Source organism: Pristis pectinata, chromosome 7 (assembly GCF_009764475.1).
Source record: "Pristis pectinata isolate sPriPec2 chromosome 7, sPriPec2.1.pri, whole genome shotgun sequence".
In the NCBI taxonomy this organism is placed as follows: Eukaryota; Metazoa; Chordata; class Chondrichthyes; order Rhinopristiformes; family Pristidae; genus Pristis; species Pristis pectinata.
The window spans coordinates 34,609,132-34,753,310 of record NC_067411.1 but is presented as its reverse complement, the minus strand read 5'-3'; positions in this window follow the sequence as shown (position 1 = coordinate 34,753,310).

Sequence of the window (144,179 nt, the reverse complement as noted above, 5' to 3'; positions counted from 1 at the left end):
GGAAACTAAGCATTGAACACCTGTGCTCAATGTGCTACATACATGTGTCCTCGATGACTTGTAGTTTATCTATGACTGACTTAAAGAAAGTTGGTTTTGTGTATTTGCTAAGATTTGATTACTGAATACAACTAGAGTTTCTAAACTTATAGGGTGGGCTGGTATTGTGGTTTACTGACTTACTTAATCCAACAGAAGTCCATCCAGGTTTTGGTAGCTTGGACATATCGACCTTCAGAAAGACAAAGAGAGGGAGGATCTGTGGAGCGTGGTGGTGTTGCTGATGAGAGAGCAGGAGGAGGAAGGGCTGTGAGTAACTTGGATCCGTAAATGGTTTTCTGGTAACACTTCTCCTGTATTTATTTGATAGAGGAGAAAGCTTGAGAGGACACCACTTCTTTAAGGAGGGTTTCACATAAACCTGCTAAGGGTGCAGTTACAGAGCAGGTCCAACTTGCAAGTGGTAACTCAGGTGGGAGTTCTTCTGATTTTCTCTGCCTATAGCTCGTTTCCAGTCAAAGTCACAAGACGTAATTTGCAGCACTGCACCAGTTTATAGAGATTATCTGCTCAAAGAAAGCCAACTTTTATCTTCTGAAGACATAAGAGACTGTAGATGCTGGAGTCTGGAGCAACAAGGAATCCACAGATGAGGAGGGAAATGGATAGTTGACATTTTGAGTCAAGACACCTTATCTGGACTGAAAGATAGAGGGGAGATAGCCAGTATAAAAAGGTGAAGGGAAGAGGTGGAGCAAGAGCTACCAAGTGATAGGGTGGATCCAGATAAGGAGGGGAGAAAGATAGATGGACAGAAGTGTGGAAATAGCCACAGAAGTTGGGAGGGGATAGGTGGAGGCAACAAAGGGATGAAGATGATGGAATCTGATAGGAAAGGAAGGGTGAACATGGAATCAAATAAGGAAGATGGAATGGGCAGATGAGACCAGTAAAGCGAGGGGACCCAGTGGAAGGGGTGTGTGGGTTATGGGCAGGTGAAGTGGGTGGAGGAGAGGAAAGAAACAGGATATTAGGAGGCTGAAGTGAGTGTAGGAAGAACTGGTTGGATTCGGAGGAGAGAGAAAAGGGGCAGAGGGGGAGCAGTTTACCTTAAATTGAAGAATTCAATGTTCATGCCGTCGGGTTGTAAACTACTCAGGCGGAACATGAGGTGCTGTTCCCCTAGCTTGTGTTTAGCCTCACCCTTTCACACTGTAGATAAAATTTTTATCTTCTCTTTGAACTGAGAGCAGCAACCAGAATGGACTTTCCAGTATAGTATGACTCCCATGAACCAGACAGGGTCTCACTTCCTCAATGCACAACTTGTCCTTAATCATGGGTAGAATGTTCAAAAGCCAACACCCAAGCAATGATCTTTCACAATATGATGTTCTACTCTATTTTTATTCACCATGACTGATCAGTGGGTGGTTACTTGGGAACAAGAAATATCTGCTCAACACCTGGCTGCTCTCACCCATTTGAAGATTAAGAAGAGAATGAGTATATAATGAGTATCAAGCTGTCATCTAAGGCGTCATTAGCCAGAAAACTGGCATTCTTAAGCAACACTTCTTTTCCTTGTCTGTGCAACTGCACTAAGTGTTGAGAGGCTAGATTAGATATACCATTCTTTAGAGAGTGAAACAGTTTGTGCTTGCATGAGACCAGACCTGAACAACACTGAAGCATTCAAAATGCAGAAACTCTAACCCAACAGCAATGTGGAGTACCTTAAGCACAATGACTGTTGCAGCTCAAGAAAGCAGCTTCGTTCAACCACCTCCAATTCAATTATATATAACCATTAATGTTAACCTTGCCATCAGTTAACAGCTCAAATCAGTGAATAACAATGAGGAAAGAGAATAATCCCATTGCACATTAGTTCCCATTGTAGATTACCTTCACTTGACTATTATTCATGAACACAAGACCAAACTAAATCAATATTCCAAACAATATCTCAGTAAAGGCAAATTTATATATGAACATTAATTAATCAAGCTTGTGCACTCCCTATTGTCTTCCAATTGTCTGTCATTTCTACTGCCTCTGGATAGTGGTTCCTCCATTGGCTGTGGAGAGCTGTGTTCAATTGCAATGGAGGAGACAACAGGTGGCCTTGAAAGACAACCTTGAGTATCTCAGAGGCTGGAAGATCAGATTCAAAAACATTTTCTTATTTAGCTGGCTGAGAAGTAACAACAAAGGCAATGTGGCAATGGAAACATCACAAATGTTATCATCTTGAGGGAGGGCAAATAATACACCTTCATGAATCCATTTCCAGTTTCCTTTTCCCCACTTATCCTTAGGAAGATGCCATTACACCTCAAAGCTCTTTGATCAACAGTACCCAAATCCAAGAGAGCAGAACCATGAGCTTACACTGGCAACAACCTAGGTGCATCTTCCAGCCACTTATGTTTTCACCATAGACCCAGATGTTGGGTGACTTCTGCATGTGCTGTAATACAAGATGATACATTGGCCATAGGACAATGCATTTGTTGTGCCACTGGTGTTGTCACGGAGCTGGCTACCCTTCCAATGCACCAGAATTCTATGAAAAACCTTGGGCAAGGTTGGAGCTGGAGTTTCCCAAGCTTCTTGACATTTTACACATGATTTCAGGCAGGTTGACCTTGCCTTCTGGGGAACAGACACCAGTGTTTCACATTCACCATGCCCTGGGTGCAGGTGACTTGTGAACAAGTCCCCACATACATATCCCATTTTGAAGCGAACATCCACGATTTGAACATCAGCTGAGCTGAACAGCTGCAAGTTGCAAATTTAGTGACAAGATATCTTTAATGCTATCCAGATAGTTGACAGAACAAAGGCACAAGTATGAAGTTATGACATGAGGAGATGGTACCATGTCAGACTTAGACCATTTTGAGCTTGAAGTTGAAGAGATTATGGCATGAGTGAATTTGGGTTGTGAGAGTAGGGTTGTGTTGTGGGAAAAGGTTCTTTAAGTTCTTAAAGATGGAGGACTCTGGACACAGTCTTTGGATCTTAAAAATAGTTTAATCACAAAGGCAAACATGGGAACAGAATGAACAGGAATGGGTGCACACTCATACACACACACGCAGGAGATCACGAACGTAGGGGAAATCGCAACAAGGGTGAGATACGCATGCACGCACACAATAAACAAGTTCAACTTATCAAGGGATAAACACTACAATGCCTGAGCACCTTGACCTAGACAAGCATTGGCTCTAACACTCCCTGGAATCTGACTAAGACACTCCCAAACCTCGTGGTGGTGCACACTCTTACCAGTGGTCTCTGCAGCATTGTTTCACTATTCCTGGGGTAATCAAAAAAAAGAGAGCCAGAAATGTGCAGCACTCTTTATAATGCTGGAGGGCTGGGTAGAGCAAGGCCAGGTACTTTAGAGAGGTCAATGGTTTGGGGGTCAAGGACAAAGGTTTTACCAAGGCCAATGGTCAGGCAGGCCCAGGAACAAAGATGCTCTTCAAGGCCAATCCCTATGTGTACACCTGATGGGTGGGTGGAGCCAAACCTTGACTGACAGTGGTGTCACTTCCAATCCGATGAGCAATGCTGTCCTCCGATCAGAGGGGTCTGTGTTGTCACTGTCACAGGACAGCCATGTGCTTTCATACTACAGGTTGGGAATGACAATATGGTTATCTTCTGTGGTTTCTGTTGGCCTTGTTTATGGTGGCAGTTCCAATCTTAGCCAATAATATCCCTCAGGATCATACAATGGTTATGGCACAGTTTGTTTGTTACTGGGCCTTCACTTGTCCACATCTCTCTCCCAATCTACTGGCAGTAACAACTCTTATGTGGTGTCTGCATCTGTTAAAGAAAATGAGTTGTGTTAAGAGTTTTGCAAAATGTTTGGGTGTTTGTCTGTAATGTTAAGCATTTAAACATTAGGACCCAGCCCTTATTGATGGAAATAGTTCATCAGTGACTGATAGGAGTGTCTTACATGGATGTGTGGAGAAAGTTGTGCACCCAGCAGAAAATGTAATTTGAATATGCCATCACTGACATTGATGACATGTCTAAGATCATAATACATCTTGCTATATCATAAACCAGTCCTTAGAGCTTCATATTGAACAATTCCAATCTCCCATTGTTATTTTATGATAAGAATGGAGAAGATTCTGTTTCCTGTCTCCTCTCCTTTTCTCTATGTCCTTCATCCAGACATTCAGAGCCACATTGGAAAGACAGGGTGCCTCATCTGCACTCTGTAAGCTTCAAACTTCTTTAAAACAATGTCCACTACTGGTTGCAATGACAAAGCATTTCCCCTGTAAGAAAACTAGGCTGGCTTTACTCAGCAGTAGCTAGCTTTGACAAGTATGAGCTGATCATGAAATTGAATCTCATGGACACCAACTAAGATCAGCGACTGTGCAGTTAGCATTGATGTGATGTGAAATTGATGTTAATTGTTGCACAGGTCAAGTGATATGGGTTCATCATGCATCAGTACCCAGTACATTTTTCAGTGAAATACTATCTGTTCCACTATGTTGAAAATGTTCCTATCTTTTGATTTTCAATGAGTCCAGAAGTGTATTGAATAACTATTTAATTTTTTTTTGCAATATCACTCCAGACATATAATCACAGCCAAAGGCTGTATATTACAACGTACTTGGAAGCAGAAGCTGTCTCAACATTTATAAGTTTTTTTGAGGGACAATAACAAGTGGAGATGGTTCTTGGATACTTGCTCTAAGGAAGATTCCTCAGAGATATGCAAAGGGTACAACTTGCTACAGTATATAATCTGCAGGTCGCATCAAGTCGTATTGTCAGGTAAAGAGTACAAAAGAGATTCAGAATAGAATCAGAATCAGAATCAGATTTATTATCACTGACATATGATGTGAAATTTGTTGTTTGGTGGCAGCAGTACAGTGCAAAGACATAAAATCTATAAATTACAAATATAAATAAACAGGGCAAAGAAAGGAATAATGAGGTAGTGTTCATGGATTCATGGATCGTTCAGAAATCCGATAGCAGAGAGGAAGAAGCTGTTTCTGAATCATTGAGTTGGGGTCTTCAGGCTCTCATACCTCCTCCCTGATGGAAGTAACAAGAAGAGGGCATGTCCTGGATGGTGAGGCTCCTTAGTGATGGATGCTGCCTTCTTGAGGTTACTGCCTCTTGAAGATGTCCTTGATGGTCGGGAGGGTTGTGTCAGTGATGGCTGGCTGAGTTTATAATCCTCTGATCAACTGATCAATTGATTTTAATATTCTTTGATGTAAATAAATGTTAGGTGACACACAATGAAATAGGAAACCTGAAATTTACCTCAGTGCTAAAAGAACATAGAACATTACAGCACAGGGCTAGGACCTCCCTTTGGCCCATGATGTCTCTGCCAAACATGATGCCAAATTAAACTAAATTGCTTTTGCCTGCACATCCTCCATATCCCTCCATTTCCTGCATATTCGTGTGTTTATCTAAAAGCCTCTTAAACACCACTATCGTATCTGCTTCTACCACCACCCTGGAAGCCTGTCCCAGGCACCCACCACCCTCTGTGTCAAAAAACTTGCCCTGTGCATCTCCTTTAAACTTTCCCCCTCTCACCTTAAAGGCATGTCCTCCAGCATTTGACATTTCTACCCCAGGAAGAAGACTCTAACTGCCTACCCAATCTACGCCTCTCATAATTTTATAAACTTCCATCAGGTCTCCCCTGAGCCTCTGACACGCCAGAGAAATTTAAAGAAGCAAAGGTGGTGAAAGGATTGTTGGGCGCAAGTGCACCTTCAATCTGTCAAATGCACTGGAGCATTGAATGCGTCGCTTTGCATGAGTTTGAGTTTTTTGTGGATGTTTAGGTTTATTTGCCCCATGAACCTTGATGGACAGTTGGACAAGCTTTGGATTAACAAAGGGATTTAAGGATAGAAAGACAGAGGAAGAGACTGTTCTAAAAGGCATGTTCTTATCGAATGGCAGAGTAGGCATGAGGGACTGATGGCCAGTGTCTGATGCAAGTTCTTATAAATTACGGTGGATGAATGAAACTTCAAGTGCAGAGATAAAAATTAAAAGGGAGAATGAAAGACTGTAGTAAGAAGAGAAAACTGAAACCAAAAATTAAGAATCAAATTAAAATGTGACATTTTTGAAATTGCTGAAAGAAATTCACAAACTGAACAAATGAGGCTGTGCAGTTATAATTGCTCAGTTTTTGGGAATTTCTCATGATTTGAAAGGTTAAGTAGTGCAAATTGGCCAGCAAGTTGTGGCAATTTATAATTCATGAGATATCTCCATTTGTTCCAAGTTGCTGGACAGGTTGCATATTAATAATGAGGTGCATCACTTCTATTACCTCCTTGCTATTCCCTATTGACTATCAAGCATTTGTATCCTAATAATTACTGTAAAACAACACTTCCATTACTTGTATTTTCCTCTGTACATTCCTGTGTGCACTTAGGTGAATGCTCAGAAGCTGAGGCCAGTGTTCCCATTTCTATATTTTCTTTCTCTCCAGTTTAACATCTTTTCTCTTTATTCTGTCTGGACTGCTCTCTCCTGTCATCACAACTTCAATTTTGCACCCTGTTGGCCCTGGCTCTTTCAAATCCCCATTTCAGTCCTTCAGTAAACCTTCTCCTTCCCAACTTCTGACACTCCTGCCTCCATTCTAGGCTTGACTCTGTCTTAGAAAAGCACATGACTTCCTTGTTTCCTTCTCTTAGCAGCGTTGAAAAGGTCCATCAAGACCCTCGTCACTGCAGGTTTATGAACTGCAACTTTAACTGTGCCATCTTGCACAGATCAAGTGAAAAGGAACAGGAGGAGTGACTGTTATCTGTACTAAGCTGCTCTCTCATCAATTCCCATTATCATCCTTGTGTCCCTTTCTCACCTTGCTTCTTTAAAATGCCTTCCTAACGGTCAGTACTCATGCTTCTTCTCACTTGATCTGCCTTAAACAATCTCCTTACATTCCTTTGTCTAACACATCACTCCTCTGCACCAGTTCTGATTTGAAAATTGTAAACTCTTTTATTACCATTGCCATTCCCCCTCCCCCCACCCCAGTTCTGAAGAAGGGTTGCTGACCTAAAACAATGACTGGTTTCTCTTTCTACAGGTGCTGCTTCGTGGGCTGAGTTCATCCAGTGTCTCTGTTTTTGTTTCTTCCCAGCACACTTGCTGGTTGCAAACCTTGCCTATTATCTTCCATTACAACTTAACTCTATTACTGGTGCTCTCTGCATCTCCCTCCAAAATATCTGTTGATGCATGAGGAAGTCCCTTATGTGAAGCCTCTCTCGATGGCTATGATTTCCCCTGACCAGATCATGGTAGTGGTGTGGCTCTTGTTACTAAATAATACAGTAACCTGACCCTGACTCATTGGATCTTTTTGTATCTTGCCTTGTTCCACCTGCCTTTTCTTTCAGGTAAAATCCTATTCTCTACCACCCACTGATTTATCATAAAAATGTTCTCATTGAGTGTCCAGCAGTTCAAACTCATCCAAGAATGCAAATAATATCCCAAGCATTCTATTAACCGAGGGAAAATTAACAGGAGCTTATAAAGAAAATGCAAACAGGTTATTTAACTTGGTGCATGAGCACCAAATGGACATGAGTATAAAATTAATTATCTTGAAAAAGATTTGATATGGAAAATATCATCTTTCCCCTTAAAGACCTGCAGTTAGACTTCTTGCTACCTCAGTAAAGCAGCCAACATAATCAAAGGCCTTGCCCACCCCCGACATTCTCTCTGCTCACTCCTCCCATTGGGCAGAAGATAGAAAAGCATGATAGCACGTACCAGCAGGCTCAAGGATTGCTTCTATCCCACTGGCATAAGACTATTGAATGATAAGATGGACTCTTGACCTCACAATCTTACTCGTCATGGCCTTAGACCTTGTTGCCTGGCTGCATTGCACTTTGTAACTGTAACACTTTACTCTGCATTCTGTTATTGCTTTCCCTTTACTACCTCAATGCACTGATATGATGAAATGATCTGTCTGGATGGCATGCAAAACCAATGTTTTACTGTTCCTTGATACATGTGACAATAGTAAACCAATTTAGCAATTTACCAATTGATATGGAAAGGGTCTCAATAAAGTCATTAATGATGCATTAATTAAAACATTTTTTCTGAAAGGAGGAGTTGATGAATATTTAGTTCACAACAATAAGATGAATAAAAATAGAAGTGGGATGGTCCATGAGCATCCAACTAGTCGAGATAATTGGCAAATAATGAAAATTTTCATTCACTGGGACAAAATGCTGCAGATAGTGGATGCGTTCAGCACTTCAGACATCAGTGGATAGAGTTAATATTTAAAATCCATGACATTTCATCAGAGCTGGAAGAATTGTAAAATGTAAACATAATGGTGACTTTCTGCTGGGGGTCCCCACCCATTCTGATTTTCAGGAAGAACTAATTTAAAAACTTGTTGTTTCCACCAGCATGGAATGGAGTTTTGTTAAAAAATGCCAAATGGCTTAGGGTGTCAGTACCCAATCAACAATTTTGTGTAAATCCATACTGTACCATTGCTTCCTCACCATTGCCCTCCACCCCAAGTCTTTCCATTTCCCTTACGACAGGAGTCTTTGAATGGATACTTACCCACTATTGGAAACATTTTTCTGGTTGAGATGTTTGGCTACATCGGGTGATTTGAAAGTGCTTGGAGTGGATGTATGCTACCTTGTGAATTGTTTAGCAGATTCTGGCAATTCATTTTCTCCTTGGGGTTTCCTTGAAACTCTGTTCTGGCCAGGAGACAATGAAGCATCAATAGGAAGAGGAGACTAATTAGAGCTGGGGCACAAGGGAAACTGGAAGCATTCGGGCAGCAATTCCTTCCTTTTCTGATGGATTAGATAATTTTAGCATAAAACTTTCACTTGTCCATGGACCAGAGTATAAAGTGGTAGTCTCCTCGACTGAAGCTGTGATGACATAGTGTTACCTCCTATAATCCACTGCCATGTGCATTGCCTGACACATTCAAGGTCAGTGCATCTCTGAACAACTTGCTTCTGATTCTTTCTGGGCTCGAAGGAGATTATTGAATCAATTATTCAATAATTTTTGTTTACGTGGAATAGGTGGGGTTCTTGACAGTAATAGGATATGATTGTAGGATTTGAAGAAATTGCTGGCTTCAGGTTATCACTCACTGCACACGTATTGCTTCAAGGCTTTCTCACTTTCATTTGCAAGGTTGATGCTTCAGAATCACTTTCTCCAAGAAAGCACAAATTCTAAAATATGTTTCATCCTTTTAATTATCAATCAGCTGTTAACTCCACCAATGTATTCATTCCACAACTTCATAACCCTCTGTATTAAAAAATATATCTTCCAGTCCCAGTCCTAACTTCCTTTAAGCTGCACCTCTGCCTGCTCATGGTCTGTATACCTCTATCCCCTCCTGTTTATTGTCTGTCTAAATGCCTCTTAAACATATTTTCATGATTAACTTGTTCTCTCAAAGTAGTTATATAGTGAGTGAAGTAAAATGAATTGCTAATTTTGATCACTGACATTCTCAACAGTAAATGAATGTGTTCTCAACTTAATTCACCTCTTTGACCAAGATTGATAAGAGTAGTTAAGTAGGAGTAAATAGATCCCTTACATACTAGCCAAAACAAGCTCTGAGGTAACTAGTGTTATTTATGAAATGGCAGTATATCAGTTGAGCCAAAATCAAAGGTATCTACACAATGTAATTCTCCAAGGACAACTTCCATTCTCTGTTAAATAAAAGGCAACAATAAAATCCATTCATACCTTTACTGTTATCCCACTCTCGAGTGTAATAAAGGAACAGAGATACTTCAAGGCAATTTAAGTTCATTTCTTCTTTGATGGTGAAGAATTTGCAGACAGGGAAGATCCCTAAAATCCATGTTGTGGTATATTTTACTTCAATGCTAAATCGGGAAAATATCATTGGAATGATGTCAGCATTGCTTGTCTGATCATGTTATCAGAGTCTGTGTAAGACCAAAAATAATTAGAGAATGATTTCGTTAGATTTGCCTTTTATGCAATCTGTGCCAAAATCTCGCTGAACTACACAAAATCAGTCTTTGACACTCTGTGCCACAACCACTAATGTGGATTAACACCTTATGCTCTATATTTTGCTCAATTATAGTACTTTGCACTATTCTGGTAAAGCTGATTATTATCAAAGTAATTCTAAAAGCCTTGATCAGTTGGACAATTTGGATTGTCTCTAGAAGACTGAAATTACTGAATGTTACCAGTTAATTTTCATATTTCCTTCAGCATTTTAAATTTGCTATTGCTTACATTGACAAGAAAATTATTCATAAATGCCAGCTTGGAAATTATCAGTTCAGCCAAATAAGCGATGATCAATGCTTCCTCAGAGGCCAACCAGTAGTTCTGATCCATTGCCTCCTGCTAACTGGCATATCTTTTCCATCACTCATTATTCAACTTATTCTTTGATATGATGTGTAAGAATCCTAAAAGGAGTCTTCACTTCAGTTATTTACTCCACAGATGTATTCATTCCACAACTTTATAATCCTCTGTATTAAGAAAAAATCTTCTAGTACCAGTTCTAATGTCCTTGCATTTAATCTTGCATCTCTGTTCCTTGTCATAGACATTTCAAATACCTGTGGGTTTCCCTCCACCCAGTTCAATGTCTTTATAACTTAAATATTTCCATCAAAGAATCCTGCATTCATCAATTCCCTCATGAAAGCTGTGTACTTTCTCAAGTCCTCATTTTGATATATTGCTTCCTCATACCAGAAAACATCCACACCTATCTGTGCCATATTGCCTCTTGTTCCTCAACATTCTCCTCATTGTATTGAGTCATAATGTACAGGCTGTTATGACAGTGATCCAATTAAAATTTTTATTCATTTTAGAAGATATTTTTAACATATTGCATATGTTAAACCCCTCTACGTTTTCCACATTGCCCTGCCTAGCTCTATTAGAAATATACTTAAAATTTATGTTGTGGCATCTTCACATACTGGTGCTGAATTCAAGTTGTCACATTTATGTCAATTCTACACAAAGTGATAAATTGCAGTGTTCTTTGATCTTCTGATCCTTATTTACTTTATCTCCTATTTTACGTATCATCTGTAAGTTTGGACATTGTTCCAAATGTGTCTCCAATATTAATGTCACAGAAGTGGATAGAAGCAGTTTCAGAAAGTGCTATTCTTCCCATCCAGAATTAGAATCTGCCCTTAATTCCATCTCTCTCCATTCACCTTTCTAATCATGTTTAATCCAATTTATAAGCATTCTCCCAATTCCATTTCAATTATTCTCCCCATCGTTGTCAGCTCTGTGTAGCATTATCAAATACAAGCAGTCGCTGGGTTACATAAATGTTCTATACCTGAGAACCTTCCATAAGACAATTTCTTCCTAGGTCAGAAGTATCCTTTTACTATTGCTACCCATATCGTATCGCTCGAAGTACACTTGCTACGTCACAGTGGCTCTACTTTGTTAGGCATTTGAGGAGAGTCGGTATGGCACCAAAGACTCTTACAAATTTCGATAGATGTACAGTGGAGAGCATTCTGACTAGTTGCATCATAGTCTGGTATGGAGGCTCCAATGGACAGGGTTGCAAGAGACTGCAGAGGGTAGTAGACTCAGCCAGCTCCATCACGGATACAATGATCCCCACCATTGAGGACACCTTCAGGAGGCGGTACCTCAAGAAGGTGGCATCCATCATTATGGACCCTCACCATCCGGGACATGCCCTCTTCTCGTTTCTACCTTCGGAGAGGATAAAAAGATAAGATAAGATAAGATCTTTATTAGTCACGTACAGGAGCCTGAAGACCCACACTCAATGATTCAGAAACAGCTTCTTCCACTCTGCCATCAGATTTCTGAATGGTCCGTGAACACATGAACTCTACCTCGTTATTCCTTTTGTTTTGCACAATTTATCTATTTTGGTTATTGATAGTAATTTTATGTTTTTGCACTGTATTACTGCTGCAAAACAACAAATTTCATGTCGTGTAAGTCAGTGATAATAAATCTGATTCTGATTCTGCTATAACTCTTTCATTTCATTGAATAATCACCCTAACACTACCAATAATTCAAAAGTCATTGAGTCATAGAGCCATACGGCATGGAAACAGGCTGCGCCAATCAAGTTGCCTAACTGAGCTAGTCCCATTTGCCTGCATTTGGTCCATATCCTTCTTAACCTTTCCTCTCCACGTAACTGGCTAAATATTTATTAAATGCCTTACCTGCCTCCAAAGCTTCCTCTGGCAGCTAAACTAATAGAATATATAACGTATCTAGTCATTAATGAATGCCATGAAACATATGATGATAATAATAATGATTATTATTATCATTAATATTCTTATTACTAGCTTGAAAAATCCTTTAATAATGTATGGGTTGATTTGCACAAGGTCAGATTTCTGTAAGTCAGGTCATTCATAATCTGGGGAGCCCCAGAATTTCTCTTGCTAAACCAGGTGTGATCAATGATACAATGTTCATGAATAGTCACAAGTTGAATTTGTAAGTTGTGACATTGTGTTCTTTTGATATTCTTTTGGTCTCAAGATATAACCTATGTGAAAGAGAAACAAGAGAACAAGCTTTATAGACATAAAAATGTTGAACATATCATTGCTGCTAATGGATGAACAGGAACCTATTGCTGAGAACAGTAGAGATGATGGGTTCGGTGGAGGGTTGCATGCAGGAAAGATCACTTGAGGAGGGGCTTTTTTGGCAGAGGAAGGGGGTGGTGTGTTTGTAAGCATTCACTATGGGAAACAGTTCAGGAAGAAACTACCTAGCAAAAAAAATAAGTGCATTGACTCATTAGCATCAGCCCAGAAAAGAATGGGTCTCCCTTGAATAACATAAGAACAGAGGTCAGAAAATGAGGCCCTCACCATTTGTGGGTCTCACATGCATTACAATTTAGCACACCTGACATCAAAATATAGACTGTGTACCATTTATCCTCCCTGCATTTGCCCAGTGGCCTCAGTTGTAACATAAGCCCCAGAGGAATGGAGAACATGGAAGTAAAGTATTGAAGTGCCAACTGGCCATTGAGTAAGGATTTCTGATAAAATCCTGATGCATTGCGCATGGAATTTATTGGCCATTTAGATCCATGAATTGAAAGTGGAGATTACTTGAAGGCAAACATTTATTGCTCACTACTTAGTACCCTTGAAAATTAGTTGTACAGGCAAATGCTACAATCAATCTAAACCAGGAGATTCTATAAAAGGACAAGACGAATGGCCACTTAATCATTTACAAGCTGAGGGATGAATGTTGATAAGGTCATCGGCATGTCTTCCTGTTTTGCAGCAGTTTTATGAACTCTTTCAAATCCATAAGTGCAGGACTACAAACCTTATAACTTGAGGGTAGCAGATGAATTTTTCAAAACCTACCAAACCTGATGTTAACTTTAAATCTTCACAGTTGCAGCTTATGGCAATTTTGATTCAATATGCATGATTCTTTTTAATCTGAAGACTTCAGGATGACAATACTTTTCAGGTCATGAATAACTCTTTGCTCCATAATCCATCATGTAAAGGAACTAATGTGATCTCAACAGTCTGGAGATTAAAACACATTCCATGGATGGTTAGCAAGCAGAGTGGATTGACTTTATAATGGAAACCTCAAATGTGACGTGTGGATGCTTTTGATTTCCTTCCATTTCAGCATCCATCCATCTACATTTCTTTTTCCTGTGTGCATCTAATTCTTGTGTTAAAGTTTAAATTCCTGGAAAAAGTGAATGGTAGACATCATCAATATTGCAGATAGGTTTTTGGCCTGGAGGTTCCACTGAATTGTACTGCATTCAGTGCAGCTCATCTGCTATTGCCCAAACCAGAGCAAAAGATCAAGACATTTTGAGTGCATATGTAACATAGACATGAAAATTAATCTTTTTTATATTAATTTCTGACCAAATTATTTGTGAGACTACGAAATCATATTCTCTTCTAGGTAACACAAGTGGCTCAATAAGATGTGAATCTCACACTATAAATTACTTTTGCTATTTTGAAAGTGTTTTGCAACTTGGTTGAAAGAATGTGTTTAGTTATTAGGGAATTGCATGACATTTTCAGATAAAAAAAATGAGAAAACTATTGTATGTTTCATGGAGAGTGTAGGGATTTGCACAGGCACACAAGAATTCAATTTCTTTGATAATAGACGCAAGTGTTGCAAATTAAAAATTAAGTGGTGTGATAAAATTATAAAATTTATGTCCGGCAAGGAATAGGACCTCGAACTACTCTCAACACTCAATTAAATATAATTAATTAAGATGCTGCGATCAATTAACCAGTCATAAATGGCAAAATTGAAACTAAACTTTGACAAGCTGTTTTGTACCAACTTGTTATTGCCCTTGTGCACTCAGTAAATAAAAACTAAAATGATGAATACTTTTCACTGGTATTTACTCGTATCCATGCACTCTGATGGAAACTGTCTGAAGATAAAGTTTCTGCCTTGGGTGGAAAATAGTGACATTTTGAGAAGTGATTATTTTCCCACCCAAATTTTGACTCAAAGGTAGTTGCATATTGGCAAACATGGCTGAATTGGACAACATTCTTAAGTATTTTTATTGTTGCTTTCTTAATATTCTGAGTGGTAATTCAATAAGCTTAAAGCTGTAAATTGATTGATCACAATAAAAATATTGATTTTCACTTCAGTGCCGATCCATGACCTATGAGAGTTGGATAAATAAAAGATGATGTTGGAGGGCTCGTGCTTGGCAAAGTAGAAATCACAGGCGTGAAAAGGGGTGAAAGGAAGGAAGGATTATTAAATGAGAAGGTATAGGTTCAGAGTGTATTTTTGATCCCCAAAAAAATATGAGGTAGATGGAAGGACAGTTTTCTGGTAAATTTCTGGCAAATGCAGAAATACTGGGGCAGTAATAATGGGGGATTTTAATAATCGGAACCAGGTTACAGCAGGGTAATGTTCCTATGAACAGTATGCAGGTCAGAAGTGCAGCCACGAACCAAGTTCCCACATGGTAGAAGATGCCTGCAGCCCCACAGCAGCCAGGAAATTCATTCCACCAGCCCCAAATGCTCGTTTGTATGTACTGACTGTATATAATTCGGGTGTTCGTAAGCTGGGGAGGAGCTGTAAAGTCACAGAGTTGTACAACACAGAACTGTTTCCTTCAGCCCACAACATCCAACTGTCCTTTTAGCCCATCTACATTTATCACATTTGCCCATGTTAGGTCCATATGCTTCTATGCCTTGCCTCTTCAGCTGCCTGTCTAAATGTCTCTTAAATATTGTGATTGTAAACTATTTGGGGAACCTTCAGTGTGAAAGATATAACGGGCATAGAATTCCCCAGATGCATTTAGAAGAATGAGTTTAGCTGGTTTGTAGCAAGTCCAACAAGAGTGAGGCAATTTTGTATTCAGTTTTTAGGAAATGAAACTGAACAGGTGGAAGGGATAACAATGGGAGAGTACATTAGTGAAAGTGATCATAGTTTGGTTACATTTACCATATTTATGAAAAGTGAATAAAACAGAAGCAAAGATTCCAAATTGGTGGAAGGACAAAACTGAGAAGTGATCTAGCCAAAGTGGAGTGGAAACACCGACATGAAGGTAAAATACTTTCAGAGCATTCAAGAAGGAGATTCAAGAGGTTGAATGTAAATATGTTCCCACAAAGCAAATTGAGTGACTGTCAATTGCAGAGCCCCCATATGCGAAATATGAGTTATTGGGCTGAAACACCCCAGCACAATTGGATGGAAACATAAGGCCATGCTGATTTCTTTTAGCTCTTTGTTTGTAGCTTTACTAAAATGTTATCAAGCATTTTCTGATCCAAGGTGTTCGTCATCAAACTTGTAATTAGCTGGCTTGATCATTGGCACCATCACTGTTACATGTTCCTTGGCTTCAATTAATCCTAATATTCAGTGCTTATGACATTTGAGGTAATTCCAAGGTTTAGAAATTCTGCTGCAGTGTGTATATGAGCAATGCCAGAACAGTTGCTATGGACACCCATTCATGAAGCCCAGTTTGGGAAAGAATGTACATTGCACGAGATCTCTGATTTTCTTTCCTTTCTCGTCTTGTGTGTGTCGAATAGGCCAACAGACAAAGCCAAAGAGAGCTGGAAACAGTCAGCAAGTCAGACAGCATTCTGTGGAGAGAGAAGCAGGGTTAACATTTCAGGTCAATGGCCATTCTGAAAGTGGTCCTGGCACTTTGTTTCCAATGTCAGACTTCCAGCACTGACAGATTTTGGATTTTCCTACATAAAGCCATTTAGAAATGGACAGTGACACTCAGCTGTAGGCAACACTGCATTCAGCATCATCATTGATGAATGAGTAGTTTATGGACAACACTGTCTGCTCCTGCAGAAGTACACCTCAGCGGTCAGTAAGGACTACCTCAGTGTAAATTAGGAGAGACCCTCCCAAATGCACCCCAGCCTGTAGAGTCTGGTACTGGGAACCCGTTGCAGGAAAAACACTTCAACTTAAAATCACTCCACCCATGGTGACTCTAATGGGCCTCCTCACACCCACTTCTTCAGTCAAGTATTGTACCCAACCACCCCCACCCCCCATTTTGCCCCAGTAGCCAATTGTGAACCAACTTCATCTGATTCCTTGACTTGGTCCTGAGGTTTGGCTTCCTCCAGACCAATGCTCCCCTTTTCTGAGACTTTGTCTCCACAACCATCCTGTTCAGACCCATTTATTTTCTTCTGCCTGCACAATAGCAGGCCAAGTAGCAGAAAGGCCTTTGAGTACATTCACAATGTAAGGCCAGTTTGATTGTGCACAGTTATCTTTGGCTCATGTCGGATAGAGTTCTGAAAAATGCACTCTTTGGCTTGCTGCATCCCAACAGGAGGACACATGACCCAGCAGGTAGTGCTCCTGCCTCACAACTCCAGTGACCAGGGTTCGATCCTGACCTCTGCTACTGTCTGTGTGGAGTTTGCACATCGTCTTTTTGATCTTGTGGACTTCCCTGGATCCTTCAGTTTCCTCCCTCATCTCAAAGATCTGCTGGTTGGTGGGTTAATTTAGTGATTTAATAGATGAACATCCAGAATCGGAAAATGCTTGATAATGTTTTATAATTGCTTCAAATTTGAGTAAATCTGGAACTAAAATGCTAGCATCAAAACCAATAACCTAAAACTACCAGATTTTACAAGAAAACCTGACTTGGTCAAGATTGTCCATTCCAACTCAATCTGGCCAAATGTGACTCAAGGCCAACCAATTACTTCCTTATGTGAGGGGCAATGAGGGATGGACAATAAATGTCAGCGTTTATCATGTGCCTGAAGTCCACTTACTGTACACATTTAAATTATTCTTTATTTGCAGCACTGTACCATTTCACTTTATAGAAAAACCCTTCCATTTCAGTAATCTGCAATCAAACATATTTCAAAATACAGTGTTCCGAGTAGTTAATATATTAACTTAACAAGGTTCTTTATATTATTCTGTCTGGAGTCCAGTGATAGAAAATGACAGCTTTATTTCACTCTGTTAATATAATATCATTGCCAAAAATAAATCCTTGCAGCATGCTAATGAGCCATGCAACAATTAACAGAATGTTCATTGCATAAGGTCTTTTAAAATGTAAAATTGGAAATAGTTTAAAATTGTAACACTCAGCATTTCACATTTTTTGCAAACATCTGTGTCATCTATCTACTTTTTATCACAAAAGAGCTGAGCTTTTTTAAAAATGCATCATTCACCTGATATCGTGTTTAAGTCTCCTGAAAATAGATTCAATAAAATTAGATAAATCTAGTCCAGACGAAAGATCTATTCTGTTAACCAGATAGATCTTTAATATGCCTAAAAATTTTACTTCCATATTGATAAATAACAACAAATCCAGTAGTTTATATTTTTTTAATTAGTAATCAACTCCGATAAAGGCTTGACTTTCAGTTTTCTGTCTGCTTTCTTCTTATTTGACAAGTCCCTCCCATGAAACTCCTTTGGATGCCCTTAACAGGTGATTAAATCCCATGGACAACTTCACCACCTGTCAAGTGAACTCACTGTATCTAAATGTCTTTGGGATTCTGAAACATAAAAAAACTATTAAAATAAAATAAACACCTTAAAATACTAAATATTGTTATTTCTTCCAAATGCAATCAACTGAAACCACTTGTAAACACTTAGAACATGGATAGAACATAGCACAGGAACAGGCAAATTAAACTAAATCTCTTCCGATGAGCACAGTGCTCACACCTCACTACTCATTCTGCAATGCAGCGCTCCCTCCTCACCGTCCCTCCCTCAGTATTGTGCTCCTCTCTCACAACCCTTCCTAGGGCACAGTGCTTCCACCTTACAGCCCCACCCGCAGTGCACATTATCCATATCCCTTCGTTCCCTGCATATTGTCAAAGTCGAGTTTATTGCCATATGCACAAGTACATGGAATGAAAAACTTACTTCATGTTCCATCTAAAGCCTATCTAAAAGCTTCTTAAATGCCTCTATCATATCTGCTTCCACCGCCTACGAAATAATTAAAAATATCAAATCAAATGCAATTGAAAAACATGTAACTTACCTTCTTCCTCCTCGTCAGCAGACATTCCCCATTCAAGTGAGTGAGATTGCAGATCCTGTGCCAGATTAGAGTGCCTCTGCTTTACTGTTGGACTCCAAGGAAGCCCAGTAGTGGAGCATAGCTGGGAAATTACCAGTGAGCCTCCTATTTGGGACTCTTCAGGGCTGCCAAAACCCTGCAAAATTTGGGCCAATATTTCAGTTCAATCAGCAAATGTCAATGTATTATTTCTAAATGTTTTTTGTTTGTAAAATAATTTTTATTTGCTTTATTTATTAGAGTTACTACTTTTTGATGGTAAACTAAATCAGTATTTATCTGAGAAGTAGAAGTTTGTATTTCTAAAACTGTATTCCAAGAACAAAAATAAGGTACTTACAATGGGAATTTTAATTCTGCAATTTAATCTGTTATTTGAACAATTTAATAAAAGTAAGCTGTGTAATTGTTGCATTTCTTCCTGCAGGTAATTTTATGCATATGTGTTTAGTCGTCAGTTTTGCATTTTTGGCACAGACCGTGATTCAGAAGGTTTTCACTTTGTACATTGGTTATTCTGGTCAATGATGAGTGTGTGCAATATATCATGGTATATCTTTTTTGAATTTAGGATACTTGATGACTTGGTCGTATAGACAAACTATAATTGCTGATGGGCATCTCTCAGGATTTGCAGAAGTTGCATTAATTTTATTGATTATTTTAACTTTGGCTGCTCCTGCAGATTTCTGTTTGATATTGTCTTTTACCAAGTATTATCTCTCACTTTTGATATAAAGCTTTTATGTCAGGAAAGTTCCTGTATAGATTTGCTGGTCCAATGCAGGGTCAGTTTCAGGCGGGTCTGAAAACAAAACAAAAAGATATCAACGCTGAACTACTGTATAAACCTTTAGGATCTATAGAATCTGAAATGGGTATTAGTGTCTGTTTATATGCTCCATTAGTGGGATATCCATCAACTATGTATCCTTGTTTTACTGAGTGCAAAGCAAAATTATATTTTTAATTGTTCAAAGCTTTAGTTAGGAAGGATAATCTAGATAAGGGATAAAGATGACTGAATGATAATTTACTGAGGCTATGACATTATTTTCATGGTCTTTTTCTGGCAGTCATCTTGGAATTATCAGATATGTGGCAGAAATGAAACCTTTTCAATAATTGTTCAATGTTTCACACTCAATCCCAATCCAAGAAGAAAGAAGGAAGTGGCTGTGCTCCCAGCGAGGTTAATTTAAGAACATGCATTACTCATTTTGCAGCTCAGTGTCTTGTAAAAAGCAGCTCTTTTTATGCTTGTCTTCCCCTGACCTACTTACAAGGATAACAAGGATTGCAAGAATTCTACTGTTTTAATTCAATTCTGAAATGTCTAACTTTTTGTGGATAAATGTGTGTGCAGGGTAACAAATAATGGGCCAGAACGGGCTGTGAGGGGTGAGTAGCTCAGTGACCCATTTGTAAGTCTAAACTTTCCTTTAATGGATTGTTTTACATTTTTTTTAAATTAAATTTTATTTACAGCGTGGTAACAGGCCCTTCCGGCCCAACGAGTCCGCCCCGCCCATTTTAAACCACCAAATTAACCTACCCATACTTCTTTAGAATGTGGGAGGAAACCGGAGCACCCGGAGGAAACCCACGCAGACACGGGAGAACGTACAAACTCCTTACAGACAGCAACGGGAATCGAACCTCGATCGCTGGTGCTGTAATAGCATCGCGCTAACCGCTACGCTACCATGCCGATTCTTTATTAGGCCCATTCTTTATTGCTTTGCATGCAGACTTATGATGTCCTCTTAGAACACAGAGTCACACAGCATGGAAACTGATCCTTCAGCCCACTGAATCTGGGCCAACCATAAAGCACACATTTACACAAATCTCAGAGACATACAGCACAGCACCATCCCTCTCTCAGCACAGCACTCCCTCCTCACTGCTCCTCCCACATTGCCGTGCTCCATCTCACTGCCTCTTTCCGCACTGCGGCGCTCCCTCCTCAACACCCCTCCCTCAGCATTATGCTCCCTCCTCACCACACTTTCCACAGTGTACTCCTCCCTGCTCACAGCTCCTTCCACATTGCGGTGCTCCTTCCTCACTGCCCCTTCCACATTGCGGCGCTCCCTCCTCAAAGCCTCTTCCACAGCACAGCACCCCCTCCTCACCGCCACTCTCACAGTATGGCAGTGACCTGCAATATATTCCTTCCTTACTTGAGACTCTACAGTCTCGATAAAAGTGAACATGAAAATGAACTTCCTGGCTGAATCCATCCCATTGCTAAATAGGGAGACTCTAAACATTTACTCAGACAACTGTCAGCATTTCCCAGCAGGTTCCAAAGCAGCAGATCTGGACATTGTTGGATGTATCACTTACCATAGAGTTAGAAGTAGTTTATGTTACTGTTTGTTTAATTTTACTAAAGCTAAACAAGATATACATAAATGAAAATGCATGAATTATCAGAATTTTCAACATTTTACTTGCCCATTGTAAGTCTTTATACACCAAGACAGCTTATCAGAAACTTTTGCACTGAGGTTAATATATCCTAAAACTTTAGCAGCTGTTAATTTAAATTGATGAAAAATTTCATTGGCCCAATAGCTCGGTGTCAGGATTCCCACAATGCATCTCAAAGCAGCAAGAGGTGAAAAAAGGATATCAAAGCTAACATCAAAAGGTTTTATAGTACAATAGATTAAAGGAAAGAGAACAGGAAAAGGGACAGAGAGCACATTAAAGATGAATGCAGGTGAGACTATGACGCAACAAACAATGTGCTGGAGGAACTTAGAGGTCGAGCAGCATCTGTGGGAGGAAAGGAATTATCGAAAGGAATTATGGAAGGAATTATGCAGGGTTTCGACCCAAACCATCAACATTCCTTCTCTGCAGGGTTTCGACCCAATATGTTGACAATTCCTTTCCTCCCACAGATGCTGCTTAACCTGCTGAGTTCCTCCAGCAAATTGTTTGTTGATCCAGATTTCAGCAGCTGCAGTCTCTTGTGTCTCCTCTGCAGGTGAGACAGTGATGGATAATGAAGAAGCAATGGAGCAAATGGATTTGTTGAATGAATAGTTTTCTATCTGTAATAACGTCGAGAAAAAGGATAAAATTCTAGTGGTTTGTTCGTAAAATCTAAAGAGGAAGGACAAATGGATTTAATGTGAGCAAAGGTGGTGGAGAAACTAATAGAACCTAAAGCAGACCTCGAGAGTATCAAGTGAAGAAATTACGGATGGACGACAAGTGTTCCCCAGCTTACAAACGCCTGATTTATATGCAATCCATACATATGAACAAGCGTTTGGGAGATCGGTGAGATGGATTTGCCGGCTGCTGCGGGGCTGCAGGCATCTTCTGTTGTCTGGGAACTCGGTTCACAGCTGTATTCCTGACTTGAAACAGAACAGAATCCTGCTGTAACCTGGGGAGGACCTGTAGTCAGAGTATTTCAAAGTTCCTTTGACTTAGACATTGAAAATGTTATTCCATATTTTAATAGGGTGGGATTAACAGGAAATTGCTGCCTTTCAATGTAACTTTAGGGGAACTTATGATCTAGATGGCATGCAAACAAAAGCTTTTCACTGTACCTCGATACATGTCACAATAATAAACCAATTACCAATTAGCTAAGGATTCAGGTATGTACCAGCCAATGGCAGCATTTCTGAAGGACAGATCTTACTTGGTGATCTTCATCAATGAAGAGGTGTCCATGGTGTCATTGTCCAGATGAAGGGTCTTGACCCAAAACGTCAGCTGTCCATTTCCCTCCACAAATGCTGCCTGACCCATTGAGTTCCTCCAGTGTTTTGTGTGTTGCTCCATATTCCAGTATCTGCAATGCACAGTGTGTCCATGGATTTTGTTTTTCTCCCTTTTCCAATGGGTGTCTTTACTGTCCAAGCCTAGCCATGAAGTGTTTGAGCTGAGAAAGTCACATGCTAAGAGAAGAGAACAACTAAAACCAACAGATTTAAACCAATTACACCAGAAATGAGGGGTGCAGAGTGTGAGAACAAGCGTAGAAGAAGAGCTTTATATCATCCTTCTCATTTCTGATCCACCATTGGTTCTGTGGGGGCTGCCATGGCTAAATTGTGGAAGACTGTGCATGAAATAATGATAAATATATGAGTGCAGTTATTGAGTTGTAAGCAAATGAGATTCTTTTTCTCTTGCAAATCCTGCTAACCTTAACCTGGTCCTGTGAGATCATGAGACTGCTTGCACTTTGGGATCAAATCCTTGGGTCAACATCTCAGGCACTTACCGTGCTCATCACCTCCTCGTGTTGTTTTGTTTCAACCCTCAGTGGCTTCCTGGAGCCCTGAGCACACACGACCTCTCTCTAGTTATCCATAACACCCACTGGAGTTTTGACGTCAGCTTCAATGGCATGCCAGCTGACATGACTGTTGCCATCTATTTTTGGCAGTGTTCCCCAAATAGCACAAGGCATCCAGGATTTAGTTGGATTCACTGGCACCTCCCTGTTAAGATGTGCCAGCATTAATTACTGGAGGTTAGTTTCAGTTGGTGAATGGGACTTCTGAAATTACCCACATTTTATGTATATTAAGAGAAAATGCTTCCCTAGGCACCTCCTAAACAGACATCTTTGATAAGACCATGTGGTTTTACTAAGTTCTGTGTGACTTTGAATATTATGAACCTGTTTTCAAGAAACAAAGACTGTGTGTTCTCGTTTATGGATTAGAAACACTTTACAGTGTTTGGATGAGTAAAGTAAAACTCAGCATGATTGATGTAGTGGTTATTCAGGTCAAGAGAAATGAACTGTACTTCGCTTTTGATAATTCATAATTCTGATAAACTCTGTCACTTGGTATACAAAGACCACACGTTATTAACTTTTAATATGAAATCATATGCTTTGTATGCTGTTCTTATCAAAGTAAAAAGTTATAGGTACTCTGCATGTTGTATTTTCCTGTACAAAGTACTACATATCTATATTCCTTGGAGAAAATTGAATAACTGAAAAGGCAGGCTACCTTCTGGCATAGGTTGATGAATATAGAACCTTTCCCAGTGAAAGCAATAATTCTCTTTCTGATAGTATTTCCTGCTCGCTATTCACCTTCCGTCTTCCACAATGTATTTGACAATTTAAAATCCAATCCATTGTAATTTCTTCAATTCTGTGAAAAAAATAGTGTTCGTAACATTTAGGGCTTGAAGTGAAACAGAAATGTAGCTGTGACACAAATAGAATAGGATGGGTGTGATTGCGCTGGAGAGGATGCAGAGGAGATTCACCAGGATGTTGCTTGGGATAGAATGTTTCAGTTATAACATAGAACATAGAACAGCGGAACACAGGAACAAGCCCTTTGGCCCATGATGGATTTGCCGAGCATGATGCCAAATTAAATTAATCCCTTCTGCCTGCACACAACCCATATCCCTCCATTCCCTGCATATGTGCCTATCTAAAAGCCTCTTGAACACTACTATTGAATATGCTTCCACTACCACCCCTAGCAGCATGTTCCAAGTACCTACAACTCTCTGTGTAAAAAAACTTGCCCCACACATCCCCTTTAAACTTTCCTCCTCTCACCTTAAAGTCATGCCCTCCGGTATTCGAAATTTTTACCCTTGCTGACTTGGCTGGGTTTGTTTTTCCCTGGGATGGAGGAGGCTGAGTGGGGACCGGATAGAGGGATACAAAATGATGAGGGGCATGGATAGGGTAATGATAGGAAGCCTAAAATAACAGATCATAGGTTTAGGGTAGGATGGGAAAGATTTGGAAGGTACCTGATGAAGAACTTTTCTTGGTTGGAATTTGGAATTCACAGCCTGACTGGGTGGAGATGGCAAGTACTTCTACACATTTAAGAAGTATCTAAATCAGTACTTGAATCACCAAAGCATGGAAGGCCCTGGACCAAGTGTGGATAAATGGAATTAGTAGATTATGGAGATAGTAGACCGAAGGGCCTGTGTCTGTGCTGTACGACACCATGACTAACACTGGACAGTATATTAGTGAATAGATACATTCACACACCTCAGAGTAGGTCAGAGTGAGTGAGGTGTCTCCATACCATTGTAAGAATTTGAAAGAAATTTGCAAGTGTGTTTTAAAAGCTGGCTGCTTGTCCCCTGGTTACAATAATCCTTGAAAGACAAATCTGTAATGGAGTTTGTAGGAGGAGGAGGGGGGCTGCAATTGGGAAAGGTAGGGAAGGGGGCAAGGTGGTCTCGGACAAGCTTTTGCACTACTCAGGAGCTTCATTATTTAGCTTTATAAATAACTATAATAGGCTATCCAGTTCAATGTCAGGAAAGCAGTTTTGTGAAATTAACATTACAACCCTGGAAAAATGTTGGGTTTGAAATTCTTTTGTAGTGCAGCACAATTGAATTTTACCTAAAACTAAATTGCAAGATGCATTTGGTCTGTTACATGTGTTGCATGCATGCAACACATGTAACAGACTTCTGCAAAGTCACACTGGGTTCTCAGATTCAGATTAGTTTATTGTCATATACACCAGGGTGCAATGAATCTCTTTGTTTGTATGAAGCTCACAGAGTAAACAATGCACATGCTAATAATAAATACAATAAATACAGTGGCGAGTGCAAAACAACAAAATCGTGCAACTTGCCCTGCTACCTCCCTCAGATCTCACAATGCTCCTAACTACACATAGGCTATTGACCTGCAGTGCCAACCCACCCCATTGCCTGACATTTCTGGTTCCCCCTCTACCCACCAATCCAATGATGGAGCAAGTGGAAGACAGGTTTTTATTCTCAGTAAATGTGATATGCCTATGCACAGAGCCTAGTGGATGTGTACACTGCTGCCAAACAGCATAGCTACCCACTTTCATGTCAATTGGACTGAACCTTTGTGCACATTCAAGACTAATGGCAAGTGCTTTGCCCTGGAAAGCAGGATACAATTGGAAAATGGAGGCTTGCTTTGGTGTTTTGGATGACCCAGCCTTGCTTGATTCACTGCTGAAGAGTCCAAGGCATCCATTGTTTTGTAGTTGGTTCCTCATTTTGGCAGCGTTGGCTCCCACCTGGCTCTTCCTGTCGCCAATGTTGGCAGGCTCACCATTTGTATATATGTCTGTCTGACATACCGCCCCTTCCCCACCACTCCACAACAGCTGATATCATGCCTGACTCTGCCACCTCCCTCAGATCTCACTGTGCTACCAATTGCTCAAAGGTTACTGACTTGCAATGCTGCAAACCCAATGCCTGACCCTCTTTGGTTCCTCAGCATCCCCCCCCTCAATGATCTCCCCACCGATCCAATGATCTTCAAAAGACAAGATGATGATATTTTTCCAAGTTAGGGTGGCGAGTGATTTGGAGAGGAATACGCAGGTAGTTGTTTTCCCTTGTGCGTGTACCTCTTGAGTGTGAGGGGATAAGAGTTCAGAAGATTGGGAGCTGTTATTGAAGAAGACTTGGTCCAGTGCTGTTGCAACTACAGGCAGGGTGTATCATTGACGGAGGAATTGAGTGATTTCGATGAAGCATCGGTACCAATCATTCCAAATGATATTGTTTTTTCTCGATATTCATGCTGCACTCTTCGAGGTAAGAATAACATATTTAATCACTCTCCTGACTTCTGCCTGGTAGAAGCTGAGAGGCTTTTCACTGAATGACCCTAACCTCCCACCACCCCACTCCCCACACGGGTATTAATACTGAATTTTAAGGGGCAGTGGAGATACTCTCTCTTGTTGCAACTGTCCACTGCCTGGCTATGCAGTGTGAATGTTTGCTGAGATTTTCCCACCCATATTTGAACATTATCCAGGTCTTGCTACCTCTGATGTGGCCAGCATCATAATATGACAAATGAAAATCAGTGTAGTCATCAGCAGACATCCTCAGTAAGATGGAGGGGAGGTTATTGATAAAGTAGTTGAGGTTGGTTGGTTGGGCCTGAGCAATTCCTCTTTCAACTTCAACCTTCTTGGTTAGTCTGAGAAATTATACCTTCAACCAATTAATAATGTATTTGTTTTTAATGGGGCTACTTGATTCCACACTCAGTCAAATGCTGTCTTGATGTAAAGGCCAGTCACTCTTACTACAGGTCTGGAAATAAGATCTTTGTATTTCTATGAAAGGTTCAAGGTTGTAATAAGGTTTGCAGCATAGATTACCTATTTGCATATAGACCAAGCGACCATGAATACATTTCTTCCCCAGATGCATAAAGAGGACCTATAACAAGCTAAACTTTAGTTTATTCACTATTAGCCAACACAGCAGGGTGTGAGGGAGAACTGCAATGCATCTTGCATCAGTTATAACATGGAAATATTTTTTCTCATTGCTAAGCATTTTCTGTAGTATTTGCATTTATTGCTGTTTCAGCACTTTAGAGAAGAGCACAGGTGTCCAAGAGGTAGAATTCAAGTTGTCAGCTTTTGCTATCTAGAATAAAATAAGTTCAAAATTTACAGATGCAAAACAGCTTCAGAATTAATCTTATTTATTACAAAACTGGTAACCAAGTATGGTCAACCATGGAAATGAAAATAGTCAGAGATCTTAAGAATATACCATGGCAGCGTGGAAGGCATCTCAATCAATGGCTGGCATTACACTTGATCTTGGAAAGCCTGAAATGAAGAAACATTGGCCTGGATTTGGCTGAGTATGGCCCATTGTCTGCACACCCTGCTCAGGATCCCCACTGCCCTGCAGCTATCTCCTTTGAATACACAAGGCCAAGCTTGCTGGCCGAGAACATCTTGAATTCACTTGGTGAGACCCTGCATGATGATAGAGGCTCACATAATGTAGTCAATCATTGGTAGGGTAGAACAAGCCCTGCCCATTAAACATTTGAGGATACCTTTGACTGACAGCAATGCCACCTGTGCCCCCCCACCCCCAACTTTGTCATCTGTCGAATTTGCCAAGCTTTTTGACTGCTTCTGAATGTCCCTGGGAATGGGATCACAGATCCTGTCTTGGAATCCCTGAATAGATTTCCCAGTGTAACTGCTGGAGAAGCTACATGCTCTCCCATTGAGTGATGTATGGAGTCCAAGGGCAGATTACGCTGATAGATTCATCAACTGGAATCTGTCTACAAGTTTGCGAACACCAGGTTTGGATCTGCTTGTGCCAAAGACCCCCAAACATTTGCATTTCCTCTGTTGTTCTCCAGGAAGAATCTGCATTTGCCAGTAAGATTTAACTCATTGTGTTCTCTACTGTTAACCTTCTTTCTTTCATTTTGTAACTACTGCATTTATATGATGCTCAATCAAAAATGTCCTTAAAGGTTAATTTTTGTAAAAAACAAAGATGATAATAAAATATTCCAGTTCTCTTATTTCATGATCCTTATGCACCATTAATGTATGTCTGTGTCGGATCTTCATTCCCCACCCATCCTTTAATTCAGTCCCACATATGCAATAGTGAATCATTAATAATTGCTATGCAAATATCAGTGAGTTTAAGGATCTTGCTTGCATATGAGTGCAAGTGAGGGGAAGATGCGCAGCGTAATGTAAATATTTCTAAGTTTGCTGTCTGAACTGCATTGCTTCATGGTGCAGGTTTTTTAGGAAAAAAAGCAGGATCATTAATATGCATGAATGGTGTGAATTTGCTGTATTTGTGTGGTAGTGTGAATTAGACACTGCAGATATGTATACAAAAATTAGTGTAATGTACAGCACAAACACAAGCTCTTTGATGAGCAGTCCATGCTGTAGTCCACTCAAATCTCCTCTTATCTTTCTTCATGAAATCTTATCAGCATAACCGTCATTCCATTTCTTCCTCATATTCTATTCTACATTTCTGTTAAAATGATTCAGTACCTTCTGCCTCAATTACTCCCTTTGGTATCAACTTCCATATTCTCACCACAAGAAGTAAATATTCTGCATAATTCCTGATTTGATTACCCGGTGACTATCTTCTGTTGACGGGGACACAGGAGATTGCAAATGCTGGAATCTGGCAGAAAAAATCATACTGCTGGAGGAACTCATTGGGTCAAGCAGCATCTGTGGAGACAAAGGAATAGAAAACATTTCGAGTCAAGACCCTGCAGCAGGAGTGATGCATTAATTTTCCCTTTCTCTTGTCACGTACCAGCAACAAAAGAAACACACCAAGTCATGTATAAGTGGTAAAAACTATTTTATTAATAACTACTTATGATAATAAGAAAAATAAAAGTAAAAATGCTAGAATGTTAGAAGTAAAAATGTTAGATCTTAAACATTAACCCCAAAAACTAAACTCGAAGTGTGTGTGTGTGGCAAATTCCCAAACTCCAAGTGCAGGAATAGTTCTCAAAGTTCAGTTCAGCAAGCCGTAAGGTGAAACATGAGCGAAGGCTTCTTCAACAACCACCGTTGACTGAAGACAAAATGTAGAGAGAAAATAGAGAGTAATTACGAAATCCGAATGTTCCATGATGGAACCCATATGACACCTCAGTGTCTACTCAGCAGTGACTACTCCACCACTTTGTTCCGAAGCATCTGCCGCCCCAAAAAGCACTCGAATCGTGGCCGTCCACACAAATACCTGTTTCCCACTACAGGTTAACGACAATCTGGACTCTACTGGATTATTCCAAAAATCCATACATGGATTGTAGTGACAGGCACAGTTATTATTTTTCATCCATTGATACAGGGCTGCTCTTTCTCTCTCTCTCTCTCTCTCTCTCTCCTCCTCTGACTGAATCCGACTCTCTGTTCCAAAAAAGTCATTACGTCCTTATCTTCTGTTATTGTCGTCATCACCCCACACACACACACTACTCTATCTTAAAGGGACATTCACCATTAATAACCTAGTTCGTAACACTCTTCACAGATGCTGCTTGACCCAGAGTTCCTCCAACAGTTTGTTTTTTGCTTATGTTGATGAGCTCTGGTTTGTTCATCCTCACCAGTGAAAGATGGATCAACATTTTCAGTAATCTTAAAAACCCCAAGAGGCCACCCCTCATCGTTCTCTTTCTGTTCACCTTTCCTAACAGCCTCATAGTTCTGATACCATCTTTCCAAATTACTGTTTCTATAAATTTTGATGCCTTTAAGTTTCATCTTATTTCTATACTTTCAATATCTAGAAATCTTATCAATCTCAGACTGGTAAATGTTGAATGACAGAATCCACTGGCACAGTGAATTCAAAAGATATGTGACTTCCTATATGAAAAAAATTCTCATCATTGCATTCCTGAATGTCCAATGACCAAACCTGAGGCTGTGACTGCTCGTTCTTGACTTTCTGACCAAAGGAAACAACCTCTTGTTGTTCTAACTTACCAAGACTTCTAACCATGCTTCTAAATTCCAAAGGAAACACTCCATTCTACTCAATCTTTCCACAGTGATAGCACTCTCCTCCCAAGACTATTGCATCTTCTCTCAGGAAGCAAGTAGATCAAATGTGTTCACATTGCTCCAAATATTGTGATCACCAACATCCTGTATAATTGCAGAAAAGCTTCTTTATTCTTGTACACTAATCCTTCTGCAACAAATGCTAACATATCATTTGCCTTTATAATTGCATGTTTTGGCTGCAAGTTAACTGACGATGTGAATTGTGTGGAAAGGCACTCAAATCACCTTCCACCCCCTGTTCACTACTTGCTAATCTTTTTTTCTTAACTTCTGTTTTCTTGTCCTCCTACGAAATTAAATAATTGCATATTTCCCCAAATTAAACTCCAACTGCCATCAGCTTGTTTAATCACTTCTACTGGTCTACATAGATATATCTAGAGTGGTTATTAGCCGCACAAATATCCAGTTTACTGTGATACTTGTTGTCAAGCCATCACTGTAGAACTGAAAGTGTATTGCTCCAAGTATGTTCTCTTTCACTCAGGATTTGAAACTTCGGAAGAACTGTCAATAATGTCAAATTTACATTTTATTTTCCATGTTTTTGTCCCTCATAAACTAATCCTTCATTGGATCTGTGTATTTATCTTTCCATACTTGATGTGACATTCTGTTCACTTCACCCTCCTTCACTGTCCTTCGTGTCTTTATTTCCAAGCCCTTAAGCCTCATTGGCTAAGGAGATACCTAACAGGATCATTGAGGTCCAAGGTGTCTTGTTTCCTCCAATGTGCTATAAGCAGCACACACATTTTGTGGACAAACATTTTTGAGTTGAAGAGTACGGGGCCAGTCTAACTAACAGTTGATGATGTTTAATACACAGTAATGCAAAAACTCTAACTCAGATTAGCTATTCCTACCTTGATCCAATGTACAAAGATATTAATTTTGTCTGCCTGCTGAAAATCAAATATTGTTTGCTAATTTATGGAGCTTGCACTGCAGTGAAATGTCTTCCTGTTGCCACAAATTTTATCCGACTCTCCAGATCACTCACACAGACTTAAACAGAATGCTTACAACCTTGGCTTCTTTTATGTCCCTGAGCCAAGCAAGTGACCTCAAACACTCTGCGTCAATGTCCATCCACTGTCACATCGATAACATCATCCTTGTCACAGCCCATCTTCTGCTGAAATCCTCAGCTATTCTTCTTTCTCCTCCAGACTCACTTATTTCTTTTGAGTTTACATGCCATTATTTTAATCCCATTCAAAATTCTTCTGATTGTCACTGAGAAATACAGCACAGAAACAGGCCCTTCAGCCCACAAGGTCCATGTCTAGCATCAAGTACCCATTTACCCTAATCCTACACTTATCCCATTTTAGAGTCTCCACATTCCCATCAACTCCCACCAGATTCAACCACTCATCTCTACACCAGGGGCAGTTTACGGTGGCCAATTAACCGACTAACCTGCACACTGTTGGGATGTGGGAGGAAACCAAAACACCCGGAGGAAACCCATGTGTTCACAGAGGGAATGTGCAAACTCAACCGACAGCACTGGAGGTCAGGATCAAATCTGGGTGGCCAGAGCTGTGAGGTAGTAACTGTACCGACTCTGCCACTATGCCACTCCTCCTGCTGTACCAGGATCAAATCACCAATCCCCCCCATAATCATTGGGTAGCATTGTCAGATGTGCCTCATTTAGTAGCATTCTTGCCTTTGAATCAGGAATCCTTCCAGTCCAACCTCAGTGCTGAAGTCCAGGCCAACACTTCAGTGCAATGCCACTGACAGAGTTACTTAAAAACTATCCAAGTAGATTTAAATAATTTAAAAATGTATGTGAAAAATAAGCACTGTAATGCTAACAACTAATTTAAAGTATCAAAATACAAAACATTATATGAAGCAAAATCCCACAAATCAGATTGACTGGGTGAAATGCATCATGGACATTGCAATGTGGTGCTTTCCTGTGCAAAGAGATTGGTTAAAGTGTAAAATGGCTTTGTAAATTAAAGACATGTATGCCAAAAGGTCAATAGCATCACAGTAAAAAAAAATTGTAAATCAAGAAATCCCTGTACAGTGAATAAACAAGCATATATCTGCACTTGCCTTTTCTCACTAGCTTGGTCAACCCCATCAAAGTGAATAGGTTTTGCCATTGATACCACATCCTCCCCAACACAAAGAGAAGGTGGCATTTGGAGAATGCATATGATTTCTCTTTTTAAAACGTCAGTGTTCTGATGCTGGACTATGGAATTCTCAGCTGTAGGTAAGCACAATTTGGCTCTATGACAGCACTCCAGTAGGATTTACTTGGCCATCAAGCACTTTGGAATGCTCTCAGGTTATGAAAGGTACCATATAAATACACCCCTTCATAGTTTCTTATTGTTCCCAAACATCTTAGGAATCCAATTAAACCTTCTTTATTTTCATGCTTAACTCTTTTAAGGTCTCACTTTGCCAATCTCTCTAACTTTCTCACAACATAATCAGACCCTGTTCCTCTATTTTCTTTCATCACCTCATAGAGAGCCACATCTTCACCTCTACCTCTAACCCTCTTTGATTCTTTGCCTCCCTCCATCTTGGAGATTCTCCTTGAAGCTCATTTTCTTCATCAAACCTTTTTCCACCTATGTGTTATTTTACCTTTGGGGCTGCTCCTATGCTTTGTATTGCAATCGGGGTATTTTTTTTCTCCTTTAACCATTCCATATAAATAAAAACTGTAACGCAAAGATTTTTGATTTTTCAATAGCAGCAAGCTTAAACAATAGAATGCGGTTTCAAAGTCTTGTCACGGCAATTTATTAATGAGCTGAATGTACCCAATTAAAAATCCTCAATCATTAATCATAAATAACATCCAATAGTCCAGAAAATCTGTCAGCCTAGCTCCTCATAAATCCTGAGTGTACTGGATTATCAGAATTTTACCATTAGAACATTTGTTCTGATAAACCAGATTTCCTCATGTTGATAACACACTGTTCAGATGGTTTGGCAGATGATTTGAGATCAGTTAAATATTTGTGAAAAAGCAAGGTCCTTGTGTAAAATGCTAAACTGATCTCCTTTCTGATTTCTACTCAAAGCTTTATTTTGGATCTTGGTGATGTCAGTGTCCCCATTTCTCCAAGAATTCTGTCAGTTTAAAAAGAAAATAATCAAATTGCAGCTGCTGGAAAGTAAGAAAAGCTGAGCTGGCAGTAGATAGTGGAGGGAAGGGAGAGAAGAGTAATTTTAGCTGACATGCACATTGTATATAAAATAAATGTAGACAGGATGCATGCATCCTCCTGGGAAATGTAACAGGGTATTGGCAAATCAGTAAGATCAATTGAAGAACCTATGATTGGGAAATTGAGGTAACTAGAATTAGTCTGTCATTTAGTAAAATAGTTAATAATTGCACAATGCTTTCTTTTATCTCTTTGGTACATGCAAATAGAATATCAAAAGCTGTTCAGAAATTGCTTGTGGAATCTTGAATCTGAAGGGTGAATCTGATTATGAAACAGGAAAATAATGCTGCAACCACATAATTAAGTCCCTTTGGAGTAGGTTTTGCACCATCCTCATAACTTTTTTCATTGTGCACTGGGCAATGTTAACTCCGCTGACTCTACTTGAAGTGGTTTTCATTGTTCTACAGAATTGAAATATTTAGGCTGCCATGAAAGAAAGCAAGCCTCCTGCAAATTCAAAGCCTGCTTTGAGTCAGCCATGGAGAAATGCTTTTACACTGAGCTGACATCAAGTAAATGATTACTGACTACATAGATTTATTCATTTTTGATGAAAATGAACAGCCAAAATTTGCAATGATAGTAAGGTAAGACTTGGATCAACTGAAAGTGGTTTCAATAATAAATTTACGAAAATGAACAGTTGCTGAAAGATGTTGATTTTCAATGCAGCAGCACAGACTAGTGGTGAGATGAAGGATTTTTTTTTAAATATTGTGCTCTATATATGGAAAAGAACATTTATTTTCTTCAAGGTGGTCATGGAATTAAATTTGATTTGAATTTTACAGATTCAACCAAGATCACTTTGAGATCAGTAGTGAATATTTTACCAGCTTCACGATTTGATTCAACATGCCTTCAATAACAAGCAGCATTTGTCAAGGGAAAGGAATTGTTGACATTTTGGGTCGAGATGCTGCTTCAGTTCTGAGAGTGGAGATTTAGGGTCTCAACCTGTTGAGTTCCTTCATCAGTTTGTTTTTTTGCTCCAGATTCCATAATCTGCAATCTCTTGTGTCTGCCTTCAATAACATTGCATGTCTGGCGATTAAACAGTGTTTAGAATCTGATATGTCGTCTTGTTCACAGCTGGTGAATTTCTTGGAGCATTATGTTTGTATACTGCAGCCATAAGTCCAAGAACCAACAAAATGGCTAGCCATATTAATGTAATAATCCAAACTTAGTTGATAGAGTAACAGAGCAAGGGCCTGTATCTAATAGTAATCATCATATAATAAAGTTCGCTATAGTGTTTGAAAGCAAGAAATGTAAAATAGCAAACAAAATCCGAGATTAATGTAAGAATTAATTAAATGCAATGAGGCAACGACTACCACTGGGCAAACAGCGAGCTGCTGGAGGAACTCAGTGGGTCAAGCAGCACCTCTGGGGGGAAAGGAATTGTTGACTTTTCAGATCAAAACCCTGCATCAGAACAGAAAGTGGAGATGAAAGGTCTTGACACAGAATATTGACAGTTCCTTTTCCCGCACAGAAGCTGCTCAACCAGCTGAGTTTTTCCTGCAGTTTGTTTTTTCTCCAGGTTCCAGCATCTGCAATCTCTTGTGGCTCCTACCCTAGGGCAATTTTGTTCATGGATAAAACTACACAAAATCAGTCATCAATAAAACACAAAGCTATTAAAGACCAAATAGCACTCCAAAGAGGGAGGAGATCCACTTGGCAAAAGTAGCCAAAGTACAGATAAAGGGGTAAGGCATGACATAAAACTAAAGGAAAAAGTATTGAGTCAAGGAAAGGTGAGCACAGATCATATGACTGGGAGAGGGAGAGCACAAGAAAGAGAAGAGAATGGAACTTGAACAAGCTATGAAAGAGAAGAGGCAGTACATAAAGAAATTTGCAAGTGATATCAAAGGTGACACTTTTTTACCAAGAAAATTTCCAGAAAGTGAGAGATGTTGTTAATTAATGTAAGGCATGTTCAATTGTTACTTTGCACCAGCACTTACAGTAAAGCAAGCAGCCCAGTCATCACAAGAAAGCTGTTCATGGATTAAATTGGATACAAAGTCACTAAAGTTAACAAAGGGAAAAATAAGAAATTAATGGGAGCCATGGGTACTAAAGAGTTATACCAGAATGTTTTCATCTGGTTTCGAGAAGGTAGTAGTGGATATTGCAGGTGATTATTGTAATCTTTCAAAGTTCTCTTGATTCTGGACTCTTCCTTTGTTTGGATGGAGGAACATTTATGGATATTATCTGTCTGGGCAGCCAGAGACTTTTGATAAAGCTCTCCTGAAAAAACTGTTAGTCCTGGAAATGAAAGCAATTTGTTAACTTGGTTTGGAGATTGGATAAGCTGCTGGAGACATAGTGGGGGTGAAATGCAAGTACTCATGTTGTTAAGGTGTGGCCAGTGGGACCTGCAACCATTCACCATATTAAAAAAAAACTACCCATCATGTCCATGTTTACTGATGACACAGATGGTCACTGTTGCAAATGGATGGAAGTATGAGATTACAAAGATGTTAATAGATTGATTGAATGAATGTGGAAACTGGTAAATGATTTCAATGTAGGAAAACCTGAAGGTCCTTTTCTTTGGACACAAGCACTTTGGAAGAAAGCTCAGTCTCAGTCACTGCTTATAGCAGTGGAGGTCCAAAAAAGCCTTGGGGATTCAAGTAAATGTATAATTAAAATAACACAGACATGTGCACTCCATAATCATGGAATCATAGAACAGTACAGCACAATACAGGCCCTAATCAAAAGGGATTGGAAAAAGTTGTGCTATAACTCTGCGGCACTGACTTACCAGAATAATACTTGATCTCCAAGTATTAAATTCCAAGAATGAGTACAGGAGCTGGTGTTGTATATCATGGAGTTGTGAAGATGATGTTAAATTAGTCATTGTTTTGAAGGCATTATGGGGACTGCTTGGTTGATAAGGAGAAAAACCAGCTGTCCTGGTTGGAAGTCGAGAACCACCGCAGTGCCCAACGGCTCACGGGAACTGATGGGGCGACGTCTAGGATACCCTGCTTGGGGGCAAAGTGAGTTTGAGAGAGGTGCAACCAGAAGTGTGCTGCTCAGGGTGAAGAGACCGGCCCTGCAACATAAACTAAAAGGTAGAACCAAGCTTTTCAGGAGTGAAATCAGGGAGTACTTCTACATGCAGAGAGGGATTGAAGTTTGGAACCCACTTTCAGAAATGACAAGTGATGTTCAATCAACTGTTAATTTGAAATCTGAAAAGCAGGCGCAAAAGTAGGTACAGGAAATTAGGTGACAGATCAGTCATGATCTCATTGGGTGCAAGAACAGACCCAAGGGGATAAATGTCTTAATTCTGTTTTTTTTTCCCCAGGCTTTTCAGCTGAAACATCTGTTGCCCTGAGAGAAAAAAATAGGGACCAAAAAATTTATTGGCACTGTCAGAGGCAAGTGACATGTCAATAACCGTTTGGTCAAGTGCCCATTACTTGAAAATTAAGTCCTGAATTAGCACTGATTTTAACAAAGAGAATAGACTGGTTAAAAAAAAGTCAAAGGGAACCTACCAAGGCTCAGCATACAGTGCCTGTTTCAGGAGTCTGGTATTGGCATGTCAACAATGTGGCCTGCCCAACGTAGCCATTGGATGGTTATAACTTTCCTTCTGGCAATGAATGGTAAACGAGTTGAACTGCCACATTTAAGAGGTCCATGGAGGTGAAGGGGAAGAAATATCAGTCAACTGGCAATTAATCAATCATCCTGCAGTTCTGTTGATACATTCAATCTGGAAAACTAGATCTCATTCTGTAGTTAACTACTCATATCAAATACTAAATTTAATTTTGAAACTTTCTTTATGAAATTGGAAATACATACAGTATTTAATAAGGTATTGTTGTGTAACAGTTATTTTCCTTTATGTGGATCACGGGTTACTTTTTTTTACACAATTCAAGTGTTTACTTCAACTTAGGTTCGGTGTCAATCCATGAAGATGGGACTTGTTGTTACTTAGGCAACTACAGCAGCTGTACTCACACAGCAACTCATGAATAAGATACATGTTCAATTATCCCAGTTTTGGTAGATTGGAAGATGAATATTGCAAGGACAAGATATTAAACATGTATTAAACAGGAGATATTAATAAAAGATTAATTAAAGATTTTAAACAGGTAACCAAAAAGGTAGGTGAGGATAGGGCAGTGGATGTTGTCTATTTGGACTTTTAACAAGGCTCCGCATGGTAGGATGGTCTGGAAGGTTAAGTCCCATAGAATCCAGGGAGAGCTAGTTAGGTGGCTTCAAAATTGGTTTGGAGGTAGGAAGCAGAGGATTTACAATTATGAGAGGCATAAATAAGGTGGATGGTAACAGTATTTTCCCCAGAGTAGGGGAGTCAAAAGCTAGGGGGCATAGACTTAGGGCAAGAGGGGAAAGATTTAAAAGGAACCTGAGGGGCAATTTTTTCATGCAGTGGGTGGTGAGTGTATGGAACGAGCTGCCAGAGGAAGTGGTTGATACAGGTACAATAGTATTATTTAATAAGCACTTGGATAGGTACATGGCGGGGCAGGGCTTAGAGGGATATGGGCCGAACGCAGGAAATTGGGCTAGCTGGGTGGGCACCGTGATCGGCATGGACTCCTTGAGCCGAAGGGCCTGTATGTGTGCTGTATTGCTCTGTGACTCTATGTATGTTGTATTCACCATGGTGAAAGCTGTCAGTTTTTTTTACTTGTATCAACGATGCTCATGAAGAAGTTTCAAGTTAAATACCTCATTCCTGGGTACAAGATCGCTTTTCATCGGTTCTGCAAGGCAATTTCAAAATGACATTCATGTATAGTAAAGGGATGTGGCCTTTCTAGTTGGTCCTTGCAGTAAACCAAAATAAGGTTGAGAATTTCACATAATGATGATGCCAAAACCGAATTGTTAGGTTTAATTTATTTTCAGCTGTGCTCACTTTAACCAGACCATGTGTCTGGCTATTGTGAAGTAAATAGAGAGGAATATTAGAATGCATTCAGAAAGTGTGTGCTTGAGGAAGAATGATGAGCACTTGTTGATTTAACTTCTAATATTGAGTCAAATCTTATTGGCTTGGTCCCTCCATCTGGAATCACCATCCTTGGTCTCTTTTCTCCTGCACTTACCTGGTCTGAATGCACCCAGCCTGCCTTGATGACTCAGAGCTTCCCAGACTCCAGGAGAATAGCCTGAATGGCACCATGCCCTCCAGCACTGCCTCTGTGAAAGCCTGTTGCTGGAAATGCCCCAGAAACATTGAAGCTGGCCAAGCTGTGCCTCCAGCTACACTGGCTAAAAAGCTGCGAGGAATTATTTTCAATTTATCAATAATTAAAACCATCAATAAAATGTATCTCATCTTCCTGCTTGCTGATGATCACAGTCCTACATCTCTCATTCAAGTCAATGAGGTCCCGATTCCTGCCACAGGATGTGAGAGACAATTAACTATGTCTAAATACTGGATAAGCTCCAGAAGGAAGAGCACTGCTGTGGTGTGGAATTTTCAGTAAGACTGTGATTTTCATCTTTAGTGATGAATGCAAGGATGTCCCAGATTACACTTAACTTGCAAAATCTGGGCCAATATATTTTGAGTGTTTTTATGGCTCATGTTATAAGCCATAATTGACAGAAAAATAACATAAAAACTGGAAATCTAAAGGGTTTCAAAGGGTCTCCAACCTGAAACATTGACTCTGTTTCTCTCCCCACGTGCAGCCTGACCTGCTGAGTATTTCCAGCATTTTCTGTTGTTTACACAATTGAAAGATCTTGCCTGAGTGCATGATTTGTTTAGAATTTCATCATGTGCTTCAAGTATTGATTCATTTTGTCAGAAAAATGTTCTTATTATTTTACAGTATATGTCCTGATGTTAACAGATCTCCACAATAACTCACAATTTTTCTGTTTATTTCAGAGGTGCTCCATGCAACTCTATTACGTAGTTTGTTACAGCACATTCAGTTTTGTCTCAGCAAATGGTTGATGGAAAGTTGTGTGGCCTGAAAGGATAAGTTTGCTTCATTTTATCTGCTGTTTTCATATGTAGATGTTAAGCTAATATGGTACACAAGTTTTTATAAAGGCTGTCAGCAATGTGGCTATGTATCTGCTCTGTTGGTGTGAAGGAAGAAATGCATGTTGCTGATGGGTGGACTACATGCCATTACTGTCTGCAGGGCGTCAGACTCAATCATTTCAAAGATGACAGAATAAATGATTATGTACCAATGAAGGTACCCTACACGTTTGCTGGTACATGTGGTAATTGCACATGAATTGTGTTTTTAGGTTCTGGCATTAACTCTTTGGGGTGAAAAAAAGTCCAAATAACCTTCATATGAGATGCATTAGAAACACAGAGATGGATACCCTGTATGGATACAAATCTTTCACATTGTTAGCCATTGGAATAACAGAATGGATTAAGAATGTAGTAACTTATTAGTAACTACATCCTTAATTACAAATTAGTACCTTTGCTCACTGTTTCTTCTGATGACACATCAATTTTCCCATTTAAAACTTAAACAAAATGCACATTTTATTCATTAGTATTTGGGAATGATGGCACTCTTTAAGGAAGACCCAGTGGAATAATGATCCATTCTTAGAAACACCTACCCTAATTTCAAAAGACAGTAAAGTTATCTGAAAGAAAACTGTCATGCCATTGAAGAAAACCTATTCTTTTTGGAGAAGCAACCAGTTTACAGGCAGTCCCCAGGTTACGACAGGGTTCCATTCCTAAGAACTATTCATAACCCAAGCTGTTTGTAAGTCAGAAATGAACAACTACTTTATGTCTGTCATCTTGGAAGAAGGCACCAAAACCTGCCAGACATATTAGATAACCAAAGTTGAGATGAGATTGAGGAACTGAAAGAAATTAGATGATCACAGAAACAGCTGTGATGGGAGAGCGAGCAGGCACAGGAAGAGCAGCCGCCAGCTGGCCTCATTGACTTGGTGAGTGAGCAAGTGAGTCTGCTCAGTGCTCCAGCTCTGCCCGGCTTGATCCAGCCCCTGACTGTTGGCTCAGAGGGGGTGAATGGAGAGAAGGCACATGGAAATGCCCTGTTCCCACCAAGCAAAAGATGCCTGCAGACCTGCAGAAGCCAGCAAATCCATTCTGCCTGTCTCCCAAGTGCTCATTCATTTGTACAGGCTGTATGAATTTTTGTCAGGTGTTCATAACCTTGGGAGGACCTGTAATATGCAAATATGTTATCAATAACAAAAACATAATAAATTTGCTTGATGGTTTGGTTGCATTCCCCCCAATCAGCTCCATTGTCTGGCTACAAGTCCAAAGGTCCTGTTTGTGGACTTGGAATAATTTGTCCAGTTGCAGTTGTGTAAGTTCTTGGTGCACCTTTTGCATCACTTGAGGAAAGACCTGTGCTGATTTAGGACCAGTAGTGACATGATAGCTACTATTTGTTCTGGGTTTTCCAAAGGCATACTGCTGTTGGATTCCTGACTGTGCTGCAGATGGCTGTGCAAAAGCTATTCCATTGCTGCAATGTTCAAAATTTTCTCTCCAGTCTGGTTTCCAATCACATCAAATCAGAACTTTAACAAAGCCTGGACTCTAAATTTGAACTGTTAATGGGAAGTGTTTCTGATGTCCATACACCAGTAAGCCAAGATTTCACTGTAACTGACTCCTTTGCTTTTTGCTATTGAATGTTGTCCAAAAAAACAGGCATCTTCCATGTGACAGGATGACAGAATTAATTACACCTGAAGAAATCAGTCTGCAACAACTTGCTTACCACTTGACCAGTAGCCATAGTCACCATGGGTTGACTGGTGAACCATTTAACTTTTCACACAACAACAATCTCTGCTGAGTTGGTAACAATCCCTATAATCATATCAGTTGGAGAATACCAGAATATTTCTGCCCATGTACCATTAAATGGTGGACCTTTGTTAGAATAGAAATATTTAGTGATTGCCTCAGTGTATCCCATGTATTGAAAAGAGTGCTCCAGTGCTGGAGAAGGTGGACCCCCACTCTAGTGGTGGAGCTACAAATATAATGCTCTGCTTTGGGCAGCATCAAGTTTAAGAGTAACCTCAGCTGCACATATCCAGCCAACTGTTGAGTATTCCATCAAGCCTTCACTTTAGCCTTCCAGAGAGGCTTAGGGGGAATTAGAAAGTGTGTTAATCATCATTAAGCATCCAGTATAGTTAATGATCCAGTTAAACTTTCAGTTGGGATGGCCTCCAAAATGTGGACAGTATGTGCAAGAGCTTTGTAGTGCCATGAAAGGTTAAATGAAGGTAGCTGTGTTTTCTTTCTCAACGAAAGTCCAGGTACCATATAGATCCAGCTTCACTATTTAAGGAGTTTTGAATGTAGTCTCAGTAACCATTAATTGTTGGTAAGGCCAATGATGACACAGCTGAAATAAGTAAAACCTGAAGCAACATAATGAGCACTTGATGATTGGCCCATGATAACAATCCCCATCTCCCTTTCCAACAGGCATATCATGGCACAGAACCACTTTCCCATTCATCTCTATATTGCTAGGAGTCCTTTATGGAATACTGTCTTGAAATTAAGGACCCTGAACTCTTATTTTTCCTCTAACATCCATATAACATAGAAATGGTACAGCATAGGCACAGGCCTTTCAGCCTACAATATGTGCTGACCGCGATGCAAACTACATATTTGCCTGCATGTGGTCTATATCCCTCCATTCCCTGTCTCTTCATGTGTCTGTCTAAATGCCTCTGAAATGGCACTATCATATCTGCTTCCACCACCTCCCCTGTCAGTGCTTTCCAGGCATTTACCGCTCTCTGTGGGAAAAAAAATAGTACCTCGTAAATCTCCTTTAAACTTTCCCCCTTAAAATTATGCCCTCTTGTATTTGACATTTCTGCTCTGGGGAAAAGACCTTGACAATCTACCCTGTATACACCCCTCATAATTGTATATACTTCTATCAGGTCACCCCTCAATTGTTTATCTTCACAAATGTTAGCAATTCTCTGGCTCGGCATATCTTAAAACCCCTAAGGCTCTCCAAAACTTCATCATCCCCAAGGTTCTGTATAAGAATGCAGCCTTAGCATCTATTACATTCTGATAAATGGAGAAGGCATTTTACCTGAAACAGTGGCCCCATTTTGAAGATTGACTTCCTCCACAGAAAAAGTGGAATAACAATTGCAAGCGAGCAAATCTTCTAAGTAAAATGAAAGTGCAACAAAACAAGGGCTGGCCAATATCTGGCCAGCTAAAGTTAATGTGTCTGCATAACATTATGAGTGTGTTCTAATGAATAAAGACATCTTGTTGCTCTCAGTGAGAGAGTGCCAATTTTTATTTCTGATATAAATTGGAGTTCTTAAAAATATTCCCATTATATCTGTGTTTCATTTTTTTAGAAATGGTACTGGTTCAATTTGAGTTTACAATATTCCAGAGCAAAACTTTTCAGGTAAACATGGCTGACACCTGTAACCTCCTTTGAGAGCCATTTCTATCAATGTAAGATAATTGGCAACCAGATCTATATATAGTAAAGAAAAGTCAATACATGTGATACAGATGTTCAGCAGTATGATAGAATTGACAGTTATCCTGACTGCTTTCCTTGGCACTCTTCCTGAAACTGCAAAAGCAGTCCCAGAAGTCAACTTGCTCCATCGTTTGATAAGTTACTGTGGAGTGTTTCATTGTAAAGGATGACAAATTGGAGTGCTTATGAACTTTATGTTTTACCCTATATTTAGTATGGTGTACATGGTGGTATGAGGTTAGGAATTCTTTTTGCAGAATTCATTCATGGAAACGATCCTTATGCAACTGAGACCTGATTGTTTGGCAAATATGTCTTTCTTTGAAGATAAATCCTTGCTAGTGCATTGCTCATCTTGAAAAGAAGTGCCTCATGTCTAAAGTCCCAGAAATAATATTTGTGAAACTTGAGTCCCTGAGTTTTTGCCGATGAGTTTAAATATGGGAAGAAAACTGGTCTCATTTTCACATACTGATGTAATTTTCTTCCTCAGAATTGAGAAGCAAGGATAAAAGAACAGCAAGGACTATTGAGGAAAGCAGTGACATCGCTTGTTTTGAGTAGATTCACAGTAATCACCTGCAGTTGCTTAAAATCTGTAACATTTTCCAATTCTGAAGAGAAGTCATTGACCTAAAATATTCTCCCTGTTTCTTTTGCCACAGATGGTACCCAATTTGTTGAGTAGTTCTAGCATTTTCTGGTTTTCTGTTTATGCTCCTGTGTGCAGCTAGCTTTACACTTTCCAGGATACATTTCCAGAATATTGTGCAGTACATATTGATTGTGATATACTTTTAAAAACTGTGTGAACCATATGGTATAACTTAGATTGCATTGTTGCATAAACCACTGCAGTTAGTTGAATGTTGTTTGCCTTCAACAAAAGGTGTTTGCTTGGAAGCTCTAACTTGTTATTTGCCTTATTAAACAGCAACGTAGAAGAACCCACAGACATGACAGCAGAGGCAATTTTGAAATACTGCTACTAGAGAAATAGCAAGTAAATAACTAAGTGCAAAGGAAGAGAGTACAACGTTCTCTGGATAGAGTGGAGATTATGGCTGGCAATGGCATCATGGATATGTTGGTGAACTGGAAAAGTATGAGAAATTATAAGATTTTCTCTGTATGTGGATCTCAAAGAGATCTTCCTGAGAGAATATTAGATTGTTGAGGTCCTGAGAGAGCATGCAGAACCAGGCAATGTGACCATACATAAAAAGAACGGAGATGTACAAAATGCCAAAATGTTTGATGATGGTGTGAACAAGGGGGGAGGTTGCTAATGAGGATATTTGAAGAGACATTTTAATGCACACATTGGTATGAGAACAGATTTGTGACTATGTGTTCAGGCTGAAAACACCAGCAAAGAAGAGCAATTTCAAAGACTTTTTTAAATTGGGTGATGCAAGATCGATTGGTGTCTGGACTGATGGATGAGAAAATTCAGATGGAGCTGTTTGACGTGAAAGACTTAACACTTGATGGGGCACGTAGGACAGCCTCTGCATAGAAATGACACTCAAGAATGTGAGGCCATTTCACGTAAAGCATGAATCAGAAGAAGAGGAAATGGCAGAGTTTCCTTCTTGGTCCATTTGTTTGCAGTGCTGATGAATTTTTGATATCTTAGTAAATCTTTGTGCAGCTAAATGTGGATTTGTGGAATTAGAGCAACCTGATCATTGATGTGCACAAGGTGTCATATTTTATAATATGGACTTAAAGGTTGACAAGTCCCCTGGACCCAATGGCCTGCATCCAAGGTTCTTAAAGGAAGCGGTTGCAGACATAATGGATTCATTGGTTGTAATCTGCCAACACTTCCTGGGTTCTGAGAGATGACAGAGGATTGGAAAACTACAGAAGTAACACTTCCTTTGAAGAAAGGAGGGAAACAGAAACTTGAAAACTATGGGTCAATTAGCCCGACATTTGTCATTAGAAAAATGCTGGAATTTATTATTAAGCAGTTGATAGTAGGACATTTAGAATGCCATAAGACAATCAAGCAAAGTCAACATAGTTTTATGAAGAGGAAATCATGTTTGACAGTTCCAAGACTTCTAGGAACTAACAAACAACATAGATAAAGGGGAATTAGTTCATGCAGTGCATTTTGATGTCTAGAAGGCATTTGAGAAGGTAACGCGTAAAAGGTTACTGAACAGGATAAAAATACACAGAGTTGGGACTGGCATGGATTGAGTCAGTGGAAAACAAAGAGTTGGAACAAAAGATGTACAGGAGTGAGGTAGATCGGCTGGTTGAGTGGTGTCGCAACAACAACGTCACACTCAACGTCAGCAAGACCAAGGAACTGATTGTGGGCTTCAGGAAGAGGAAGTCGGGAGAACACACACCAGTCCTCATTTAGGGGTCAGCAGTGGAAAGGATGAGTAACTTTAAGTTCCTGGGCATCAACATCTCGGAGGATCTATCCTGCGCCCAACATCTTTCTGAAATCACAAAGAAGGCACACCAGTGGCCCTACTTCATTAGGAGTTTGAGGAGATTAAGTGTGTCACCAAAGACTCTAACAAATTTCCATAGATGTATGGTGGAGAGCATTCTGACTGGTTGCATCACAGCCTGGTATGGAGATTCCAATGCACAGGATCGCAAGAGGCTGCAGAGCGTTATAGACTCAGCCAGCTCCATCATGGGCACAGCCCTCCCCACCATCGAGGATGTCTTCAAGAGGTGGTGCCTGAAGAAGGGAGCATCCATCACTAAGGTCCCTCACCACCCAGGACATGCCCTCTTCTCATTACTACCATCAGGGAGGAGGTACAGGAGCCTGAAGACCCACACTTAATAATTCAGAAACAGCTCCTTCTTCCCCTCCGCCATCAGATTTCTGAATGGTCCATGAATACTACCTCATTATTCCTTTTTGCACTATTTATTTATTTTTGTAATTTATAGTAATTTTATGTCTTTGCATTGTACTGCTGCCACAAAAACAACAAATCTCACATCATATAAGTCAGTGATAATAAATCTGACTCTGATTCTGAAAGGGTTGGTTTGATAATCAGTAATGAATTTGGCTTCCACAGGTAAAGGGGCTGTGGCCTCAGCTGTTTGCAATCTATATCAATGACTTGGATAAAGCAACTGACTGCTAGAGCCAGATTTGCTTCTGATATGAAGATAGATGGGTTAGAAAGTTGTGAACAGCACACAAAGAGGATAAAGGTAGGTTAAGAGAGTGGGCAAGAAATTGGGGTGTGGGAAATGAGATTCTGCACTTTGGAAGGAGTTATGAAAGAGCAAATTATTATTTAAATTCAATTTGACAACAAAATGTTCTGGAACAAAGGAAACTGTGCGTCTAGGTGCATGAAATGCAAAAATACGAGCTTGCAGATGCAATTCATTGTTGGGAAGGCGAAAGGAACATTGGTCTTTATTTCAAGGAGTATAAAGGTAGGGAAGCTATCGAGCAACTTATAATTAATATGGTGCTCCACAATATTGTTACCATCACTGATACATGATTGAAGGATGGGCAGGACTAGCATCTCAATATCCTAAGGTACAGAATTTTCAGATGAAATAGGGGAGAAAAAGGGAGGAGATATTGCACAGCTAGTCAAAGATTGCATTAATTGGTATTGGTTTATTATTGTCATTTGTACCGAGGTACAGTGAAAAACTTGTCTTGCATACCGATCGTACAGGTTAATTCATTACACAGTGCAGTTACATTGAGTTAGTGCAGCGTGCATTGAGGTAGTACAGGTAAAAACAATAACAGTACAGAGTAAAGTGTCACAGCTACAGATTAAGTGCAGTGCAGGTAACCAATAAGGTGCAAGGTCACAACAAGGTGGATCATGAGGTCAGAGTCCATCTCATCATATAACGGAACCATTCAATAGTCTAATCACAGTGGGATAGAAGCTGTCCTTGAGCCTGGTGGTATGTAGCCCCAGGCTCCTGTATCTTCTACCAAAGGAGAAATTATCATTAATTAAAGATATCTTAGAAAGCTCCTCAAAAGAGGCCATATGGGTAGAGATCTGAAACAAAAAAGGGTATCAATATTTCAATGGGAGTGCAATAAAGACCTCCCCACAGTCAACAGGAGATAGAGGAACCGATATGCAAGCATATATCAGAAAGATGCAGCAAAAATAGGGTTATCATTCTGGGGGATTTCAATTTCCCAAATATTAACTCGGATTACTCTTGGTATTAAAGGTTCAGAGTGGGTGGAACTTTTGAGTTAAGTGCAGGAGAGCTTTTTGACACAGTGTCAATAGACCAACAAGGGAAAGAACATTACCAGACCTTATCTTGGGGAATGCAGCTGGTCAAGTGGAGGGATTGTTGGTGGGGGATCATTTTGGAGATAGTGACCATATTTTAAAGTGGTTCTGGAAAAGGATTGGGATGGTCCAGTAACAAAAGTCTTATATTGGAGGAAGGCTAATTTCATTAACATAAGGGAGACTGGGAGCATCTACTTGAAGGTACGTCTGCATCTACACAATAGGAAACATTCAAAGGAGAAATAGCAAGAGTTCAAGGCTAATGTGTTACTGTGAGGTTGAAAGCCTGGGGTAACAAGTAGAGGGAACGATGTTGAGAAATATTGAGGGTTAGATAAAGAGGAAAAAACATGACAGTTATAGGGAAATAATGAAGGGGGAGGCCCATTAAGAGTATAAAAATGTAAGGAGGAACTTAGGAAGGCTAAGAGGGGTCACTAGCAGGCAGGATTAAGGTAAATCTGAAGGTGTTCTTTAAGCATAGTAAGGGCAAAAGGATAACCTGGGAAAAAGTAAGGGCCATTGAGGACAACATGGACAATCTGAGAGTGGAACCAGAGGTACAAATCAGGTCCTTAATGAATACTTTTTATTGATATTCACAAAAGAAATAGACTTTGTAGTTGGAGAATTCAGTGAATGGGTGGGTGAAAATCTAGTGCAGGTGTCCAAAAATAAAGAAGAGGTAGTCAATGCCTTAGCAGGCTTAAAGGTAGATAAATTACCAGAACTGGATGGAATTTATCCCAGGCTCCTACAGGAGACAAAGGCAGAGATTGTTAGGGGTGTGGCTGAGATTTCTAAGTCTTCAAGACACAAGAGTATCTAAATGCTGGAATCTGGAACGAAAAGAAACAAGCTGCTGGAGGAACTCAGGAAGTCAGGCAGCATCTGTGGAGACAAAATAGAGAGTCAAAGTTTTTGGTTGAGACTGTTCATCGGGACTTTTTTTAATCTTCACTGGACACAAGTTAGGTACCAGATGATTAGAGTTCACCAAATGTCATCCCCCTTTTCACACAAGGCAGCAGAGAAGAGTGTGGCAACTATAGGCCTGTGGCAGGGAAGATACTGTAAACAATTCTGAGGGACAGGATTAATGATAACTTGGAAAGGCAGGGACTCATCAGAGACAGCCAACATGGCTTTGTCAAGGGCAGATCCTGGCTGGCCAATTTGGTTGACCTCTTTGCAGAGGTAAAAAAGTGTATCATGAGGGCAGGGCTTTAGATGTGATTTATCTGGACTTCAGTAAGGCCTTTGACAAGGTCACACATAGGAAACTAGTTCAAAAGATTAGGGCATATGGAATCCAGGGCACATTGAAAAACTGGATCCAAAATTGGCTTGGTAAAAGGAGACTGTGGGTGATGGTAGAGAATTGTTGGCAATTGGATGCCTGTGACCAGTGGTGTCCCACATAAATCAGTGCTGAGACCTTTGCCCTTTGTCATACACACGAATGACTTGGATGTGGGAGGAATGATCAGTAAGTTCGTGATGACACAACGATTGGTGGAGTTGTTGATAGTGTGAAAGGTAGTCTTAAGCTGTGGACAGATATCAATGTGTTAGTGAAATGGATTGCAAAATGGCAGATGGAGTTTAAATTCAAATATGAGATGATGCATTTTAGGAGTACTAATGAGAATAGGACATAAACCAAGTCTTGGGAAGCAATGAGGAACAGAGGGACCTTTGAGTACAAGTCCATAGATCCTTTAAGGTGGCATGCAGGTAGATCATGTCTTTTGGAAGGTACATGGGATACTGTACTTCATTAGTCAAGGCATCATTTACAGAAATAGGGAGGTAATGCTCCAACTATATGAAGCTTTGTTCAGACATCAGCTGGAGTCCTGCATGCAGTTCTGGTCACCAAGCTATTGGAAGAATGTGAGAGTGCTGGAGAGGGTGCAGAGGTGATTCACCAGGATGTTACTTTGGATAGACCAATTTGGTTATGAGGAGAGAATGGAGAAGCCAGGTCTGTTCTCCCTAGAGTGGAGGGGCTTGATAGAACCATAGAACACTGCAGCACAGAAAACAGGCCATTTGGCCCTTCTAGTCTGTGCTGAAACTTTATTCCACTAGTTCCATTTACCTGCAACCAGTCCATAACCCTCCAAACCTCTCCCATCCATGCATCTATCCAATTTATTCTTAAAACTTAAGAGTAAGCCCGCATTTACCACATCAGATGGCAGCCCGTTCCACACTCCCACCACTCTCTGAGTGAAGAAGTTCCCCTAATGTTCCCCCTAAACCTTTCCCCCTTCACCCTAAAGCCATGTCCTCTCGTACTTATCTCTCCTAATCTAGGTGGAAAGAGCCTACTCGCATTTACTCTGTCTATACCCCTCATAATTTTGTAAACTGCTATCAAATCTCCCCTCATTCTTTTACGCTCCAAGGAATAAAGTCCTAACCTTGGTATTGGTATCGGTTTATTATTGTCAGTTGTACCGAGGTACAGTGAAAAGCTTGTCTTGCAAAGGGCAATTCATTACACAGTGCAGTTACATTGAGTTAGTACAAAGTACATTGATGTAGTACAGGTAAAAACAGTGACAGTTCAGAGTAAAGTGTCACAGCTACAGAGAAAGTGCAGTGCAATAAGGTGCAAGGTCACAACAAGGTAGATCGTGAGATCATAGTCCATCTCATTGTTCAATAGTCTTATCACAGTGGGGTAGAAGCTGTCCTTAAGTCTGGTGGTACGTACACTCACGCACCTGTATCTTCTCCCTGTAATTCAACTCCTGAAGACCCGGCAACATTCTAGTAAATCTTCTCTGCACTCTTTCAATCTTACTGATATCCTTCCTATATTTAGGTGACCAGAACTGTACACAATACTCCAAATTTGGCCTCACCAATGTCTTATACAACCTCACCATAACATCCCAACTCCTATACTCAATACTTTGATTTATGAATGTCAGGATGTCAAAAGCCTTCTTTACAACCCTGTCTACCTGCGATGCCACTTTCAGGGAACTATGTATCTGAACTCCCAGATCCCTTTGTTCCTCCGCACTCCTCAGTGCCCCACCATTTACTGTGTATATCCTAGCTTGATTTGTCCTTCCAAAATGCAACACCTCACACTTGTCTGCATTAAGTTCCATCTGCCATTTTCTGGCCCATTTTTCCAGTTGGTCCAGATCCCTCTGCAAGCTTTTAAAGCCTTCCTCGCTGTCCACAACGCCTCCAATCTTAGTGTCATCAGCAAACTTGCTGATCCAATTTACCACATTATCATCTAGATCATTGATATAGACAACAAACAACAATGGTCCCAGCACAGATCCCTGAGGCACAACACTAGTCACAGGCCTCCAGTCTGAGAAACAATCATCCACTACCACTCTCTGTCTTCTCCCACACAACCAATTTCGAATCCAGTTTACAACCTTTCCATGGATACCTAGTGCCTGAACTTTCTGAACTAACCTCCCATGTGGGACCTTGCCAAAGGCCTTACTCAAGTCCATGTAGACAACATGCACAGCCTTTCCTTCATCTATTTTCTTGGTAACCAACTCAAAAATCTCTACAAAATTCGTTAAACATGATCTACCACACACAAAGCCATGCAGACTATCCTTAATCAGCCCCTGGCTGTCCAAATACTTGTATATCCGATCTCTCAGAACTCCTTCCAATAATTTACCTACTACTGATGTCAGGCTCACCAGTCTATAATTACCTGGTTTGCTTTTAGAGCCTTTTTTAAACAAGGGAACAACATGAGCTGCCCACCAGTCCTCCGGCACCTCACCTGTGGCTATGGACATTTTAAATATATCTGCCAGGGCCCCTGCAATTTCGACACTAGTCTCTCTCAAGGTCCGAGGAAATATCTTGTCAGGCCCGGGGGACTTATCTACCTTTTTTCTCTGTAAGGCAGCAAGCACCTCCTCCTCTTTAATCTCTATATGTTCTATGACACTACTGCTTGTTTCCCCTCCTTCCATATCCACTATGCCAGTTTCCTGAATAAATACTGATGCAAAAAAACTGTTTAAGATCTCCCCCATCTCCTGAGTTTCCACACATAGACGACCACTCTGATCTTCTAGGGGACCAATTTTGTCCCTTACTATCCTTTTACTCTTCATATACTTGTAGAAACCCCTTCGGGTTTACCTTCACATTATCTGCCAAAGCAACCTCATGTCTTCTTTTTGCCTTCCTGATTTCCTTCTTTAGTATTTTCTTACATTTTCTATACTCTTCAAGTACCTCATTTGTTCCTAGTTGCCCATACCTGCAAAACACCTCTCTCTTTTTCTTAACCAGATCGCCAATTTCCCTTGAAAACCAAGGTTCCCTATGCTTGTTAACTTTGCCTTTAAATCTTGGCAAGAACGTGCAAACTCTACACTCTCAAAGTTTCACCTTTGAAGGCCTTCCACTTACTGAAGACATCCTTGCCAGAAAACAACTTATCCCAATCCACTCTTCCTAGATCCTTTCTCAATTCCACAAAATTGGCCTTTCTCCACTCTAGAACCTCAACTCAGGAACAGACCTATCCTTATCCATAATTAACTTGAATCTAATGACATTATGGTCACTGGACCCAAAATGTTCACCTACACATACTTCTGTCACCTGACCTGTCTGGTTCCCTAATGGGAGATCAATTATTGCATTCTCTCTCGTTGGTACCTCTATATATTGATATAGAAAACTTTCCTGAACATATTTGACAAACTCCAAGCCATCCAGCCCTTTCACAGTGTGGGAGTCCCAGTCAATATGTGGAAAGTTAAAATCCCCTACTATTACAACTTTCTGTTTCTGATATCAGTCTGCTATCTTCCTACAGATTTATTCCTCCAATTCTCTCTGACTATTGGGCGGTCTATAATACAACTCTATTAGTGTGGTCACACCTTTCCTGTTCCTCAGCTCCACCCATATGGCCTCTGTAAAGGAGCCCTTCAGGCTGTCCTGTCTATGCACAGCTGTGATATTTTCCCTGACCAGTAATGCCACTCCTCCCCCTTTCATCCCTCCTTCCTATCACATCTGAAACAACGGAACCCCGGAACATTAAGCTGCCAGTCCTGCACCTCCTGCAACCAAGTCTCACTAATAGCAATAATGTCGTAATCCCACATGCCAATCCACGCCCCAAACTCATCTGCCTTACCTACAATACTCCTTGCATTGAAATAGATGCACCTGAGAACATTCCTATCACGTACAAACCTTTTGATTTCAGTCTATACCTGCAGTCCTCGCATGATCTTTTTTCTCCTCCACCTCACTATCTGCTCTAACACTCTGGTTCCCCTCCCCCTGCAAATCTAGTTTAAACCCCCTGCTTATTTTTATATTGAAGTATATAAAAATTATGAGGGGTACTGGTAGGGTAGACTGCAGTGAATCTTTCACCATGTCAAAGATAGACAAAACAAGAGGACATAGATTTTGGGTAAGAGGGAAGAGATTTAGAGGGGATATGGAGGGACCTTCTTCACTCAGAAAGTAATTAGTGCCTGGAATGCAGTGCCTGAGAGAGTGGTTAAAGCTGGGTCACTGATAGCATTTAAGAAGTGTCAAGATGGGAACTTGAATCACCAAGGTATAAAAGGCTATGTACGAAGTACAGGGAGATGGGATTGGTATGGAAGGGTTCCCACACTGGTCGATATGGACAAGTTGGGCTGAATGGCCTGTTTCCCTGCTGTATGATTCTATGACTCTCCAACTCTAACTCTACAGGGTGCTGATTGATTGCACCTGGTCTCTGCATACAGTTTTGGACTTGTTACTTCAGAAGAGGTATACTTGCTTTGGAGGCAGTGGAGAGAAGCTTCACAAGACTGATTCTTGGGATGAAGGATTTGATATTTGGAAGGAGGTTGAGCAGGTTGGACCTTTCCTCGCTAGAATTTAGAAGAATAAGAAGTGATCTTCTTGAAACATTTAAGACTCTGAGAGGGATTGACAGGTTGAATGCTGAGAGAAAGTTTCTCCCCAGTGGGATTTTCTGGAAATGGGGCACAGAGTTTCAGAATAATGTGTCACCTATTTAAGATGGAGATGAGAAATAATTTCTTCTCTCCCAGAGATGTGAATACATTCATTGAATATATTCCAGGTAGAGATTGACAGACATTTGAACCAGCAGGAAATCAAGGCGTTTAGGGAGAGAGCAAGAAAGTGGTGTTGATGCCAAGGTTGCTTAAGCCGTTGTCTTATTAAAAAAGAGAACAGGTTAGAGGGACTGGTTGACATATTCCTGATCCTGTTTCTTGTATTATTATGTTAACATGAAAGTTGAAGCATAGGTACAGCAAGCAATTCAATTAGGAAGCTAATGAAGTGATGTCCCTTGTTGCAAGAAGATTTGAACACATGAGTAAAGGTGTCTTTCAGAAATGCTGTGGGATTGTAGTTCGTCTTCACCCAAAATATTGTGTACATGCCCGGTCATCCATCGAGGGACTGCAATGGAGGTTCACAAGATTGATTCCTGGATTAGGGAGATTGTTCTGAGGACAGGTAAAGCAAACATGGCCTATACTCTTCAGAGCACATGAGTGAGAGACAATCTCATTGAAGCATAAAATTTTCTCATCGGGCTTGACAAGGTGGAAACAGGGATTGCATTTCCCCTTCCCATTGGATGTCTGGAGTCAGGGCTCACAATCTCAAAATAAGAGGTACAAGAGATTGGCCATTCAGGATAGAAATGAGAAGACATTTCCTCAACCAAAGGGGAGCAAGTCTATGGAATTCTCTCCCCAGGAGGACTATGGAGGGTGAGTCACTAACTGTATTCTAAGACAGTAATCAATAGATCTTTGGATATGAAAGAAATCAAGCGATATGGGATTAGTACAGGGAAACTAGTATGTGAGTGGTTATTGCCTCACAAGTGCTAGGCAATGATGATATCCAACAAGGGAAAATTCAGCTATTACCCACAAACATTCAACAGCAATACTTTCACTGTATCTACCACTATCAATATCCTGGGGATTACCATCATTCAGGAGCTGAACTGGAGTAACCACATGTGGCTCCAAGAGCAGGTCAGATGCTCAGAATCCTGTGGTGATCAACTCTCCTTCTAACTTCCCAAAGCCTGTCCACTATCTACAAGGGTCAAGTCAGGAGTGTGATTGAATACTCTCCACTTGCCTGGATGAGTGCAGCTTCAACAAAACTCAAGTAGCTCAACTCCTTGCAGGACATAGCAGCCTGCTTGATAGGCACCCCATCCGCCACCGATGCACAGTAACAGCTGTTTGTACCATCTACAGGATGTACTACAGCAGCTCACCAGGACTCCTCAGATTGCACCTTCCAAACCCACAACCTTTACCAGCTAGAAAGTCCAGGGCAACAGAAGTATGAAAACACCACCACCTGAAAGTTGCCCTCCAAGCCACACACTGTCCTGACTTGGAAGTATATCACTGTTCCTTCACCATCACTTGGTCAAAATCCTGGAATTCCCTACCTAACAGCATTGTGGGCATATCCACATCTCAAGGACTGCAGTGGTTAAGGAAAGCAGCTCACCACCACCTTCTCAAGGGCAATTAGGGATGGGCAATTAAATGATGGCTCAGCCTGCGAAGTCCACATCCATTGAATGAATATTTTTTAAAAAGCCACGATCTCATTGAATAGCAGAGCAGGTATGAGAGGCCAAATGACCAACTTGTGCTTCTATTTCTTTTGTTCTAACCTTCATTGGTATACATCCAGATAGAAACTCAATCCTTATTGCACACCTCATTAGGTCATTGGATTTAAGCATCACAAATGCCACCAAATTTAACTGTTTAGAGTGTGAGAGTGATAAACCTCTGTTTTCTGAATGCTTTAATTGAAGGTGAGATCAATTCACAGTTCATGAGATCCCTTTCAAAACATGAAACTAGGTGTGAGAGGCCACTGGATCTTTTTTCTGCTTGGTCAGTTAGGATTATGAAGAAGAAAAAGTAATGTGAAACAATCACCTCGGAGAATCTTGCACTCTTGAATGAGATTCTGATTTTGGAGACTAGTTTAGCAGCACTAATGTTTAGCAGCACACCAGTGCTAAATTTGTACTTTAAATTTATTTCAGTTGATAGCATGACATTTTTTTTGAAGTGGCAGAGTAATAGATGGTACGCAGGATTGAGTTAATAATAGCCTAATTAAAAATTGACACAGTGAAGCAGGCAAAGTCGCCTTTCCTTGCATGAGATTTTTCATGTCTTCTGACTGTATCCCTGGAATTGAACTATTTAATTGGGCTCAATCATCTTCTCGGACTTTGAAATTTAGAAAAGGAGGAGAGGACAAAGAGAATGTCAATGAAGACCAGGAGGGACTGAATGATGCTGATAATAGTGGTGCTGGCAGAATGGATGATGAAGGCTTGTTAGGTGTGGATGATCTGAGCCATTGAGTGATGCAATGTGGAAACAGGCCCTTTCACTCTCAAAGCACCAACCATCAAGCACCAACGTACACTCATCCTACACTAATCCCATTTTATTGTCTCCATATCCACATCAACTCTCACCAGCTTCTGCTGCTATATTATTTTCCCCATATCCATATCAACTTTCTGCAGCTTTTATCACTCATCTACACATGAAGGGCAATTTAAGTGGCCAATTAATCTATCAATGGCTGGAGGAGATATGAATAACAAGAAATGAATGAGGATAGAGGTGTGACAAAAGAATAAAACAATGCTCGAAGTTTGAGATGAAAGCACCACAGTTGTTGGAAATTAGAAATAAAAAAATGCTGGAAGTACAGGCCCCTCCCCAGGTTACAATGAGGTTCCATTCCCGTGAACTATTTGTAACCCAAACCGTTCACAAGACAGACATGCGGCCACAAACTGAGTTTCCGCCTGGCAGAAGATGCCTGCAGCCATGCAGCAGCCAGCAACTCCATCCCGCCGGTCTCCCAAATACTCATTCGTATGTATGGGCTGTACACATGTCAGGCATTCATCAGCAAGGGAGGACCTGCACTCAGCCAGTCAAGCAGCATCTGTGATGAAAGAAACTGAGTTATCTTTACAGGTCGATGACCTTCCAGATCAGATCAGATCAGATCTTTATTAGTCACATGTACATCGAAATACACAGTGAAATGCACCTTTTGGGTAGAGTGTTCTGGGGGCAGCCCGCAAGTGTCACCACACTTCCGGCGCCAACATAGCATGCCCACAGCTTCCTAACTCATACGTCTTTGGAATGTGGGAGGAAACCGGAGCACCTGGAGGAAACCCACACAAACACGGGGAGAACGTACAAACCCCTTACAGACAGCGGCCGGAATTGAACCTGGGTCGCTGGCGCTGTAATAGCGTTAACTAACCAATACACTACCGTGCCTGCCCATCAGAATTGGCTGGTTTTGATTCAAACTGCAAAGACTGGCTACCTTAAATTGATGAATTCAATGAGTCCTGAGGGTTGTAAAGTGTTCAGATGAAACTGAGAAGCTGTTTCTCGAGTTAGCGTGAGGATGGAGAATTAAAGAGGCAGGATTACCTTTGTAGACTGAAGGGAGATGTTCTGTGAAGTGGTGACCCAATCTGCATTTCATTTTTCTGCTGTTGAGGAGACTGTGTCATGAGTACCAAGTGCAATACATTAAATTAAATCAAAAGGAGGTGGGTTCCAAGAAATGGAATGGACATGGTGGAGAGACCCTATCAATTGCGGTGGAAGGGTGGCCACAGTTAGAGTGAAAAAACACAATATCAGATGCACTCATGTAGAAAGTGTCTTCATCAGAATAGATGTGAAGAAGGCAGAGAAACTGGGATAATGAAATAGAATTTTTTTATAGAAACAAAAAAGTAGGTGTTGTCTAGATGAGTGTGAGGTACTGTGGGCTTCAAATTGATGTTAACCTATATCCTAAGGTAGAGATAAAGGAGTTGAATAAAGGAGGAGAGGGGTCAGAGAAACTGAGGCCAGAGTGGAAATATGAGCCAAGTCGATGAACTTTTTGAGTTCCTTTTGAGAACAGGAAGCAGCATCAATACAGCAATCAATATCCCAGCAAAAAGATGAGGGTGTGAGTTTGTGCAGAACTGCAACAAGGACTGTTCCAGGTATCCAACAAAGGAACAGGCATAGATTGGACCCATGTGAGTTCCCACGGCTACACCTATGATTTGGAGGAAGTTAGTGGAGTTAAAGAAGGACTTGTTCAATGTGAGAAATAATTCAATCAAGTGAAGGGAATTGGTGGTGGGTAGGAGTTGGGATGGACGCAGGAGGGAACTGGTTGAGCTGCTGTTCAAATAAGAAGCAATAGTATGTTAGGCTCTCCTGATATGAGAAACTGAAACGATACAAGTGGAGCATGGTGTTAGATGTGTTCATGGATGTAAGTGAGAAGAGAATGCAACAGGACAGAATGAATAGGTTCATGGAATAAAACCTTTTGGACAAGAACAGGTGAACACTATGAGTCTACAGGGACAGGAGTGAGAAGCAGTTTGTGTGTAACTGAGGGACTATGAGGCTGGAGGTTATGGAAGGAAGATCTCCACATGAAATGTCATCAACAACAATTTGGGAGACAATGGCCTGATGCTCAGTATGAAGTCATGAATCTGAGGGAGATAAGAGAAGGTGTCAGAGAGCTGGTGTTCAGCCTTTGTGAGGAAGGAATCACTTGGCCCACCATAGCAGCAACACCATTGTAAACAGATTTATTGATAATGTTAGGGTTGATCCACAGTGAGAAAAGTGCTGCAGGTTCAGAGGGAGGCAGGGTTAGAGTGAGTAAGGGCAATGTAAAAGCTGAGATGGTTGCTATCATATCAGCAGTTCATGATGAACAGATCAAGAGAGGATGAGAGGTCAGAGGGAAGGGTCTAAATGGATTGAGAATTCTGAAGATGGAAAAAATGATCCACAATCTAGAGTGAAGACAATTGGGCAAAGAAATAGGCCAGGAGGTGAAGGTGAGCTCAATGTCATGTAAAGCTCAGAGTTCATTCAGATGAAAGACGTAGGAGAATGAAGCTGAAGCCTCCATTGTGGACTGATGATTCGAAAGATCAGATAGTGAAAATGCAACAAGGGTTAGTTGGTAATTGGTTTATTATTGTCACATGCACTGAGATACAGTGAAGAACTTTGTTTTGCATGCCATCCATACAGATCATTTCATAAGTACAAGTAGTACAAGGGAAAAGGACGAACAGAATGCAGAATATAGTTTTACAGTTACAGAGTAGAGCAGTGCAGGTAGACAATAAGGTGCAAAGGTCATAACAAAGTGGACAGTTCATCTTTATTGTGCAATAGGTCCACTCAATTGTCGTAAGACTTGTGATGGAGGATAGGTGGTGTCAAAGGAAAGTGGAAGGAACAGAGAGATCCAGAGGCGTATTAGTTCTTGAAGCTTGCATTCTTGGATGCCTGAGAGGAAATTTCATGCCTTGGAGAACTGTGTGCAATTCTGATCGCCCCATTACAGGAAGGATGCAGAGGCTTTGGAAAGGGTGCAGAAGAGGTTTATCAGGATATTGTCTGGATTAGAGGATATGAACGATGATCGGAGGTTGGACAAACTTGGATTGTCTTCTCCAGAACATCGAAGGCTGAGGGGAGAAATTTATAAAATTATGAGAGGCACAGATAGGGTAGAATCTTTTTCCCAGGGTAGAAATATCAAGTACTAGAGAACATGCATTTAAGATGAGAGGAGGATAGTTTAAAGGAGATGTGCGGGGCAAATTTTCTTGCACAGTGAGTGGTAGGTGTCTGGAATGGGCTGCCAGGGGTAGTGCAGGAAGCAGATACGATAGTGACATTTAAGAAGCAGTTGATCAACACTTGAAAATGCAGGGAATGGAGGGATATGGGTCATGTGCAGGAAGAAGAGATTTAGGTTAATTTGGCATTGTGTTCAGTGCAGACATTGTGGGTGAAAGGGTGTGTTCCTGTGCTGTACTGTTCTATGAAGGATAAAAATCTTTTGTTGAAGTATCAGGTGCAGCAAAGAATGGAGTGGAACTGCAGACCAGGATATTTTTGAAGGAGGGTGAGTCTGTGCTGTTGGAGAGAACAGTCAAGAGCATATTTGTGCCAATGCATTATGTTGAGTGTGGATCCAGGCACGATGAGAACAGTGATTCAAGAAGTGCTGAATAGCTTTTCCTTGTCATCGTGAGAGGATCTGAAACATGAAAGGTTAAATTTCACTTCAAATTCACATGGAATAAACAGAACCAAGATATTTGCCAATGAACGTGATGTGCTGTCATCATTTTCTGTGGGTGATACTCTCTGGAGAGGAATGTTGTGCTGTGGCATTTGCTCAAAAATAGCCCAGTTACAGACATATCTCAGCTGATGATCAACCCCAATAACATGCAAGTACATTTGGTCATTTCAAACCCTTCACTGCGGTAAGGATCTTAAAATTGATGGAAATATGGAATCCTTCCAAATACTTGTAGTAACCATTCAAGATATTTTTGGTGAGTAATTCATTGCATCCTTCAGCAATGAAGAATGAAATGGTAGAATCAATGGAGCAATGATATAATTGCTGCCACAATTAATGCTGCAAATGCACTTTTACCTCAGTTATTTTCTGAAAAAAAATGAAAACTGCATTGAAAAGGATTGTGCCTCAGCAGATGTGACACCTTCAGCTTGGTGTGACAGCCAGCATGAGTAATGTATTCTATTAAGTCCTTGGGGATTTTATTAAAGGAAAAAAATACACTCTGCAACATGGGACTCATTTTGTTTTCCCCAGATTAGCCTAATTCACACCGGTCCAAAAATCATAACTGTCATTATTCCATATAACTATGGCTAATGACTTATTTGTTAACTTCTGGAACTCTGGTTTATCATAAATAGAAACATATATTTTAAAAAGAATTAATATGGAAATATTGCTGGATATAATCAAGTTTTCAATTGGGACTCTACCTTTGTCCTCATTTCTTGAAATGCTTCATAACCTCACTACTCAGATCAACTGAGACATCGAGAATATTTTCCACCTTGTAATTAATCTTTATAAAAATTATTCTGTGAAAATTATTCTTTCATTTTATCATAAATACACATCATTCAGTGTTGCAGCCTGAAGACTTTAAATGCAGAAATAAACCTTTATTTTATTTTATAATTTAGGGAAACTGAGCCCATATTTTCACAGTTGGGAAGTGTGCCTGCCTTCAGCACAACAGTTACTTCCTCCAATTTTCATAATTCAGATTTCGTGTTTGACTTGAGGGAGAATTAATTAATTAACATATGTTATTTAATATGTGGATCCCTGCATCTGATGCCAGATACTGGCGTTTTTGTCACCAAGTTCAAATGGCATGGATTTCAAAATAATGATCAGCTTGAAAACCAATCAGTGCAGCCATTTTGCATGTTATTGGAGTTTATCTTTATGAAATATTTAATCAGCTCTTTCAGCAGCCTCTATTGGACTTCCAATTAAGCAAAGCAATTTTTAATCAGATAAGATCATACTCGTAGCTGTTATTTCCTTCTTTGGTGGCTGTCTTACACTGAATGTGGGCTGTGATGTTTCAACGAATTTGACAGTACCGACTCAATTGACATTATTTTCCTCTGTCACTTTGTATAATCACTTGCTGGGCTGTGGGAACAAAATGCTTTGTGATTGTGTTCTCCTTGCTCAGGAAGGCACTGCTCAGGTCCTTGAGGTGGGGGAAAGTGTGGTGAGCAAACAAATTCCCTTTTGATTTATTTCACAACACTATGAGGATTGTGTCATGTAATTTGTTGCTCTATGCGTTGTAACAATGTTTTATAGAAAGTTCCAAAGAAAGACTGCAAAGAGTCATTGAAACAAACTGGACATCATTTGTATGATCCCCTTGCCTCTTGTGTATACATGTGTGTGTTCTGTTGTGGACTTCGTTAGGAATCCACTGAACAGACATGCTTCACATTGGCAATGAGTATAGCAAAGCCATTAACAGTGACAAAGGCATTGAGTGACAACATCAAGTTGATTATGTGAGGCTATGAAGCTATGGATGACTTGCAGCAAGGGTGTGGTGCAGATCTGAGCATGAAGAAAAAAGTAATGTCTCTAAAATTTAATGTGAATTAAAAGGCAAGCCTAGTAATGGTCAATGAGGAAAACATCAACAAAGTAATGAAAAGAAAGCTACAAAACCATTTCAACCAAGCAATGATGAAATTTATAAGTTAGAATCCTGTAATTGGAGTTCTGATGGTTGACTACGGTATTGGTATTGGTTTATTATTGTCACTTGTACCGAGGTACAGTGAAAAGCTTGTCTTACAAACCGATCGTACAGGTCAATTCATTACACAGTGCAGTTACATTGAGTTAGTACAGAGTGCATTGATGTAGTACAGGTAAAAACAATAAGTACAGAGTAAAATGTCACAGCTACAGAGAAAGTGCAGTGCAATAAGGTGCGAGGTCACAACAAGATAGATCGTGAAGTCATAGTCCATCTCATTGTATAAGGGAACCGTTCAATAGTCTTATCACAGTGGGGTAGAAGCTGTCCTTAAGCTTGGTGGTACGTGCCCTCAGACTCCTGTATCTTCTACCTGATGGAAGAGGAGAAAAGAGAGAATAACCCAGGTGGGTGGGGTCTTTGATTATGCTGGCTGCTACACCAAGACAACGACAGGTAAAGACAGAGTCCAAGGAGGGGAGGCTGGAGTCCGTGATGCGCTGGGCTGTGTCCACAACTCTCTGCAGCTTCTTGCAGTCCTGGGCAGAGTAGTTGCCATACCAAGCCGTGACACATCCAGATAGGATGCTTTCTATGGTGCATCAGTAAAAGTTGGTGAGCGTCAAAGGGGACAAACCAAATTTCTTTAGCCTTCTGAGGAAGTAAAGGTGCTGGTGAGCTTTCCTGGCTGTGGCATCTATGTGATTTGACCAGGACAGGCTGTTGGTGATGTTCACTCCCAGGAACTTGAAGCTCTCAACCATCTCGACCTCAGTACCATCGATGTAGACAGGTGCATGTACACCGCCCCCTTTCCTGAAGTCAATGACCAGCTCCTTTGTTTTGTTGACATTGAGGGAAAGGTTGTTGTCATGACACCATTCCACTAAGCTCTCTATCTTCTTCCTGTACTCTGACTCATCACTGTTTGAGATATTGCCTATAACGGTGGTATAATCTGCAAATTTGTAGATGGAGTTAAAGCAGAATCTGGCCACACAGTCATGAGTGTATGGGGAGTAGAGTAGAGGGCTGAAGACGCAGCCTTGTGGGGCACCAGTGTTGAGAATAATTGTGCTGGAGGTATTGCTGCCTATCCTCACTGATTGCGGTCTGTTTGTTAGAAAGTCAAGGATCCAGTTACAGAGGGAGGTGTTGAGTCCTAGGTCTCGGAGTTTGGTGACAAGCTTGTTTGGGATTATTGTATTGAAGGCAGAGCTGTAGTCAATATACAATAGTCTAATGTATGTGTCTTGACATTGGTGTTCAAAAAAAAGTCATTTGCAGCATTGCAATTTTGACATGTCTCTGGATCATGTATTTCAAGATAAGTCTGTGTGTGAATTAACTGATGAACATAACCAGTCCAAATCATCTGACGGTGAGACATCCTGACTGTATCAATAGATACAACTGTGCAGACAAAAACAACTTGCATTTATGCAGTATGTTTAATAGCAAAAGTTCCACAACATTTGGCAATCAGAAAGAAGTGGTATTAATGGTTGCATACAGATTTCCTGATTGAAAGATCTGTGCTAGTGTTTCCAAATTAGTTCAGTTTATTGTGCAGTTGCACAAGGTGATCATGTGCATACTTGTTCCTGCTTTGTGCCATGTATATCATTTCAAAAGTTAACTCTGCAATTAAGTATCATTCTAAAGGATCCCAGTGAAATTGCCAGGACATGCCTTGCATGGATAGATGTGTTTGTCATGGAGCCTTCTTGTGGAGCATTTTCATGTGAAAGAGAAATGGACATCAGGAATCGTCAACTCAAAAAGTTGTTGAACTCTGTAATGATTCTTAATGTGGTATTAAAGTGCCACCAATAGTAAAGCATTAAATACATCTCTTGCTCCCACCTCTCCTGCTTGTTGTCCCTTAGTACTTAGAAATATTTATTGGAAGCTTTAACATGTTACATATTAATCCATGGCATCTCTTTATTTCTGCTTGGGTTTGAGACACTGTTAGATTTTGCTGATGGCACTTCTACTGTAAACACCGCACCCCCTCCATCACCCAGCACACCACTGGATTCAGGGTAGTCCTGTCAGGTCAAACAGATACACATCTGGCTCCTCAACTTTACTTCAACTGTAGTTGATGCATTTAGCACGGCCCCATTCATTTAAATGGGATTGCCAACCTGTGTATGAAAGATATGTGAAGATGAGCTTTTTTTTATACTTTATTTTAATTAACATTGATGTTTCAATGAACTTACTTACATTGCATGCACATATTATTTTCAAAAGTATTTTTTAGTTCTTTTCTACTATTTTGAAATGTCAGAGACACATGGTGTCAGAAGGCCATCAGCATTGTTCTTGGTGGGGCCTTAGTTTGTATTATCTGAGGCCTAATATGAATTGCTGCACCTTGCAGACTGATAATCGCAGTAAAGTCCTGGGAAACACATGGTTGCAGAAGCTGAGTGCAATGGTGGGCATGTTATGGTAGATGAACATGACATGTGGACCAGGTCAATCATGATCTGCCTCAGGAGGTCCCTTTTAATGGTAATTGGTTTATTACTGTCACATGTACTGAGATACAGTGAAAAACTTTGTTTCACATGCCATCCAGACAGATCATCCCAAACATAATTACATCAAGTAGTACAAAGAAAAAAGCAGTAACGGAATGCAGAATAGAGTGCATTACAGAGAGAGTGCATTACAGAGAAAGTGCAGTGCAGGTAGACAAATGAGATGCAAGGGCCACGATGAGGTAGACTGAAAGATTAAGAGTTCATCTAAATTATGCAAGAGGTATTTAATGGAAGATTAAGTCTGTAAAACATTCACCAATTTGAAATCTTGCACTTTTTCTGATTTTAAGATTTCCAGCAGTATATTCCACCTAAAGATAGGAGATTTTGAGATAGTATCCCTCATAGACTCCTGTAATATCCTCCCATTACCTCTGAGCAAAACATGTAAATGCCTATTTGGAGAATATTGTAATGTAAATAGAAAACAAAAATTCCAAAAAGAATTCCATCTTTATCGTTTTTCTATGAGTGGGAAAGTTTACTGTAATCTTATAATGTGAACCATGACCTTATCATGGCTGTATGGTGGCAGACTATAGAGGGAATTTGACCAAACTATAATGAGAGACTAGTGTGACGAGAAATGTGCGAGTGGTCTCTCCCATCATTTCTACTCCTTTACATGAATGATGGAAAATCAAAGCAAACGTTCACAGAAGCACATGATATTCAACCCCAGTGGAGACAACTCTGACCTTGTGCATAGTTTCATAAGATTACCCTTCAGTAATACATCTTGAGTATAATCCTGGATACTTTGCAATATTTTTTCAAGTGATAATTTGAGCCAACCTGTTCGGTAGATGACTAACTTTCAGAATATTCTGGAGGGTGATTCATCTTGATGCTCAAGGCACTCACCATGATGAGGTTGAAGCATAAAGCAGTTGTTTCACATTGAGGTCGAGACAGAAGTAAAGCTTTGGGATATCATTGAGTCACTCTATGAATTCTATATCACACCATTGACTTTGATTTTAACTTTATTTTCTGTTTTGTTTCAGGCTGTTTCACATCACAGTTTCAGTGTAACTTTGATCTTCTTCTGAAGTTCCGTACTTAACCTCTCCTCACCACTCCCCAACTTCTCCCCCGCCACTTTTACTTCAGCTTATGGTACTGAACCTCAACGGCCCATCTTTATACTTTATAATAACTTTTTTCAGGTCACAGAGGAAAAACTCTTCCATCTGCCCCTTATTTTCTATCCTCCTTTTTAAATTGGATTTTTCTTCTTTCAACACAGCTCACGATCATTCTCAACTAGTTAACCATGATAAAAGCCCAAATGGAGAAGTAGCTTTACAAACTGAACTTGCGTCTTTCTCCTCCAGCTATCCACAAAATATGCTGCCTATCAGCACCAAACCGTAGAGCCCTGTCATGTAATACTCGAGTATGTCTCTGGAAATTTCCCTTTGAAGATGCAGTCAGTGATCTTCAAAGAGAAAATAATAAACTATTAAACAGTAAAACACACCACCCAAGAGGCAATAATACCAACAGGTTTCCATACCCTCCAAACGTGGCTGTGTTTGCTCATGTGGTGCGTGTGCACGTGAGTAAAATAAATAAATAAATGATTGTGAAGGATTAAATGTTACAACAATGATAATATCATATGAATTATTTTTGTCCACTTTTTCTACAAAAAAGAAAATTTCTCTTTTGAAAGAAGATGCTTCATCTGACGTCTTACAAAGCTAATCTTGCTGTGAATGCATGAAGTGGTGGGTGAATCTGTCTCTCTCCTTTGTGCCTATCAAACATCCAATTTGCTGTTGTTTCCCAGAAACCTTCACAGAAGCTCAGATAGCACATTGATTGTAACGTGCATAAGCATGCAAGGACCTGAGTTCTTGGAACAAGCCAATGAATTTTGTTTTGAGAACCCAACACTGGGGAAATTCAATAGCGCTTGAGCCCCCAGCTATTGTGTTTTACCGAATAGTGGGAATGACCTTCCCTGTGTCTGTGCCAGCATTGTGGAATAGGTGAAAGAAATCTTGGAAAGTCCAGGGCAGGGATTCACATAGACTTATAGTGGAAAAGGATGATGAATGGGGGGGGAAGTGGGATCAGAATGAGGGGACAGTGGGAATCAATGGCTCACAAGTGGAAGATAGAGAAATCAGAACTAGGATTGACTGGGTGAGGAAATGGGTGGGAGGGTGTTAGCCGTTAGAATTAGCATCGTTGGGCATGTCGAAGTGAGGATTAGATCCCACAAATTAGTATAGGAGGTGGTGTGTCAGTAGTAAGGGGAACTTGGGCCATGTTGACTGTGGTAGTAGGGTCAGATCAACAGATCACTGAACGGATAGGGTGGTACTGAGTTTGCAGATCTCTGTTCATGTTGGTGGGAGGTGGGGTAAATCCAGGTCAGGGATGAGAACTGAAGAGTGGTGAGACATGGGAAACAGTGATAAGCGAAGAAAATGTGGGTACCCAAGTTAAAGAGTCATACAGCATAGAAACTGGCCCTTCGGCCCACAACGTACATCCTTGCTGACATTTTTGCCCATCTACACAAATCACATTTACCTGCATTAGGACCAAATCCAAAGGTAGAGCCAGAGTAAGTACATTAATTAACGAGGAGCTACTCAAGCTAGGTTTCTACTGATGGACTCTCTGGACAAGAACTAATTAGGTAGATCCTCTTTAAATGATTTTGAAGCAGTCCTCACAAGCACAAGTGACTATTTGTGCCCTCCAACCATGTGATTCATGTCATTGGATGTCACTGTGCATGTCTAGACTACTCCCTGTACCTGTATTAGCTCATTGGACAGAAGGAAATTTCCAGGTTTTGTGCAATTTGCAGAAAGTCCCCTATTTTCCATTGGGTTTATTTTTCACTGTACTTCAGTTAAATGGCACATAAAAGTCGAACTGTGTGGGATGGAAGAGATGAAGTGCCCAGTGTACTGCTTGAGAGTTCCAGTGTCTTCAGTTTCCATCGCTGCACTCGATATGTTCCAGTGATAAAGCAGAGTGACTGATGTGCCAACACCTTGTCCTGAACTTGTTGTGGTTGGTCAGAATCAGATTTACTTTCACTGACTTAGATGACATGAAATCTGTTGTTTTGCAGCAGCAGTACAGTGCAGTGTTACTACAAATTACAAAAATAAATAAATAGTGCAGAAAAATGGAATAACAAGGTGGAGTTCCTGGGTTATTGGACTGTTCAGAAAACTGATGGTGGAGGGGAAAAAGCTGTTCCTGAATCATTGAGTGTGGGTCTTCAGGCTCCTGTATCACCTCTTCATGGTCATAATGAGAAAAGGGCATGTCCCAGATTGAGAGGGTCCTTAGTGATGGATGATGCCTTCTTGAGGCACTCACTGCCTCTTGAAGATGTCCTCTATGGTGGGGAGGATTGTGCCCGTGATGTTTAATCTAAGTCTGAGTCTTACTTGCCTGGGAGTGTCTTAAGACCAGCTGTTTCCATCAGAATTGCCAATCACAGCCAACACAATTTGGCCCATGGGCAATCAAGCAAGCTTTTGAACACATGAACACTATGTGCTAATTAGGACTGTTCTGACTGCTCTGCTTTTCTCTCCTATATATTGGGCTTCCCCTTTTCCTATCTTCAGTCCTGAAGAAGGGTCCTGACTCAAAACATTGACTGCCTGCTTTTCTCCACGGATGCTGCCTGGCCTGCTGAGTTCCTCCAGCATCATCGTGCTTTTCATCTAGATTCCAGCACCTGCAGACCTTTGTTTCTCTAATTAGGACAAAGTTGTTTTAAAATTCAATTACATGGTGCTTTTCTTTGTCAGTGTTATGCAACTGATAATTTTTTTCTGGAGGGAAATACAATTATGACCATTCACAGGTCATTTGACATCACTGCTGGCTTGACATGTCATTCAGCTAACCTTGATGCACTCCATTGGATGACATCATTCCCTCTTGGAGTACTTCAGGGGATTAAATGACAGTGCCCTGTGGGCAACCATCATTCATAAATCCTGGGACAACCACTTCTTATTTTCATTGAGGTTGGGGTGCCTAACAGGGAATTGAATTACTAACCTTCTGCACAGAACTGGTTACCCAGCCTAACCACCTCTACACCCCTGACCTGCACTCCTCCATGCATCATATTCCCCCTCACTCCATTACTGCCCATTAAAAATGTTCCTGCTAACTTCTATGTCCCAGCATGTGCTGCTGATTCTGCTCCCAAACCCCTCTCCCTGCCCCTTCCAATAAATCCAACAGCAAGGGCATGTTTCCTGCGCCCAATTCTCTATCCCAACCCCTCACCTCCCCAGCTCAACCATCTCTTCAAAGTAGTTTGGTTGCCCACCATTTGGCTCATTTCTGTAAAAGCCCAAAATGGCCGGTTGAATCTGGCTTAAATTTTTTTTTAAATCAACATCTGACCACAACTCAACCCCTGTTTTCTTTGGAGATTAAAAACTAAAATTCCCTGCCATGTCTGCAAACATACTGAATGTGTTTGATATCAGGTGAGCTTGTGCATTTCTGGTGTGTGGTCTGTATTCTTCCTGTTTGGTAATTCTGTTGCTGTAAATCAATGTTTCTACTTAATTCGGTTGGATTTGGGGGTTGTATTTCTTTAGTTCTGTGCTTCCTCAGACTTCTCTGCTTGAAATTGCTGACAGAAGATTGCTGCTGATTGATTTTTTTTTTACGAAGCTTGATATTTTTAAATTTTTTAATTGACAAATGCATGATATGGAAACTGCTCGAAAGCATTAAGTACTTTTGCCTCGGTAGAAAATAAATTGACTGACACTTGCTTTAATTAGCTCACCTATCACTTATGTGTTGATTGCTGAATAATTATGACTAATAGGTCCCTAGCAATGATAGATACAATACAATATTGCAGGATAATTATAGATGAGGAAATCCATTCAATTTGATGCATCCATTTAACGAGATCCTTTCCTTTCAAACATTCAGTTGTTTCTTAAACAATTCCAAGTTCTTGTTCAATCATAGGTCCATTTGGATGTGTTCTCCATACATTAGTCACTTCTAACAAGATTTTTTAATATATCAGCCTGATAACATTTTACCAGTTTGAACCCCCTATTCTCTCTAGCTAAGCAAGCAATTGTGACTAATTAATGGGTAAATTGCAATATAACTTCTTATTGACTGAAGATGTCCCAGGACGTGAAATGATTCTGACAGAATCAATAGGTTTAAGTGGAATACAGTAAGAAACATTGCTTTCTGTCTTTAAAATTGAAGAAGGTGTCACTGTTTCTTCCAAGCAACAGCCAGCATCAGGACTGATCAAAGAGCAGTTCTATTTGCGGGATCTGCATTGACAATTTCTCTTTTCAAGTCATTTGCTGTGACATAGCTGTTTATTGTAATAAGCAATTAAGGAGCAGATTTTGCAAATCAGTGTTGCTTGTTGAGAACTTCGGAGGTCAGCACAGCTTTCTTCACTTTCCTTCACTGTTAACCTCCATGTTTTACTACTAAAAGTGCACCCCATTACATTAAGTTCTATGCAAAGACCACTGGTTCATACAATCTACTGATAAATTTATTAGATTAGAAATTGTTACTTCTTCAGACTGCAGTAATTATATGGACCAAGTGCTGGGCAATGGGGTTAATGCAAAAGGGTTCCCACTGGTTCGCATGGATGAGTTGGGCCAATTGACCAGTCTCCATGTTGTATGATTCTATGAAGATACTACTTGACAGCTAAGTTGTACTTATCAATGGAAATCATTACCATGAAATGCTGAAGTAATAGTCCAGAATCACATGGTCATGTTGAGAAAGTATGGAAAATTCCATTCAATGTATTTCAAAATTAACTCTTGTGCTTCATTCACCAACATTACCATTTGAACAACAGATTCTAATGCAATGCAAAACATCATTAAAGTTAACTTGCCCTTCATGAGAATATTGCTAAATTAAGCATAAGTATCTCTGAAATAATGTTTTGCTGACTGTTAATTCTGACTGATAAATTCTGATTAACTACTTTTCAGAATATTCATTTGCTTTAAACAGTGTTGCCTCGAAGTTGGATTATACCCATTTTTGGAGCACTGAAGGTGGTGGCATTTAGTGCAAATCCCCCATCAGCTCAGTTTTTGTGTGATTTCCATTGGAAATAAATGTTAAAGTAGGACCTGCTCAATTCCTGAAGGGACCTCACCCAAATCATGGAATCTCACATTTGCTGTGCATCAAACAAAGAAAGATGTCACCACTATCATTCCTGCCCTCAATAAACATCAATAAGTTCTGTAGGTGTGTATAGATTTGCAGTTTGATACATCTTTAAAGCAACATGGCCCACTTCAAGGTTGTCATAGCTGACGTGGAAATGCAGAGAGAAGATTGGAGTACCAAAGACATCCTGAAAAATATGGAATGCTTCATCTAAGTCACAAACAGAAATCCATTCCATTGCTGCAGCTCAGACAACCCATTTGCTCTCTGCTGGAATGAAATCTCCAACAAAGATATAAATAGAGAGGCTCTCTGTGTTGTACGGTTGAAGTTGCTTCCTCTTTCTAAGCTTGCTTTCCTGCAATAGGTCATACTACCTCATCGTGGCATAAATGCAAACTACAATGGTAACAGAGGTAACAAATATGCATTGCAAGATAACTGACGTCACTGGAGCTTGTGCAGCATCCTCTGATTATGTGCACATTCGCCATACAAAATTGCATGGCCCAAAGTGATAACCTTGGTCTAAAAAGCAGAAGTCTCCAAATGTTGATCTTATATTTTGACAAGTTCTATAGACATAGAAATATTGTCAAGGATACGAGCTTTATAAATGGGATCTAATCTTGTACTGGTGGTGAAGTTGTTTTATTATGCCAGAGGTAAATTGAGATTAGTGGATTTATTATAAGCTGATGTCTAACCTGTGATAGCTTGTGCAATTTTTTGTAGTTACATTCTCGTGAATGCTGAAGGATTTTTACTCATAAAAGCGCAGTTTTATACCACTTTTGAACATCAATACCAACAAATTATTGTCCCAGTGTGCTTTTAAGGAACTGTACATCCCTGCATGGCTTTTAATGTGTTCTGACATCACTAGCTGATTTTGCATTTCTGCCTTTGTCACAGATCATAAGAATAGATCTCGACGACTCAGCCTGGAATATCACACAGTTGTGCAATGTATTTCGGTGCATTTTGCTCATAACTGGCAAAACTGTAATTTTAAATGTAAATTGAATTTAGTGCAATTTAGGTTTCTGTAAATTATTAAGATTAGAAAGCACTGAAGATTAAGAAGTGTATAAGGTCATGTGGGGCATAGATAGGGTAAACGCACACAGTCTGTTTTCCCAGGGAAAGGGAATCAAAAGCTAGAAGGCATAGGTTTAAGGTGAGAGGGGAAAGATTTAAAAGGGACCTGAGGGGCGATTTCTTCACACAGAGGGTGGTGTATACATGGAACGAGCTGCCAGAGGAAGTGGTTGAGGCAGGTACACAAACAGCATTTATAAAAACATTTGAACAGGTTCATGGATAGGAAAGGTTTGAATGGATATAGGCCAAATGCAGGTAAATGGGATTAGCTTAGATGGGCGTCTTGGTCAGCATGGACAAGTTGGACTTAAGGGCTGTTTTACACAATGACAATGTGCTCAATGTGGTCTCAATCATAAAACAGGTCATGTCCTGAATGTAATTTTGCCTCATTTCTGCAAATCTGCAAAGATTTGCCAGTTTCTGCAAATTGTTCTCATGTACTGCTCCTGCAAGATGCTTTTAAAATCAAAACTAGAACGTCAGAAAATTATTTGCTATGTTTTTGTTTTCAAAATAATTTTCTGATATTTAGTTTACAACTGTTTAATTGGCATACTGTATCTACTATTAAAGTATCATTTTCAATTATTTAAAATCATACTATTCAAAACCGGTGAATTGCTTTTTTGTGATGTTCCCATTTGTAAATGTTTTAATCAAACTTTACTATCTTGCCATTCAAAAATATATCAAAGCTATACTTTCGAGGAACAAAATATTTTAAATTGATTTCATTTATCTTGGTTCAAGGCAAAATTTGCATTTGGCAAGTGATATCCCATGGGAATGAAAGTTCACAAAACGCACTTTGTGCTGGAATTGTTGATTGGGCCCAAGGCAAAAATTTTACCCTCCCACCTTGTCGACTGAATATTTCATCGGATCTGCTTGAATCATTTTATGACTTTTTGGGAATATTGACCTCGAGCATCAGATGCTCTGCTGCTTCACCTCACTGATATTTAATGTTTATTGCAGTCAATATAGATACCTAATCTTGCTTGATTTTTTTAAGGGTCTAATACAAATTCTACACATCTATTGAATGCTTATCTTGTTTCAATATGAGGGCCAAATATATTGATGTTCCCCAGACAATAATAAAGGTGATATTTGCAGCTGTCACTTTTTTTTTCTTTTAATTCTCATTGGAAGCAGTCTGGACTGAACTGAAACATTTTCAACACCTTTCAATCATGCAAGTCTGATAAATCTAAGGACCATCTTGTTCAATGAATATCTATCTCAGATTCTGGGAAAATGTGGGCTTTTGTGCTGTGTGCAGCCCACTTGCAGGGTGTATCACAGTGCCATACAGTGCAGAGTGACCATTTGGCACATATTGCCCATGCCAGTTTTTGGAGTATTTCATTTCAGTTGCACATTTTCTTCCCAAAATCTCTGTAAATCAGTTCTCTGCAAGTGCATGTTCAATTGCCTTTTGTAAGTTTCTATAAAATTTGATTCTTCCACCCTTTTGGGTCACACGTTCTGGATAAAACACACTGTTTGAATATATTTCTCCACATTTTGTTTCTAGTTACTTTAAATCTATCTGGGCATCAAAGTTTATAATCAGCCCTTGTCATCCAAAGCCACTCATTGTTTAGTTGCAGCATCTCAGCTGCAGGAGACTGTTGGAGAATGAAGGTATCATAACTACTCCAGGTTGAATCTCTCTAGTTCGACACCCTTGGGACCTGGTTGGTGCCAGTCCACGGAAAATGCTGGACCATATAAGTTATCCCTGATCATGTTGCTCGGAGCAGGAGAACTGTTCTTTTTAAGTATAGACAGTCCCCAGGTTACGTAAGGGTTATGAGACACGTCTGTAACAGAAAGTTTCCCAAAGTCAGAAACACCGTTTGCTGGGATCGCTGTTGGCTGAGATTGCAAAAGTTGCACTGGTAGGTTAATTGGCTACAGATTAGTACAGATCTTAGTTAACTTTAAATATCAGTTAGATCTTAATTAGAATTAGTTATTTAGCACAGATCTATACTACAGATTCAAAATATGCCAGACCATAGAATGGTGGATTAGAGAGTTTCAACCTGTACCAGGATACTAGACATTGACCTGCACGAACTCCATGTTGAGACAGTGGAATTCTTGGCTGTGATACATCTCAGATTGACATGCAATCACTTGAAAGCAAAACTTGTTCTGCTGATGTGCTGGCACTCACTCTGCAAGTCTCTGGCAGGTAAGAACGAAATATTCTCTGTTCTCTTTGGGCAGCGGTCATCATTGACCTCTCTCATTCATAACCTTGTAATTATGTCTAGCTCCAGGATCACAACTTCTAAAAGTTTATGGACATTGGACATTGTTAGCTGATAGCTGCTGGTAATGCGGTCGTCACCCTTGTCTAAGCCCACAGTTGTGGCTTCAGCGGGTGGCAAGATTCAGACATGCCCTCCAGTAATGGTCACAGAGCTGCCAATAAGAGAATTGTTCCCGAAACACCCAGGGCAGGTGGGGCTTCAATCTAAGGCCTACTCCTCCTGCTTCACTCTCTTAGAAGGTTGTCCTGAATTCTGTCATACTTCCCCATCCTCTCAGTAATGTGGGATTCCTCCCCATGCTTCCCTATAACTGATACCTGTTTGGGAAGAGCTGTTAAATATGGGAGCATTAAAGGTAAACTTTGGCAGCAGCTATCACAAGACTCTTCTTGAAAATTAGGATCTGGGAAGCACCAAATACCTATACAATTGCTGAAAGATATCAATCAACAACTCATCTGAAATTAATTGATGGTTCCTTTAATGTCATTATGTTTATTTTGTTGTGTAAGTTATGTATAATTTATGTTAATTTTAATTTATGTGTGTCAGGTTTGTAATGTACTGCTGCAAAAAGCTAATTTTCATGGCATTTATACCCTGGGTAAGTATGCCCATGACAATAAACTTGAACTTAAATATCAATATTGCTGGAGAATTTTGGGTGGTCAAGCCTGTCAGTGAGCAAACATTCAGCTTTGCAAGGTTATGAGTATGTATCATCAGCAAGGGTGTGGAGTTCAGTGCTTTACTTGCAACTGATTAATATCACAATTCACTTATCCTGCATGTCTTCAATGGACGATGGCTGTGCAGGGGTTAATGTGGATTCATGCCCTCACTGCTATGGGCTCAATGTAACTCGTACATTTTGGAACTGGTTCTGTGCACTGAAAGTGCTTGCTCACAACAGAACTTTATATCAAAAGTATCATCTGCAGTCATTTAAAACCATACTATTCAAAATGCTGGATTGATACATTGATTTAAATTGCTATGTATTGAACATTTCTTCCAATTTTGAGGGCATACTGCAGTATTTCATGCTTTCACTGAGATCCACTGGACATTTAGAGGCTGCTTTTAATGATGTAACTGAAGTTAAGATGCTTGTAACTTATTTAAATTTCTTTAACATTCATGCTGTGCATAGGGTTAAAAATACAATATTCTCTACTGTATTATAATTCCTTGTGTGGCTTTTGAATTGCGGCAAATCTACCTAATAAAATGGTAAGTGAAAAAAAAACTAATCAGATGTGCAGTATTATATTCTTTTTGCAAATGTCACACCTGAAATATTGACAAGAAACTTTATTAATTTTTACAATCCAAATGTGTGGAGGTAACATTGTTATAGTGAAGGGCAGATGAGAGATACCCTCTGTAAAAGTCTGACTGGTATTTTCAAAGTCATTTATTATTATCTATTCACTTTTCAAGTTGATTTGAGCACTAAAGCTAATGAAACAACCAAAAAGAAAACAGTGGTATTATTTACTTACAGTCATGTAGAATGGAAGAAGTGGGCAGTTTTATCTGATATAACTGCTGCTTGAGCACTTACAGCTTGCATTACTTGGTTTCATCCTCAAAGATAATGGTGCAAAGTTTTATTACTGAGTTCAATCTACTTTGATTGAACTCTGTCTTAAAGATTTTCTTTCCTGAAACAGTTAAGAAAGATAATTGGAAACAAATGAATTAGTCCATTAAAAGGTCATCTGCTACATGTGAAGCTGAAAAGAAATATACCAACATGAAGTCGACCAATGTCCCATGATCATGTGGTTTTTGGATTCAACAGAGCCATAACTGCAGATGAATTCCTGAGTCAAGCCTTCAAACCAAAAGTTGGAGAGGGAGAAAGAACTGATGCTTCAGATTGCTTGTTTGTCCATAATAACAAATAAAGAGCCAGCTGTAGGAAATAAGATATGAGTGCAGTGTGGGTCATTAACAGTTAGTGAGTTGGTCAGAATCAGTCAGAGCTATTTGAAGCAGCAGAATCACAAGCTGAAGTGAGTTTCAGTGAACACAAAGGTATCTTTGGTATTGTGTTTGTTGGTCCTTTGGTGATGCTGCTTACTAAGACAAGTAACAGAGGTAGAGCTATCAACAAATCATCCTTTATTTAAAGCAGATAACTCCCAAATCTCTGTCGTGGCAGCTACTACAATGAATCAAAAGTCTTAACACCTAGGACAGTCAATTTTGGAGCTACATTAGCTGATGTAAACTACATTTTGTAAGGAGTTAATAATCTTTGAATATATTGAAATTCTGGACTCAGGATTTCTATCCAAGATAGGTGGAGGAACAGGTGGTGTTGCAAAGGAAGGGAATCTTCAGAAGGACTTGATTAGGTTAGCAGAGTGGGCAAAGAAATGGCAGCTGGAGTACAGTGTAGAGAAGTGTGGGGTTATGCACAACTATCCACAATTACCTCTGAGGATTAAAACATTCCATCTTGTTTCAATTCCATCACACAATGTTGCCCATCCTCAATTGCCGTTGAACACCATGGCCTGTCGGACCATTTTGAAGGGTTTTATCACACTGCTGTGGGTCTGGAACCACATATGGACCAGACTGGATAAGGACAGCACATTGCCTCCCTGAAATGGCATCAGTGGACCAAATGGTCTATTTATAATGGAAGTGTTTTGTGAATCAGTAACTTGCAAATAATGAATACCATTTTTCTACACACACTCGGGTTTGTTCAAGCAGTATAATGTCTTTATAAATTATCAATGTTAATTTATGGACAAGTGAGTTGTACCTTTTTTTGGTAGCTCCTGCCTTTCAGGGTTCTCTTTAGAATACAGGCAAGAATCATTTTGTGAACAAAAGTAAGTAGAAAATATTTACTATTTTTCCCAAATATGCTTCTCACAGAGTCGCACAGCACAGAAACAGACTCTTCATCCTACCCACGTCCATTCTGCCTGTATACCTATCCACACTAATTCCATTTACCTGCATCAAGTCCATAGCCTTGTCTGCCTTGGCAATTCAAATACTCATTCATTGGGTTGCAATGATAATAACTAAATTATTGCAGAAGGTGTATTTACTCTGACCCCAATTTTTGAATTATTTACTTGTGTGGAAGTTTCTTTTCCCCATGTAACAACAAGGTACAATAATACAGAACACGACAATATTGCAGAATTTTCCCCAGAATATTCCAGCTCACTCAAGTTCAGGCTGATGTACCAAACCAGAAAATGAATTAGAAATAGCTGCAGTTCCTCACTGAAGGATACAGGATTACTTTGAATATCTGACAAATGCGATCATAGTCTCAATGCAGTTTGACAGATGATGACCTACACTGGGACTGTGCATTAGGTCATAATGAAAATCAAAATGCAGATTGTGTCAACAATGAAAAATTTGGGTAATGACTATGAATTTATAAATTGTAGTTTCATTATGATGAATTACAGATCCGAGAATATATTCTCAGTGCTGCTTTGTGAATTAAGAATCCTTGTGTATTACCCTAATTCTATGTTCATGCTACTCTTATTTGTTAATGATGTAGGTTGATTTACAGATGTATCCAGTCTTGCACCCAAGTGGTTTAAATAATGTGTGCCAGTTAACTATTTAACCATGCATTATATATGAACACAGTACTATCATCACCTGACATTCTCAACTGCACATGTCCTAAAACTAATCCAGTTTCTCACAGTCTCACTTAAACTGAGATCTCTTAACTTACCATTTAGATGGAACAAATCAGGAGCTAATTAGGTTACACAATACTGCATGGTGCACTTAGCTAACCAATTACCATGAGGAATGATTGAGTTGCAGTTTACCAAATTGTATTAAATTCCATTTCATAACTTGTCATGATGGGATTTGCCCTCTCAGTCAATCTGTTGAATAAGATATCCATCACAGTATTCCTCCCATGTTGTAAACAAGATATGTGATGGATGCTTCTGATTCACAAAGATCCTGTGCAATGAATTAAAATAAGTTAAAAACATTTTCAGCCCTATCCTTATTCCCAAAATTCCAGTCCTTTATTGAGTGGGCAAATGAGAGATAAGCTCTGTAACTTTTTTTGCACTATTTATTTATTTTGTAATTTAATTGTCTTTGCACTGTACTGCTGCCACAAAACAACAAATTTCACGACATATGTCAGCGATAATAAACCTGATTCTGATTCTAACAATCTGACTTGTGTTTTCAAAGTCATTTATTATTATCTATTCACTTTTCAAGTTGATTCAAGCACTAAAGCTAATGAAACAACCAAAAAAAAATCCTTTTATTTACTTACAGTCATGCAGAATGGAAGAAATGGGCAGTTTTGTCTGATGTAAATGCTGCTTGAGCACTTATAGCTTGCAGTACTTGGTTTCATCCTTATAGGTAGTTCTGCAAAGTTTTAATGCTGAGTTCAATCTACTTTTATTCAACTCTGTCTTAAAGAGTTTCTTCCATGAAATTCTAATAAGAAAGATAATTGGAAACAAGTAAACCCACCACCCCCCCCCCCCGCCAAAAAAAAAGTAATCTGCTACAGGTAAACCTGAAAAGAAATATTCCAACATGAAGTAGACCCAATATCTGATGATTATTAGGAGATTCGAGATTGGAGATTTGATCTCTTTGTGGGATAGACAACTTATTCCTCTACAGATAATGTGTACCTGGTTGGCATATCAACAACAGCAATGATATTTTGAGTCCTAGCATGTGCACCTTAGTCTTTTGCTTATAATGCTGAGGATATTAGTTATTGACATTCAGATAGTCAGATGCCTGACATGAGAGTTAAACTGTAGGGCTGGTAGTTGTCTGATTTACAGCACATCTTGTTTTGCGACTGATTAGGACCTTGGGGTAAGAGAAGGCTGGTGGGATGAAGCCAGTCAGGGCCTAAGGATGAAAGGTAAGTGTGGCAGTCCATAGATCAGCGCGTTGTGGCAGCTTGAGGTGGAAATAGTAGAGATCAGGGCCTCAGTTAGAACGTTCACTGCACCAGAGTGACTGGGGAACAGGTGATAGGGAAGCTGAGAATGAGATGGGTACACAGGAGGGTTTGGCACTATAACTGGAGTGGTAGGAGAAATCCTGAAGGAAAAGAGGCAAGTAAAGGGACTAACCTGGGTAAGGTCATAGCCTGGAGTACCTCTCTGTAAACATGGTTGTCCTAGGAGTGCCAAACAGTGACATTCCTGGGACAATGGGGACTAATTCCTGACAAAAAGAGTTGCACGAGGATGATATTATTTAAACTGATATGATATGGAAATTGCATCAGATGCAAAAGGATGTATCTCAACCAGAACTACCCAGTCAAAAGGATCCAAGAGATACAAGAGACTGCACAAGGAAAGGCAAGCAGAAATGCCCTGTTCCCATCCAGCAGAGGATGCCTTGCAGCCCTGCAGCAGCCAGTAAATCCATTCTGTTGGTCACCCAAATGTTTGGTTGAGTGTACGGGGTTGTCCATAAGAAAAAAACTCTGGATCAATGCAGTTCTATCAGAAAGTGTTTGGTGACCAGACAATTAAGTTTTTTTCACATAACTTTGAGTAGAGATTGTAATTTCATTTTTCAGAAAAATTGTGTTCTTTCATATGATACACTGGGAAAACACTTATGCTGATAATGGAGTACAGCAGCAGACAAAGGGGTTCCAGCAGGAGAATCCATGTCGGCAAGAATGGGTGAATAAATTATTGCTGTTTTGAAAAGCCAATATCTGTTGAAATGCTGCCTTCTGTTCCGTGGTAGTTGGTTGGACTCTGTGATAAAATGTGCTTTGTGATAGTGAATGAAGTGTATTTGATTGGTCCACAATCAGCATTTTTTTTTTGTAACGCTCTTTGTAATGCATTTTGTCAGTGCATCTTCTTTCTGCAATGGGCCAAGCTTAAAGGAAAATACATTTGTAAGAATATAATCTTTTGTTCAACACTGCAGCAAAATAGATACATTGGTTCATGATATACTTGAATAAACAGACAATCCTTTGAGTCAAGTTAGTGAGAACCCTAGTAGCTTTGAAGCTGGGAGGAGACCATTTGGTCTGTGCCTATACCTTTATTGGAACAATGTAATTCTGTTCTCAATGCATTGGTCTTGCTACTCTTTCAAATATTTTTTTCATTTTTTCCCCTGAAGGAGCAATGGGTTCTGTACTAACAGCTCCCTGTGGCAAAACATTTCATGCTTTAAAAATTCTTTGTGTGGGGAGTTTGCTTCTAATCTTTCTGGCCACTCTGAAGAAACTCAACCTCGAAAGAAATGGTCTTACTATACTTATTTCCTTTTCGAGAGAAAATTGCCCAACAATTTGCAATCCAAATTTGATGACCACTTTAACCCATAGCAATCTCTCCTGTAATTAATCATGTTACTGACTGTAAATTGTTCGTAATGAGTCCTGATATCCAATACCACCTGTGCCTTGGATCCCACTTTGCAGAGTTAGTGATGGAACTCCGCACCGTGAATTTCTTCACCTTAGAGATTGTTGATAACTCATGTTAAACCTTAGCTACTGCTTTTTCCACATGACACCAATTGAACTCTACTGATATAGCCATGTTCTTAGGCAATATCCTCTACAGTGCTAGTAATAAGAAATTTCTGCAATGTAATCGACAATCTTTTTACAATAATTTCTAATTGTAGCATTCAAAAATGGTAAATAGAAACTTGCTTTGTCAATTTGATCCTTTTAGTAGTTGTTGAAAGATAACACCAGATGGTCTCAGACAGCTTTTAGCATTAAGTGAGATTAGAAATCATTAATTATGGACGTCATTCATTACCTGTGTAAATTTCTAGTTGTGTGGGCTGATTGTATGTTAACAATATTTGCTATTTTTGTACTTTTCAGGAAAGCCTTGAAGAGGGATCTTTTGTGACTCCTAGCAAATTCTTTCCTCATTGGTAAGATGTGATTGTTATTATCAGATTGTATTCCTAAAAGTTTTTGTCCTAGTCTTCTGAGGTGAGAAAGATGCATGACTGGGAAAGCAGCATGGAGGCTGCTTCATTACATTGTTTTCAAGAAGGGAGGAATACATTTGATGTTGATTTGGAACAATAATTATTCATATTTCAGTACATTGCTACAATCAGTTATTATAATTATCATAAAATATAGCTGTTTAAATGTCTGTGTGTAGTGGCTGAAGTAATATCCAACAGACCTAGGATTAAATATTATGATTGATTCAGCAAACATATGTCTGTTATAAAGGTGTACATTTAAATATCTTCTAATTACCATATTGAAGTGTGCATTTATAAAGAAAATCATTACATTTTATAAGTTATAAACATTTTTGTAAAAGGTGTTAAATTGCGATGAATCATATAACTTGGAGCAAGACAAAATTGGATTATTGTGCACATTTTAAGATTAAGATGTATAAACAGCATAAGTGGCTTTTTGGTATGCTCATTTTGAATACGATAGTCCAGGATTTGTTGGACCAAGACAACTTGCCCACATGCCTGTGTGTTTCATTTTTTTCTTTCAATTTCAATTGGAACTAGGAGCTGGAAGTGTGCATCATTATGCTGTGATGGGGTCAGTGGAAGATCTGGCATCATGGTGAACAACAGAACTGATCAGCCTTCTCCTTACTAACTGATATTTGGTAATGGAGAAATAAACACATAAAATAAGTCCTTTTGAAGGGTTTTGACCTGAAATATTAACAATTCCTTTCCCCCCATAAATGCTGCTTGATATGCTGAGTTCTTCCAGCAAATTGTTTATTGCTCCAGATTCAAGCATCTGCAGGATCTTGTGCTTCCAAAGCAAAATAAAATTAAGCTTAAAACCTGTTTTAAAGGGTGAGATAAATATCTTGCACTGTTTCCTACCTGTGGAAGTGAAAACTCCTGAGTTTTGATCATCCTGTTTTTGGGCCTGTCAGCTTGCATGACAAACAGCACAAAGTTATCGTTAAAGGGACTGTTCTGTCATGTCACAACAGGACTAGCTTTCTGCAGCAACCTTGATTGTTTTAGCAGTGCACATGCAGCAAAACCCGATAATCAAGAAGTTTGCTGGTGACCGCCAGCCTGAATTTTAAGTGGCCATTGAGTCCTCCACATCTCCTCCTCTGCAGAAAACATAATAACACCTCAAATCATCAAGTCATTTCTGAAACAACCAGCATTGTTGGGTCACCTTTGACATTTCAGTCACTTTTATTCCTGCCTGCCTTTTAGTAATTGGTTTATATTGTCATATGTCCAGATAGATCATTTCATCACATAAGTACATCGAGGAACTGCAAGGGAAAAGCGATAACTGAATGGAGAATATAGTGTTACATTTATAGAGAAAGTGCAGTGCAGGTAGACAATAAAGTGCAAGGCCCGTGATGAGGTAAAATGTGAGGTTAGGAGTTCATATTTATCATACAAGAAGTCCATTCAATAGTCTTATGACAGTGGGATAAGAGCTGTCCTTGAGCCTGCTAGTACATGCTTTCCAGCTTTTGTATCTTCTGCATCCTTATGCAGTTTTAATCTCATCAAGTCTTTTATATTGGTGGCCCAGCTTGTTCTTCATCTTCTTCATTTTTCCTTCCATCTGCATTACCCTGCTGGCTGGCATTGGAATGTGTGTTGGATCTTCTGGCTCTGTGTCCAAACCTTTGCAGAAAATTGGCAGGGGGGCAGTGGAGGATGAAAAATTACAGATAGAGCCTGTATTACAGACAGATATGTATGAAGTCATACATCTCCGATCCCTCCCTCTCACCACCAAAGAACTTCACACCAAATGACCTCACTATGTATACCTTTTGATCACTTTGTGTACACCCAGAAGTGAATAGCAAGCAGAGAGATCATCAGGACAGTCCTAGGAGATAACGGAGATATTGAGGGAACTGAGGGGATGGTAAGGAAGGATGTCAAGTAGAGAACCAGAGGCCATGAGCACATTAGCAGAGATGGCTTGGTGATAGGGTGATCTCAATGGAGGAGCTGTTAATGTAGGAACCCACATTGAGGATAACGAATGCCTCAGACTCCCTGTCAGTGGCACAGGTCGAGAGTGGCCCTTTATTGCCACCTCTCTGGTTTAAATCAGTCTCAGTGTTTGAGGTCAGTGCCACCTACAAGCTCTGTAAGTGCAGTAGAATTTTGTGCATAAAACACCTGGATGGAGCATCATATGCTGATTGAGATACTAACACATGCTGGGGACATCTGTGGTCATGTCACCATATTCACGGAGCTCCCTGACTGAATATCCAGAACTGTACCACAGATACACAAACTACCTATTTTGTGCATTTGATAAAATTCACTGGGGTAACATGGGAAAACTTAGTGCAACATGAAGCAATTCTTAGCTGTTGTTTTTCCACTGACATATTGGTGATCAGGAGCATAGAAAAGTTATTTTCCTCTTCTTTACATGTGAAAACACGGATTAATAATGTAAGTAACTTTGAGCACATCAAATTTTCTTCTTCTTGCTTTTCCTTCTGCTGCCTTGAAGATTTTGCCAAAGAGACCATGTGAATATTAACAAAGATTTTTGGCATGTTAATGATGTTCTACACATGAATGATAATTGCAGGACCTAGCAAAATAATAAGGAACAATAACTTTCACCAGTATTTATTTAAGCACACCCCCATTTTCCCAAATTTAGCCCTTATTCATAAGACTGGCTAAAATAAACTAACTCGCTGAAGTTCACTGTTTTACCTGGGTCAACTATAAACTCACAACCCTTGGAAACCAAACCTAAGGATTTGATTCCAAAGTTGTTTTTTAAAGAAGATAAAAATGGTAACAGCAAAACAACATGATGCAGAAGTTTAGTTTAATTTTAGTCCTAAGAGATTACATTACAATATCTGTCACTATATACTTCTTTCCATAAAACACTTTATGGACACTCCAGACAGCTCTGTTATGAAAGGTAATTTACATAGAAATAGCTCATTCTGCAGCAAATGATTAAACTATTGATTCATGCAGTGTTTTGTCAAAAGTTATTTTTCAAATGTATGTCTAATATGGTTTCATTAATCAGAATTCACTCAGAGCTTTCAACAGGAAAGCTCAGCAAGATGTGTTTATTGTGAGGTCAGCACTGAGAGAAGCAACTCAAAGGTTCTTCAAATCAAAAGAGCAAAATTGCTGGTAGCTTAAAAGCTCAATCTCAAGTTATTGCTTCTGTTATATTTTATGAGATCATTAAGCTTTTAGAATTCAACTGATGCTAAAAAAGACAATGATATGTTATAGGAGAGAGGACATTTGACACTGTCCCTTGTATTGGAGTAAAAGAAGTTGTTTTACAAAGCACAAGAGCTTTTACCTCTGGGTTCCCACGCATTAACTGGAGTATCCTTGTGCAATTTCATTAATCTACTGTTATTGCTCTATGTCTCTGCTTTGTATTATCATTAATCCTTAATAAGCCTACTAGGCCACTGTGACAAAGTGGAGAGGTTGAAGTGTTCTACAAAATAAATGAACTGCAATTCAGCTTGTTACATTTGTAAATCCATTGATCAAAAGATGATTAAAACAGCCTAAGTTAAAACTTTGTTGGGAAGTCCTGCTAACAACTGTTGCATTTGGAGCTGGTGAACAAAATGGATTCAACAACTTGCAGTGAAATCTGGTCAAGGGCAGTCAATATTAATTGTTAACATGGTCTTCAGTGCAACTTAAGAATGCTAATGTGGGAAATTTGCCTGTTGGAATTAGATATGGTGATGGATTTACCAACCAGAGATTACTCTGCTCAGGTGAAATGTAATGAAGGGAAGAACAAGCATAATTTGTCCTGTTTCATGATTCTATAATAGTAATAGTGATCATGTGACTGAAGTTACACCAAATCATTTTGAAAAGATCTAAAATAAAAATTAACCCTTACAGACAATATAGGGGAAATTAAGTACTTTGACATTTATTATTAGGTTAAGAGTGTCCTTTTCCTTAAAACAAGTATAACATTTCATGTATAAAAGTGAAGTAGTGAAAAGAGAGGCATAGATAGAGAGCTCGTATTTTTTTCCCAGGGTCGAAATGTCTAATACGAGAGGGCATGCGTTTAAGGTGAGGGGGGAAAGTTCAAAGGAGATATGCAGGTCAGGTTTTTTCTTACACAGAGTGGCAGGTGCATGGAATGCACTGCCAGAGGTGGTGGCGGTGGAGGCAGATACGATAGAGGCATTTAAGAGGGTCTTAGATAGGCACATGAATATGCAGAGAATGGAGGGATATAGACCATGTACAGACAGAAGGGATTAAGTGTCATTAGCTTAATTAGTTTGACACAACATCATGTGCCAAAGGGTGTGTTCCTGTGCTGCCCTGTTCGATGTTCTATTTATAACCATATTAACTATCTCTAAAAATGGAAATTACATTGTGGCTGATATACTAACTGATCCATTATGAAACAATTTTTGCAATGAAGTTCAAAATGACAGTAATCAGCCCTGTGGAATAAAAAATGTGGTTAGTTTGCATCCTACCAGGACCACTCCATTGGTCCAACATGGACGATAGATCTGATTTACAGGTGAGAGGGATTGACCTGGACATCCAGCATTGTTTGACCAAGTTGTGCTACCAAGGACTCCTAGGATAGTTAAAGTAAATGGGAATCAAAACAAGAAGTCTCTACAGACTGGAATTGACCTCAGACCCAGAAAGGTAGTTGTGGTTGCTGGGGGACAACTAAATTGAAGAACCTCTTGAACAATAGCAACGTCCGACGCTAAACGATCACCAGCTGAACCAACTATCACAAATCATAGAGTCATAGAGTACTACAACACAGAAACAGGCCCTTCAGTCCATCTAGTCCATGCCACATGATCTTCTGCCTAGTCCCATCTACCTGCACCTGGACCATATCTCTCCAAACCCCTCCCATCCATGTACTTATCTAAACTTCTCTTACATGTTACAATTGAACCCGCATCGACTACTTCTGTTGGCAGCTTGTTCCACACTCGCACCACTCTCTGAATGAAGAAGTTTCCTCTCAGATTCCCCCTTAAATATTTCACCTTTCACCCTAAACCTATGTCCTCTAGTTCTAGTCTCACCCAACCGTAGGGGAAAAAGCCACATGCATTCACCCTATCTATACCCCTCATAATTTTGTATACCTCTATAAGATCTCCCCTCATTCTCCTGCACTCCAGGGAATAAAGTCCTAACCTTTTTGACCTTTCCCTACAACTCAGGTCCTCAAGTCCCAGCAACGTCCTTGTAAATTTTCTCTGCACTCTTTCAAGCTTATTGATATCTTTCCTGTAGGTGGGTGACCAGAACTGCACACAATACCCCAAATTTGGCATCACCAACGTCTTGTACAACTTCAGAAGTGAAGTTATTTGCCAACACTTGCTCAGTGCTCAGTGCTCAGTGCTATTTGCAACTAAACACAGAGAACAAAGCAACGTTTGGGCTTAAGCAGATAAGTGAAAAGTTGCATTCACACCATACAGATAGCTATCTCTCTCTTGAGAGAATCTTTGCACTTCCACTCGATATTCAAAAGCATAATCATCCCCAGATCCCTCACAAGTGTTATTCTTGCACAGAACTTAATGTACATATGGTGGCTGCAAGAATAGGTCAGAGAATAATCTGCCTCTCTTATTTCCCATCTGTATTGACATCAGTCATGAGCAAGGCACCCAGTTATTGTTTATCAATAGAAATTGGGTCAACATGGTACAGCCTGTGAATCTTCCATGTTTACCTCCAGGAGAACATCATGCTGAAACTAATGAATCATGTGTGACTTAAAGTATTCACTGTGGGGCATCATTTTTATACCTTATAAGCCTACCCCCCCCCCCAAGTTATGTTACTGCATTAGAAATCTTATTGCTGTTATCCCTAAACCCAGATCAAAGCATCTGATATCTTCAGTTTACAGATCCCTCAGTCTGTAAACCCAGTGCAACTACTGCCCATGTGGAGTTAGGTACCCATAGCAAGAAAGGCAGTCAACCCACACCATCTGAAAGGAGTGGTCTCCATCTGGAGAATTTCTTCAATTGTGTGTTTCTCTCTTCTCCGTGCTCCCTCTATTTTCATCTCCTCCAGACAGATTAGCCGCCATTGACGTGCATTCAGTGCCCTCTTAGCTGATACCAATCTGTATTATCCATTTTCTCTTGCACCCCACATTATCACAGACATTTCCTTTATTCTTATCACTGTCGCACCTTCTCTGCGACTGATAACATAGTTGCTTTCTTACTTTTTCCAGATCTAATGAAGGGTCCTTCTGCATCCTTCTCTACCAATGCTTCTTGACCTGCTGAGTATCTCTTGTATTTTATTTTTCAACAAGAACATATCCATTTCATGTAATTGTTTCATTCTTTCAATCATTCTACTTCCCTTTGCTTTGTTGTCCCATAGATACATAATGAAAACAGGCCCTTTGACCCTCTGAATCCATGTTCACCATCGAGCACCCATTCGCACAAGTCCAACATTAATCCCAATTTTTTTTATTCTCCCCACATTCCCATCAATTTCCCCCAGATTCTACCACTCAGCTGCACATTAGGGGCAATTTACGGTGGCCAATTAAACAACCAACCTGCACGCCTTCACAAGATGGGGGGAAACTAGAGCACCCAGAGGAAACATACAGGATCACAGGGAGAACATGGAAACTCGACACAGATAGCACCCAAGGTCAGAATTGAACCTGGATTTCTGGCACTGTGAGGCAGTGGCTCGACTTCCTGTGCCACTTTACCACTCTCAACTTATTCTCAGAGATAACCAGAGCTCTTTAAACTTTAATGACTCAAAGAACAATCCCACTACTTTGGCTCAGCAGTAACTTTTAAGAACATCCTATTATCTACATTGCTTTATTTACTGAAATTGAACATTGCTTCAATGCTTTGCATTTATTAGGACCTCTGAACGGTTTCATTTTCTTATTTCCACTTAACTAATAATCCATCCATTCTTGTTAACCCTCTTGTGAAAAATGGTGCATCTGTCTCCCAAAGTGAAATTTTGACATGAATTGATTGATGGCAGGAACTGCAATAGTAACACAACCTGTCCCACCCTCTACCCTTCTTCACGGTGGTGTGGTTATTCAAAACATTGCTTAGCTTGAAAATTCATTGCCTTTGACCTGCTGAGATGAAGTGTTTAAAAATAATACAATCAAGGCTGTCTCACTGGAGAACTGCACAAAATGTGGATAATATTCAAAAAACATTGTTTCCTCAGCAACTATCATACACTTCAATTATGTCTGTGGTATTTTTGAGCTGGAAGGTTATTATTGAACGCACAACACAGAAAGGAGCCATCTCAGTATTCTGTTTGTGACTGCTGTCTGAAAGATTTACCAATTAGTCCCAATTCTTTGCTCTTTTCCACTAGCCCTGCGATTTGTAATTCCCTTTTGAAAGTTCCCAGTGAATGTTTTTGCACCACCCTTCAGGCAATGCATTCAAGATCACAAGAACTTGCTGAGAAAACAATTCTGATCATCACCCGAATGACCTTTTTGCCAATTATCTTAAATTTGTGTCTATTGGCTGCTGACCTTTCTGCCTGTGGTAAAAGTCTATCCCTATCCACTCAATTGAAACCTCTCATAACTTTGAGCACTACGGTTGAATCTTGACTGCACTAGGGAAAACAATCCTAGTTTCTCTATTCATTCCACATCAGTGAACTCCCTTATCCCTGGCACTATCTCAACACTACCTCAACACCCTCTCCAAAGCCTTGGAAATCTTAATAGATCTTCAAAATGGACGTGTTATTCCAGCTGATTTGCAAACAGTGATTTACAAATGTTTTCCTATGGTCTAGACACTCAATCACATGTATTTTTTAAACACTGAGAGATTGAAATGCATTGCAAAAATGATTGTTTAACCTAATAAGGCATAATGAAACCTTTGATCCCACGTACATAAAGGGCAGGACTTAGACACTGGATTTCACCCTTTTTTGTGTGCAAGAGCATTATTGTATTTCATGCTTAACTATGATGCATACTTGTAAAAAATATATAAAACTGGACGGAAAAAAGAGAAAATTTTGCTGTGACAGAATAATGTCTTCCATTAAAGATACTCTCCTCATGGCTGCAGATCGTGGCCAGAATGGAGAAGAGAGAAGCAGAAGGGGAGAGGGAGTGAGCTCCTAGATTCATCCAATATGATTTTGAAGTCCTGGTTCAGAAGAGAAATGTTGCAGATACAGGTGGGTGCACAGGAGACCTACCTGGGCTGCCATGGACAGCCTGTAAAGAGGTGATGGGAAAGTCACCCAAGGGTGAGAATCCAGGAACCATGGAGCAATGCTGGAAGACCTTACTAAATATGTCAAAAAGAGCACACACACATGCACACACACACACATGGAACATACACACCAGCTTGCACACACATGTGTGAGTCACCACAAGCTGAGACCTGCTCTCCCAGGATTGCTTTCGAATAATATTGCATATCTTTTGAACACCAGCTTCTTCATGAATGCCCTGCATTGCCTGCTGGTCATGAATGTGGCAATAAAATTTATGGTGGTGGCATTTGGACTTGTGTTTCATGCTGTGTGGCAGCATTGCACATGTGCAGGCCCTCCATGAAAATAAATGGAGACCATCCTGTTGATGCCCAATTGCACTTTGCATTCATTTTTCCACAGAAATTCTATCACATACTGCAATATTTATGTTTTGATTCTTATACGAAGAACTTGTGACTTTCTGAAGTTCAGTGTTTTCCTTACAGTTCATTTCTGTGGTGCTGTCCTTTCATTGTTCAACATGCACTTTCCACAAGAAGGACATTTTCAATGAAATCATTGGAACCAAAGTTTGGAAACGGTCTATAGTGCACAGGTGCTGTTGTGTCACATCATTATCTTCGATACTTTTTTTCCTTTTGGTCTGTTTTGTGACGTCAGCTGGTTCATTTTCCTTTGATCCCATATTTATCGTTCACCTGCTTCCTCTTAGTTTTATTATTTGGAAAAGAAGACATAGTTTACATTTGAATGCTTATATCACTTGGGCTTGACCTTTATGCCTTTCCCATTGCTAAAAGGGTAATGCCTTTCCAAATTAAAACCTGGATGAATGAAAACTCACTCCTGTTTGGGACTGGAAGCATTTGAGACTGACTCCATTAAATTCTCTAACAGGCACTGAAGTTTGAGTCAGGAGGGCCAAACCTCCACTGAACTTTCGCTTATATATCTGCTCTCTTAATAAGACTGATTTATTCCACCAATGAAAAATTTCTTGCCTCTTTCCTATCTCATTGGCAGGTCCTTCATTATCCTGAAGCAGGACTTATGTTCACTAATCAAGCCCCCACAAGGATGAACTCACCCAAAATGAATTTGTGTCCCCACTAGCAAGAAGTCTCACATTTCTATTCTCCCATTTCCTGGGCCCAAATGATGTCAAATTCTGATCATCTTCGAACTATTCCATAACTGATCCTTTTAATCTTCTCCAACTTAGCATCTTCCTCCAATCTTTCAACGTTAGATTTATTTCATTCCACCAAACGTAGACCATCTGGAACTTAAAATCTGCTTTCCCTTGGACTTTCCACTCTATCCCCGTCATTAACAAATCTTTTGTATCAAAATGTTTCTCATCAAGTGTGCAGTGATTCCCTCTGCATAACTCTCAGTGCTGTACACTGAAAATTCATAATTGTTTTACATCCTATAAATTCCTCTCAGACGTGGGGCAGATTAAAGCAATGAATATAGTTGTTGTAATAACTTCTGATACTGCTATTGCATTGCCTGCATGCACAACCAGCGTATTTACCGTGCACTGGAAGGTACTGTGACATCTGTAAGACTGAATTTACTGATTCACAAGGTAAACTATTCCTCTGCTATGTAGCACCAAGTTGAAAATGAAGTATAATGTTTTCTTGGAATTTTTGATTTCACAAAATGATGGAGTAGATGGCATCATGATAAGGAATCTGATCCTTCCGTAAAGTCCAAGAGCAGATTATACAGCCAAAAAGTCCAAGTCAAGGCAATACTTGACAGGAACTTTGTGTTTATTTCTTTGTTAACTGATGCATACAACTGATTGAGAACTGACTGCCAGTTAATTGAAGTCCAAATCTATTCTTTAGCACAATGTGATGCAGATGCCTTCAGGTTTTTGCTCTAACTTCTCTGCTTTGAACACTCACTCACCCTTGTCCAGTGAGTTCAACTTGCAAATCCATGTTGGAACATTCACTCCGACTGATGTGTTTTATAAAATTAAATGCAGTCAGATGAATAGTTGATAATTTTCATGACTGCTTACTGACAGATTGCTTTTTATTTAAGGATTTCAATGATGTGTGCTTTGCAAATTAAAAAAAAGTAAAAGGTCAATGGTTGAACGTGTATATTGCGAGATTGACTGATCTATTACTGCAATTACAGAATTTTTTGCTGTAAATGAAAGAATGCAGTGTGATGTTTATACTTTCCAGGTCTGCCTGTGGAATCACTGCTATGATAGATGATGGTGAGGTAAGAATTATGGACAGGGGTATTTGATACTGAACCTATTATTCTCACTCCGCTCATTTCCACAAGAACATTAAAAAATCAGGAAAAATGAAAGGTCAGTTGTGTCAGGAAACTGCTCTGAAACTAGCTTCTAATCTGCTAAGATCTGTTGCTGTTCTGCAGTATGCAGTTTGGAACACTGGATTTAATTCACCACCAGGGAGATGTTTGGCCTCTGAAAAGTCTTTTTTCCTTAACTGTAATTTCCCCTCAACCAAAGTTAGCAGAACCCTGAACTGTGTTTTTATCAATTTCCCACACCTCTGCTATCACCCTCTTTCCTCATGGACAGAGCAGAGTTCCTTTGATCCTCACCTTCCATCTCACCTGCTTCAGTATTCAATGGATCATCCTTAATAATTTTTGGCTCTTTCAATGGGACACATCTTCCCCTTCCTACCCTTGTTAACATTCCAAAGGGACCATTTGCTTCTTGACTCCCTGGTCCACACTTCCATCTCCAGGAACACCTACTCCTCTTCTCACGATACTTTTCAATGCAACTACAAGAGATGCATTACCTGCCTTTTTAACTTGTCCCTTCCCACCATTCTGGACCCCAAACAGTGCTTTCAGGTGGAGCAGCAACTCACTTGCACTTTTTATAATCTTGTGTATTATATTCAGCACTATTGTATTCTACACTGAAGAAACCAAACACAGATTACATAATTGCTTCGCAGATCACATCCTTTCAGACTGCAAAATGACTCTGAGCTCCCAGTTGCCTGTCACTTTAATTCTCCTTTCCACTTCCACTCTGACCTCTGTGTGGCCTCCTGTGCTACTCAAATGAAACACAACAGAGGTTTGAAGGACAGCACATCACCATTTATTACAGACCTCAGGATTTAATACTGGATTCAATAATTTAAACTAACTCACTTTCCCTGTTTGATTTTCGTGGAACCTGATAAGTCTTTTGATTGGTATGAGTCCAATTATGCAATTGACACTCCAACTTCAGTTTAATTGTTGTAATACAGACTCCCCTTGGGTGAATAAGGTTGTTGATGCAAGACTATTGGGATTGGTGAGAGCTTGACTAAGGTGCTTAAAATTAACGAGGTCTGATCTGAATAAAACCTCTGCACTCATAGGTGTTACCTTAGTTCATTTCAGACACTGGTGTTGTAAGAGTAGTTTTTGATTTCAATTTTTACAGCCAAATCTTGGAGAAGAAAGAGTTGATTACTGGTGTTGCTGTTCCTGGCTGAAGAAGGGATAGTTGTGTGAAAATAATTGGAGAGAAGTCGTAGCTGGATAACAATAAATTTGCAGCTGGACAACAATGCACCAGCACCAACACCGACCTAATAACAGAGAAGGTCAGTTTCCACGTGTTCTATGAGAAGTAGTGGTTTTGGAGGCTCTGGATATTATGATGTGTGGTTACCAAACTCGACAGCCTGTTCAAGAAGTGCTATTTGCTTATCATGGAATATAATTTTGAAACTTTGCAGCCAGCCTTGACAATTTACTGGTACTAAGTCACAGCAGTGCACATTTACTGTGTTCCAGGATCTTTCCAACACTGGCAGAAGACCTTGCTTGGGTACAGTGATTGGTCAAGCACAATTGGCAGATGATAAATGGATTATTTTTCCACTGTAAGCAAACATTTCAACATGCAAATCCATATTGGAACATTCACTTCTGCCAATCTTTCTAAATAAAATGGAATATAGCCCGGTAACTTGTTGATAGTTTTCATGACATGAAAGTGAAAACTGAATGTTAATGGTTCCTTAAATTTAAGTGCCGCATAAAATGGACTAAACACCAACAGAAATCCCTCACCAGGTAATTTTATACAAAGTTCTTTTAATTTGTTGTTGGGGGCTTGCTCTTTGGACGAGCTAGGTCATGACATTCAAATGGATGTCCTATGTATTTGGTTTATATATATATAAGACTGATGTTTTGTTTTGAATTGGATAGTGAAAATGTTGTACTTTGCTTCATGAAGTGTTCTGTCCCATAATTACAGCTGAATGCAGATTGGTGTGTGGCACTTCTGAGAGAACTTTTTTGCTCACTCCATCCCCAAGCTCCTTTCTAAAAACAAATAATAAAAATTGTTTCTTTTGATGATAATCTATCCCTGCTCAATTTATAATGCACTCCCCTTCCCCATAGGGTTCAATACCATTTTGAAAACCCAGCTTTGGCAAAGTCTCTGCCTGCTTTTTTAAAAGATGTACAGGTGAATTCTATTTCTCTCATGAATATTTCAAAACATAAATGTGTATTAAATAGTATATTTGTTTTTATAATATCAGTTTCTGCACTCACCATTCTTTGTGCTTGGTGAAATGCTAGCTAAAAGTTGTTTGTTCTGGATTGCTGTTTGTGAGAATTCTTCAATATGAGTGGCATTCCAGCCAGATTGATGGCTTTACTATTGCTGGATGTGAGGGATCCCTTGAAATGATGAATGAAAGCAACTGATGTCAGTAAAAGGAAACACCACAGCACTGAGATCAGTAATTCTTTTGTGGTCAATTCTAAATGTTGCTACTTCTGCTTCTCTGATTGCATAATGCAGTTAATTTATTTCCACCATGTAAACAAACTTGCTTCAAAATTACATTGCTACAACCAGATAGTCCTTGGCCTAGAAATAAACTGAGCTGCAATCAAGATAGAGACCATTGATTGGACAACTGGTTTATCTGGAACACATACAGTGGACAGAAATGACAGTTATCAGATCTTTCATTCACTTTGGTCATGAAATGCAATATACTGGCAGTAGTGAGACAATTCAAAGGTGAATGTCAATTGTGCATGAATATATGGATACAATAATATGTCATTTGTTAAAATTCTGGCTGATCTTGTAACCTCAACTGCACATTCCCAGCTACCTGCAATATGTTCATCTCATTTATCTATTTACCTCTGCATTTTTAGAAAAAAACTGGACTCTGCTTCCATCACACTTCACAGAAGAGAGCTACAACCCACTCACTACCCTTTGAGAAGAATAATCTCACCTCATCTGTCATAAATGGTAGCTCTGGTTTTAAACTGTGACCACCTTTCTTCCCTACCATCCCCCAGTTCTAGATTTCTCCCATAGGAGGAAATATGCTGTCCATATCCACCCTGTCAAGCTCCCTCCGAATCAGATGTGTTTCAATCAAGTCCACTTTATCCTTCTGAACTCCAGCAATTACAAGCCTAGCCTGTTCAACCTTTTCCTAATAACACAACCCACCTATTCCAGGTATCACTCTAACAAACCTTCTGAACTGCTTCCTATGCAATAATATTCTTCCTTTAAATAAGGAGACCAATACTGTATACAGTATTCCAGAGGTGGTCTCACCAAAGCCTGGTATAACTGAAATCCAATTTCCTTGATTTTTTTGTATTTAATTTCCCTGGCAATAAACAATAACATATTGTTAGTTTTCCTAATTACTTGCTGAACTTGAATACCATCCTTTTACAAAATATGTACCATGACAATAAATCTCTCTATCTCCTAAATGCCATCATTCACCAGTTAGATGATATGATTAAAAAAAAATATCTATATACTGCCAATTTGGTTGTATTCCATATGCCTGGTCTTTACCCACTTGCTTAACCTATCCAAATCCCTTTTCAAGCCTCCTTGTGTCTTACTCATGGCACAAATATGGGTAGCAAAGTAAATTTAACAACATTTGTTCAGTTCCTTCACCCACTTCTCTTATAAAGTGTAAAAAGTTGAGGACCCAGCACAGATCCATATGACAGACCATTTTTTTTTTTTACTCGGCTTAAGATCCACCTGGTGCTCCAATGTGATTTTTGGACAACCAGGATTTGACTCTACAGTAAGCACATCCTCCCTGTACTACTTTGACTCTGAGACATGATTATTGAGCAGAAAATATGACACTTTCAAACAATGATTACATAAGCAAGCTAGCCAGTGAGAAATAAGTGTAACTAATCAAATAACATCACTGGGACACTGAGCTGAAAACTGATGATCAAACATTGATTCAATTGACCTAGGTTCAATTCTGATCTCATGTGCAGTTTGTGTGGAGTTTCCATGTTCTCGCTATGGCATATGGGTTTCCTCCTGGTGCTCTGGTTTCCTCCATGTCCCAAAGACATGGGGGTTGGTAGACTAATTGCCCATTGTAAATTGCTTATAGTATGTGGGTGCATCTCAGAGTCTGAGGGGAGGGTGAAAATGAGATTAGTTTAAAAGACTCCATCATGGGCACAACCCTTCCCACCATTGAGAACATCTTCAAAAGAGGGGGCCTCGAAGGCAGCATTCATCACTCAGGACCCTTGCCATGTGGGACATGCCCTCTTCTCGTTACAACCATCAGGGAGGAGGTACGTGACCCTGAAGACCTATGCTCAATGATTCAGGAACTGTTTCTTCCCCTCTGCCATCAGATTTCTGAATGATCCATGAACACTACCTTTTTGTTCCTTTTTTGTGTAATTTATAGTAATTTTATGTCTTTGCATTGTACTGCTGCAGCAAAGCAACAAATTTCACATCATTAAGTCAGTGATGATAGATCTGATTCTGGGTGCCTGATGTGGACTTGGAGGGCTTGGTTCTGTGCAGAATGACTCTGACTTGAAGACAGACGATCATGATTCTTTGCTGTCTTTAAATGCAGACACATATCACATAAATATTCAGTGTGGATGTTTATACATATATTTACATATATCCCACTTCTAAAACATTTATTTTTAAATTTTTGATCTCCAACATAAATAGTAAATCTTTGACATCAACTTGCTTTAAAAACCTTTCTGCTACCTTTCTAATGATTTAAAGAATTCTTATTTACCTTTAGAAGCCCAAGGAATTCTTCCAATACTGAAAGGATGCAGTTTTTAACTGATAATTTAGCTGTATCTTTGGCACACCTCTGCAGTGGATAAATATGTGACTGTTGTTTAAACATTATCCACACCCCATGTGAATTAAATTGATCTGTAGATATTTTGAAAATGCTGTAAGACTAATGCTTTCACTTTTTAACTTCTACAGGACATACCAGTCAGCAAATTGTGAAACTCTGCACATGCTGACAAGCATAATATATTGGGGGAAAAATAGTGACCCTTTTTGAAATTTGGTCTCTCCGTTCCTTGAGTTTTTAAATGTATTCAACTAAGGGTAACATGCTGCTGAGCATACTTTAAGTTTATCTTTGAAGACATTGGTACAAAAGTTACTCATTGGCTTATTTTCATGGAGCTTGGAAACTGTGGTTAATGTTTATAGATGAAACTGTTGTGGATATTTTGAAATAATTTTTCTCCCCAGCCGTATCCATCAGGCTGGGTGTATACATTGAACTTTTGGATTTTGAGCTGTGCACAGTCTTTTTCAAATTAAGACTTGGGAGGGGAGGGGAAGGGGAAGGAGAAGGAGAAGGAGGAGGGAGGCAGGGAAATGTGTGTATGCACACATTTAGGTAAGGCAGACAAGGCTTCTTGCTGGGAGCATAAAATATTATGACTGTATAGCACTTTTTTCTGTTGGCTAACAATATGCAGCAAGTGGAAAAAAATTTAGAAATATGGTTGATGCACCTTCTATTGTGAGTTCAATTTTCTTCAGCTCTTGATGATAAAGCAGATAATTCTTGCCTCGTTATCATATTACGGGTGCAGGTCCAGAGGTGACAATTGCGTGACCCATTTCTGGAAATTGTATTGCAAATGGGACCTGAGTGTCTACTAGACCTATGGGAAATTCAATATCATGTGAACATTAAAAAAAACATTTCGACATCCAGGGTGAATGGTACAGTTACAGTGACAAAGCTTTGGAGGCATTCTCTGCTTTCCCATCTCAATACAAGTTCCTTCTGGCTCGACTGAATATTTTTGACCACTTCTTGCTTCAACTTAATATACTTTCCTAGCATGCAATAGTCTGTGCTATCATTCATTTCAAATATTAGGCATGAAATTACTTCACCATCTACCAACCATGATTAGATAGATAAAAGAAATTAAGGAATATCACACTGTTAAAGACTACACTTTATCACTGGTTGAGTTCGCTGGATTTATTTGCAGAGCTCTATTAGTGTTGTGGGATTCCAAATTGCTGGAATCCCACAAGGTGCAGCAGGCAGTCTGAGATAAAATAGTAGATGAGCCTTCTAATGAGGATGATCTGTTTTTAAGTGGACATAGTACTCATTAAGCAACAAGTTTACTTAGGTCCCTGATACTTCTGATTGTAAATATTTGGGTAGCATTTTTAAACCATTGTTAGTTAGAATATTTTTTTAAAAATCTAATTTTGCAAAAAATTTGAAGTTTAATTTTTTCTCTCTGGAGTGAGTCAAACATTGACATGCTTCTAAAATCCATCTTAGTTAAATAAAATGATTAATGATACAAATGAAAAGCAATTATAAAGAAGATTTGTAAAAATTGCATTCATTTTCAGAAACTGACTGTACATGTCTGCATAATACAGGGTTTACAGTTACCCTTCAAAGGGCCTGATTTTATAAAGCTACCTCTTCAGAAAATTGTAACCTTGCCCAGTCTCTTCAGTCAGTTGAAACTCCATGCATTTTAATAATAACATTGGTTTCTTCAACTGGATTATTTATTCTTTTCCCTCTGGAACAATTTGCATGCAAAACGTTCATTGTGCTTAATTTTCCTGGATGTATTTTCATTTATAAAGAATAATTCTATTCTGATAGTTGCTTTGCTTTGTTCATGCCTCGGTTTCAGTAATAAAAATGTTCTGTGAACTTGTATTTTCTTTCATTAACTTGACACTGACACAGATTGTAAATGCTTTCAAATTGTCAGTTACTGTTTACTGGAATGTTTATAGAACCAAGTGCATGTTGAACAGTGGATGTGACATATTGTAGAAATCCTTAGTGGTTCCAAAAAGTTTTGCAGACCAGTTCTGCAATGATTACTCTTGCTTGGTTGGGAGCCATCTTACTTTTCAGTCAGAAGAATGTAGGTTCAAGTCTGTCACCATCGGCTTCAGCCCAGTCCAAGTTAGCCAAAGTTGATTGCAGGAGGTGCCATCAATCTGTTGAGTCTTCAACCCAAGCTCTCTCTGATCCTCTGGCAATATTTCAAGGAAAAGCAGGGCCTTTAACCCCCGTTTCTTTGCTAACTTTTAATCCTTCATTAAACATTTTATATTTAGAAAAAAAAGCTGATACTAATAAATGCAGTGTTGGTGCAATAGCAACGATATCTAAAGTATTTCATTGGTTGTAATGTACTGTATAAATCTCTTCCTTGTAAATAAGGATAACAGTAAATAAGTGAAAAATGGATGATTCATCTTGGCCTCCATCTGAGATTACTGTACGGTACGTCTAAGAGTAACTGGGGGCACTGTATCGGTCAAAACTTAGGGACCTCAAATAACATGCAAGCTGCAGTGTGGAATGACTTGCTCCAGAACTAGCCATGGCTCAAGACAAGCTGCTCCATTGCAAACAAAATAGTGCCATCTGTGCAGTCACGTAGGACCTTGCTGAAGTATGTCCTGTTCTCCAAATGTGACATTATGGCAACAGCATTCGGTCATTTATTGAAAGCATGGTGATGGATGTACCACTTACAGTCATATCAGGTGCTCCATACTGAACAATAACCTTGTCACTGGATGCCAGCTTGGGGCCATTTGTGGCATTAAGGAGCTGTTGTAATGTTGAAGGCTGAGAAAATCTTTCCACTGAGTGGATTCAAATTTTTCTCATAACAAAGATGGCTTCAGATGTTGGAGTCCATCGTTTCAATAAAGGATTTCAACCTAAAGCATCAACAAATCCTTCTTTCTTCCCTTTCCCCAGCATCTGTGATCTATTGTCTCCATTTCAATAAAGGATATTGCTACAGGAGTTCTTGGAGCAGAATAGTCAACTGTCTTCAGCTGTGAATAAGTTACAAAGTCAGAAGTTGGATGTTATCTGATTGTGTGGTGCTCAATTCCATTACAGTCCCTTGAAAACTAGATCTCTGCTTTAACTGATGTGTAGCAAGTAAGATTTGTGCCAAATGACCATCTCAAATGAGATGGGGTCTTCCCACTTCCCCTCAGCATTAAATCTTTGATAAATTCTTCGTTATCAACATTCTGCAAGGATCATCATTAACTGGACCAGTGACACAATATCGTGGCCATGAGCATGTCAGAAACTGGACATCTTGTGGCGAGTGATTTATACTCCTGACTTGTGGACTATAAATAGTGGAAAAGCCTTAGAGTCAGGATTTAAGGGAATACCTTCCATTCATCTGGATGAGCGCAGTTCCAATGATGCTCAAGAATCTCAGTGTGATTCAAGACAAAGCAGCTTGATTGATTGGCATGTAATCCATCACCCTAAATGTGTACTCCCTCTTCCGAGGTACTGTGTATGTCATCTACAAACCAGTACTATCTAACATCAGCCTATCTGATGCCCACAGCCTCTGCTAATTGCAAGAATAATTGAAGGTCACCAACCTGAGGTTCTTCTTCAAGAAACATATTATCTTGACTTAGAAAGATACTGCTGTTCCTTCACCATTACTGATTCAAGATCCTGGAACTACCTAACAAACAGTGTTCTGGGAATATCTTTTGATGTAAGGACTACAGTTGATCAAGTTGGGAAAGGGCAAAACTGTAAACTTGCCAGTGATGTCCACACCCTGAAATATGTCTTGGACGTTAAGTCATGTGCACAAATACATCCAGAATCAAGTTCTTCTATGTTAGAATTTTGAAGGTTCTTATGGCTTTCCCAAGTGTATTTCCAACCCTACTTTGTACATGGGAACTTTACAATTGTTCCATTTAGACATGGAAATAGGGGACCGCTCATTTCGTGCCTCTCTAAAATTGTGTAACCTCAAATGTTGCCTATTGCATTCCTGGTAACTAAATTGACATCTTACTCCCACTACTCTAAAACAGGTTGTGACAGGCTACCCTCATTGATAGCAAGCTGTCTGCAAATGAGCAGTATTCATCTATGGGGATCTAATTTACTTATGCTTGAGGCCCATTATTGCTTCTGCCGTGCCTATCTCTGTATTGAGTCTGTTCCCTGAATGAAGTTGGTGCCAATAGGCTCAGTTTCATCATAGGCTTCAAGGCATAAGAGATTGTATCGTCTATGTACAATTTTCACAAGAGGTATTACCTGGGTTATTGAATAAGCTATCATTTCTGAATGAAATTGTGTCCATCAGGAAATTGGTCTGCGCACTTCTATACACTGTTCAGCCCAGCACTGGCTGATATTTTCCTGACACTGGTCAGGCACCAAATGACATCCCAGCTTGTGTTGATCAAGACAAACAATACACAGCAAATCTTTTTGATCCCTTTCCTCAGGATTTTCGTTCACCTACCAAACATTTATGTTTCTCTTCTGTGGCTGTCGTGAGTAGAATTCATTTAAGCACTGACTTGTAGAACAGAGGGACCTAGGAGGCAAGTTACATAGTTTCCTGAAAGTAGCATCACAGTAGACAGGGTGGTGAGTAAGGCATTTGGGTACACTGGCCTTCATCAGTCAGGGCACTGAGTATAGGAACTGGGACGTTATATTGCAGTTGTACAAGACTGAGGCTGCACTTTGTTCAGTTGTGGTCACCCTGCGAAAGGAAAGGTGTCACTAAATTGGAAAGAGTGCAGAAAAGACTTGCAATTATGTTACTAGGACTCAAGGGAATGGATTATAGGGAGGGGTTGGACAGGCTAGGACTTTATTCCTTGGAATGTAGGACACTGAGGGTTGATCTTATAGAGGTGTATAAAATCATGAGGGGCATAGATGGGGTGAATGTGCAGTCTTTTCCCAAGCTGCCAGAGGAAGGGGTTGAGGCAGGTATAATAACAATACTTAAAAGACATTTGGACTAGTACATGGATAGGAAAGGTTTGGAGGGATGTGGTTCAAGCACAGGCAAATGGGACTTGCTCAGATGGCATCTTGATCAGCACAGACAGGTTGGGCTGAAGTTCCTGTTTCCATGCTGTCTGACTCACTCCCTCGAGGCCAACATAGAAGTGATAGAGCAGTACGAGGTCCTCAGGCAAGTCCTGAACAATTCTTGTTGGGATGTTTTGGCGCAAAAATCTGTCTGCAAAATGCCTGAACACTGCTTTTAATGTATTTTTATCCTGCCACAGATTTTTGTTTGAAATCCAAGTGGATGCAGCAACTGTTCATGTGCCAAAAGAATGACACCCAATTTCAAGGCAAAGACATCTCAATTATTTGCATACATAGAAAAAGGTGGACATATAGTTGTCAAACACAGATGTTTCTATTAGAAGGTTGGTGCTTATTCATGAAGACCCGATTCATCATGCATGATGACAGCTTTATGGATTTGACTGCCTTATTATCATGCTCCATATAATGACTGGCTTTTTTAAAGAAAATATCCAGGGAAACCAGGGTAGAAACTCAATCTCCCTCACGTGCGAAATGGGCAATGTCCATGTTGCATCAATTCCACAATTGTCACATTGACTTCACTGTATTGGGAAGTTGAGTTGTATGCATTCAGTGTGTGCACCCAAAGATGAAATTGAATATTTTTTAAACTGGAAAATGGAATTGAGATATGAGTTCACTTGCAGTACATTTACAAATACTAGCTTTTTAATCCTTTTTATGTGGTGTTCTGACTCTGTGGAATCACTGCAAGCCAGATTTTCCTTTGTATTAGTTTTCAAGGATACAAATTTTGATGAGGAGAATGAGGAAGAGTACTTTTCTATGCATGCAATTTAAAAGAAAGAGAAACCTTGGGGGGAAAAAAACAAAGATGAAAGTACGTTGTCACTTTCTAAATGGATAAGTGTCCATCAGGAGGAATACATTGTCCTGGAAATCAAAGTTATTTAGTTGTTCCTGGAACTTGGAGCCCTGCTTTTAGGGAAATCATGGCCTTGCAGGTTTAGGTTGTTCTTTTTAGAACTTTGGGAGAGTGCAAATGAAAATGGAGCAACATGCAAAGAATACTGTGCTCGCGTGAATCTAAATGTAAGTTAGTTATCAAGTGAAGAAGCTGGCCCTTCAGCCAACTGAATCTATACTGACCATCAACCATTCATTTACCATAACACTACAAATTTTTTTCTATTGTTAAACATCCTGAACTCCCTTAGTTTGGGCCTTTATCCAGAAGTTTGTAACCTGATTTCAGAACCCTGCTACCCTTATGTGAACTTCCCTTCTTTCTTGCCCATCTCATAAATCTCTTGGTAAACTTTCAAGCTTTTCTTATACTGCAGACAAGATTTTGCTCTTGGAGCAATTTCTATTTTCAGCTTTGTTACATGGCCACATCCCTCAGGAGGTGATCAGTGCTGATGTAAGCCTGGCTGTGTGAAATGCGGGAAGAAATCATCATTCACACAGCTATGGGGGAAATGGGTATAGCAAGTTACATAAAGCTATGACATGGCAACTTGGAGGATGGGGCAGGGAGGAGGGGGTTTGGTGGGGGAAAAAAAAAACCTTGTTTCTTCCCTAATGTTCAGATTATGGACAACAAATGCAAGCTGGAAAATTGAAAGACAAGTTTCATCTAACAAGAGTGAGGTGGCCCTTGAAATTTCATCATCTGATTTTAGTTTCTGACTGAAAATATATCACAAGCATTCAACAAGATACATTTTAGATGTACATTTATGCAAGATATTATCAGAAGATGTTCGACTGGTACATTTATTTGGAGATATTTTTCCTTCAGAAAGATGTGATTAGACATGGAAATTAAGATGGTTTGTTTATTTTACTTCCAACTTTTGAATGAGCTGGAACTACTCATGCACAATTTCATGGATGACAACTGAAACCACATAAAACAACCTATCCTTTTCTGAATTTTGACATTTGGGGTGAGAGCTCTAATTGTGAAATTGTCCCCGTGTAGGGGACTTGTGTGATTTATGCTGTACTGCAGGAAAGAAAGAAGCTATGTGATTTACAGGTCTTGTTATGATGCAGAAGGAAGCCATTCAGTCCTGGAGAGTGATCTCATTTCCTCTGCTCCTTTTTTCCCTAAACACCTGGAACTTGTTCCCTCTCTCTCACATGCCCAACAACTTCTCTTTGATCCTTTTTGCCACTAACTTGTGTGAAGGCTTAAATTGGTCTCCAATCAATCTGTCAACACGACTTTGGGCTGTGGGAGCAAAATGGAGCACCTGGAGGAAATTGGTGTGTCATGGAGAGAATGTGAAAACTCTGTACAGAGAGCACTAGAGGTCAGGATCAAACCCAATTCCCTGCAGCTGTGAGGCAGCATTGCTAACTGAGGGACTACAGATTAACCTTTTCGGTGTGGCTATGTATAGCACGCATAATTTCAAGCTTTGTGTGAGAATCACAACTTAGCTTCATGATTTTTGCACATGGTAGGAATGCTTAAATAGAAGACCTGCTTCAATTAGGGGCATTTCATAGAAATGACTATCACACAGTGCAAGTAGAGATAAGTCCTATCTTCACTCTGAGGGTACCATCCACTGTCATTTAGCACTACACTTATGTCAATGGGATGGTTTCAGGTTAAGTACAATGGATCAGAACTGAGCATCCATGAGTGGTGTAGACCATCAACAGCAACAAAAATAGACATTGCCACAATCTGTAACATTGTGGACTAGCCCTATCCCTGATTACTATTTGCTATAAAGCCTAGTTCATTGTATAGTGCAGAAGGGCATGGCAGAGCCAGCACAAAGCACACCCAAGAAAAGATGTCAACCTGGTGAAACTGGAGTATGAAGTGTTGCAATTGGTATATTTTTGGGTGAATTGGACTTCGTGTTGAAAGTTGTGGGCACTCTGTGCAATTTCATAGATGAAACTGAGGCACCATACAGTACATTCCATATCCCTCCATCCAGCTGCACATAGTAGAGCAAGTAAAAGCTGTTGAAGATGCACTGGTAGTTTTGTGGCAATGGTACTTACTAATAATTTTTGGCTTGTCACAACTGCTTCTCGATGTGTAAAGATACAAAGTGAAGTATGATAGAGAAAATGCTGGAAACAGCAGGTCAGGAAGCATCTGTGGAAAGAGAAATGGGGTTGATGTTTCAGATCCAAGAATCCTCATCAGAACTGGGAAATCTTACTGTTTTTCCCCCCAGTTCTGATGAGTGTTCAACCTGAAATGGTAACTGTTTCCCGATGAGACGTGACCTGCTTAATGTTTCCAGCACTTTTTTTGTTTCAGATTTCTTACTTCAGAAGTATTTTTTTGCTTTCAAAGTAGATGAGGGAGAATTAAATAAGTTATTAACACACTACAGGATGTCTAGCTTTACATAACTTGACATTCGGTCTGCAGGTGATAAACTTGCACCTAATTTCTGATCAATTTTCCACAGGTGCTGTTGTGATTTGGCAAAACAAATGGTGTCAGGTTGGGGCAACTGTTGTACAGTCTCTGTTTTCACTTACCCAACTGTTAATTTTCTAATTCTGCCCTTCAGTTGTGTGCATGCAGCAGTTAAAGTCAGAGATGGGAATTGATTTTTTTTTTTTCCTCGCTGGATTTTAACTGCTGTGTACACAAAACTGAAAACCTGATTTGGTAAATTTATTCCACCATCATCGTTTTTCTCCCCCAGCTAAACTTTTGTTTTAAAGGGAAGATTTCCTGAACTAAACTGGAAAAGTGAGGCAAAGTACATTACTCAAACTTTGATAGTAGTTTGACTGCAGGTAGAGCACAGTCCCTGCCAACGTACCACTTGGGAAATTAGCCTAGTGCACGAGCCCAATCTGCAATGTCACTGTATTATCCTTGGCATTGCATTAAGATCTAAATATCATATTTCTTTGAGTACAGGAGCAGTTATTGCAACAAAGCTTTTTTTTGGTGAGCGATGAAGGATCTGAGAATAACTCAGTGCAACACTTGAGACCCCAAGAAGCCAGTGTTATTCCAATACATTTGGTATGAAGTCCAATTTGGATTTCTCTAGCTCTCCATTTTTCTGCTAGGATGCAATTTTTTCATGGCACAAGGAGGAATTTTTGCCATAGTGATGCATATCAGTGCCAAAAAATTAGAGGTCTTGTGGGAACTGTGCATCAATTTATATAAACATGGAGTATGAACACACACAATTCTTGTGCCTTTTAGGTACAATTGCATCTTTGGAGAGGGAATGACTGAGATGTGGATTGAGAATGGTCTGCTTGGCTCTAAGCATCTTTCCACAAGAAGCTCAGTTGCATAATGTTTAAGCAACTGAAAATACATTTTATCCAGAATGAAATGCGGGAATGACTCATTTGAGGGTTATTTTAATTACTCCAAAAAGTTGATGGGGTATCTTCTGGTTCAAGTCACCCTTGCACTTCACAGATTTCTCTGTACATGCACATGATGACCTCCATCTCCATTCAACACAACTTTTGGATCATTGCAATGGAATGTGAACCAAGGTGGTGATGGCCATAAGTACTATACAACTGTTTTCTTGCAAGAGAGAACAGGAGAGCTTTTGAAGTATTTTTACAATTTGCTATATTTTTGTCTTCATGAGTTCTGATCTTTCTATTCAAAGAGATGCCCGCGTCCTCTGTGATTGAACCTGCAGATTTTTTGGGGGGAATACCAGCTCATCTTGCAGGGTGTCACAGACTATGCACACATCACTTTGCAGGGGCTGAATGCCAATCCTGAGATTTAGTACATCTGGCAGGATTTCCCTGTGCCATCATCCATTTGGTGTGCTCCTAGGCAGAGCAAAGAACTGGTGACCCCTTCTATTCACCTATTCGTACAAGGGGCTGGTAACTGAATTGTTACTGGATGTGCAGATGTTCTAACCAGGGAGTTAATAAATAACAAAAGACCCAGAATAACTTCTTCTGTTATCAAATGAGATTGTCTTAACCTTAATGGAACAGCTGACATTTTGATAGCATTCCCTTTCTCTTTTTGCCCCTTAATACCACAAGTTGAGTCTTGTGTACTTATGACTGTCTCAGGCAATCTGCTAATGATGGAATGAGGCATAATTTTGGGTAGTGGGCCAGGTAATCCTTCCCATTAACAACACCTCTTTTTCCCCCCCCCCCAATATTCCTTCTCACTCTATAATTATCATACCCAATATTTCCCACTCTCCTTTAACATTAATGACTATACTGCCCAGTTTTTGTGAAGACACTTGAGCAGTATTCGTTTAAACAACATCAGTTACATTGAAGGTGGGAAAATACAAACTTCAAAGTTTCCAAATCTATACATTAGTTGAAACCAGTTCAATGCATATTGATATGAATGCCTTGTGTAAGCAAATAAACCTTCAAACACATAGTAGGGCTTGCAGTTCTAAGTTTTTTGTTTCATCAGTTAAAGTACTTTTCTGATGATTTTTTAAACTCAGCTGTTTCTGGCTGTTACCATTTCCAAACGTTTTGAATATAAACTCATACATATGGAGCCTTTGTTTCAGAATATATTAGAAACATCATGGATTTGTGGATCATGAAAAACCACAAGAGATCAGAAATTACTCATTTAGTCTTCAGCAGATACACATTTCGTTATTTGCATTGAAACTTCTGCATTAAGGGCTTTGTGTTCTCTTGTGCATGCCTACTATTCAACTTGTCAGTTTCTGGATATGTGGACTTCAACCTCCTTCCCTTGTACAGCTGTCTTGACCCATTAATGTCGATGCAGTTAGCTACTCTTCCTGAGATATGACTGCAAGTGAGGTGCACTACATTCTGGCAGGAGTGTTGATTCTCATTTTCTGGTTGTCTAAAATGCCAACTGAATTTAAGCCACCATGACAAAGAATAACGAGTGGAGTGGTGGAGTAAAGGGTTTCCTGTGATGACAGAGTTCATGATTTTGCTGTGTAATGAAAGCAAATGTGGGCAGTTTTTTTTTTATGAAGGCACTGTTGCTGCAGAAAATGAGATGGTAGATATGATGGAACAAAAGTTCCTCTGTCTCATTTTCAACTGGAGGAGCCCTCCAGCTTTTGGCAAAGCAGTCTCTACATCTGTGGTGGTCTGCTGCATGTTTTACAACCCTGCTGTCATGCAATTTCACCACCAGCAGAAGGCAGACTAGACATTTTTGACCAACAACTCGTGGGTACAAAAATGGTAAACACATTTGGACGAGTGGGAATGCAGTATAATGTGGATAAATGTCAAGTTATTAACTTAGTTCAGAAAAATAAAGGCAGTATTACTTAAGTAGTTTTACTTTGGGGGAATATAAACAAGATGATGGAGGAACTCAGCAGGCCAGGCAGATGGCCAGGATGTAGCAAATAGTTAAGAAGGTAAATGGTATGTTGGCTTCCATCGCAAGAGGTTTTGAATACTACTAAGGTTTCAATACAATTATGAGGGCCTTGAGACCTCACCTGAATATTGTGTGTAATTCCGGTTTTGTTACCTAAAAGAATATGTACTTGCTGCAAAGGGAGTGCAACAAACATTTATCAAACTGATTAGTGGGATGGTGGGACTGCCATGTGAGGAGAGATCGAATGATCTGACCTGCATTACAAGAGCTTGGAAGGATGAAAGGAGATCTGATGGACGTACAAAATTCCTCTGGGGCTCAACAGGCAGGTTGCAAGAAAGATGTATCTCACAACTGCTGTCTCTGGAATGAATTGTCAGTCTCGGGATACAGGCACCTGAAGTTTGGAACTGAGATGAGAAATTTATTTACTCAGATGAACCTGTGGAATTTGCTGCCACAGAGCTATAGAGGCCAAACCGCACAATATGTTTAAGAAGGAGATAGATTAATGGACACAAAATCAAAAGGTATGGGGAGAAGGTGAGAATATGGAATTAGAGAAAGGATCAGGCATGATCATGTTGAATGGTGGAACAAGCAGAAAGGGCTGAGTGGTTTTGATGTTTCTAACTTCAATGGATTGGAAAGCATCTAGCCTGGAGATATTCAAAACATCTTGCTGTTGTCTCCCTCTTTGTTTTAAATCCAATCCCAATTTTCAAGTCATGCATTTTACCTTTCCTCTGTTGCTGACCACTGCAGATTTATTATAAAAAATAAACGCCAGCATCCTAAGTCAAATAAATAAATCAAAGCATGCCAGGAAAGAATAAGGCTTATTGGATTGCAAAACAAGTAATCTAGGAATGAAAGTGGAGAAAACTGATATCATTTAAAAGAATACTGCTCAAGTGTCTTCACAAAAACTGGGCAATATAGTCATTAATGTTAAAGGAGAGTGGAAAATATTGGGTATGATAACTATAGAGTGAGAAGGAATATTGAGGAATCTGTGCTGAGAGATTGAATCTCAATGCCTTGCTTTTGAGTGAAATTATCCAGTTTCAATGAAAAATTAACATTGTTGAAAGTTAAGGACTTTGTGCAATTTGCAGTCTAACCTTTGTCCTCAGTCCTGTTCTTTCTCCCAACACCACCACTACCACCAGACATGGTCCTGGATATAACTGACTTTAGCATACAGCACATGGTGGGAAGGCAGATCTTGGGCCTTTTTTTGTGCAACTGAATTTCCTAATGGTGGGCCCACAAAAGAGTAATTGATCTATCCCACAGTTGTAAAGGTACAATCTGAGAACACTCAAAGAATCTAAACAAGCAACTGAGGTACTGTAATTCATCAAAGAAACCACTAATAGGGATGTGTGAATTGTTTCTCGAGCAAGGATACGATGGGCCAAATGACGATCTGCTGGACCACATTGCGTGAATCAACCAATGCTGACCTTTAGTGTCTCTTGCCCTGTTCCTTTTGATTTATCCTAGTTCTCCTTGACAGTGGTACAATAGCAGCTGCAACATGACTTGGAAAGGAGGAGAGTGAAGGCTGACTTGGAGTAAAACCTTGTGGTGCCCTGGATCCAGGACCCTTGGCTTGGTTTGGTCCCTCTTCTCATCAGTGCCAGCAGCCTGAGGTGGTGGTAGAGGAGGTAACTCTGCTTCACACCTCAGTCTGATAACATTGGAAAACAGATAACTGGACTGTTGTTATCATACAAACCCCTTTTGAACACTGTCTAAGTTCTTGATGGTAGTAAGCTGGTTTAGCATGGGAGAATTCTGAACTTGTTCTGCAGCAACTAGGCACTGGGTGTCTCCTGCTTCTGCAAAGAACCCCAAAACCACCAGATGTTGCATTTTAAGAAAGCCCGCAAGTGTCCATCTGTTCCATGCTGAAAGGAACAGGCTCTATGCTCCAAAATGAATTTTATACACAGTCAGTGCTGGATTCGTCTTTGTTCTTTGTCATTCCACAGGAAGACGATGCTGTATTTTGGATGCTAAGGGGGAAAAGGAAGGGATACAACTGATCTTTAAGGAATACCAATGTTAATGTTGCAGGAAGAACAGCTATTGCTGATGACTCTGTGACAATATCTGTATAGGTGAGGATGGAACTAGGCAAAGGAGGATCATTGGAAGAGGATGGTGTGCCCACCATGTTAAGGACGCAGACAGGGTGATGAGGAGCTAGAGAAAGATGAGTTTGGGATTGGTGTGGTGTGACTTTCAGAAGTTAGGCTTGGAAAGGAAGTGGAGTAGTAAACTGGATGGTCTGTCATAGTGATAAGGTAGAAAAACAAAGGTAGATACATTTATTGGTCACATGTACATTGAAACACACAGTGAAATGCATCTTTGCGTAGAATGTTCTGGGACAGCCCGCAAGTGTTGCCACGCTTCCAGCGCCAACATAGTATGCCCACAACTCCTAACCTGTACGTCTTTGGAATGTGGGAGGAAACCAGAGCACCCAGAGGAAACCCACGCAGTCACGGGGAGAACGTACAAACTCCTTACGGACAGTGACCAGAAGTAAATGTGGAGAAGATGGGAGGAGTGTTTTGAGTAGTTGGCAGTAGAGAATGGAGCTTGGTTTGTTGGATGAGCTTGGAATATTAAGATTTTTAACAGAACAGATTGGGACCTGAAACTTTATGCTTTTCGGCCAAGCAAAGCTTGTTGTCTGCCATATTCAAGATTCACAGGAATGTTGCCTGGATTGGAGCATTTTGGTTATGAGCAGAGACTGGATGAGCTTGGTTTGTTTTCCTTTAGGCAGAAGGGGGTTGGTGGGGGGGCAGAGAGGGATTTTTGACCTGATAAATGAATATAAAATTAAGGGGCATAGATAAGGTCAAAAATAAAACAAATCTTTATTCCATGATGGGGCTGTTTAAGACGAGAACATTGTTTAAGATGACTTGATAGAGGTGTACAAGATGATAAGAGGACAGTCAGACTTTTTCCTAGCGCGACAATGGCTAACACAAGGGAGCATATTTTAAGGTGATTGGAGGAAGATATAAGGGGTTGTCAGGGGCAAGTTTTTTTTTTACAGAGTGGTGGGTGCATGGAACGCACTGCCAGCAGAGGTTGCGAGGGCAGATACATTAAGAGACTCATGAATGAGAGAGAAATGGGGGGGCTATGTGGGAGGGAAGGGTTAGACAGATCTTAGAGCAGGATAAGATGTCAGCACAACATCATGGGCTGAAGGGCCTGTACTGTGCTGTAATGTTCTATCAGACAGAGTTTTGGAGAGGATTTGAGGGGGAGTTTATTTTCGGTGGGTGGTTGGAGTCTAGAACACTTTGCGGAGGTGGTGGGGGAAGAAACTCTCTCAACATTAAAGAAGCATTTAGAAAGTACTTGAATCACCAAGGAATAAAACATCTGCTGACTTGAAACAGTTAAATGGGACTAGTGTAGATGGATACAACTGGCAGCATGGACATGGTGGGCTGAAGGTCCTGTTTCTGTGCTGATGGTTCGACGAAGTCTGTGCACCTTGGACCCGAGTTGAGAAGAGGACAAGAAAAGGGAGACTTTCTAGGATGAGAGAGCAGTGGTTTTATTGGAGAATGATTCATCAAAGCTAGAGGCAAGTGACTTGAACAGTTCAGTAAAGATAGTGTTGTTGTGGTGAATGGAGCTGCAAAAGTTAAACAGGAGAAATCTTGAAAGTGCATGTGGAAGTAAATTGAGAGCAGACCTTTATCCAGGGATAGATACAAGGAATTAGTGTTGGGACAAGGAAAAGGTTGTGGGCAAACTGTAATTGCGGTGGTGATACATGATATCAACCCCTGCCTGAGACATGGAGCCACTAATTAACACTAGTTTTACTTAGAACAAAGAAGAGTAGACCAGATGAGTTTGTCTTCATTTGTGTTGGGCCATTGAACATGGACAGCACCTGTTTTCAGCAGCTAACAAACAGCCCATTAGTATCTTGCAACACAAAGTCTAAACAGACCATCATCCCGACAATGACTCTTTGAAAGACAATGTAGTTTGTCCCATTCCTTCAACTTGATCAGAGTCTGTGAATTTTTGTCTTGAGTGTGCATATTTCAAGTCTGTTTTTCAAAGTTCCTATATTCAGATCATAACAATTCACTGAGAAATGTTGGTACTGATAAGCATAAAATAGTCATTTGTAAGCATCGTCTAGTTGCCAGAGCTCCTTACTTCATTACACTCTTCAACCAACCACAGTCCTGTCTTATTTGCAATCCCAACTCTATCTATGGACCCCAGTTGACTCTGGGCCTCGTTTGACATGACTCTTATCTATCTGCTCTTTGGTAGAGAATCATATATTCTCAGGTTAATTACATTCCCATTGTTGTTGCTCTCTACTCTAAGTAGCTCCCCATTGATCAAAGAATGTATAAATTTGGGTAATTATCATAGCTACCTAATTAACAGCAACATCATGGGTCATGCAATGCCTCATTCAGTAATGAAAAGAACAAGGAGCAGTCTCATAATAGAGAAAGAGCCAGAATGCAGGCAATTGGAAGGAAGCAAGAAACCACAGTTTAAGAAACAGAAGATGTATGAGCTACTTAAGTGAACAGTTTGCTGACCTTGCTTTATGCACATATTGGTACTTCCTTATTTTGGCAAGGCTTGGTTTGAAGGCAATTTTTTTAAATAAAAGCATTGTATAGAATGCAGATAGAAACTGAAACTGTAATTCCCTCATGAACGTAAAAGACCTGATCATACTCCAGAATGACTGCTTGACAGAATGTCCTAAGTATTGAACTGGATCATCTGTCCCATACAGTACTTGCTACTGTTTCACTTCAAGGTTGCCAACTCGTGTGTTAATACTGCTGAGACATTGATGTACTAAGCTCCCAAGAAGTTTGCTGAATGAGCAGAATCTCATGGGTTTAAGGTGAAAGGAGAGAGATTTAATAGGAACCTGAGGGACAACTTCACCTGGAGGATGGTCACTATGTGGAATGAGCTGCCAGAGGAAGTGGTTGAGGCAGGTACAATAGCAACATTGAAAAGGCACTTGGACAGATACATGGATAGGAAAGTTCTAGAGGGATATGTGTCAAATGCAGGCAAATGGGACGAGCTTAGGTGTGCTTCTTGGCATGGACCGGTTGGGCTGAGAGGCCTGTTTCCATGCTAAATTACACAAACTCTCCATCACTGCAAAATATCATGTCAACCGTGGATTGTTTAGGTAAAAAAGTGGTACTAAATGGCTACTGTACCTATCAGACTTGCCTATGTAAGTCTGGATTTAGCTTGCTTTTTTTTGTCTTATGTTTGATTTTGTCTGATGTTGATATTGCTGCCCTTTTCCCCAGGGTGGCAATAGCCAATACTAGAGGACATCCGTTTAAGGTCTGAGGAGGAATGTTCCGGGGAGATGTCAGAGGTAGGCTCTTTACCCAGTGGTGGGTGCCTGGAACGCACTGCTGGGGATGGTTGTAGAGGCTGATGCTATAGGGACCTTTAAAAGGCTCTTGGGTAGGCACGTGGAAGTAAGGAAAGTGGAGGGGTATAGGCTGTGCAGGAGAAAAGGGTTAGATTGATCAGAGGAGGTGTTCATATAGTTCGGCACAACATTGTGGGCTGAAAGGCCTGTACTGTGCTGCACTGTTCTATGTTCTATGATTACCATAATTTAAACATGCCTCAGGAGTTAAAATGGATACCTGCAGGTTCTGCACTGAAGTGCTGATTTGACCCTGGTTTAGAGATTCACTTGCACCACTCCAGACAAAGATGCTCTGCTGTTGAAACTTGGGTTAAGCTGGAGTCATGTAATTTTGCAGAGGTTTCAGGATGCCTTGGTGCACATAGGGAAATTATCTCCATATTACAGAAGGGTTTTCAATCTCTTGAATGTTTTTAAATTTCTGGTGTAAAACCTTATTAAATGATGCCAACAGTAATGCAACGAGTAAAATCTTTTCTGCACTAAGATTTTCAACCGTGCTTGTCTGGAAAAATAAGCTTATTTGCTCACTACACTAAGTTGTAAAGATGGAGACGAGACTGCAGATGCTGGAATCTGGAGCAGCAAACAATCTGCTTGAAGAAATGGATCGAGCAGCATCTGTGGGAGGAAGGGAATCATCAACGTTTCAGTTCAAAACTCTGCATCTGTAGGAATTCTGTTCCTTCCACAGATGCTGCTGGACCTGTTCTTCCAGCAGATTGTTGCTCCATTTTACTGATCTATGCTACTTAAATAGCCAACATTCAAATGACATTCTGTTCCCCAATTCATATTTGTGACCTCTTCTGACTTCAACTATAACCACATATACCCCATGGCTGCTTTGCCCATGCAGATCATAGTTAGTCTTGGCTTCCAGGCCTTGGGCCATATCCAGGTGCTGTCACTGATCTCTGCCACATCTCATAGATGGCTGCTCATTGTTGTAGTAAGGAGGTTACCAGTCTCCTGTACACTTCAGAGATATGAACTATCGACAGCATGTGCCTAAAAGCACTGGAAGGGGACCTCCAACGTGATGCTACTTTGGTCACCCCAGAGTCTTTTAGTTTGTCAATTTGAGGACTTAAGCTGAAATATCAGTTTAGCCCATATTTAATGCTGTTGTATCAGTAAAGAAGTGGAAGTGTACACCAGAAACAGCCCCTGGGAGATTCTTTGTAAGGATTACCATTTAAATAAGCTGTAAATGTTTATAAGAGGTTCCATATCATTTTGTTGGGGACATATTGACCAGTGAATGGGAGGATCTACTGCAAAGAATTTTCTGGACACTTTAGGATCCACAGCCTTTGCCACAGGTGGGGTAAGAGGTGTTTGTCAGGGTGACTGTTGGGGCACTTATTCCGTCACTTTTGCTCAGCTTGTGTATGCTCCTGATGGTCCCCAGGTTCTTGGTGTCATCCTGGATGTTCTTTCTTCATTTTCATTGGTCATGAGCCAGGGATTTCCACGAGTTGTTGAGCATGTTACCTTTTTTCCAAGGAGGCTTTGATGACAACTTCCAAGTGTTTCCTCTTTCCTTCTGGTAATCTTTTGCTTTGTCCGTTTTCGGGGTCTGATATTGTACATACAACTAATGTGTACACATTGGAGATAACTGAGATGTTGGTGTGAGGTGAAGAGGCTGATGTTGGTTCATTCATCCTACCTATGGATTTGGAAGATTTTGTAGAAATGGTGATAGTATCTCTCCAGTGTTTTGCATTTCAACTACTTGCTGTAATTAGTCTCCATCTCTGAAGGGTGCAGGAGGGCAAAAATCACTGTTGCCTAGCATACAGTGAACTTTGTGCTGGGTTTGCGGTCTTGATTTTCGAGGACCCTTTTACTCAGGTCACTGAAGCTGTGTGGGTGCATTGGAGATGATAGTGAATTTCATCAATGTTTACCTGAACTGAGTGTCAGCTTCTGATGTACTGTATGGGAGTGATGCATTTTTTTTGTTCCCATGATCTTGCTGTGGATCTTTATTGTCAAAGGGTGTTAGTGTGTTGCAAGAGGGAAGGTTTTAGATTTTTGGATCATTGGGATCTCTTGGCGAAGGTGGGATCTGTACAGAGGATGGGTTACACCTGAACCCAAGGGGGGCCAATATCCTTGCAGGCAGGTTTGCTAGGGTGTTCAGGAGGGTTTAAACTAGTTTGCGAGGGGGATGGGAACCAGAGGTGTAGGTCAGAGGAAGAAGGGGATTGGGAAAAGTCAGATATAACAGGCAGAGAGGATTTGAGGAAGGAGAAGCAGAGTATAGGGTATAAAAATAGAAAGGTGGATGGGCTCAAGTGCATTTACTTAAATGCAAGAAGTATCAGGGATAAGGGTGATGAACTGACAGCTTGGATAAGTGCATGGGACTATGATATTGTGGCTCTTGCAGAGACTTGGCTGTCACCAGGGCAGGAATGGATATTGAATATTCCTGGATTTCAGTGTTTTAAAAGGGATAGGGAGTGGGGAGAAGAGGAGGAGGGGTGGTGTTACTGGTCAGGGATACTATTACAGCTGTAGAAAGGGTGGATAATGTAGAAGGATCCTCTCTAGAGTCAGTATGGGTGGAAGTTAGGAACAAGGAAGAAGCTGTTACTCTACTGGGAGTATTCTATAGGCCCCCTGGTAGCAGCAGGGATAATGAGCAGATTGGGAGGCAGATTTTGGAAAGATGCAAAAATAACAGGGTTGTTATCATTGGGAGACATCATTCCAAATATTGATTGGCACCTGCTTAGTGCCAAAGGTTTAGATGGGGCAGAGTTTAAGTGTGTCCAGGATGGATTCTTGTCACAGTATGTTGACAGACCGACTAGAGGGAATGCCATATTTGATCTAGTATTAGGTAATGAACTGGGTCAGGTGACAGATCTCTCGGTGGGTGAGCATTTGGGGGACAGCAACCACTGCTCCATAACCTTTAGCATTGTCATGGACAAGGATAGGAGAAAAGAGGACTGGGAGATATTTAATTGGGGAAAGGCAAATTATGAGGCTATAAGGCTAGAACTTGAGAGTGTAAATTGGGATGATGTTTTTGAAGGGAAATGTATTATGGGGATGTGGTCAATGTTCAGGAATCTCTTGCAGGATGTTAGGGATAAATTTGTCCCGGTGAGGCAGAGAAAGAATGGCAGGGTGAAGGAACCATGGGTGTCAAGAGAGGTGGAACAACTAGTTAGGAAGAAGGCAGCAGCATACATAAGGTGTAAGCAGCAAGGATCAGATGGGGCTCGTGAGGAATATAGAGTAGCAAGGAAGGAGCTTAAGAAAGAGCTGAGGAGAGCGAGAAGGGGACATGAAAAGGCTTTGGTGAGTAGGGTTAAGGAGAATCCCAAGGCTTTTTTCTCGTACGTGAAGAGCAGAAGGACGACGAGAGTAAAGGTAGGTCTGATTAGAGGCAAAGGTGGGAAGATGTGCCTGGAAGCTGTGGAAGTGGGTGAGGTTCTCGATGACTACTTCAGTATTCACCAAGGAGAGGGGTCTTGATGACGCTGAGGACAGTGTTGGTAAGGTTAATGTTCTAGAGCATGTAGATGTCAAGAGAGAGGATGTGTTGGAGCTGTTAGAAAATATTAGGACAGATAAGTTCCTGGGTCCTGACGGAATATCCCCCAGGCTGCTTTGCGAGGCAAGGGAGGAGATTGCTGAACCGTTGGCTAGGATCTTTGAGTCCTCGTTGTCCACGGGAATGGTATTGGAGGATTGGGGGCTGGCAAATGTTGTCCCCTTATTCAAAAAAGGTGGTAGGAATAGTCCAGGGAATTACAGACCAGTAAGCCTTAAGTCTGTGGTGGGCAAGCTGTTAGAAAGGATCCTAAGAGATAGGATCTATGAGCATTGAGAGAATCATGGACTAATTAGGGATAGCCAACATGGCTTTGAAGGGAAGATCTTGCCTCACAAACCTGATTGCGTTCTTTGAGGAGGTGACCAGGAAGATTGATGAGGATATTGCAGTAGATGTGATCTACATGGATTTTAGTAAAGCGTTTGACAAGGTTCCACATGGTAGGCTTCTTCAGAAGGTCAGAGTGCAAGGGATCCAGGGAGGCTTGGCCATGTGGATTCAGAATTGGCTTACCTGTAGAAAGCCGAGGGTTGTGGTGGAGGGAGTGCATTCAGATTGGAGGGCTGTGACTAGTGTCCCAAAGGGATCGGTTCTGGGACCTCTACTTTTCATGATATTTATTAATGACTTGGATAAGGGGGTGGAAGGGTGGGTTAGCAAGTTTGCAGACGACACAAAGGTCAGTGGTGTTGTGGATAGTGTGGAGGGCTGTCGAAGCTTACAAAGGGATATTGATAGGATGCAGAGCTGGGCTGAAGTGGCAGATGGAGTTCCACCTGGAGAAGTGTGAGGTGGTACACTTTGGAAGGACTAACTTCAAGGTGGAGTACGGTTAATGGCAAGATTCTGGGTAGTGTGGAGGAGCAGAGGGATCTGGGGGTTCATATCCACAGATCGCTGAAAGTTGCCTCACAGGTGAATAGGGTAGTTAAGAAAGCTTGTGGGATGTTAGCTTTCATAAGTCATGGGATCGAGCTTAAGAGCCACAAGGTAATGATGCAGCTCTACAAAACTGGTTAGACCACACTTAGAGTACTGTGTCCAATTCTAGTTGCCTCATTATAGGAAGGATGTGGAAGCATTGGAAAGGGTGCAGAGGAGATTTATCAGGATGCTGCCTGGATTAGTGAGTATGGATTATGAGGAAAGATGAAAGGAGCTAGGGCTTTACTCATCGGAGAGGAGGAGGATGAGAGGAGACATGATAGAAGTATACAAACTATTAAGAGGAATAGAGTGGACAGCCAGCACCTCTTTCCCAGGGCACCAATGCTCAATACAAGAGGGCATGACTTTAAGGTAATGGGTGAGAAGTTCAAGGGCGATCTCAGAAGGAGGTTTTTCACCCAGAGAGTGGTTGGTGCATGGAATTCACTGCTTGGGGTCGTGGTGGAGGCTGATATGTTGGTCAAGTTCAAGAGATTGTTAGATAAGCATATGGAGGAATTTAAAATAGAGGGATATGTGGGAGGAAGGGGTTAGGTAGTCTTAGGCGTGGTTTAAAGGTCGGCACAACATGGTGGGCCGAAGGACCTGTATTGTGCTGTATTGTTCTATGGTTCAAAAGCAGGATAGTAGAGGAGCTTTTGTTTCGTGAAAGTTTAGTGTAAGGCCTATCCTCTCTTGTGCTTCACCGAACAAATCAATGATAACTTGGATCATGGTCTCCAAGCATAAACATTCATCGGCATCATCTGCATACTGCAGTTCGATGACTGAAGTTGCAGTGACCTTTTCTTCTGGAAAGGAGGTGACATAGATGAAATGGTTTCTGGTTTGTCTTATCGATCAGTTCCGCTCCTGTGGGAGCCTTGTTGAAGGTGAGTTGCATGATTGCAGCAAAATAGTTAAGAAAAATGTTCGTGATAGTACAGGCTTCCTTGATCTAAGTTGGCACTGGGATGGGGTTTGTTGTAGACCCACTGGTTTGAATCACAGCATATGTGCCACCACTGATGCAGACAATGGATGGAGATGAAATTAAGAGGAGGAAGTTAGATGGGGGCAAATTTCTTATGGTACATCAAACCTCAGTTAAAAGTCAGAAGAATACATTGAATGAGAAGGTGTAACACATCAAACCCAATGAAAGAATTACTATGGAAGACTCAATGTGAATTGAAGAGTGAAGTTATAGAAGGAATAAAAATGCACATACAGAGGAGTAGTTAAAGTTTTAAATGGCTGGGAGTAACTGAAAACACGTTGACCTCAATTATTCAAAGCGAGAAACAAATTGAAACAAAATCAGTCAAGGCACAAGTGTCGGATTGCTGCTTGGACTCCGAGCAATATTGCGAGTGCACCTCCTGCAAAGAATCACATGGATTTGATTCCCCAATCCCAGGCCCTGCACAAAAGTTGCTTGGTAGACACTGTGTTATCAAAGGAGGGACTAAATGGAAGGAAGGACAGCCCTTTCATTATCCCAAGTCACAGAAGCTGTAACATTGACATTGGCCCATGAAAATAAATTGGATTTTCCTGATTATAGTAACATTGCCAAGAATGTTTAGTTCACTAATTTTTAAATATTGTGTGACGATGAACCATGTTGATGAGTCAGAGGTTGACTTGTTTAAAAATCTTCAAGACGAAGGCATTTCTAAATAAAGTTCCCCCTTTTTAAAAAGCATTAGCAATAATATGAAGGCAGAGGAGGAGGGCAGCTGTCAGGATCAGAGTAATGGAAGAGATAATGTACAGGAATTACAAAAGTCAGCACTGGCAACAGATCAGAGGAACATAAGCAGGATTGAGGGAAAAAAACAGTTGATGTTTCTATTTGGAAGTTATCAGTGGAGATAAAATTAGCTTGGGATGCTTCAGTTTGATCAAGACATCAATAGATAGAATTTTTATGAGACAGCAGTCAGACTTTATTGAACCAGGTTGAGAATTGTATATGACAGATGAGAAAAAGAAAGATGTGAAACTTTCTATGCCAAATAGGATAAAATGGACCACTGCACTGACAGGAAAGAATGAACAAAGATGTCTGGCTAGAAAAGAGTGACAAGGAATTATTGATGATTTACTGAAATAGTTTTTGATCATTTGAATTCTGTCTGATATTAAGAGTTATTTTAACATCTATAAGGATAATTTTCCTTTATAGTTTTCTTTTTACTTTAGTGTTGTGCTGTCTCTCACTATTCCTATATTTCTAGCAAGTTCTCCAGTGACTGCAGGACACGATTTGCACACATTTGGAAAAGCATGGACATATTATGGATATTCAACATAGCTTTGTTCAGGGGAGGTCCTATCTCTCAAGTTTGAGTTTTGAGGAAGTGACAAAGATGATTGTGGGTAGGACAGTGGATGTTGTATCATGAACATTGATAAATCATTTGACAAGATCCCTCATTGTGGGCTAGTCCAGAAGAATAAGTCATGTGGGATCCACAATGAGTTGGTAAATTGGGTCCAAAATTGGCTTGATTGTAGACTGGATAATGGTAGAAAGGTGACTTCTAACTCGAGGTCTGTGACCAGTTGAGTTCCAGAAAGATCAGTGCTTGGACCTCTGTCATGATTTGGACAAAAATATAGGTGATCTGATTAAGTTTAGTGATGAGACAAATTGGTGGAGTCATGGATAGCGAGGAAGGTTGCCAAAGAATACAGCAGAATATAGACCAATTGGAAACTTGGGTGAAGAAAAGGCAGATGGACTTTAATCTGGACAAGTGTGAAATGTTTCATTTTGAGAGCTTAAATGCAAGAGGAAAGTATGCAGTAAATGCACAGGACCCTTTGGAGGATTGATATACAGAGGGATATTGAGATGCAAGTCCATGGCTCCTTGAAAGTGGCAACACAAGTAGATCGGGTGGGAAAGAAGGTGTACGGTATGCTTGCCTTCATTGGTCAGGGCATCGAGTTTAAAAGTTGGGAAAAGTCATGTTACAGCTGTATAAAACTGGTCAAACCACATTTGTGTGCAGTTCTGTTTGCCACACTGAAGGAAGGATGTGAAGGCTTTGAAGAGGGTGTAGGAGAGGTTCACCAGGATATGTCTGGATTGGTGTACATTTGTTCTAAGGAAAGCTTGGGAAAACTTGGATTGTATTCTCTGGAACCTCAGAGGCTGAGGGACAACCTGATAGTGTTTAAAATTAAGAAAGGCATAGACAGGGTAGATGGTCTTTCTCCCCAGGGTGAAAATACCAGAGGGCAAAGGTTTAAGATGAGAGGGGCAAGTTTAAAGGAGATTTGCAAGGCAGGTTTTACACAGTGGTAGGTGCTTAGAATGCACTACCAGGGGAGATGGTAGAAGCAGATACAGTAGCAACATTTAAGAGGCATTTGGACAGATGTGTGAACATGCAGGAAATAGAGATATAGCCCATGGGCAGGCAGATAGGATTAGTTCAGCATTGTGGTTTGCACAGACTTTGTGGGTCAAAAGGTCTGTTCCTGTGCTGTACAATTCTGTTTTTGTGCGTGCATGTGAATGTTACATGCATTTGACAGACCCCTGCTAGGTCAGCCTGGTGGTAGGAGTTTGGGTTACTGTGGGAATCTGTTGCGGCTCAAGTGGGCAGCAGAGTAAGAGATGGAAGTGGATGGAGAGGAAAACCATTGGAAGTGTATCAAATGATCAGAGAAAATGTACTTTTCTCATTTTGAGTTGAAGAATAACAGCTCACCCTTCTCTCAACAACTCTAATTGTAGAACATGTATAAAGTTAATCATAAGGGAATTTAAATTTTAGATATTGTCAAAATTTTCCCAAGATATTCCATTGACAACTATTCATAAGGATTAAAAATGAATTGCCCAACCTGCGCTGGTTGCACTCACCTCCACACATTCTGTTCCACTGACGTCATTAAACTGAGAAACTGAAAATGAGTACAACCGGCTGCTCATCTTCTCCCACGAGTTTAACACTAGCAACCAAAGATGAGTTTTTGCCCCACTGGTTGTTTGGAGGTGGTTTGTGAGGGGTGGTGGATGGATTGAAATTGTGGTCTTTATCACTTGAGTCACTTTGGAAGGTGAAATGCCTCCAGTTCATTGGTGTGAATTATGAGTGCATATATTTAGCTCAACTCACTGATAATCTGACAGCATGCTATTTAGCTTGTGCCAGTAACATACAGGGTAGGCAGTCAAAAATGTCAATCCTCATGCAATGATGATTTGACATCAACCCTTGTAAATTGGGTCGTCTCAATATCCTGCCCTGCTGCACCTGCCTGGGTTAGAGGGATCCTCAACTTTTTTTGGAGGGGGTAATTAAGTGTGTGTTGTGCTGGTTGTGGGGGGCTCTAAACCTTAGATACTGACAAGTACAAAGTACTTTACTGGACTCTTTTGATGCTATGTGGGCCATGGATGTGGAAGTTTTGGCCACTGTCATCATACAACAGGAAGAATGAGAATAGAGCCAACTGAGCAGGTCAGAGGGGTGAGAAGGACTAAGGGAAAAGGGCTCCCAACAGGGGATTTATCAAAAATGGATGAAAAGCAAGTTTTATGCTCATCCCTTTTTAAAGCACTATTGAAGATTGATTAAATTTAAATCATAGAATATTGTTGCATCATCTCAGTTCAATACAATCCAAGTATCCATTCCCAAAAAGATGCAAAGTGGGGGCAGGTGAGCTAATCATAACACTGAATCCAACCCAACCACTCCTGTGATGCACGCCAATGAGATGGGCAGCCAACCCATTCCTGGGCAATGACTTGAGCATAATGATGGCAAAAATGGTATTTACATCTTCAAGCAATCTTCTATACCCTTGGCAGCCTGAGACTTAACCATGACTAGTTGGGTTTCCTGGACCTGGAGTAATTTCGAAACGGTATTCCACTAGTCCCATTTACCTGCACCCAGTCCATAATCCTCCAGACCTCTCCCGTCCATGTATCTATCCAATTTATTCTTTCAACTCGAATGAGCCTGCATTTACTACATCAAATGGCAGCCTGTTTCATACTCTCACCACTCTGAGTGAAGTTCCCCCTAATGTTCCCCCTAAACTTTTCCCTTTTCACCCTAAAGCCATATCCTCTCGTACTTATCTCTCCTAATCTAGGTGGAAAGAGCCTGCTCGCATTAACTATCTATACCCCTCATAATTTTGTAAACCTCTATCAAATCTCCCCTCATTCTTCTGCACTCCAAGGAATAAACTCCTAACCTGTTCAATCTTTCCCTGTAACTCAACTCCTGAAGACCCGGCCACATTCTAGTAAATCTCCTCTGCACTCTTTCAATCTTACAAATATCCTTCCTATGGTTAGGTGACCAGAACTGCACACAATACTCCAAATTTGGCTTCACCAATGTCTCGTACAACCTCACCATAACATCCCAACTCCTATACTCAATAGAACATAGAAAAACTACAGCACAATTCAGGCCCTTTGGCACACAAAGCTGTGCTGAACATGTCCCTACTGTAGAAATTAATAGGCTTACCCATAGCCCTCCTATTTTACTCAGCTCCATGTACCTATCCAAAAGTCTTTTGAAAGACCCTATCGTATCAGCCTCCACCACCGTTTCCAGCAACCCATTCCATGCACTCACCACTCTCTGAATAAAAAAACTTACCCCTGACAATCTCCTCTATATCTACTCCCCAGCACCTTAAACCTATGTCCTCATGTGGCCACCAATTCAGCCCTGGGGAAAAGCCTCTGACTATCTGCCCTATCAATACCTATCATTTATATACACCTCTATCAGGTCCCCCCTCATCCTCTGTCTCTCCAAGGAGAAAAGGCCGTTCCCTCAACCTGCTTTCATAAGGCATGCTCTGCATTCCAGGCAGCATCCTTGTAAGTCTCCTCTGCACCCTCTCAATGGCTTCCACATCTTTCCTGTAGTGAGGCGACCAGAACTGAGCACAATACTCCAAGTGGGGTCTGACCAGGGACCTATATAGCTGCAACAATACCTCCCGGCTCCTAAATTCAATTTCCCGATTGATGAAGGACAATACACCATGTGCCTTCTTAACCACAGAGTCAACCTGTGCAGCCGCTTTGAGCGTCCTATGGACTCGGACCCCAAGATCCCTCTGATCCTCCACACTGCCAAGAGTCCTACCATTAATACTATATTCTGCCAACATATTTGACCTACCAAAATGAACCACTTCACACTTAGCTGGGTTGAACTGCATCTGCCACTTCTCAGCCCAACTCTACATCTTATCTATGTCCCTCCGTAACCTCTGACAGCCCTCCAAACTATCCACAACACCCCCAACCTTCGTGTCATCCACAAAGCCTCCACTTCCTCATCCAGGTCATTTATAAAAATCACAGAGTGAGGGTCCCAGTACAGATCCCTGAGGTTACACCACTGGTCACCGACCTCCACTCAGAATACGACCCTTCAACAACTACTCTTTGCCTTCTGTGGGCCAGCCAGTTCTGGATCCACACTGCAATGTCCCCTTGGATCTCATGTCTCCTCACCTTCTCTATAAGCCTTGCATGGGATACCTTATCAAATGCCTTGCTGAAATCATATACACTACATCTACTACTCTCCCTTCATCGATGTGTTTAGTCAAATCCTCAAAAAAAAATTCAATGAGGCTCGTAAGGCAGGACCTGCACTTGATAAAGCCATGTTGACTATTCCTAATCATATTATACCTCTCCAAATGTTCATAGATCCTGCCTCTCAGGATCTTCTCCATCAGCTTACCAACCACTGAGGTAAGACTCACCGGTCTATAATTTCCTGGGCTATCCCTACTCCCCTTCTTGAATAAGGGAGCAACATCTGCAATCCTCCAATCTTCTGGAACCTCTCCTGTCTCCGTGGACGATGCAAAGATCATCGTCAGAGGCTCCACAATCTCCTCCCACAGCGACCTGGGGTACATCTCATCCAGTCCTGGCGACTTATCTAACTTGATGCTTTCCAAAAGTTTCAGCACCACCTCTTTTCTAATATGTACATGCTCAAGCTTTTCAGGCTGCTGCAAGTCCCCACTACAATCCCCCAGATCTTTTTCCATGGCGAATAATGACGTAAAGTGTTCATTAAATGCCTCCGCTATTTCTTCCGGATCCATACGTACTTTCCCACTGCTGCACTTGATAGGCCCTATCCTTTTGCATCTCATCCTCTTACTCTTCACATACTTGTAGAACGCCTTGGGGTTTTCCTTAATCCTGCCCGTCAAGGCCTTCTCATGTCCCCTTCTGGCTTTCCTAATCTCTTAAATTCCTTCCTTTTAGCCTTATAATCTTCCAGATCTCTAACATTACCTAGCTCTCTGTACCTTTTGTATGCTTTTCTTTTCCTTTTGACCATGGTTCCTGTATCCTATCATGACTCCCCTGTCTCATCGGAACATACTTTGATTTAAGAATGCCAGGATGCCAAAAGCCTTCTTTACAACCCTGTCTACCCGCGATGCCACTTTCAGTGACTCCCAGATCCCTTTGTTCCTCTGCTATTGTTTTTTTGCCAGAGGTAGCTTGAAAGTAGCATCTCCCCACATACCCATTACTATACAGGAGCCTGAGGGCATGTACCACCAGACTTGAGGACAGCTTCTACCCCACTGTGATAAGACTATTGAATGGTTCCTTTATACAATGAGATGGACTATGACCTCATGATCTACCGTGTTGTGACCTTGCACCTTATTGCACGGCACGTTGTCTGTAGTTGTGACACTTTACTCTGTACTGTTATTGTTTTTAACCTGTACTACATCAATGCACTCCGTACTAACCCAATGTAACTGCACTGTGTAATGAATTGACCTGTACGATCGGTATGCAAGACAAGTTTTTCACTACCTCAGTAGAAGTGACAATAATCCTGCCAATTTACTTGCAGAATTCTTATTTAATCGTGAGGGGTTCTTTGGTCAGTTGTTAAAATGGAGTCATAGATGTGCGAAGAACCTGAAATGTTCAAACATTACACAGTTCCTCCTAGAAGAAAGCAACCAGCTCATGTCTTTGATCCCAGACCTCTCAAGTCCTTGGGATACAGAAGGATGAAATTTAACCAATTGAGTTTGTTCCAAATACCTTGTGCAGCATTTCAATCAGTCCTATTTCCATGATTTAAAAATTATTTTCCTTCAAGTGTCTATCTCTTTGAAGCCTGATTCACTGTTTCCAGGTGGTGAGTTCCATTTCATAACCAACTCTATATTTTATTTTGTTTCTCTTCTCATCTCCCAACTCATGTTGAATCTGTCTGCTGGTCCTTGAACAAGTTATTAATGGGGCAACAAACAATCTGCTGGAAGAACTTAGCAGGTCAAGCAGTACCTGTGGGAGAAAAGGAATTGTTGACATTTCTGGTTGAAACCCTGCATCAGGATTGAACAACTTCTCTTGACTCCTCTCATTTTCTGCAAATCAAAGGTGTAGCCATGAGGCCTCAGTTATGCCTGTCTATTTGTTGGCTATTTAGAACAGTCCCTGTTCTAAACCTTCTCTGGTACCACTCCCCAACTCTGTTATATTGATGACTGCATGGGTGCTGCTTGCTCCTGTGCAGAACTCACTAATTTTATCATCTTTGCCACCAACTTCCACCCTGTTCTCAAATTCACGTGGACCATTTCTGACACTTCACTCCCTTTTTCTAGATCTGTCTCCATCTCAGACACATGATCCACTGATATTTACTACAAACCCACCAACTCTAGCAGCTACTTAGACGATCTCGTCCCACCCTGTCTCCTGTAAGGACGTCATTCTTTTCTCCCAGTTTCTCCATCTCTGCCACATCTGTTCTCACGATGAGGCTTTCTGTTCCAGGACATCTGAAATTTCCTCCTTTTTCTGGAAGCATAGCTTCCCTTCTGCTATGGTTGATGGAACCTGATCTCGCATCTCCTCTGTTTCTCATACTTCTGCTTTCACACCACCTCCTCCCAGACAGAACAGCAACAGAGTTCTCCTAGTCCTTGCCTTTTACCCTATGAGCCTCTGCATCCAGCATATCATCCTTCATCATTTCCGCCACAGTCCTGATGCAGGGTTTCAACCTGAAACATTCACAAATCCTTTCCTCCCAGAGATGCTGCTTGACTTGATGAGTTCTTTCAGCAGGTTATTTATTGCTCCAGATTCCAGCATCTGCAGTCTCTTTTGTCTCCACTCATTAATGGGATCAGCTTGTTTCTTTTCACACTTTTTAAACTGGTTCTGATCTTGGACATCACTACCAAATCTCCTCCATACCTGCTACTTCTCCATTCTAATCTTGTTGCTGAAACCCCTCAATCCTGGAATTTCAGTTAAGTATTTGCCATGTGTTTAGTACTTCTGCAGCTACATTATTATAACTGGAAGTATGATGCCAAAAGAATGAAGAGTAAGATGGATTACAAAGTGTCTTGGATGTTTGTAAAGTGCAGTTGAAACTGCATACATATTCAGCCTAAAATAATTTCTCATCCCCAACAATCCAGATCTGACAGGCTGGATTAGATAACATGAAAGAGTCAATAGATATATCCATCTACATATTTCCTTGACAAATTGAGACACAAATTCATCAATGTTGTCTCATTGTTTCTCTAACACGCTGTAATATTAAATTAGTTGATGGCCCAATGCCAAAGAAAGAGGCTGACAGTTAAGTATGACATATGGAACATTCCATAGGGAATTGGATACCTACCCTTCAACATTTACACAGCAACCACTTCAACTATCTCTTGGTCACTCAATGTAGAGGATGGATTGCTTTTAAGTTTGCTGCTGATGGTTCAATGCAAATTAATGAAGCCAGAATCTGGGATCTGTGAGTAAAACCAATTGGTTATTTCCTTAACCAATTAGATTCAAGAATCAGAATATGCGGTGAGAGGGCTTGTAAAATTACTGATTTTTAGATCAAATCTTCTTTTGTTAAAGGACAGATATGAAGAAGAAAAGAAATTAGAGGGGGAGAAAGGTTTAAAAGATGTAAAATATAAAATTTGACATCTTTAAAATCTCCCTAAGTTCAAAAACTGAAAGCACTGGACTGTTCTTCAAGTAGTTAATTTTCAGTCTGAGTGGTTGAGTGGCAGTAGTTGAGCTTTATCATTCTTGGACTTTTCATAACTTCCCATGTGTATGTTTAGTTCATATATATTGTACGAATACAACAACTTCATTGCATACACTGTCAATTCACAGTAAAATCCCATTTTCGCAAAGCTAATGGTACAACAGTGTAATTCTGACAGCAACTTCTGAGTACTTGGATTTAATTGTGTCTGCTCCTCGCCTAAAATTGTTGTACCACTGATGCATAACTAACAAAGAAAGCTTCCCCATTATTTTGACAGTAAGCTCTGGCCAATTCTCTTGTTGCCTCAATTTTGATTGCCCAAACCAATTTCCCTTGGGATATCCAAAAAGCAATTTAGGTGGGCTATGCACTGTTCTTTCCACAAAGTGCACGATGAATTGACAATCACTTGTGCCAAGAGCAGAGGGTGCAATTTTGGCTTGGATGATGTTTGTTTATTATGTGACAAACATTTGGAAAGTGACAGTCACAGATGCTAAATGTTGAGGGATATTCGGGGTTTGTTGTAGTTGGAGAATCTGAATTAAACCCATGCCTATAGATTAGGCTTTCAGTGAAATGAGAAGGAGAAACACTTATTTTTCAGCATGGTATCATATTGCTTAATCATCCTTCCTTGATTTTAAAAAATCCTTTTTGAGTTTGATTCCATAAGAGCCCTGGAATCTTCTGTCATATGAGTTTTTCAATTTATCTTTGTTCTTTCATGCCCTTTCAATATCATTTATCAGCCTATTTTTCCAACCAAGATTTGTTGCTGTGAGCTGTCATACCCTTCCTGCTGTGCTGTTTCTTACCTGCATGTTTTATTGACTTTTGCCATTTGGGGTCAGTGGCAAGGCCAGCATTTATTGACCATCCCCAATTCTCTTTGAGGGGATGGTGGTGAACTCCCTTGAATCACTGCAGTCCTTCAGGTGAAGATATTCCCACAGTTCTATTGGGGAGGGAGTTACAGGATTTGGACCAAGTGACAATGAAGTATCGGAAATATTTCCAAGGTAGGATGGTGTGCAACTTGTGTGTGGATAGGGGAGTGTTTCCATGCTGCCTTTGTTCTTCCTCATGATGGAGGGCATGAGTTTGTAAGATGCTGTTGGAGTACCCTGGGAAAGTAATATTTGTGCGCCTTTAAATTTTTTTTGAAACAAAAGCCTTTCTTGATTTTAAACTACTCTAAATCTTTCACCTTCTGAGCAGAAATCCAGAATCTCTATTCTCTCCACCTAAACTTCCTCAGCACTAAATCTGAGTTTGTGTTAGCTGGAAAAGTTGAAATTATAGTCCATACAACCAAGTTCAGAGCAATAATTAATGTATCAAAATGCCTAGCAACTTCTGGGGCCACCATTGTATCACTTCCCCCAAGCCTAAAACCACAGTTCTTTGATTCTAAACTAGCCCAGGTTGCATGGCACTGTTAATCCTATTGGAGTCAACTGCACCACCTTCATTAACCTTTTTCTTCATTCACAGAAATAAGTCTGATTTAGTTATGCATGAATTGTGTTTACAAATCCAAACTGGCTGCTATTCTTAACTCGTCATTTTTCCAGTGACAATTAATTTGTCATGGATTGTTGACTCGAATTGTTTCCCCATCAATGATGTTGTGCAGATTTTTCAGGTATTGCCAAGTTTAATCCACTTTCTTTTGAAGAAAGGTGCAGCATTGGCAATCATCTAGTTCTCTGACATCATTCCTATATCTGAGAAAGATGGAAAAATTGTGACCAAAGTTTCTATCTCCACTAAAGAGAATAATTTTCAATGTTCACTACAATCTGGAGTCTGATCCAATGCTAGTCAACCAACAAATGGTGATGTGCCTTTACACCAGATCAGATGGTACACCTATTAAACAACATTACAGGATTGATTTTGAAGGCAGTGGCAACTCCAGAAGAAATGGATGGGAGCACATAGCTATTTTTATGTCAGGATTAATGAAACCTGCCTGGCCTTTTATCTTCCACAAATCTTGAGAAGGGAAGAAAGGAAATGGTTTTTACAACTAACTTTATTTCTCATTCAGGTTTGGTCTGCTCCACAGAGGCACTAACAGGATAAATCTGTAGCTGTGGGGCTGATCAAATGATTGACAAATTGAACACAATACTTGCCAAATGCATCGGCTAGGTTCAATTCATCCCAAGGTTTCTATACTTTTAGTTTAATTTCTTCTGTCATTCGTGAACCAGACATAGCATCTTGGTTTGCAATTCCTGACTGTTACTGCTCTGCCCAATTGAGGTGGGCATGGGACAGAGAATGTGATAGCCCCTGGAGAAAATCAAGGCAATATTGCCAGATAATTATAGGTGACCCCACATTAATGAGCGGGTTGTGTTTCCAGAAAACGTCCATATCATAATTTTCCATAATGCAAAGCTTCGTCAACTGTACATAGGTCAAGAAACTCAAGTTGAAAAAATATATTTATTTGCTTTTTTCCCACAAATACGGTGAGAATGAATTTTATTCCATGTATCAAATTTCTGGGTCATGATTTGTGAATTCTGAGGGTGTATTTCTGTTACCCAAACAGCCATAACGTGGAGGTCACCTGTAATCATTTGCTTGCTCTCTATGGCTCAAATGTTTGGCCTTGTAAATTATTGGAAGTGTAAACAACAAAAAGCATCTCAACTGCACCAACTACAGTATGTTTAACCAATTTTGTTTGCAAAATCAGAGGAAGGACTCAAAAAATTGGGAGAATTCGGTCTCAAATTTGGTACAGACAAATAAAGTGTGAGGGAAAGAAATATTGACTTTCAAGCGAGAGAGAAAAGGCAATGAGTTGTAACCTGATGGAATGAGTGATAATGCTTTCACTTTTGGGTAAAGCAAGGTTGTTTCTGCGTTGTCAACAAATGTGGGTCCTCCCTAGGTTAAAACAAGGAACAGATCGTAACCCGAACAGATCATAAATCAGAAATGCAGCTACAAACTGAGTTGCTACATGGCAGAAGATGCCTGTAGCCCTGCAGCAGCAGGCAAATCCAACCCACTGCTCTCTCAAATGCTCATTCATATGTATGGGCTGTACACAAGTAAGCTGTGGAGGACCTGAAACACCTTCCTTAATTTGCAGAACATTCTCCTTTATTTACTTTTTTTTTTGAGGCATGATTGATGGCCAATTAATGTGCAAATGCTGTCATTTCCGCAACTGCCAGAAAAGGTTAAGTATCACTGTTGACTGGTGGTTATGAGTGGAGCACCACTGATAACCCTGGAGCTTGTGGAAATTTGCAGATCATGGGACATCACTTTTTTCCACAAGGTGCTGGCTAATTTCCACATTCATAATTGCATCAATCATTTGCATGTTGGGGAAAGCCCTTACCAGCTGATTTTTCATCTGTTAATCCCTCTGACTACAGTTTCATCTGATCAACTCTAAAGTGGTATTGCTGATATTTGTAAATGGAAAGAGGGGGCCCAATGAATTCTCTCCACCCTCCAACTTGATCTCCATTGACTTGCCTTTGCTGTAGTCTTTGCCAAAGTTGGAGATCTATTTTTTTTTCAGGGCATTGCCACCCCATGAACAAGCCTTGCTGCTGTTTCAGCTTTTGGCACTTCTCGTCATCAGCACAGATGGTTTTCTGCTGGGAACCCATCTTGAATGCCAAGGAAACAGTGGTCTGGAAAACATGTTGTGTCAAAGAATAGAATCCTGCCCAAGCTCATCACTATAACCAAACTGATACTGATCATTACTTTTCCAAACATTTAGACTTCAACTCAAGACAGCATTTTCTTTTTTTCTGTTTGATCAAGGTTACATAAATGCTGAGGTGCTTCTCCTGTTGGAGAAGGAGTGGGGTATTTTGCATGATGCAGACCACAGCTGTGGCTTCAAAGTTTAATAACTAGCACCAGCTTGCTTTGATGGAAAACACTTAGTGAATCAGCATGTGAATGTATTAATATTTAATTAACATCCATATGCAAAATATTGGAAAAATAAGGAATTATAAACAAGATATCAATTTTAGGAGCTCGCTAGACATTTGTGGTTGGGGTTTATTCTTCCAGTACATCAGAGCTGTTACCTTTGAAGGATTCTTTGCAGGAGATTTTATTCAAACTCTGATTAATGCTATTTGCACCACTATCCAGTTTGGGAACACACATACGAACGTTAATGGATAGTTTTCAAAACAGTGAGAGCAGCGATTTAAGAGTTCAACCCATGTTCTTCAATGCAAACAGAGCATAGCATTGATATGGAGCAAACAATATCATTAAATGTTGCTAATTTATATCACTCAAAAAAAATGTCATGTTTGTGCCTGGATAAAAAGGTCAAACATTTTCACAGCCTTCAGTTTAGACTTTTGCAGATTAAAAATCCTTGTTTTGAGCTTCAACTGAAAGCTTTTAATGCATTTGTTCTGCTTCAACTCCATCAGCCAACAATGACAAAACCACATTTTGTTTTACAAAGTAATATGTCAATAACTCTGCATTAAAACTAATAAACTTGCTATCATCTATTTGTGGAACAAGACTCGTTTAATTCTGCAATAATAGGTTGTTCTTTTAATTCGGGAGTCCAAATGTTGAATTAAAGGATAAAACAGTTATTCATGCATTGAGAATTTTAATAATTAATACATTAATGGGTTTCTGGCAGTTTTAGTGGTTTGACTCTTGTGAATAATTAAACGGTGCACTGCAGGTCAGATGAAACGATCAACTGAGCTGCATTTACCCTACAGACCTGCAACCTGGACCCTGACAAGTAGAATACTGACGACTGTTTTATTTAGAAAAGTTAATAATGAAGGTGCTGTTTAATTATGATAGAGCTGAAGTGCCAACAGTAAATGTTAATTATTTGCAGTTGGCAGATTATTCACCTGCTGAAACATTACATAAAACTGCAGCTTTGATTTATACACAGACAAAAGCAGGTAGCAGAATATGTGCAGCTGACATCCGTTTTCAGAAAGAGGTGTTGACATTTCTATAATAAAATGCTGTTACTGCAAATCTGTCAGTTTAATGTTCCCCCAGAGTTGGCTTGTAAGATTTCATTACCAATTAGAATGAATCACTTTACTGCCACAGCTTTGAGAAATATGGGTTTCAAAGCACTGATAATCTGCCATTAGTTGGAAATTAGTACAGTAGGCATTGATATTACAAATTGTAATGAGTTTAATAAACCTAAGCACTTAATGTAATTCTTTAGGAAACAAATGCCTATTTTTATTTTCAACTTTGAATGAACGTACTCTCTTGTGCAGATGGCAGATGTCTGAGCAGGATTCTTTAATATTGAGAGAAGTCTCAATGAATTTGTACATGTAAAATGTAATTTTATTTTGGAAACTTGGTCACGTCAGTTCCCCTGACAACACATTAGTTTGAGGCAGTGAACAGCTGAACCAGATTGAACAAGTTGTTCCGACTTTGATCTTTGAGTCATATTAAGAGAACTGACCTCCAATGAGGTGGTGGCTTTGACATTGGAATTGACTTGGGAACCTCAATGTCGGATGGAAAGAGCCATTGTAGAGAGTATATTCCAAATTTCCCTATCCCAGTTCTTAGTGGAAGTGTACAAATGCCAAGTAAGGTGAGGCATAATTGTACTCGTTTTACTTTCCCAAGATTTCAGTGGAAGCTAACGTGGCTGTCAAGCCTCAGGGAAAGAAAAATAAGCATTTGCATAAATGACAGGTCTGACCAGTGGGTGTAAAAATGTTCCCTGGACAGAACTTATAACATTAAAGCTGTCAGCTTTGCCATATCTGATCAAGCATCCACTATACTGTATATATCCATTGGAAAAGGACAATCGAACAGAGGGCATTACCAGCAACCAATCCACTGTCTGTTTTAAATGAGAAAAATAGCAAGAATTCTATTCAAGGAATAAGCATGAGAACATTCAGAAACCAAAGAATGAAGAGAAATAAAGAAATAATTATAAAGCAAAGTTTATACAACCAAAGCTCTGCATCATAAAGCAAAACCTTTTCAACTGTTCATCAGTGAAAGAATGCCATGATGGAGCTTGCATGTTGGAGAAACAAAATGCAGATTGTGTGATCACTTTGTAAAGCACCTGTGTTCAGTCTGTAAGGCTGACCCTGGGCTTCCTGTTGCCTGCTACTTTAATTTCTCATCCTGCTCCAACTCTGACGTTTCTGTCTGTAGCCTCCTTGAGCACATCCTTGGTTAATTCTTCTCATAACACAGCTTGGAATACAACCTTGGTAGTCTAGTGTCACACATGAGAACAATATGGCCTGCCCAACATGTGTGCAGCTTGGGCCCCAGTACTGGGAATATTGGCCTGGAAGAGGACATTCATGTTTGGTTTTCTTATCCTTCCAGAGGATTGTGCAGAGATAGTTGGTAGTATTTTTCCAATGCTTGCTGTTGGTAGTCCAGGTCTCAGAAGTATACAGAAGAGCAGGGATCACTGCTGCCTGGCAGACCATGCATCTTATGACAAGTCTGAGGTCTTGATCTTCAAATAACTTCATTCTCAAATTGACCAAAAGCCTTGGCTGGTGCATTGAAGGCAGTGGTGAATTTCATCATTGTCTGCTTTTGTCAAGAGGTTGCTCCTGGGGTATGGGAAGTCGCCTACCCCTGTGGGGACAGCTTCTGAAAGTGCATACTGGAAGATGAATGCTATCTTCATGGAGTGAGCTTCATCATTCAGAATCTGTCATCTCAGTGAGTCCTCCTGTGGAATCAGTGAATGTTTAATGACCTTCCAGCTCACGCTTTCATGGAGTCAACACATTATTGTCATTAATGCATGAGAAACAAAGGGCTGCAGATGCTGGATTCTAGCTGAAAAACACAATGATGCTGGAGGAACTCACCAGGCCAGGCAGCACCCTGCCTGTCCTGGTGAGTTCCTCCAGCATCATGTTTTTCATGGTCATTAATGCATGTTGAGATGATGCCAAGGAAGACTTCATAACAAATCCGAAAATGGCTCCTGGTCTGCATCCCAAATTGATCCTCCTGGGCCCTTCAATGCCAGGGTGGGAAGGAATGCAACCCTCCAACCAAGGTGTGATTTGTAGGAAGAAGAGAGGGAAGACTCCATCTTGGAAAAATGATTGCACCATTGCCTTGTCATTAACAAGCATCCTACTTAATCAGAAAGACAAGTGCAAGATGTCATGACAACAACCCAGGTGAAAGCACCAGCACCTATGAGATGTATCAGCTTCTAAGAAGCTCCACAGAGATTCTGCATCAGCCACCTCATGATGGGTACTGATGACTGAGAATGACCTTCACTAAACTGCCCTATATCGCCAGCACTCACACTTGCACTCATTGCTTGAATGCAAATAGAGACACACAAGTTAACTCCAGCGCGCGCACACTCGCACTCAGTTTAAACACGGACACTTTCAATCCTAAACATACGCCAACATTCTCAATCACAACTGAAATGTACATGCTTTTACGCCCAAAACACATTTGGAAACTTAATTTTAAAAAATCTCTCTCCTTCACTCACTCACTCTCACTCAGAGTAAATATGCACATAGATACATACAGCTTGAACACTTGCAGCTCTCTAGATATGGTCAGCATATTGCATTCATATTACAGCACAGTTCCTGACTTCCCCTCCCTGTTGGATAATGTTGCAAGCAATTGTAGACTGCAGTGGAAGTCTGGTAGGATCCAACTATGCACATGGATTCATTCATTTGGAAGACTGCTGCTGATCAAGGAGTAGGAATGTTCCTGCTATTGAAATCTGTTTTCCTGTTGACTCTTGCTAATTGCATATCCATGACTCAATTTCACAAGGAAGCTGGTATTAGATGTTGCCTATGCTACTTCATATCCTCTTTCTGTAGGTGCATTACATCCACAGAAAATTCTGATTGAATCATTTATTGTAGGCTATATGCATTATTAGGTTCTGATTGATTTTTGAGTGCAACACCAGTCGTAAATTCAATCATTTAATGTTTAACAAACATGCAGCATAATTGAATTTTTAAGACGGTGCCTATCCAGAAATGGGAATTTCCAACAAATCTTTTCACTGTGGGTACTTCAATTTAGCTGAAGGTAGTTCCCAATATCAGTGCACAACTCAGCTCTTTGATTCTCAACTATTTAAACATCTTTTGGAGAGGAATTGGTTTAATTTGTACATTGTAAATGTGCTTATGACATCCTCCTCTTGAACACATCTGCAGATTGAACCAGTGGAAATCTTCAGCAATAGAATTGGATTGTCATGATTGGAGAACTTCTTCCTCAGATCTTGTTTACTGTTTGAAAACTGACCAATAGTGTTCTTTCTTTGCTTCAATTGTTGGAGAATTTCAAGAGTCAAAGTCCCATCACTTTACAATGAAATAAATATTTTTTTTTAATTTGAAGGATAAGTGATATGAGCACCATAACATTTCCCATCTCATCTGTGAGTAATACTAAAGGAACATCAACATCCACCCATAACAATAGATGCAGCCTTCAGATGCTTCATCTGGAATACAGCAGCTCTGTATGTTTACTACTAGCTTTGTTCCCTCCTGAAGTACCAGCCTAGATTATGTAGTTTTGTTTATTTTAGAGAGTGAACCTGCAATCCTCAAGCAAGAGTGGGAATAATGAGACACGTAGTCCAAGTGATTAAGTTTCAAAAGTTTTGAATTAAGTGCTGACATAATGCATCCTTAAAATCTTGTGTATAACTTCAGTGATTTACTATAATAGAATAAATGAATGTGTATATCCCGATTTAATGTGCATTCTTTTAACCTTATACCACAAGTACATCATGACTATTTTGACCAGCTTTGCATGCAGAGTTAGGAAAAAGTAAATTGTTTCCTCAGTTTCTGATGAACATACTTGTGCATATTTTTTTTTAAAGTGCCACTCTGTACATTATTCTCAAAGGGCATTTGTGGAATCGTATCTAAAAGTGGTAGAATTCCATTATATGTGCATTCTCCAAAATCACAAGTACTTATTTAAAATAGTCTCTGATATCACTGTGTCGGTCATTAGTTGGACTGAAGGAGGATGAAAGGTTAGATTCATGGTAAGAAGTTGATTGTATGCTTTGTCAATTTATTCAGGAGGCAGTTTACTTAGAGTAGTTGAAAGAACTAATGAAAGAAGCAACTTGCGATTAAAAGTAGGGAAATGTTGCCAGAAAAATACAATGAGTGAAGGATAAGAAAATAATAGTCAGCAGGCCTGATTGATGTTGGAATTGTCCAATCACCTTTGTTTTCTCTTGTGAAAATGTTGTCACTACATGCAGCCATATTTTTAAAAAAAAAACAAATCTTGGCTTTGAGAAAAGCAGTCCTTTTAAAGCACCATTCCTTGACCAAAGGATGATTGCAAAATGTACATATTATTGGCATGGTAGTTGCACCTTCAAATATTTTTTTCCAAATAAATCTATTGGACTATTTTTGAATTAAATTGATATGCGTATTTGAATCAGTAAGGGCTAAAAGTACTAAGTAATAAGGGAAAAGTAACCAAGGGAACTTGAAGCAAACAAGTACCTAACATTTCCTTCCCCCATTTTAAAAAAAACCCTTTCACTCACTAGCAAGCATTAGAATATCAACTTTTTTGTTCAAATATTTCCCCTTGTTTTCATCTGTCATTTTCTTCATTGAGGTGAATAGGTACAACTAAAAATAACAAATAATAAAACTAACTTTTTAAAAAAAGCCTTCAAATCTGTTAATTAATTTAACAAATGACTATAAAAGAATTTAAAAAAAATCCTCTCTGGGTCTGCTCTTCAGTCACAACTTTTCTGAGTGTATCGTTAGACAGCATAATCTGGGGTTATACTATCGACCTTGTGGAATAATGAAATCCAGAGGACAGAGGATTAACCCAGGTAATATAATGATGCAAAAAATAATGGAGCATCCAAGCTTCTGTGGAGAAATATTTTTGTGTATGTGGAAAGGAAGAATATCAGTGTTACTTGAAACAAACTTGCATCCTGAATTTCAATATAAGAATTTTTTTTAAAAAGGGATAAAAATCACTTGTAATAGATGAAGAGTGTATTTTAAAAGAAAAACATGTTTGTATTTTGAAAATCGGTGTTTACTGTCAACCTATAACCATGAAGCTTTTGTCCAAGCTATTTCAAAACTTGCTAAAGCATCTGTAATAACCTTTGTAATAATAATAGAGAGGAATACAGTCACCTGTGCTAGTTTGTCACCTTTTCCTCCTGACTCCCCCTGCTGGTTAACTGTTGTATAGGTTTATTATTGTCACTTGTACCGAGGTATAGTGAAAACTTGTCTTGCATACCGATCGTGCAGGTCAATTCATTACACAGTGCAGTTACATTGAGTTAGTACAGAGTGCATTGATGTAGTACAGGTAAAAACAATAACAATACAGAGTAAAGTGTCACAGCTACAGAGAAAGTGCAGTACAATAAGGTGCAAGGTCACAACAAGGTAGATCGTGAGGTCATAGTCCATCTCAGTGTATAAGGAACCTGTTCAATAGTCTTATCACAGTGGGGTAGAAGCTGTCCTTAAGTCTAGTGGTATGAGCGCTCAGGCTCAAGACAGACAAACACAACGAATAGTAAACTCAATGTACTCAAAGTCAAGTTTATTTTCAAATGCACAAGTACATGTTTGCACAGATGCAATGACAAATTTTCTTGCAGCAGTGTTATGAGTACATGGCATCATATTGGCAACATTCACAAGATAAAGATAAATTAAACATTAAATTAAATCATCAGCATGAGCACAGTTTAAAGTTATTGCAGGAAACTTGTTCAAAGTATTTAGTTTTACTGTTATGATAGAGATTTATCTGAGAAGTAATTGGAGAGAGATTAGATGACCAGACATTTGACCCTACCAGAGTTATACAGCACAGAAACATGCCCTTCAGTGCAACTAGTTTATGCCTGTCTGAACTAGTCCCATTTGCCTGTGTTTGGCCCATATCACTCTAAACCTTTCCTATCCATGAACCTATCCAAATGGCTTTCAAATGTTGTATTGTACGTGCCTCTACCACTTTCTCTGGCAGCTTGTTCTATATACCCACCACCCTCTGTGTCAGAAAAACCTGCTTCTCGGGTCTCCTTTAAATCTTTCCCTCACCTTAAACCTATGCGCTCTAGTTTTAGACCCCCTTAGTGTGGGGGTGGAGAAAAAGACAAGACAAGATATCTTTTTTTAGTCACATGTACATCAAAACACACAGTGAAATGCATCTTTTGCATTGAATGTTCTGGGGGCAGCCCGCAAGTGTCACCACGCTTCCGGTGCTAATGTAGCATGCCCACAACTTGCTAACCCATACATCTTTGGAATGTGGGAGGAAACTGGAGTGCCCAGAGGAAACTCATGCAGACACACAAGGAGAACGTACAAACTCCTTACAGATGGTGGTCAGAATCGAACCTGGGTCTCTGACGCTGTAATAGTGTTACACTAACCACTGCACTACTGTGCCTGCCCTTAGCGATAGTAAAGGGAAAAAATAACTGGTGGGAGTTGTCTTATAGGCCATTATAGTGGCACAGGCAATTAACCAAGAAATAGATGTAGCAGCAGATGTGGAGAGTCTCCAGAGATATAGATAGGTTAATTGAGTGGGCAAGGGTCTGGCAGATGGAATACAATGTTGGTAAATGCAAGGTCATTCACTTTGGAAGGGAAAATAGAAGATCAGATTATTATTTAAATGGTGAAAGATTGCAGCATGCTGTGTGCCGAGGGACTTCGGAGTGCTTGTGCATGAATCGCAAAAGGTTGGTTTATTGCAACTGTACAGGGTACTGGTGAGGCTGCACCTGGCGTACTGTGTGCAATTCTGGTCTCCTTACTTGAGGAAAGATATACTGGCTTTGGCGGCGGTGCAGAGGAGGTTCACCAAGTTGATTCTGGAGATGAGGGGGTTAGCCTATGAGGATAGATTGAGTCGCCTGGGACTATGCTCGCTGGAATTCAGAAGAATGAGAGGGATCCAATAGAACATACAAAATTATGAAAGGGATAGATAAGATAGAGGCAAGAAGGTTGTTTCCACTGGTAGGTGAGACTAGAACTAGGGGACATAGCCTCAAGATTCGTAAAATAGATTTAGGACAGAGATGAGGAGAGAGTGCTTTTCCCAGAGAATAGTGAATCTGGAATTCTCTGACCAGGGAAGCAGTAGAGGCTACCTCATTAAATATATTTAAGGCACAGTTAGATTTTTGCATAGTGGGGGAATTAAGGGTTATGGGGAAAAGGCAGGTAGGTGGATCTGAGTCCGCAGCCACCCAGGTCATTTTCTCTTCTCTCCTATCCCATCAGGCAGAAGATAAGGAACTTGAGGGCACATACCACCAGGCTTAAGGACAGCTTCTATCCCACTGTTATAAGACTAATGAATGGGTTCCCTTATACAATAAGATGGACTCTTGACCTTACAATCTACCTTGTTATGACCTTGCACCTTATTGTCTACCTGCAATGCACTTCCCTGTAGCTGTGACCATCTACCTTATCTATGGCCCTCATGATTTTGCATATCTCTTTTAAGGTCACTCCTCAGATGCCTTTGCTCCACGGAATACAACATCAGCCCATCCACTTTCTTATTAACTCAAGCCCTCAGTCCTGACAACTTATGAATCTTTTTTCCGCACCCTTCCTCACATAATCATATCTTTCCTGTGGTATGGCACGCTGAAATGAATGCAGTATTCCAAGTGCTGTCTCACCAATGTCTTGTACAACTGTAACATGTACCAACTCCTGTATTCAATGCCCAGACTGAAGGCATGCATGCCACACATTGCCTCCATTATTCTGTCCAAATGTATTGCCACTTTCAGGGAACTATGTACTTGTACCCCCTAGTTCTCTCTGTTCTACAACACTCAACAGGGCTCTACCATACTGTATGTCCTGCCATGGTTTAACGCCAAAATGTAACACCTCATATTCATGTGAATTAAATGCCACTTGTCATTTCTTAATCCACTTCCCCAATTCATTAGAACCTGTTGTAATCTCGGATAACCACGTTCACTCTCCACTGCACCACCAATTTTGGTGTCATCTGCAAACCATGTTAATATAGATGACAAGCAGAATGGAATCAGCACCAATCCCTGTGGCATACTACTGCTCACAGACCTCCAATCTGAATAAAAACCTTCTAATATCACCCTCTGACTTCTTCCACTAAGCCTGTTTATCAAACTTGTATATTAAGTCTTTGAATAAAATTTCTACTGGCAAGGTTCATTCTTGAGTAATTATCAGAGATTACACTGTCATTCTCAGCATGACTTGGCCTCATGGTGGATTCAGTACTATTGTTTCTTACCCAATTTCTATCCGGGAGTTATTAGTGACAATAACTTTTAAAGCAAGTTTCTTCAAAATACATTTTCAAAAATGCGACTGGTTTGGAGAGGAAAAAGTTCAGAGTAACATACTGTGAAAATCTAATGGACTAAAATTGGCTGGAAGAGCAATAATATCGGTTTGGATGCTGTTACTGATGAGTCGGTTAGCCACAAGTTGCTGACTGAGGGTGACATAATTCTGAATTGGAAAATCTCCATGAGTTGCTGGCTGATTTGTGTTATTTCATTTTAAGCTTTGCCCAAACAACATTCTGTCCTGTAATCGTCATGTTACTTCATTTACATATTAATTTTCTATTTGATGTATGAGGGTATGGCATGATCTGTCTGGATGGCGTGCAAACAAAGTTTTCACTGTTTCTTGGTACATGTGACAATATACCAAAACAAAAATTTGAGTCTAGTAATTAGAAAGTAAATTTTTTACACTTTAAAATATCCAGCAACAATGAGAAACAAAGACATGGAAGTCCGCACTTAGTGTTGGGGTGACTCAGTGGACAGCACCCTCACCTGTGAGTCAGAATTATGGCTTCAAATTCCACTCGACACTTGAGCACAAAAATGTAAATTGACACATTGGTATAGAACTAAGGTAATGCTGCATTCTTGGTGGTTGTATCTTTAACACAAAAGTAAAGGTACAGTGAACCTTGAAAATTTATTTTCTCTTTAATGTCTTTAATTTAAAAAAACTTTATAATAAAAAATATATACAAAAGAATAAACAGTACAAAACTTTTTACATTCATGGTGAATACATTCAGTAGTGTTAAATTATTTTTTTTGGCCACGTGGTGCGATGGTCTAATGTACCTGATGTCAGTGTAAGTACTATATATAACCTTCAAGATTACAGCAGCTTAAAAGCTCATCTAAACTGAGAAGCCCTTTTGCACCGAGGTGCACATTAAAGGTCATGGGGCACTGCTTTGAAGGAGAGCTGTCCCTTGTACCCTGTCTAATACTTATCTCAATCAACATTGCTAAATCCTGGTCAATATCGTGATTTCTTGTGGGACCTTGGTATACTTGAAAAGCACTTGGGGATATTCTGGAAGGGGTTATATAAATAGAAGTGTCAGAGAAGTTGACTGGCAATAAATAACACTTAACAGATTGTTAAAAGGTTATTTGAACTGGAATGGATTTAACTTGTGTTTAACTTGTGCAGTAAGTTTAGCTTGCATCAGCAATTTGACACCATTTGAAATATTTCTAATGCAAGCAACACCAAGTCTGTTAAAACTAAAAGCATGCATAACTTTGAATTTACATCTTTTGCTTACCTGAAATCATGGTAAAAGTGTAACCTTCAAGACTACAGCTGTTCAAGTTGCCATTCAAATAGTCTTTTAATGTGATGAAGGTTTCTGCCTTCAACACCTTCTAAGGCAATGAGTTTCACACTGTTTTTTTGCCAAGTTCCCTCTAGTCCTCCATTAGTCACCTTAAATCTGTCACTCCTGGATGTTCACCTTTCAAGTAGGGAAATGGGTTCTTCCCCTTTTTACCATATCTGGGATGCTGATAATTTTCTACATCTTGAACTCTTTCAATACTCCTTTTACTGCAAAGAAAACATCCCAACCCTGCAATTTCCCTTCAGAACTAACATTCTCTGGTGCTTGTTAATCTCCACTGCACCCTCACTAGTGTTGTTATATTCTTCCAATAACTGTGGCCAAAAATAGTCATGGAGTAATACAGTACAGAAACAGGCCCTTTGGCCCAACTTGTCTATGCCAACCAAGATGCCCATTTAAGCAAGTCCTATTTGCCTGTGTTTGACCCATAATCATCTAACCCTTTCCTGTCCATGTATCTGTTTAAATGCCTTTTAAATATTATTGTACCTGCCTCCCCCACTTCCTCTGGCAGCTTGTTCCATATACATACTACCAATGTGTAGGGGGGGAAAGATTGCCCCTCACATTACAATTAAATCTTTCCCCCCTCGCTTTAAACCTATACCCTTTATTTATTGATTTTCTTAGCGGGGTGGGGGGAACGGCATTCAGCCTATCTCTGCCCATCATGATTTTATACACCACTGTAAGCTCACCACTCAGTCTCCAATGTTCCAAGGAAATTGGAATTGGTTTATTATTATCACTTGCACTGAGGTACAGTGAAAAACTTGTCTTACATACTGTTCATATAGATCAATCCATTACACAGTGCATTGAGGTAGTACAAGGTAAAATAATACAGAATGCAGAGTAAAGTGTCACAGCTACAGAGAAAGTGCAGTGTAGGTTTAAAAAAAAATAAGGTGCAAAGTCATAATGAGATAGATTGTGAGGTTAAGAATCCATTATATGAGGGAACCGTTCAATAGTCTTATCACAGTAGGACAGAAGTTGTCCTTGAGCCTGGTGGTACTTGCTTTCAGGCTTTTGTATCTTCTGCCTGATGGGAGAGGGGAGAAAAGAGAATGTCCCGGGTGGGTGAGGTCTTTGATTATGCTGGCAGCTTTATAAGGCAGGGAGAAGTATGGACAAAGTCCATGGAGGGGAGGCTGGTTTCTGATGTGCTGAGCTGTATCCACAAGCCTCTGCAGTTTCTTGCAATCCCGGGCACAGCAGTTGCTATACCAAGCTGTGCATCCAGATAGGATGCTTTCTATGGTGCATTGCTAAAAGTTGGTGAGTGTCAAGGGGGACATGCCAAATTTCTTTAGCCTCCTGAGGAAGTAGAGACATTGGTGAGCTTTCTTGGTCATGGCATCTAAGTCGTTGGACCAAGACAGGCTATTGGTGATGTTCACTCTCAGGAACTTGAAGCTCTTGACCTTAGTACCATTTATGTGGGGAGGTGGATGTGCATTGCCCCCCTTTCTGAAGTCAATGACCAGCTTTTTTGTTTTGCTGACGTCAAGGGAAAGGTTGTTGTCATGACACCATGTCACTAAGCTTTCTATCTCCTTCCTGTACTCTGACTCATTGTTATTTGAGATATGGCCCACTACAGTGGTATCATCTGCAAACTTGTAGATGGCGTTAGAGCAGCATCTGGCTATGCAGTCATGAGTGTTTAGGGAGTGAAGTAGGGGGCTGAGGACATAGCCTTGTGGGGCACCAGTTTTGAGAATAATCATGCTGGATAAAGTCCAAGCCTGTTCAACCATTCCTTATAACTCAGTCCTGGCAACATCCTCAAATCTTTTCTGCATGCTTTCCAGAAT